General features: G+C 41.7%; 1 protein-coding gene and 1 non-coding gene across 3 annotated transcripts; one reads left to right on the forward strand and one right to left on the reverse strand.

The window, feature by feature from the left end:
* Positions 1-19,217: 19,217 nt before the first annotated feature.
* Positions 19,218-67,400, reverse strand: XPO1 (exportin 1). 2 transcript variants are annotated; one of them, XM_038750826.1, is made up of 25 exons: positions 67,110-67,400; positions 60,462-60,593; positions 54,193-54,294; positions 50,412-50,484; positions 44,663-44,724; positions 44,529-44,573; positions 41,935-42,116; positions 40,830-40,878; positions 40,626-40,745; positions 39,806-39,934; positions 38,122-38,280; positions 37,069-37,266; positions 35,645-35,783; positions 33,732-33,913; positions 33,196-33,352; positions 32,913-33,076; positions 32,422-32,556; positions 31,112-31,295; positions 29,076-29,182; positions 27,261-27,455; positions 24,894-25,062; positions 23,574-23,708; positions 23,321-23,480; positions 23,144-23,240; positions 19,218-20,263 (listed from the first exon to the last, which is right to left on the reverse strand). In XM_038750826.1, the coding sequence occupies exons 2-25, from the start codon at positions 60,585-60,587 to the stop codon at positions 20,117-20,119; spliced, it is 3,216 nt and encodes a 1,071-aa protein (XP_038606754.1). In that variant the 5' UTR covers positions 60,588-60,593; positions 67,110-67,400; the 3' UTR covers positions 19,218-20,116. The 2 variants fall into 2 exon arrangements, with proteins under 2 accessions (XP_038606754.1, XP_038606755.1); XM_038750827.1 differs by lacking the exon at positions 67,110-67,400 and adding an exon at positions 62,838-63,322.
* Positions 67,401-89,127: 21,727 nt separating this feature from the next.
* LOC119932730 lies at positions 89,128-89,265 on the forward strand. The gene has a single exon (XR_005452469.1). It is a non-coding gene; the product is annotated as a small nucleolar RNA SNORA7 (small nucleolar RNA).
* Positions 89,266-144,179: the final 54,914 nt, after the last annotated feature.

Consider the following 144,179-nt stretch of genomic DNA (forward strand, 5'->3'; position numbering starts at 1 on the left):
TTCATTCAGTCGTATGTCATTCATTCATTCAGTCAGTCGCATTTATTGAGCGCTTACTGTGTGCAGAGCACTGTACTAAGCGCTTGGGAAGTACAAATTGGCAGCATAAGGAGGCGGTTTCTTACACACACACACACACACACACACACACACACACACACACACACACACTCCCGCTTCTCCTCAGGGAGCCTCGATTCATTCAGTCGTATTTCATTCATTCATTCATTCATTCAATCGTATTCATTCATTCATTCAGTCGCATTTATTGAGTGCTTACTGTGCGCAGAGCACTGTACTAAGCGCTTGGGAAGTACAAGTTGGCAGCATAAGGAGGCGGTTTCTCCCCCCCTCCACACACACACACACACACACTCCCGCTTCTCCTCAGGGAGCCTCGATTCATTCAGTCGTATTTCATTCATTCATTCATTCAACCGTATTCATTCAATCGTATTTCTTCATTCATTCATTGTCGTACTTATTGAGCGCTTACTGTGTGCAGAGCTCTGTACTAAGCGCTTGGGCAGTACAAGTTGGCAGCATAAGGAGGCGGTTTCTTCCCCCCCTCCACACACACACACTCCCGCTTCTCCTCAGGGAGACTCGATTCATTCAGTCGTATTTGATTCATTCATTCATTCAATCGTATTCATTCATTCAGTCAGTCATATTCATTCATTCATTCAGTCGTATTCATTCAGCAGCATGGCTGGGAAGCAGCGTGGCTCAGTGGAAAGAGTGCGGGCTTTGGAGTCAGAGGTCGTGGGTTCAAATCCCAGCTCCACCAATTGTCAGCTGTGTGACTTTATGCAGGTCACTTCACTTCTCTGGGCCTCAGTGACCTCATCTGGAAAATGGGGATTAAGACTGTGAGCCCCCTGTGGGACAACCTGATCGCCTTGTAATCTCCCCAGCGCTTAGAACAGTACTTTGCACATAGTAAGCGCTTAATAAATACCATCATTATTATTATTATTATTATTATTATTCAATCAATCGTTTTTATTGAGCGCTTACTGTGTGCAGAGCACTGTACGAAGTGCTTGGGAAGTACAAGTTGGCAGCATAAAGAGGCGGTTTCTTTCCCCCCACACACACACACACTCCCGCTTCTCCTCAGGGAGCCTCAATTCATTCAGTCGTATTTGATTCAGTCAGTCAGTTGTATTTATTGAGCGCTTACTGTGTGCAGAGCACTGTACTAAGCGCTTGGGAAATACAAGTTGGCAGCATAGAGAGGCGGTTTCTTCCCCCCCCGCCCCCCGCTTCTCCTCAGGGAGCCTCGATTCATTTAGTCGTATTTGATTCATTCATTCAATCGTATTTATTCATTCAATTCATTCATTCAATTCATTCATTCATTCATTCATTCAATTCATTCATTCAATCGTATTTATTGAGCGCTTACTGTGTGCAGAGCACTGGACTAAGCGCTTGGGAAATACAGGTTGGCAGCATATAGAGGCGGTTTCTTCCCCCCCACCCCCGCACTCCCGCTTCTCCTCAGGGAGCCTCGATTCATTCAGTTGTATTTCATTCATTCATTCATTCATTCAATTGTTTTTATTCATTCATTCATTCAATCGTTTTTATTCATTCATTCATTCAGTCATATTTATTGAGCGCTTACTGGGTGCAGAGCACTGTACGAAGCGCTTGGGAAATACAAGCTGGCAGCATATAGAGGCAGTTTCTCCCCCCCCCCCCCCCCCCCGCCGCTTCTCTTCAGGGAGCCTCGATTAATTCAGTCGTATTTGATTCATTCATTTGTTCAATCGTATTTACTGAGCGCTTACTGTGTGCAGAGCACTGTACTAAGCGCTTGGGAAATACAAGTTGGCAGCATAAGGAGGCGGTTTCTTCCCCCCCGCCCCCCGCCCCCTGCTTCTCCTCAGGGAGCCTCGATTAATTCAGTCGTATTTGATTCATTCATTCATTCATTCGTATTGATTGAGCGCTTACTGTGTGCAGAGCACTGTACTAAGCGCTTGGGAAGTACAAGTTGGCAGCATAAGGAGGCGGTCTCTTCCCCCCCTCCCCCCCCCCACACACTCCTGCTTCTCCTCAGGGAGCCTCGATTCATTCAGTCGTATTTGATTCATTCATTCATTCATTCAATCGTATTTATTGAGCGCTTACGTTGTGCTGAGCACTGTACTAAGCGCTTGGGAAATACAAGTTGGCAGCATATAGAGGCAGTTTCTTCCCCCCCCCCCCCCCCCCCCCCCCACTCCCGCTTCTCCTCAGGGAGCCTCGATTCATTCAGTCGTATTTGATTCATTCATTCATTCAATCGTATTCATTCATTCAATAGTATTTATTCATTCATTCATTCAATCGTATTTATTGAGCGCTTACTGTGTGCAGAGGACTGTACTAAGCGCTTGGGAAGTACAAGTTGGCAGCATAAAGAGGCGGTTTCTTTTCCCCCCACTCCGGCTTCTCCTCAGGGAGCCTCGATTCATTCAGTCGTATTTCATTCATTCATTCATTCAATCGTATTTATTTATTTATTTTTTGGGTGGTGTTTGTTAAGCGCTTACTACGTGCAAAGCACTGTTCTAAGCGCTGGGGTAGATACAAGGTAATCACGTTTTCCCATGCGGGGCTCACAGACTTAATTCCCATTTTACAGATGAGTCAACTGAGGCACAGAGAAGTGAAGTGACTTGGGTAGGGACTGTTGGGTAGGGACTGTCTCTATATGTACTTGTACTTCCCAAGCGCTTAGTACAGTGCTCTGCACACAGTAAGTGCTCAATAAATACGATTGATTGATTGATTGATTTTTCCAGATGAGGCAACTGAGGCCCAGAGAAGTGAAGCGACTTGCCCCAAGTCACCCAGCTGACAAGTGGCGGAGACAGGATTAGAACCCATGACCTCTGACTCCCAAGCTTGGGCTCTTTCTACGGAGTCACGCTGCTTCTCCTGTGCCCACTGTGTGCAGGGCACTGTATTAAGCGCTTGGGAGAATACAGTACAGCAATAAAGAGAGGCAGTCCCTGCCCATAACCAGCTCACAGGCTAGAGGCAGTGTGGCCTCAGTTCTTCACTTCTCTGTGCCTCAGTTACCTCATCTGTAAAATGGGGATTAAGCCTGTGAGCCCCACGAGGGACAACCTGATCACCTTGCATTCCCCCCCTCACTGTTTGATAACAGTGCTTCGCTCATAGTAGCACTATGGCGTAGTGGAGAGAGCCCGGGCCTGGGTTCTAATCCTGCCCCCACCACTTGTCTGCTGGGTGGCCTTGGGCAAGCCCCTTCACTTCCCTGGGCCTCAGTTGCCTCACCTGTAAAATGAGGATGAGGACTATGAGCCCTTTGTGGGCAGGGATTGTCTCCAACTCAATTTGAGCGCTTAGTACAGTGCTCTGCACACAGTAAGCACTCGATAAATACGGCTGAATGAATTTGCTTGCATCCACCCCAGCGCTTAGTGCGGTGCCTGGCACATAGTAAGTGCTTAATAAACACCATAATAATAATAATAGAGGGGACTGTGATATGTCACCAACACGTTATTGATTCCCCTTGCCCTGCGTGTCGACAAACGAGAAATCTTTCTCTTTTAGACTGTGAGCCCACTGTTGGGTAGGGACTGTCTCTATATGTTGCCAATTTGTTCTTCCCAAGCGCTTAGTACGGTGCTCTGCACACAGTAAGCACTCAGTAAATACGATTGATGATGATGATGATGATGAGAAAGGGAGACAGCCACTCGTCCAAGCGGGTTTTTGAGGACCGGCCTGCTGTGGGGGGTGAGGAGGGGGTGCCCACCACCTCAAATATCCTCCCCCCTTTTCTCTCCAGCCTTTTCAGAACTGGAGGGGCTCTTAGAACAGCGCTTAGCACATAGTAAGCGCTTAACAAGTAGCATAATTATTATTATTATTATGGGAGGAAGTTGTAGGGTCGGTTGGGGTCACGGTGCTCAAGAGAGAGGGGGCAGATTGACCCAATCCTCAAGCAGTGCGGCCTAATGGCGAGAGCACAGAGACTTGGGAGTCAGGGGATGTGGGTTCTAATCCCCGCTCCGCCACTTCATCATCATCATCATCAATCGTATTTATTGAGCGCTTACTATGTGCAGAGCACTGTACTAAGCGCTTGGGAAGTACAAATTGGCAACATAGAGAGACAGTCCCTACCCAACAGTGGGCTCACAGTCTAAAAGGGGGAGGCAGAGAACAAAACCAAACATAATAACAAAATAAAATAAATAGAATAGATATGTACAAGCAAAATAAATAGAGTAATAAATATGCACAAACATATATACATATATACAGGTGCTGCGGGGAAGGGAAGGAGGTAAGATGGAGGGGATGGAGAGGGGGACGAGGGGGCGAGGAAGGAAGGGGCTCAGTCTGGGAAGGCCTCCTGGAGGAGGTGAGCTCTCAGTAGGGCCACTTGTCTGCTGTGTGACCTTGGGCAAGTCTCTTCACTTCTCTGGACCTCGGTTACCTCATCTGTAAAATGGGGATGAAGAGTGTGAGCCCCGGGGCGGACAGGGATTGGGTCTGATTAAGTTGTATCTACCGCAGCTCTTAGAACAGCGCTTGGCACAGAGTAAGCGCTTAACAAGTACCGTAAATTATTATTATTCGGGGTGGATGAGTGGGGGAAAGTTGTAGGGTTCCGCCCACAGCTAGTTTACCGATTAGAAGGAGAGACGGGCGTTAATATAAATAAATAAATTCCAAATATGGACTTAAGCTTTGCAGGGCTGAGGGAGGGGTGAATAAAGGGAGCCAATCCAAGTGCAGGGGCAGCGAGGATACAAGTACGCCTACTGATCTTTCCTAATACTGAGAATTGTGATCATTTTTAATGATTTAATTTAAGGAGGCCTTCCCAGACTGAGCCCCTTCTTTCCTCTCCCCCTCGTCCCCCTCTCCATCCCCCCCATCTTACCTCCTTCCCTTCCCCACAGCACCTGTATATATGTATATATGGTTGTACATATTTATTACTCTATTTATTTATTTATTTATTTATTTATTTTACTTGTACATTTCTATCCTACTTATTTTATTTTGTTGGTATGTTTGGTTCTGTTCTCTGTCTCCCCCTTTTAGACTGTGAGCCCACTGTTGGGTAGGGACTGTCTCTATGTGATGCCAATTTGTACTTCCCAAGCGCTTAGTACAGTGCTCTGCACATAGTAAGCGCTCAATGAATACGATTGATTGATTGATTGATTGATTTTAATGAAAATCGTTGGAAACGAGTGATTAGAATTTGAGATCAGTTTAGTGCTCAGCTTTGAATTGCTCCGGTGAAAGTGGACGACTGCGCTCCTGATATTCAGCACACTGACGAGCCATTTCCAAAATGATCGGCCTTTGATTGTCTGTGGATTTGAAAATACGGTGACACATCTAAGGAGACGACAACACTGAGGTGTTGCTCTCAGCCCCTATGAGTGTGGCTCTTTCCATCCTACATTGTGGTGTAAACTGTCCGCCGATGAGTAGTTTTGCCTTGGCTCTTTCTCAATGTCCCTAAAGCCCGCACGATGCCTTGGCTCAAACTGAGCCGTCCCATCTGCTAAATGTTAGTTTGGTCCATCTGATGCTCGTGTTTCCTACCCGTCCCTGTGTGCTATGACCTGAAATCTATTCCTAGCCAGTTGTTTAAACAATTCTTTAGGATTACCTCCTTCCCTTCCCCACAGCACCTGTATATATGTTTGTACATATGTTTTTTACTCTATTTATTTATTTTATTTGTATATATCTATTCTATTTATTTTATTTCGTTAGTATGTTTGGTTTTGTTCTCTGTCTCCCCCTTTTAGACCGTGAGCCCACTGTTGGGTAGGGACTGTCTCTAGATGTTGCCAATTTGGACTTCCCAAGCGCTTAGTACAGTGCTCTGCACATAGTAAGCGCTCAATAAATACGATTGATGATGATGATGATGATTACTCTGCTGCTCTCACTCCCCTTGCGCTCTCCAGCTAATAGAATGAGGTATTAGCAAGCATAAATCCTAAAAGGAGTTACTGCGCTTGTTTGGTGAGCCTGTCTTCCTAGTTGATGCTACCCAGCACGTGGGCAGTGCTCATGCAATTATTCTGAACATGAGGGTTTAATAATAATCATCATCAATCGTATTTATTGAGCGCTTACTATGTGCAGAGCACTGGACTAAGTGCTTGGGAAGTACAAATTGGCAACATATAGAGACAGTCCCTACCCAACAGTGGGCTCACAGTCTAAATAATAACAATAATAATGGCATTTATTAAGCGCTTACTATGTGCAAAGCACTGTTCTAAGCGCTGGGGAGGTTACGTAATTAGCGAAGCAGCGTGGCTCAGTGGAAAGAGCCGGGGCTTTGGAGTCAGAGGTCACGGGTTCAAATCCCGGCTCCGCCGATTGTCAGCTATGTGACTTTGGGCAAGTCACTTCGCTGGGCCTCAGTTCCCTCATCCGTATAATGGGGATTGACTGTAAGCCCTCTGTGGGACAACTTGATCACCTTGTAACCTCCCCAGCGCTTAGAACAGTGCTTTGCACATAGTAAGCGCTCAAGATTCAACAAACAGCTGCTGTCAGTGGGGGCGGTGGGCGGGGGGGGGGGAATCAAGGGCCAAGAGTTGGCACCTCAAAGGTCAGTCAATCAATCAATCAATCAGTGGTATTTTTGGACAGCTTACCGTGTGCAGAGCACTGTATTTTTAGACTGTGAGCCCACTGTTGGGTAGGGACTGTCTCTATATGTTGCCAATTTGTACTTCCCAAGCGCTTAGTACAGTGCTCTGCACATAGTAAGCGCTCAATAAATACAATTGATTGATTGATTGATTGATTGTATTAAGCATTTAGGAGAATACAACAGTTGGTTAGACACATTCCCTGCCTTCAACTAGCTTAGTCTAGAAGTCCTAACGGATGGGCCTTTGTTTCCTGATGTAGATTGGAGCCAACCCCAGCAGCAGTTTGGAAATTTCATCTTCCTGATTCCTCCTTTACAAGCCTCCTCCTTCTCCTCTTCCCCCAATCCCTCCTGTTCCACTGAACAGGAGATTGCAGGTGACATTTTCAGCCTGTTCCCCCATCGTTATTTTCTGCAACCAAATTGGAGTCGCGTGGCATCGCCGGTCCGCAGTTGGCTGCTACCCGAATCTGAGATTCCAGCTGGTTCAGCCTTTAGTCCAGGAGAAGTGAGCCTGATCTGCTGTAGTTTCTTCTCGGTTTCCACTCCATTCCGGGAGTCCGAGTTGGAAAACTTCCAGTTAATGTGAATTAGCTGAATTTCCAGCATGACCATTTGAGGACTTAAGTTTTGAGGCTCATGTCACGTTAGCAGTGGCAGGGGTCCACTGACCGTATTTTCTAATTTAATAGTAGTACCTATTTGGACATTAAACTCAATTTCAAGCCTAAATAGAAGACAGTGTGAACTAGTGGAAAGAGCACAGGTCTTTGCTCTCTTCCTCCCTTCAAGGCCCTACTGAGAGCTCACCTCCTCCAGGAGGCCTTCCCAGACTGAGCCCCTTCCTTCCTCTCCCCCTCGCCCCCCTCTCCATCCCCCCATCTTACCTCCTTCCCTTCCCCACAGCACGTGTATATACGTATATATGTTTGTACATATTTATTACTCTATTTATTTATTTTACTTGTACATATCTATTCTATTTTATTAATATGATTGGTTTTGTTCTCTGTCTCCCCCTTTTAGACTGTGAGCCCACTGTTGGGTAGTGACTGTCTCTATATGTTGCCAACTTGTACTTCCCAAGCGCTTAGTACAGTGCTCTGCACACAGTAAGTGCTCAATAAATACGATTGATTGATTGATTGATTGATTTTAACTTTATTCTGTGGTTCAGGTAAGTTACTTGACCGCTCTAGGAAATAGGGAAAATCCGCCTCTCCCTACCACGGGGATCCTGTGAGAAAAATGAAATAATTGAAATGTGTTGTGCAAAAACAAGTCCCGTACATATTGAACATATGGATTTTTATTTCTATTAACTGCCTACGAAAGCTAGGTTGAAGATCTCAGAGTATCATATTTCTTTTTTGTCTGTCATCACCTTCTGGTGGAATTGACCTATAAATCCAACTCAGCCGTGCCCTTTAGGTGGGATAGAGTTTGAGTGGGGAGGTTTTTAATCATTCAACTAGAAAACTGCTATTTTGATTTTTTTTTTAAAGTCTAGCGGCCAAAATGGAAAATGAATTGCCGAGTAATGATAATAATGGTATTGGTTAAGCACTTACTATGTGCCAAGCGCTGTACTAAGTGCTGAGATAAATACAAGATCACGCCAGATTGAGTCCTTGTTCCACATGGGGCTCCCAGTCGAAGTCATTCTTCATTTATCAGCACCTAAAGAAAGAACCTCAAGTGGTGACTGGGTATTAGGATAAGGAGACAACATAAATTTAAGGAAGTTAATTTTGGTTAAAAACGACTCTAGAGTCTGGTGCTCGTCTGTTCTCCTCATTCCCTTCCAACTTGTACTTCCCAAGCGCTTAGTACAGTGCTCTGCACACAGTAAGCGCTCAGTAAATATGATTGAATGAATGAATATTCCCTTCCCAAGCTGTGTCAAGTGAGTATTAACACCTACAAAGCTGTTAGTTCCTGAGATGTATCCCAAAACAGATTCCATGGATAGAGTATGTTGTTCAATAATAAGAATAATAATAATAATGATGATGATGGCATTTATTAAGCACTTACTACTACTACTAATAATAATGATGGTATTTGTTAAGCACTTACTATGTGCAAAGCACTGTTCTAAGCGCTGGGGGGGGATACAAGGTGATGAGGTTGTCCCATGTGGGACTCACAGTCTTAATCCCCATTTTCCAGATGAGGTAACTGAGGCTCAGAGAAGTTAAGTGACTCGCCCAAGGTCACACAGCGGACATGTGGCGGAGCCGGGATTCGAACCCATGACCTCTCAAAGCACTGTTCTAAGCACTGGGGAGGTTACAAGGTGATCAGGTTGTCCCACTTGGGGCTCACAGTCTTAATCCCCATTTTCCAGATGAGGTAACTGAAGCCCAGAGAAGTTAAGTGACTTGCCCAAGGTCACACAGCTGACAATTGGCGGAGCCAGGATTTGAACCCATGACCTTTGACTCCAAAGCCCGGGCTCTTTCCACTGAGCCATCCACTGAGGACTGTAACGATCCCACAAATAAAAGCTAAAACGAGTTTACAAATGGACTTGTAAAATTTTCCCTGCATTATAATAATTATGAGATCCGATCATCACTACCCATATTTTTGAGACTGAACAATGCTTTCTACGATAGTTGTGGTATTTGTTAAGCGCTTACTACAGGCACTGTACTAAGCACTGGGGTCGATACAAGATATTCAGGTTGGACAAAGGCCCTGTGCCACGTGGGGCTCACAGTCTAAGTAGAGGGAGCAGGATTTAATGTCTATAACATGTCTGGACCAGTTCATGGGAACTAGCAAAGAAAATCTTAGGATAGTTTATGAACGCTTAACATTGGAAATATGGTCTCAAGTGTCGCTACTCAAATTCCTCCAAATTTGAGTTCTCTCTTTCTCAACTTTTACAGTCCGGTGGGGGAAAAAATTACATACTTTATAATTACATAGTTATATATATTATATATATTATATAGTTGAAATATGTATGTGTGCATGTAACAAGACAGAAGTAAGAAACGATCAAAGAATTGTGGATTTCCTAAAATTCTCAAATTGGGTGAAAGTCAGGCCACCTGTTATACGTCCCAGTTCTGTAACTTCCTGTGTGTGACTTTGACCAAATTGTTTAACCTCCCTCTACCTTAATTTCTCCACCCCCCCATTTACTTTGAATATATTGTGAAATCAATCAATCAATCGTATTTATTGAGCGCTTACTGTGTGCAGAGCACTGTACTAAGCGCTTGGGAAGGACAAGTTGGCAACATATAGAGACAGTCCCTACCCAACAGCGGGCTCACAGTCTAAAAGGGGGAGACAGAGAACAAAACCAAACATACTAACAAAATAAAATAAATAGAATAGATATGTACAAGTAAAATAAAGAGTAATAAATATGTAAAAACATATATCATCATCATCATCATCAATCGTATTTATTGAGCGCTTACTATGTGCAGAGCACTGTACTAAGCGCTTGGGAAGTACAAATTGGCAATATATACAGTCCCTACCCAACAGTGGGCTCACAGTCTGAAAGGGGGAGACAGAGAAGAAAACCAAACATACTAACAAAATAAAATAAATAGGATATGTACAAGTAAAATAAATAGAGTAATAAATATGTACAAACATATATACATATATACAGGTGCTGTGGGGAAGGGAAGGAGGTAAGACGGGGGGATGGAGAGGGGGACGAGGGGGAGAGGAAGGAAGCTGGCTATTTTTTAAATGAGCGTTTTAGTGATAAGCTTTTAATTGGACACCATCGATATCAACTTAGAAATGCTTTATTTCCAAAATGCTTTTCTTTTTGCGCCACTGAGCACACTATTGTGTTTGTAAGAATACTGTTTTTAGAACAGGGAGCTCTTTCATCTTTGCAGTTCAATTATTGCATCGGCTGCTCCCTGTTCCAGTCATTTACTGCCCACCGCTGCAGGGATCATCTTCTCTAGCTCGGCTTCCATCTCTCCGCTCCTCAAAACCTCTCCGCCTTCTTCCCACGTCCCTGTGCATCAACTCCTCGTACTTAGCTGCAAAGCTTAACACCAACTCAAGCAGCGAAGCGGCTTGAAGTAGAGAAGCAGCGTGGCTCAGTGGAAAGAGCCTGGGCTTTGGAGTCAGAGGTCATGGGTTCGAATCCCGGCTCCACCAATTGTCAGCTGTGTGACTTTGGGCAAGTCAATTCACTTATCTGGGCCTCAGTTCCCTCATCTGTAAAACGGGGATTAAGACTGTGAGCCCCACGTGGGACAACCTGATCACCTTGTAACCTCCCCAGCGCTTAGAACAGTGCTTTGCACATAGTAAGTGCTTAATAAATGCCATTAATATTATTATTATTATTATTGTTATTAACTCAACCCATCTGCTCTCTTTCCCTCACTACTCCCCGCTCACTGTCCCTGGTCCTTTCAAATTAACCACCTCACTGTACCTCGCACTCCCTCCTGCCCCACATCCAATAGAATTCATTCATTCAGTCAATCATTTATTGAGCGCTTACTGTGTGCAAGAATACTGTACTAAGCGCTTGGGAGAGTACAGTATAACGCTATGACAGACACATTCCCTGCTCACAATGGGCTTACGGTCTAGAGGGCTTACAGTCTAGATCAAAATTCTCCCCACGTTCATTGCCCTACTAAAGTCCCATATTTTCTGACCAACTTTCCGCAACTAGCTCTTAGCTCTAACCACCTCCAATACTTATGTATATATTTTACCCCCCTCCCCAGTACGTTTGCATCATGTTATTCAATTGCTTACTCTGATCACTCTACTTCAATCAATCAATCGTATTTATTGAGCGCTTACTGTGTGCAGAGCACTGTACTAAGCGCTTAATACTTGAAAATACTTTTATGTTTCCCTCCCTCTCATAAGGTCTTTGCGGGCAAAGACACCTGCCCCTTTTCTGTTTTGTGCTTCGTGAGCACTTCATTCATTCATTCATCCAATCGTATTTATTGAGCGCTTACTGTGTGCAGGGCACTGTACTAAGTGCATGGGAAGTACAATAATAATAATGACGGCATTTATGAAGCGCTTACTATGTGCAAAGCACTGTTCTAAGCGCCGGGGAGGTTACAAGGTGATCAGGTTGTTCCACGGGGGACTCACAGTCTTAATCCCCATTTTACAGAGGAGGGAACTGAGGCACACAGAGAAGTGAAGTGACTTGCCCAAAGTCACACGGCTGACAGTTGGTGGAGCCAGGATTTGAACCCATGACCTCTGACTCCAAAGCCCGGGCTCTTTCCACTGAGCCTCGCGTACAAGTCGGCAACATATAGAGACGGTCCCTACCCAATAACGGGCTCACAGTCTAGAAGGGGGAGACAGACAACAAAACAAAACATGTAGACAGGTGGTACATTTCACCTAGTGGGCACTCAATAAATACCACTACGATTTCTAAGACTTTTTTTCCCCCCAGCCATTCATTCATTCAATCGTATTTATTGAGCGCTTACTGTGTGCAGAGCACTGTACTAAGCGCTTGGGAAGTACAAGTTGGAAGGGAAGGAGGAGAACAGGCGAGCACCAGACTCTAGAGTCGTCTTTAACCAAAATTAACTTCCTTAAATTTATGTTGTCTCCTTATCCTAATATCCAACCACGATTTGAGGTTCTTTCTTTAGGTGCTGATATATAATAATAATAATAATAATAATGGTATTTGTTAAGTGCTTACTATGTGCAAAGCACTGGTCTAAGCACTGGGGGGATACAAGGTGATCAGCTTGTCCCATGTGGGGCTCACAGTCTTAATCCTCATTTTCCAGAAGAGGGAACTGAGGCACAGAGAAGTGAAGTGACTTGCCCAAAGTCACACAGCTGACAATTGGCAGAGCCGGGATTTGAACCCATGACCTCTGACTCCAAAGCCTATGCTCTTTCCACTGAGCCCCGCTGCTTCTTCTTGATATATGAAGAATGACTTCGACTGGGAGCCAGCCAGAGGATTGTCCATAAATCTGACCATCCCCAAGCTTTAACATTTTTTTTTCTTCCCCTTAGCAATTTCAGAACATGTCATCCGATAGGATTTGTGCCAACCTGTTTCTAGCATTTAAATGAACAGTGATCCAACTACAGAAAGGCAAAGTATGTTTTGGATCGACTGCCATCTGAAAGTGAAGTCGGTTTTGAAAAATCCCACCAACATCTGTCATTCCCTGAAAAGGCAAAAAGGGGTACTATTAAAAGGTAATTCTCTAGTTGAGAACTTTATTATTTATCTATTACTTTATGTGCCTGTAAAAAAAGGTGACTGATTTATCTTGCAAATAAAAAATGGGACGTGCCAGTTCCCTCTTCTCCACTTCCTTCTTGGGGACCCACCCAGAACTAAACTGGAAGGGACAGAGGTATGAGAATTAGGAACATTTCAGCATCTCCATTTCTTCAGCGGATGGAAGCTATGGAAGGTTTGGAACCCACAGCAACATCCAGAACTACAGGTTAGCAATAGTCCCTCTTTCTGTCATCCCCACCAGAAAAAAGCCAAGGTCATCGGGAAATAAGGCCAGAAAAGCACCCCCCCCTTCCCCGACCACCCGTGGGCCCAGATACCTACCCTCTCAATAGCATGCGGGATCTAGCTAGCTTTCCTCCAAGAGATCTTATTTATATATATCTCTCTCTATATAAATATATAGAGAACAAATTTCTTTGTTCTACAGGGCTTACAGTCTAGAACAAAGTTCTCCCCACGTTCATAGCCCTCCTAAAGTCCCATATTTTCTGACCAACTTTCCGCAACTAGCTCTTAGCTCTAACCAACTCCAATACTTATGTATATATTTTACCCCCCTCCCTAGTACGTAGAAATTTTTACATATTTTTATATATATAAAAATGAATTATATATAATGAAATATATATAATGAATTATATATAATGAATTACAATATATATTATAATATATAATGAAATAAATAAATTTTGGGGCGAAATATATATATATATAATAAATGAATTATATATATAATGAAATATATAATGAATTATACATATAATGAATTATAATATATATTATAATATATAACGAAATAAATAAATTTTGGGGGGAAATATATATATAATAAATGAATTATATATATAATGAAATATATATAATGAATTATATATAATGAATTACAATATATATTATAATATATAATGAAATAAATAAATTTTTGGGGAAATATATATATATATAATAAATGAATTATATATATAATGAAATATATAATGAATTATACATATAATGAATTATAATATATATTATAATATATAATGAAATAAATACATTTTGGGGGGAAATATATATAATAAATGAATTATATATATAATGAAATATATAATGAATTATATAATGAATTATGATATATATTATAATATATAATGAAATAAATAAATTGGGGGGGGAAATATATATATATATATTTCCCTCAGACTATAAGCTTGCTGTGGACAGGAGCTATGTCTACCAACTCCGTTATATTATACTCTCCGAAGCGCTTAGACTAGTGCTCTGCACATAGTAAGCGCTTGACTGATTGTTTTATAGGCAAAGAATTTCTAGTTGCTAAAAGGTATCTTAGAAACACTGATAAAACTATGCTTACCAGAACATAACACTTATTGGATAATTTCCAGTATTATAAACTCTTCTTCGGGGCAGTTGGAAACAGAAAACTTAATTCTCCAGATCCTGGTACCGTCAAGAGGACTGCTTACAAAATATGCTCATTTGGCAAAACTTTAAATCTCCTGAGGTATATTGGGACTCCAAAATCCCTGTGCAACTACTGTATACACTGCAAATACATATTATCTGCAGAATGTATGTTAAGACTTGTACTTCCGACAAGTCCGACTTGTACTTCCCAAGTGCTTAGTACAGTGCTCTGCACACAGTAAGCGCTCAATAAATACGATTCTTGTACTGCTCCTTCTAAGCCTGAAGCTTAGAAGGATATGTATGTATATATGTATACATATATACATATATATATGTATATGTTTGTACATATTTATTACTCTATTATCTATTCTATTTTATGTTATTTTATTTTATTTTATATATGTGTTTGTACATATTTATTTATGTATATATGTTTGTACATAGTTATTACTCTATTTATTTATTTATTTTACTTGTACGTATCTATTCTATTTATTTTATTTTGTTAGTGTGTTTGGTTTTGTTCTCTGCCTCCCCCTTTTAGACTGTGAGCCCACTGTTGGGTAGGGACCGTCTCTATATGTTGGCAACTTGTACTTCCCAAGCGCTTAGTACAGTGCTCTGCACACAGTAAGCACTCAATAAATACGATTGATTGACTGATTGATTAACAAATATTCCTTGTAGTAGTTCCTCGTTAGTATAGTGGTGAGTATCCCCGCCTGTCACGCGGGAGACCGGGCTTCGATTCTCCGACAGGGAAGTGAAAATATTTAGAAACATTGTGGCTTAGTGGCAAGAGCCTGGGTTTGGGAGTCAGAGGTCGTGGGTTCTAATCCCGCTCCGCCACTTGTCTGCTGTGTGATTTTGGGCAAGTCACTTCACTTCTCTGGGCCTCAGTTCCCTCATCTGGACTTCCCAAGTGCTTAGCACAGTGCTCTGCACACAGTAAGCGCTCAATAAATACGATTGAATGAATGAACGAATGAAAATGGGGATTAAGACTGTGAGCCCCCCATGGGACAACTTCATCACCTTGTAACCTCCCCAGCGCTTAGAACAGTGCTTTGCACATAGTAAGTGCTTAATAAATGCCATCATTATTATTATTACTATTATATCTACCTCAGCGTTTAGAACAATGCTTGGCACATAGTAAGCGCTTAACAAATACCATCATCATCATTTTTATATTATGTCATTTCATAAAAAAAAATGAATTCCAGTGCCCAAGTCCATGTGTGGGTGTCAATTCTAGCCTGTGAGCCCGTTGTTGGGTAGGGTCCGTCTCTACATGTTGCCGATTGTACTTCCCAAGCGCTTAGTACAGTGCTCTGCACATAGTAAGCGCTCAATAAATACGATTGAATAATATTAATAATAATGGCATTTGTTAAGCGCTTACTATGTGCAAAGCACTGTTCTAAGCGCTGGGGGGGATACAATGTGATCAAGTTGTCCCACATGGGGCTTACAGTCTTAATCCCCATTTTTACAGATGAGGTAACTGAGGCTCAGAGAAGTTAAGTGACTTGCCCAAGGTCACACAGCAGACTTGTGGTGGAGCCGGGATTCGAACCCATGACCTCTGACTCCAAAGCCCGGGCTCTTTCCACTGAGCCACGCTGCTTCTCTAATTGATTGAATGAATTAATTAATCATCAAATACCCCCCCCCCCCCCATACACACACACAAAAAGAATAGTATTTCAAGAGCTGCTAAGAGCATTTTGCTTCCACAAGCCTCCATCTACTGGTCATTTAAAGCAAGATAACTTTAAATTAGATTGGTGATTTGATCATTGGAAACTATTTTTGGTCCGGGGCCAGGAGAGTGCCCTATTCCTTTGTATGGCTGAAGCATGCAATAAATTATCCCTGGAATTCACACGTTTTCAGTCTCCCTGCCATCAGCATCATGTTAGAGCCAGGGGACAGCTCTATGAGTATGCAGAGTGAGCGCGTTTATTGTTTTATTGTTCTTTCCCAAGCGCTTAGTACAGTGCTCTATTTATTTATCTATTTATTTTACTTGTACATATCTATTCTATTTATTTTATTTTGTTAGTATGTTTGGTTTTGTTCTCTGTCTCTCCCTTCTGGACTGTGAGCCCACTGTTGGGTAGGGACTGTCTCTATATGTTGCCAACTTGTCCTTCCCAAGCGCTTAGTACAGTACTCCTTCCCTTCCCCACAGCACCTGTATATATGCTTGTACATATTTATTACTCTATTTTACTTGTACATATCTATTCTATTTATTTTATTTTGTTAGTATGTTTGGTTTTGTTCTCTGTCTCCCCCTTTTAGACTGTGAGCCCACTGTTGGGTAGGGACTGTCTCGATATGTTACCAACTTGTACTTCCCAAGTGCTTAGTACAGTGCTCTGCACACAGTAAGCGCTCAATAAATACGATGGCTTGATTGATTGATTCTAGACTGTGAGCCCACTGTTGGGTAGGGACCGTCTCTATATGTTGCCAACTTGTACTTCCCAAGCGCTTAGTACAGTGCTCTGCACACAGTAAGCGCTCAATATGATTGATTGTATGTATTTATTACTCTATTTTATTTGTACATATTCTATTTATTTTGTTAATGTTTTGTTTTGTTCTCTGTCTCCCCCTTCTAGACTGCGAGCCCACTGTTGGGTAGGGACTGTCTCTCTATGTTGCCAACTTGTACTTCCCAAGCGCTTAGTACAGTGCTCTGCACACAGTAAGCGCTCAATAAATACAACCGAATGAATGAATGAAAATACAGCACATAGTATGTGCATGCCCTACCTACAGACGATCTGAAGACAAATTTTAACTTGACAACACAGCAATCCCCTGTTCTACTACTCTTATTTTAGCATTCTTTCAGGATGGCATTACTGAATATTAAAACTGATGTTCACCACCGTGCTCTTGCACATTACTCTAATGTTCTGGGTTTTATAGCCATGAGAAGCATTATTGAATATTAAAACTGATATTCTTCCCCATGCTCTTGCACGTCACTCTAATGTTCTGGGTTTTATAGCCATGAGAAGCAGCGTGGCTCAGTGGAAAGAGCCCGGGCTTTGGAGTCAGAGGTCATGAGTTCAAATCCCAACTCCGCCAATTGTCAGCTGTGTGACTTTGGGCAAGTCACTTTCTCTGTGCCTCAGTTACCTCATCTGTAAGATGAGCATGAAGATTTGTGAGCCCCTCGTGGGACAACCTGCTCACCTTGTAACCTCCCCAGCGCTTAGAACAGTGCTTTGCACATAGTAAGCGCTAAATAAATGCCATTTTATTATCCACTCTGAGCCAGGTTCAAGTTTAGTGTTGGACACACAGGTGCACTGCACTAACAGACTGAATTTTGCATTGACTTTACCCCTCAAAAAGGTTCTACAATACCCCTATTTACGCATGAGCTCCTTGTCCTTCCCAAGCGCTTCGTCCAGTGCTCTGCACACAGTAAGCGCTCAATAAATACGATTGATTGATTGATCGATTGATTGTGGGCAGGGAGCATCTGACTTGCTTTGCACTTCAAGCGGTCGTATCCAGTGTGTGCCTAATAACTCCTCCTACTCATTCATTCAGTCGTACTTATTGAGCGCTTACTGTGTGCAGAGCACTGTACTAAGCGCTTGGGAAGTACAAGTTGGCAACATATAGAGACGGTCCCTACCCACAACAGGCTCACAGTCTAGAAGGGGGAGACAGACAAGAAAACATGTGGATAGGTGTCAAATCGTCAGAACAAATAAGGCCAGATGCACATCATTAAAAAAATAAATAGAATACTAAATATGTACAAGGAAAATAAGAGTAATAAATCTGTCCAAAATATATATACAGGTGCCTACTGCATGTTGCACTCACTTTGACCACCCAGACTGTCAGAGGGACTCGGTAGGCTGGAAGCAGCTGGATTGGCGAGTGGTCACACCAGGACCAGCTCTTCTGGTCCCATAATAGGCATTTCCAGTGTGCCCAGAATTTAATATCAGTCTATGAGTACTTACTGTGTGCAGAACCCTGAAGCGTTTGGGAATACAACATAGCAGAGTTGGTAGACATTCATTCATTCGTTGCCTTATTTATTGAGCGCTTACTGTGTGCAGAGCACCGTCCTAAGCGCTTGGGAAGCACAAGTTGACATGTAGAGAAGCAGCGTGGCTCAGTGGAAAGAGCACGGGCTTTGGAGTCAGAGGTTCGAATTCCCACTCCATTAATTGTCAGCTGTGTGACTTTGTGACAGCTGTCAACAGAAACAGTATTTCATCCAAAATTTGGTAAAAAAAAAAAAAAGGTAACGTTTGCCTTTCAAACAGCTGGAAATGAATCTAACTTACCTGATAATTGTAGTAGGTCCTAAAGAGTTTTGTCAGACTACAACTCTATAGAGTTCAGACTCTAATCCAACTTGTCTCCTAGTTTTCACGCTTGAATTTTCACTATAAGTAGGCGGCGTGTTTTGTGCCCATGGTCTGTCTCCGTCGGTTGGCAAGTTCCTTACGCGTTGACTCCCGAATCCTTCCCATGACATTTTGGTGTCTGACCTTTCTAAAATTAGGATAATGCTGAGAACGGATCAGTGAAGCCTCGTACGTTAAAATACACTTCGTTGTCATGTGCCTTTTTTGCTTCCCTCTGTAATGCCAATGAAATTCCCCGGTAGCTGCATTTAAGAGTCTGATGTTGAGAAACGGGACCAGGTCTTAATTACCGCTGAATGCCAAATGAAAACATTTTGCAAGAGCTACCATTTTGCTGCTGCATACAAGCACTGCATCTCATCCAAGACTGAATTCTTAGCAACCCGTTTCAGATGCTCAAATTCTGCGTATTTTCAAGTTTTGAGACGGGGACTCGTGTAAAATAAGCAGCCAGGAAAAATAAATGTAAACCAAGTTTATTTTGCTTTTAGGTAGTGTTCTTAAAGCACTACAGCATGGTAAACAATGTAAATTAGTATAAGTCATCTCAAAAGCCAGGTTTTTTTTTTTTAATGAGTTGTTAAAAAGATGCAGCCTAGTCTAACAGGATAAATATTTTTAACCATTTCACTTCGAGTTAATGAAGGCTCACAAATGAGCAACACTCCTCATTGAGGAAAACAAAAAGCTGTTGTCGACAAAGCGACAGCACACACACACAAAAACAAAAAGAACTGTGTAAAAATAACTAACTGTGTTCCCATACTCTTTGAAGTTGCTTTACAATGGGATGATATGCACATGATCTTGCTGCAAACTTGCCATGACTTGTAATACATGTAGTCTCGCCATACCATTCAGTCCAAAAGGTGCTAATTTCAGACAATGCAGCGCGCTACAGTCCGTTCACAATGACCGCCATTTGTTTTACACACTGCCTTCTCTTCTAGGCCGCAGTGTAGCCTAGGGAGAAAACGCTCCCTAATTAAAAAATTGGTATCATTAAAGGAAAAACTTTATAATTTTGCAACAGAATTTACAAGAATCCGTTCCAATTCAACTTGCCGCCTCCCCCTCCCGGCCACAGAATGGGCATGAAGTAATCCTGTTCTAAAACGCCTTTACTTCTCAACTTCATGCAAGTCTAAATAAAGATGACCAAAACAAAAAGCTTAAACAATGGAAGGATATTTCACAGAAAATTTCTTATACAAAAAACACATAAGAAAAAGGGCCACTAGGTGACATTTTAATTTACAAATTGGCATCATTTTGGTCAACAAATATCCAAGTGCTGTTTTCTTCTACCACAACAAAGCAGCTGTACAGAGAGAAGACAGCATAACTGGTTTAGAATTTTTAATCACACATTTCTTCAGGAATTTCATGTGGATTAAGGATGCCAGGGACAGACATCTGAAGTTTATGTTTTTCCTCCTGCGCTTGCCGAAGAGCTGTTTCTCTCTCCTCCAAAAATAAATCAGAGGTGTCTTCACCTGCAAATTCCTGCACAAATAACAGAGGTACTTTAGAAAATTTATAGGATGTCTTTCCAAAGATGAAGAGGAAAAACTAACAAGCTCTTCAAGATCTCAAGTTCAGACTTAAACACACATCTGAAGTTTTTAATACATGCTAAAAGTTTCGTTTATTCATCTAAACAAAAAATTCTCTTATTTGTCCATAATATGTACGAAGTTCCCACATGGGGCTTCATTTGGCAAAAACTGTGAGCCCCATATGGAACAGGGACTGTACGTGATTACCAGGTATCTAACCCGGGGCTTAGTACATAGCTTGACACACGAGGAAGCTGATAAATACATTTTTAAATTATTACTAGTACTATCATTAAGGAGCAGGGGAGCTCTTAACGATCACATTTATTAAGCGCTTACTATGTGCAAAGCACTGTTCTAAGCGCTGGGGAGGTTACAAGGCGATCAGGTTGTCCCACGGGGGGGCTCACGGTCTTCATCCCCATTTTTACAGATGAGGGAACCGAGGCACAGAGAAGTCAAGTGACTTGCCCAAAGTCACACAGCTGACGTGGCGGAGCCGGGACTTGAACCCATGACCTCTGACTCCAAAGCCCGGGCTCTTTTCCACTGAGCCACCCTGCTTCTCTGCCCGTCTTAAGAAGCGATCCGCTCTATCATACGGACATTCTCCCATCAAACGTGAGCTGTCGGGTATTTTGAGTATGTGTTTTAAGGGTATTTTGAACCTGGTTTTCCAATAAAAGGTTAATTAGAGAACGTTAGCCTTCTCTGCTGGATTAACACTACCTGCACACCTTTCCCCCTGCCTCTTGTCTTTTTAATCTTGGAAGTATATACAATATAAGACTACTTTCTGATAAAGCACTCCATCACCTTGCCCCCTTCTACCTCACCTCGCCTTTTTCCTTCTACAACCCAGCCCGCACACTTCACTCCTCTGGTGTTAACCTTCTCATTGTGCTTTGATCTCGCTTGTCTCGCTGCAAACCCCTAGCCCAAGTCCTGCCTCTGGCCTGGAATGCCCCCAACTCCTCAAATCCGGCAGATAATTACTCTCCCCCCCCCCCCGTCAAAGCCTTATTGAAGGCACATCTCCTCCACGAGGCCTTCCGAGACTATCCCCCACTCTTCCTCATCTCCCACTCCCTTCTGCGTTGCCCTGACTTGCTCCCTTTGCTCTTCCCCCCCATCCCAGCCCCACAGCACTTATGTACCTATTTGTAATTTTATTTATTTGTACTGATGTCTGTCTTCCCTCCTTTAGACTGTAAACTCGATGTGGGCAGGGAAAGTCACTTTTTGTAATTGCACTTTCCCAAATGCTTAGTTCAGTGCTCTACACACAGTAAGTGCTCAATAAATACGATTGACTGAATGCATGAAGGCAGGAACAAAATCAAAAACCTGGATTCAGAAAGAGGTAACTGTTAAATGAGCCTCCTAGGTTACCTATCAAGAAACACAATTCCTAAGAACGGAGATGGCTACTTCGCACTGAGCTTTAAGATACACCAGTGGCAAATTCTTCATGGGGGGCTGGAAGTACTCCTATCAGATCTAGGGTTGGCATGATCTCTAACAGGGCCTAGGGAAAGCTGATTCCAATTTTGACTTGAATCAGCTTCAAACATCACTGCCTGGGGCTTCGCTTGGATGGAAAAAGGCCAAGATATCTTGCACACACACACCGCTGAATGATTTTCCAATATTCACCAGATGGTTGGGCGAAGCATACTTTGAAAAGGACCAGGTGACCAACTGATGGTATTAGTGTGTCCAATATAAGCACCAGGGTGAACACAAATAGAAGACCCACCCCGCCCTCAAGAGAATTGTAATTACATTAATAATGACTGTGGTATTTGTTAAGCATTTACTCTATGCCAAGCCCTCAATTAAGTGCTGGGGTAGATACAATATATGCATTATCAGTCACAGACGCTGTCCTACATGGGGGCTTACAGTCCCACGGGGGGCGGGGGGGGGGGAGGGGTAGTTTAAGAGCGAATCTGAGGCACTGAGAAGTTAAGTGACCAGCCCAAGGATACACAGCAGGTAAGCGGTGGAGTCACATTCGAACCCAGGTCTTCTGACTCTCAGGCCGGGTGGCTGTTGGGCTGACAGGACTGGGTACTATGAAAGTGACTGGGGACGACTTCCTGGAGAAAGTGGGATTTTTATGAAGGCTCTGATAACTGGAGAGTAGTCACCTTATGGATTTGGGGTAGATGGGGCATCTGAAAGCCTTTCAGGCTGGGGAAACAGCATGGGCCAGATGTTGGAGGCCAAAGAGCTGTGAGGGGGATACAGCTCCATTTATTTAACCCTCCGAGCTTGTAAGGCTTCCCTTTCTCTCTCAGTGACCGTGACAGCAAGGAATGGAAACGAGGGCTTTAAGACCCCTAGCATTCTGAGATGTAAGCTCCTTGTGTGCGGGGAACATATTCACTTTTCTGTCCTTCCCAAGCACCGAGTGCAGCACCCGATCAATTTAAGTGGATGCTCAATAAATACTAAACTATATTCCAGAAAGCTGAGGAACCTCAACTGAGCATATATTCCACACATGAAAGGCAAAGTACTCGTAAAATGAGCAAAGACATCTGGAGATGATCGGTAGGAGGTAGGCTGGACCACGATAACCAGGATATGTGTGACAAGAAGTTTGCCCTGGAGTTAGACTGATGACTGTCGAGGCTTTAATTAGGAAGTAGCTAGCAAATGATCTACCAAACAAAAGAAAAAGGTTTAGCTGCTTGAATATTATTCAGTTTGGAAAAATACCACAAACGAAGCCATTAAGGTCTCATCCAACGGCCGCTCAAAATGCTTGCAAGAAGATTTATAGACTAAAGATGAATTTAGACAATACTCTTTAACATACCTTTATTTGTACCAGGAAATCCCGAAGGTGTTCTTTGAAAGCAGGAATATCCTGATTTAAACTGAAGAGCCCTGTTACGAACAGTTTAACTTGTGCACTGCAAAGGAAAAGCACTGATTAGATCATCACCATTTATCCAAAGACTGCCCACAGTTTAAATTGTTCCAAAAAACTTACTCTTGTAGATGAGGGAAAGCAGACTTAAGAAGATTAGCCACGTAATCCTGAATAAACATTTGGTTGTTAACTGGATTTCCAGGATTTAAGGGTGTACTTATTTTTCCTTCTTCTACCAAATTAAACATGTACGCAAGAATTGATGCGTGCATTGTGAGACCTGTGGATAACGGGAAAATTGGTTACGTCCAGAAAAGCATTCCAGAAATATTAGATCAAATGTTTAAATTTTCTTCATCGCTCCAGTTCTTACCTGCAGTATGTGAGGTGTCTGTTACAACAGAGAAGATGTGCTGAAGAATATCACAGAAATAGGTCTGATAGAAACTCTGGGCAGCAGCTTCTTCCTGTGCAACGTTTTGTAAGAGTGTAAAAAGGATCTGTAGGCCTAGGGAATAAGACAAGTTCGCTCTAGTCAACCAACAAAATAGCTTTTATTTCGACAGAACAGTAAAAACAGAGTCACGTGCATGACTTTTTATTACTGATTTTCTTTCACTTCATCATCAATCGTATTTATTGAGCGCTTACTGTGTGCAGAGCACTGTACTAAGAGCTTGGGAAGTACAAATTGGCAACATATAGAGACAGTCCCTACCCAACAGTGGGCTCACAGTCTAAAAGGGGGAGACAGAACCGAACATACTACAAAATAAAATAGAATAGATATGTACAAGTAAAATAAATAGAGTAATAAGTAAAATACATAGAGTAATAAGTAAAATAAATAGAGTAATAAGTAAAATAAATAGAGCAATAAGTAAAATAAACAAATAAATAAATGAATGAATGAATAAACAAACAAACAAACAAAACAAATGAATAAATAAATAGAGTGTAACCAGAAGCGGGAAGCCGTGGCCACTTCTGGATTGGTGGCAATATGGCCTGTGCCACTGCTGCCCTGGCTTTCCTCAGCACACCACCCCAGTAAGGTCAGAAGGAGAGGGATTCGGTCATTCAATCGTATTTATTGAGTGCTTACTGTGTGCAAAGCACTGTACTAAACACTTGGAAAGTACAATTCGGCAACAATTAGAGAAAATCCCCATCCAACAATGGGCTCAGTCTAGAAGCTAGGGATGAGAGTGAGTGATGAGCCATAAGCCTGGGCAGCCAGTAGTTTCATTGGCAGTAGTGTCCCTGACACAGCCTACTATTTCAAAGCCATCTTAAAAAGATAATTCATGCAAATCAGTTCGAAGTATTTGCCTAAGCTGGAGTGACTAGAAATGAAAGACTGAATGCTATCAAAAGGTAGAAATCAATCAATCAATCAATCGTATTTATTGAGCGCTTACTATGTGCAGAGCACTGAAATTCATTCTCTAGACTGTAAGCTTGCCGAGGGCAGGAAACGTGTCTACCACCTCTATTGTATTGTACTCTCCCAACACACCTTAGTACAGGTGCTCTGCAAACAATAAGCGCTCAATAAACACCTCCGATTCTTCCCAGTCCAAACTTGAGGCAGAAGTAAATGGCTGCACTAGGAGGCTCTATTCCCATTGCTCTTTCAGCTTTACCTCTGTAGAGTTTAGCAAATTGACATTCAGATTTGACAGCCTCTTACCTGTATCTGCAACATTTCTCATGGTATGTTTGAAAGCCCAAATAATAGAATCCAAAACCAGTTTGAACTGGGCGGGTGGAATGGCAAGGAATGCTGGGAAACAGTGAGAATTTACAGCCTGAAGTAGTAGGAAAAAGTTTGTTCTATGCTCGGGGTACTCTTCAAAGTCCTGAGGATAAAGAAACAAATTTTGCTATGATGATTCAGTGTAATTAACAGAAAAAAAAACAACCAGGTGTCTAGTGTGGCAGCTGGGCTAATTCTTTTGTGGTCGTGCATTCACAACCAGATTCCCTTGGTTGTGTAATTTCACATCACCCCCAAAAATGCTGAAGGAAGTTGTTTGCTGCTTGCTTCTGATTAAATGTTTGCTCTCTCTCACTTTTAACCAAAACCATTTGAAGCTTTCCCCAACTAGATACCCCACTCTTTTCTGATAGAGGTATCAGATTATGTGAACCCTGAAAATTTTATAACCAATACCTCCACCTCTTTGCATTTCAAACTAAATTGGTATCATCTCAGCTTGATACCTAGCAAAAGTACACTGAAATTTTCATGCCAACTTGACTTTGCTGCAGAATTGATCTATAAAGACAAATGACAGTACACTGAAGAAAACTGAACTATAAGCCCCATAAAGTCTTTTGCATATGCTACACTCACATCTAACTTTGTGTTGTGCCACACTATATACTGAAGTACTAGAATACGTCCCGTTTTTAATGTGCTACTCTGGAACTGAGGAGCAGTGTGTGTGGGGAAGCGATCTACACTAACACAAATGATTTAGTAAAAGTAAGTCTAACCGTTATTTAATCTTTTAAAAGAGTCACTTGGTTGTGTAATATTTCCTCTCTACACAAATGGCTCCCATACTGGTTTTAAGCCATCATCTCCCTCCCCACGGCATTAGATTACTGTTTTATCCCTCCCTGGTCTGTTTCCAACATCTCCTCTCTCATTTAGTGCAAGTCATCTTCCAAAAACCTATTTCTGCTCACATCTCTTCCTTCTCAAAACGGCCCAAAGCCTACCTCTTTCTTTTGCATTGTGCAAAAGCTCCCGACCCCAAGGCTCTGAAGCTCTCTCTTGCCACGTAACATCCTCCCCTTATATACTTCCCCAATTGACATTCTACACTAATCCCAAACTTCATTTCCTTCCCGGTCACCTCTCCCACCCCAGGATCCTTCACTTAAGTCCTCCTCAATGCCTGGAACTCCCTCCCCTCTCAAATCCAGGCTAGAGTCCTCTCTATCTTCAAAACCATCCTGGAATGCCTTTTCACCAGGAGGCATTCTACCAACAAATTTCTTTTCTCAAAATTCAACTCCCACCTGCCACTTCAGCACTTCTGTACTCACTTATTCACCTTTCCTTCAAATAATTTTGGGTCTGCCGAACCCCTCACCCACCAAAAAAAGGGCTCAAGATCCCTTGCTTTACAACTACTGTAGTTTCACAAGAGTGCTCTGCACACAGAGCTCAGTGAATACTACGGCTTGATTTAAAATGTTCCTTTGTAGCCTTTAGGGATGATATTTCTTGATTTTTTTTTCCTTCTATAAAGCTATTTTATTTAGTCACCCCAATCCCCAACATCTCTGCTCACAAGCACCCAGTTCACTCTGCTTAATGAACAGAGGTTGGGCTAGAAATCATGATGTTGACCAGTTGATGGGGATAAACTGCCCTGTGTTCAAATTGATTTAATGGGTTACAGTACCAGCCCCTGATGAACTCCTTTTTTCTGAGTAGGACTAATGACAGGACACTCTCACTTCTAAAACTTTGGCGTGAACACTACCTCCCTTTTCTCCTCAATATTTGAGGGGTTTTTTTGGACTAACTTGAAAAAGGTGAATAAAACTCATTTCAATTCAGCATTAGAGATAATGGAAGATCAATCCTCAAAGAGGTATAAGGATTCCTCCCTCCAAGAACTGTCTAGCTTCCTTTGTTTTACACTGCTATCTTGGGAGTGTTTTTGAAGATTATTACTATTGTTTTCAATGGTTATCTGGTTGTCCCACATAAGGATTTAATAAGCATTACTATTAATACATTCACAATAACAGAGCTTTAGTACGTTAACATAAGGTACCTTCTTACCAAGACAAAAAATTTTAATCATGCAATGACAATCATTTTGTTCCCCTATTTTTAAAAACTCTAGATAATATGCAAAATGGGAAGAAGCAAAGTCCTCCAGGAAAAAATATTTCACATCGCCAACACAGACGTCTATTCTACTAGCCTCATGCCTGCCTGGAAAATTCTCTTAAAGTTCCTTAATTGGTTTGAATATGAAGCAATGAATGACGTTTAGAAGTAGTTTGCCAATGTAGGAAAAAAAGCACTTACCTTATTTATCATATTTAATGTGCATTCAAAAACAGCATCAAATATCTGAGGTATTTCAGCCGTTATGTGCCCTCCTAACTTGTTGACAATGATGGCCATAGTACTGAGTACTTCTGGCTCTCTAGCAGCTGGAACATTTCTCTGATAGTCAATGAGCACTGCATCCAACAGAGGAGGGACAAAGTTTTCTGCAACCTGTTAAATAGTTGAAGAAATTTTTATTTTCTATAAAATAACGGTGGTATTTGTACCGAGTGGTGGGTAGATACAGGGCGATCTGGGTGGACACAATTCCTGTCCCACATAGGGCTCACAGCAGAAAGGTGGGAGAGAACACAAATTGAATCCCCATTTTACAGATGAGGAAATGGATGTTAAGTGACTTGTTGAAGGTCAGAGGACAAGTGATGGAGCCAGCATCACAAACTAGGTTCTGCGATTTTGAGTCCTGGGCTCTTTTCCCTCTAAAAGTTGTAATATTAATTTTCCCCAAACAACAAAAACAACTTCAGCAACAAGTTTGTAAGGATGCTTACTTTATATTGTTTGATGTGTCTATCATCAGGGGCATCATACCGAGTTGAGGTGATTTTAAGATAAGATTCACAATTACTTACTGATAGGGGCCAAGATATATTCAAAGTGCTTCATATTGAAGCAGTTCAGGCTGTGACTCAGTTTCCTCATCTGTAAATGGGGATTAAATCCAACTCCCTCTTTATACTGTGAACTCCTTGCGGGACTGGGACTACGGCCAACCTAATTATCTTGAACCTACCCCCAACACTTGGCGGAGTGCATGGCACATAGTAAGCACTTAATAATATGCAATATTTGTAGGTGATATAGCTGCATATTTTCCCATCTGGGAAACAACAACAAAAAATTGTGGCTAGAAACTAGCTAGAAACAATAAACAAAGGATTTTAGTATCTTAATTTAGGCATTCTCTTACTCTCCCCCTTTTAGATTGTGAACCCACTGTTGGGTAGGGACTGTCTCTATATGTTGCCAACTTGTACTTCCCAAGCTCTTAGTACAGTGCTCTGCACACAGTAAGCGCTCAATAAATACGATTGATTGATTGATTGAGACCAAAGAAGAAACTCAGACTTTAGAAAAATCCCATGACTTAGGGTAAAAGTCAAAATTTACAGCAATGTTATCATGCCCTCAAAAATACAGGCACAAGTTTCTTTATCTAACCAGACGTTCAAATCAAGACATCATCTAGATTGAACTTTTGTCTTGTACACATTCTGGCCAGAGCTGGAGCCATGCAAGTTATGCAGCTAATAAAGCTATAAGGGAATTTAAATCTGTAAAGGCAGCTGATAGCTTTTACTTTGCTTCCTTTCTCTTTCTCACAAGTTCCCATGGACCTTTGAGGCCCTATAAATGAGTGGGTAGGGAGTTGGTCATGCCTAGAAACACAAGGGAAGTCCCCCTAAGGCAATGCACCTCAAAGGCCATGTTTTCTAAGAAGCTTTCTTGAATTAATACTACTTGTTCTTCAACCAGTCAATATGATCCCACACCCCACTTCCTTGACACAAGCGCTTAGTACAGTGCTCTGCACACAGTAAGCGCTCAATAAATACGATTGATGCTGATGACTCACTGACAATCAAATGTAAGCAACTTGTGGACAGGTTGCCCCCTCCCCAAAAAGCTTAACATACAAGAATACAACATTCACCTATGAAAAATTCGTGTTCATGAGCATGTTTTTCATTAATTTTCAAAATTACTCCAAATTTCACACACACACACACACACGCACCCACCCCGCGTCCCGTCCCCCCGCCCCCTTACCATTTGTGGATCGTTCGACCGGCTCACCCAACCGGATATTAATTTTAAAGTTTCCCTTTTTACTGTCCGCATGCTTCTAATCAAAGGTTGCTTGGTGACCATTTCACCTGAAAAACAAGAGATGCTCACAAAATTTCCAGACCTACTTGCCAATTTTCAGTTTGGATTGACACTGGATGAATACAGCACCACAACACTGCCTCACTCCTGCCAGCCACGTCCCCACTGGAGCAGTGGGTGCGACGAACAAGTTGGTTGGCGGTGGGGCAGTAACAGCAAAAGTTAATGCAAGAGTTTCTATGGTGGTGGTGGACAGGGGTGAGGAGGAAGGAGTATGAAACAGAAGTAGAAGGCCTGCAGAGGCAAAGCCAGCTGTGGTGAAGACTGTGAGCCCACTGTTGGGTAGGGACTGTCTCTATATATTGCCAATTTGTACTTCCCAAGCGCTTAGTACAGTGCTCCGCACATAGTAAGCGCTCAATAAATACGATTGATGATGAAGTCTTTTGACTAAACCACCTATGTAAATGCAAGCTCCATCTCTTCTGAATCAACATTCTTGTGTAGTGCCAGCTCGCCACTGCTCATCAAAATCTGATAGTGTAGGATCAGTCATGTTGGCTTTTATGCCTTGTGGAAATTTGAAACCTCAAGTTCACAGTGAAAAGGTGGCTGGCAGCACCTCCCTCATCAATCAATCAATCAATCGTATTTATGGAGCGCTTACTGTGTGCAGAGCACTGTACTAAGCGCTTGGGAAGTACAAGTCAGCAACACATAGAGACAGTCCCTTCCCAACAGTGAGCTCGCAGTCTAGAAGGGGGAGACAGAGAATAAAACCAAACATACTAACAAAATAAAATAGAAATGTACAAGATAAATAAATAGAATAATAAATACCTTAGAACCAGCTACCTTACAACTTGTGTGCATCTTATCTAATGGTTTTCTTCTATTTTGTACCTAAGCCCTTTTTTTTTTTTTAACCAATTGCATATTTGGTAACTTTTGTCCATTTCTTTTCCCTACCACAATGAAAGCCCCTCAAGAGCAGGGACTGTGTCTAACACTCTCTAGTACAGCACTCCGGACATAGCAGCTGCTCAGTGAACACCATTAAATCAAGTACCGTTAAACAATGGGTAATTTTCTCAATGGTCTGGGAACCTGGTGAAGATCAATCAGATAATTAGGAATCAGACAATCCATCTCCAACTACTTGGGCTCAGACCTACCAATCCTTGGGATATTCTTCCACCCCCAGGGTGCACTCTCAGATTCCAGGTGAATTAGGATAAATGTTGGGCCTCACCCCACCCTGTCATTTATTAGAAGAGGCAGCCTGAAAAGCATAGAGGATCTGAAACTACTAGAGCTTCATCTTAAAATGGAAACTCTGTGGGTCTGAAGCACTGTATTGGGAAATGGACAAAGAGTTTGCCCTTTCTGCCAAGTCTGGACAAACATTTGCCTATGTACCCTGTTTCAGCTGGTTTGAACAAAATGTTGCTTTATTCTCAGCAAATACCTAAGCACAGTATCTATTCTGGAAACAGTCTTAATGTGCCCTTTATTTTACTATCAGTTTTCACCCAAGACTCACTCAAACCCCAAAGAAACTGATTCAAGTCCTTCAGGAAGGGCATACACTGAACACACGTAGCCTTAATGTGTACCTATCTTGAGAAATTAATCTTATTTGTGATTTGAAAGCCAGACAGATCATTAGTCGCTCCTCTTTGCATCATTATCACATCTGAAACATACTGGACATCATTTTCCGAAGGTTTTTTATAAAAGAAAAAGGAAATGAGGGGGCATATATTTCTTCCCTAAGATGGTTCATAAAGCTGTGAATTCCCTTCATCTAAAGATGGGAAAAGCTACCCCCAACCTGACAACCCAATGAAGATCATGTTTTGCAGGAAGAATATAAAGTTACAGTAGTTTACAAACTGGGCAAAAGCTTTTGAATAGATTCAGAAAGACGTTTTCACTCCATGCTCTATCTGAAAAAATAATTTTAAAGAACTTACCATTAGCCTGTATGGCTGCAGAAATATTTTCACTGAGGCACTTGTACACATTAAGCATATCTAAATAAATTCGTCCAAGTTGAATTACAAAGGGGTGACCAACAGCTTTACACGCCCTCACATTGGTTTTCAGAATGCTACCAAGTTGTTTAACTGTTTCAGGATCCTTGAGTATGTCGACATTCTGGTGCAGAATAAGAAGTTTGTTTTATTTTCAAGGCAGGCCTGAACTCAACATTACCAAAAAACTCAAAAGTATTCCATACTTAAACCTCAGTTGGGGGAAAATATGCAACTGATACATGCATTCAAGAAAATAAGAGTTCAAAGAAAATCCAAGAATTAAGACCTTTCTCATCCTTAGCCAGTCACACATAAGCACTTAGAACAGTCCTTAGCACAAAACAGGTGCTCAAGGTACGCTAATTAACAGCCCAGGCTTGGGAGTCAGAGGTCATGGGTTCGAATCCTGACTCTGCCACATGTCTGCCGTGTGACCTTGGGCAAGTCACTTAACTTCTCGGAGCCTCAGTTCCCTCATCTGTAAAATGGGGATGATGACTGTGAGCCCCATGCGGGACAATCTGATCACTCTGTATTGCCCCAGCGCTTAGAACAGTGCTTTGCACATAGTAGGCGCTTAACAAATGCCATTATTATTATTATTATGACTTTCGTATACTTAATCACAAGTATGACTATTTGTTCACCCTATGAACAACCACCACCAGCTAAAATCCACTGTTTCTCTAGAAAATCCTTTTCCAATCTAACTTAGAAACAGATATCACACCCACTAACATACAATTCAACTTCTCTACATTCACATATGGGGAAACAGCTTGGCATAGTAGATAGAGCAGGGGCCTGGGAATCAGAAAGGTCATGGGTTCTAATCCCGGCTCTGCCACTTGTCTGCTATGTGGCTCTGGGCATGTCACCACTTCTCCGCACCTGTTACCTCATCTGTAAAATGGAGACTGGACTGTGAGCCCCACATGGCACTTAGTACAGTGTCTGGAACATAGTAAGCGCTTAATACCACCACCACCACCCTCATATATAAACGTAATACTCTAGGTGGGGGAAAGGGGTGGGATTTACCCAGTAGAACCAAAGCAACTAGGGACAAAGAACCGTCCACCAAGCTACTTGCTAAGCACTTGGGAAAGTGAAATGTATCATTCTTCAAATGCTTAATAAACAGAAATAATCCTATAAGACGTCTCATGTAGTACTGTAATCTATGTGGATTTTGGAAACACTCTGCCAAGAATGAAAAAGTTTTTTTTAACTTTTAGGACTCTTACTTTAGTGGCTTGCTGAATTATGCTGTCCCACACTTGATTAGGAAGCAACATATATTTTTCTATTAAATGCTCCTGCACTGTTTGGTCAGTCTGTGCCCCGATCATATATCCAACAGCTTCGTAAAAGGTGTGCACCTGGATTAAAAAGCAAGGAAACAATTGACAGACGCTTCATACTTTTTCCACTGAAAACTTCTAGACACTGTGTTTTCAAATCCAGATCTGAGAGCTACTGACAACAAATCTGATGAATGATCTTTATAGTCCTCTACCTGACCATGGCGTTTCAAGCCTACAACTTTAGACATTCCTTTCTTCTAAAAATGTAACCAAAGATACATCCCATGAGCCTTTATTTCCTTGTTACATCGAGCAGCAGCTAAAAATAGAATCTCAGCACACAGCTAACAACAGACTCTCAGGACAATCGACAGACTTGTCCATTTTAAGAGTGAGCTACCATGTTAATCAGCAATTAACATTAGACATACCTGTTGAGGTTGAAGGTCACATATGATAGTGTTAATATTGTTTAGGATCTCATCAATAAAAGGCATCACTTCCCCAACCTGAACCTGAACAAAATGCCTCCGGCATTTTTGTGCGATTTTTATGAAGGTATCACAAGCCATATCCTGGACACCATCATGGGTTTCTAAACAAAACATATTTTAAGATATTTTACTTCTTCAAACACAGCCACATACCTATTAATACGAACCACGCAATGAAAATTATACGAGGACCAAAATGAAAAGCCTTTTCTATACTTACCATGCATAAATTCAAAAAGTTTGTTTACTACGGTCTTCAAAAATTTCCAGTGAGCTCTCAAAAATCTTGGATATTGACCTACTATGTACATGATATTTGATGCAATAATAGCTTTATTATCTTTCCCTCTCTTCTGTTCACATAAACCTAAAAGATCCTAGAAAGGAGGAATTAACAAAAACCAAAAACATTTTTAGTCACTAAACATGACTGCCCTGAACAATGTTTTGTGCTGGATTTAAAACGTTACTTTGAAAAAAAAGGCGGTTTACCCAGCCTTATGACCTGGGGACTTTCATTATAAAATTAACTAGAATTCCAAAAACTCTCTATTTGTGCTTAGGGGTAACAACATATTCTATCTACAATTCCAGTACCTAAGATACTCATTTCTTGAGTTGGACATATCTAGTACATGTAGTTCAAGGGTGTAACCAATATTGAACTCACAAAGAAAAAGTCAGTTCATACGCAGAATGAATGTTGGGAAACCTCCAGAAGCTTACTACTCCCATATATGCAACAGGTGTTTATACCTTTATTACTGTAACAAGAAATCTTTTCTCATCTTCTTCATGCATTGCTCCACTGATGGAGCCTATAGCCCAACATAAAGTGTTCAAATTTTTCCAGGACCACTCTGTACCATTCACTTGATTGTGAAGCTTTTCCGTCATTATTCTTTCAGTATCTGCATAATCCAGATGGGTAAGATAAACTGGGGAGAAAGGATATCTTGTTAGTTCAAGTTAAATCATACTCGCAGAATACTTCATCTTTGCATCCCGTGACAAAAAATAAGACCCTGCCTAAGAGATTTTACTTGGGTCACAGTTTAACAGTAACATTGGTGGGTACTGCCACACTTCTAAAAACATAGGGAACACATGAAACATAGCTTTTGAAATGATACCATGGTGCCTGCCTGTCAGAGTTCCTGTTTCTTTTGGGAAACGTTCAGTTCAATAAGTTTCAAACTCTGTTTTTCAGTCTTTTGCTCCACTATCTTTCAACTTTTCCCATCTCTCTCTTTCCTCTAAGTTATACTTGTGGAAATTGACACCACAGTATGCACAGCTAACCAGGACGTATACACTTCCTCATCCAGGCGCCATAAGAAATGGGAGAAAAATGTGAAACACAAAAAGGAGATCAGAGAATTAAAAGATTTTGAAATTGTGTTGGACCAAAGCCACCTTGTTCTCTGGGGTTTTCCTGGACACATGAGGATTTGTTTAGGGTTCTTCTGTATGTTTCTTAAACACACGTAGACAATCACAATTTGACTTCTAGAGGAACTGAGACTGGTCATATTTCACATTTTCTCATATATCTAACTTGCAACTGATTCTCAGGTGAGCAGCTCATCGGTCTCAGTTCTTTGAATGGCTCAGCTTCTGAATTTGGATAACGAGCAATCCACAGAAAATTCACGCTAGTGAGCACCAAAACATGAAGAGATTCAGTACATTTACTGGCCCAGACCAATTTCTCAAACAGTCCAATCTAAAATGAATGTCCCAGCTTTCGGGTTTTATCTTTCCTCCACTCATCAGACTAAATATTTAGAGAGTGCAAATAAAGTTGGTGACACCATGCTTCTCCGAGTTTTCTGCAGCAGGTCTCAAATGAACAGGCTACACAGGACACTGACTCAATTTAGTCCTCAATTCAGTCTAACAATTTGGCAGTCATACGCTTGGCATTACTGGATATGTGGCCAGGTCAATCAGTGCTACAAGGCTCCACTTTGTAAGCTAATGTTGTTGTAATCAATCACGCTCAGTACATTGGTGCTTTGTTCGCATGTCAATATTTAAGGAGTGTGTAATAAAACTGGACACAGGCTATAGATAAAACCATAAAGGTTTGCAATACAATACCGTGAGTCAAAAACGTGTTAGCTCTTATGAGTGCAGAAGGGGAAAAAAAAACAAAACAAGATTCTGCTTTCAACATCTTGACTGTCTTGGAAATAAGAGTATAATTTAGCGTTTTCAGTGTTCAACTTATCAGCTTTCCTCCACTTGAAGTCGGAGCTCTTTGTGGTAGACACACAGCAAGCACTCGAAAATGCTGTAGAGCTATTTCAACTTCTACACAAAGCCCATTCAGCAACTTAAATTTAGTTCAATTAAAGATACTCTAATGTAATTTGAGCAATTTTTAAAACTCTATTTTGTATACAGTAATCCTCAGGACTGCAGGATCTTTATTAACAGGTACTTAATAAAAATTGCTATAGGAAAATCTGACATGCTATTTCCTTGAGCCTCGTTTTACTTGAGCCAAATAAGAGTTGAATGCACCTACCTGCGTAAACTGTCTCCACCATTAAACTACAAGATTCTCCGGTGAGAAGATAGTGCTTTCTAGCTCTTGTCCTGTCCCAAGTGCTTAGTACAATGCTCTACACACAAGAGGCATTCAATAAATACTATTAACTTACCCAGTGTTTCTCGCATATTCTTGTACAAATTTATGGAATCCGTATCCTTCATGAATTCTCGCACCACCTCACCCTGATCATTTTCCACAACCAGCACCTCTTCTGGTTTAGCCATGCGGCTCACCATCAACAAACGAACCTGTTTTCAGAATAACAGAGACAAACATGTTCACTCTCAACACTGTTACTCTGAAAAAAAAAGCCAACTTAAGATCTAAATTACCACTAGGCCAAAAAAACTCAAAAACAAAACAAAAAAGCTTCAAAGCTTTAACTGAACAAGAATATAAGTCACACATGAGTATGTTCAGCACGCACACACACACGTGCAGTTCAGGGAGTGGAGCTGCAAGTCATTTTCTCAGCAGGAACAAGAAATAAAGCAAAGTTTCATATCATATCAAGATTCCCTGCCACAACTGCACAAGGCAATAATAACTGTGCTGATGTGGGAAAATCTGAAGTGACAGCAAAGCATAGCTCTCCTATCCTCCACGGTTATCCTACAACTATTCAGATCCTAGAAATCCACCCTTCTTATACTGTCAGTAATTAATGGTGATAGGTCTTCAGAACACCTACTGAGTAGATGGTAAAATCTAAGATATTGCCCTATCCCTGAACTTACTATTAGTAGGAAGACAAGGTGACATAAATCTATGAATATGTAATATGTGAAAACAGAATGAAATCAATAAATAACCAGATGAGTTCCAGAAAGTGCTGAGGTGGTGGCATAATCAGGATTGTAGAATAGAAAGGATGCCAGATTCCATAGACTGTCAACTCTGTGAGGGCAGTCATACCTACTCACTGTCATTATCCAGATAATCTAGTACAGCGCTTTGGCTGGAGAAGCACTCACTAAATACTATTGATGAGTGCTAGGAACCCAAATTACACTGGACCAATGATGCTAAATTTTACATTTGTTTTAATATCTCAGGCCTGATAGAAAAAAAAAAATATTTTGTCAGATTCGGTTTCTAGTTGGAGAACAGTAGCTGAACCAGTCACTTGCAGAGCTATGAAGATTGAAAAGTCTTCCTCTGCTTCCCAGTACCATAGGTAAAAGACAGTCTAAGTCAATAAAAACGAAAGTGGCTATCTAAGATCCACCACCTCTTTGAAATATATACAGTTCAGGATGGACATGGTGCATAAAAGGGCAGTCAGCAAGCTGATCGGATCAAATCCCACCTTGCTAGCCTACTCATCCCAGCCACTACTTGAAAAGTGGCCCAAGTCCTCGGGTAATGGGAATCTGATGACCTTCCCCTCTGATGTCCTTTAAACTTGGGAGAGTATAAGGGCTTGGAAAACCTCTCCTTTCCTCCCATCCCTTTCAAATTCAGATAGAAGACCAGTTAGTCCCACTAACAGGATATAAACCTCTAGACACATTTGACTCTTTTTGCTGTTACCTTGGACAGCACAGGCAAATACAGCTGCCGCCTGGGAGGAACATCAAAATGTTGGCTTCCAGAGAGCAAAGGAGAGGCGGATGTTGAAAATGGACTTTCTCGGTACAGTTCAGCAGCCAAATGGTTCCAGTATTCAAGGCAAATCTTAAAGATTTCCGTTTCTTCCACTTCAGATACCAGCAACATATAGTGAAGAGCCTACGGAAAGTTTTAGAAAATTAAGGGGGGATGACTTTTACATACGAATTCAGTTTGCTGCTTAAGTTAGTTTCCATGCAAATTGCAGGATGCTCCAATGAAACAGCTGCTCCATAACAGCACTGAAAATAAAATAACACACACCATTCACACTCATGTTCCCTTACATAAGGATTAAAAGTCTTTCAAAAAAGAAAGCTGAACTGTGAAGTCAATCACTTCTTTCAAGGAAGCTAAGAAACAGGCATATCTCCGTATAACCAACAGAATGACCTTACGCAGATGTGATAAACTTACAGAGAGGTAAAGGGAATTACTTGTTTTTTAAAATGGTATTGTTAAGCACTTACCATGTGTCAAACACTGTTAACTTGTGTCATCTACCCCAGTACTTTTAACTAGGTCAGACACAGTCCCTGTCCTGCATGGGCTCACAGGCTAAGAGAACAGGAGAACTGAGACAAAGAAGTTATGTGACTTGTCCAAAGTCACCCAGAATGAAACTGGCAGAATCAGAATTAGAACCCAGGTCCTCTGACTCTCAGGCCCTAGCTCCTTCCAATACGCCATACTGCTTCATTCTCATTTTAGAAAGCTACGGTGACAGTGCGAAAAATATTTACTTGATACGTGGTTCTCATTAAAATGTTAACATGAAATTATGAAGACATCTAGAATTTCCAACTGCTTTCACTCAGGCAATTAGTTAAAATATTCAAATATGGGGCAGACTACAAACAAGTCCTTTTGTTTGTATGTGCCATTAAAATTTTGCTGCCCCTCTGATAAGTCTGCAGTACAGTAGTTGCAGTGTAGGACATACACAAGAACAAAAAACAACAAAAAAACCCTCACCTCCATCAATGTTTCCCTGAGGTTTAATCTCTTTTCTATAAGTTGACCATGTTCTTTAAGAAAGGTGCAGAGAAATAAGCTGAGATTCTGAATGAAGTTCTGCTCATCATCTTTTCCGTTGGAATATGCAAGTCGAATATTGGTATTTAAAGGAAGCATCTAAAAAAAATGTATGGGAATCAAGTTTTATAACAACAAAATTTTCATACACAAGAAGAAAGGCTACATTGCACCATTTGCTTGAGACTTTATTTTAAAGGTGATAACCAATTGTTCAATAAAATGTATGGGAATCAAGTTTTATAAAAAATTTTCATATACAAGAAAGGCTACATTGCACCATTTGCTTGAAACTTTATTTTAAAGGTGATAACCAATTGTTCATTTCTATTGAAATCACTATAACTTACCCTCCTGCTGTGATAAAGCTTCATGACTCAAGATTTTTGGCCATAAAAACAGCTTTCTAAAAATCCATTTTAAATCTATGGTTTGATCAATTCATGCCAGTTTGCCTTCCCTGAGATTTTAAGACTGTAAGCATACTTCAGTACGTTTCCATCGAACAATAGTACTGCATGCTTAGTATGTACAGAGAAATGTACTAAGTGCTTGGTAGAGTACAATACAATAAAGTTGGTAGACATGTTCCCTGGCCACAATACGCTCCATTAGAGGTATGTCTCCATGTTTTTTCAATAAAATGTAAGCTCCTTGTGGGCAGTGAGCACGCCTTTTTTTGAATCCGTTCTGCTCTCTTATGAGCTTAATACAGAGTGGTGCATTTAAGGCATATTCAGTTAATACCATTATTACTGTGCAATCAATAGGTACTTAAATACTGCCAAGTTTACTTTAAAAGCAAATATCAATTTGTCTGAGAGAAAAGAAATGTGCTGGATTGGAGATTCCCCAGTGTGCTGAAAATCTTGGTGTATCATGTGACCCTACTGTTGACACGCAACCATCAACGTAACTGTACGTACTCAATACAAGTTGGTAATAGACACTCATTACTACTTTACCCCCCAGTTCCAATAAGCTTCTTGGCAAGCGAGGGGTGACGGGAGGAGGAAATGAGAGATTCTTTCACAGTTTTTGGTTCACCAAGACTGCCGAATATTATTTTGGGCTTGATATTTTCATCGTGTAGACGTCTAGTTTTCATCCAAAGTGAATTACCTTGTAGTAACATCACTGATTTTTGACTGACCATTGCATTTATTGAAATTATTTGAATTGTATGTAAAGCAACTGTCTGGACCTAATTTATTTAAACAACAGGTTATCCTAACCAGGATTATGCTGAATAGTTGAAAAAAAAAAAAAAAACCAACTGAGTGGGCACTTACAATGCAGTCAAAAATTTTAAATCCAAATGATATAAATTAACCACCTTCTTAATTCAGATAATGTTTTCAACTATCTACACACTGCTAACCAGGCCAACTAGGTCTTCAGTTCACCATGACAAGTCATATAAACACTTCAATCAACTGTATTTATTGAGTGCTTTCTGTGTGAAGATCACAGTACCAAACACTTGAGAGAATATGCTGTAACGGCTGGTAGACAGGTTCCCTGCCCACAATACTAAGCCTCAGGACATAAAGCCACAAGCAACTAATAACCATATTCCTAAATCAATGTTTATTTTTTGGCTAGAATCATAAACCAAGTTTACCTGCTTTAACTGCATCATTGTTAGCGTAAAGAGTGTTACAAACTGTTCCTCGTACTGGCTGACGCTCACACCAGCAATCTCAGTGAGGCACTTCAGAGAGACATTTCGAAACATCGGAACGTTTAGAAACTACAAAAGAAGAACTGTGTGAAGAGAGGGCCTGCAAAGGTTTCCATTTTGAATTTGCTTATAATTTTGAAGAATGAGGACTGGAAACAAACCTGATGTGAACTAGGGCATCAGTATTATTGTGAGAAACCTGTTCACTCTAATTTCCATTCTCTGCCCCCCCAGAATTTCCTTAAGACTAGTTTGCGTGTACATGAATAAAACTCAAAACACCGCCAACATATCTTCCAGAAGGGGAAGCATGACATCAAGGTTAGGTCTAACCATATCTGTTAGTGAGTACACTGGTACAGACAAGTCAAGTGATAAATTTTACAATTTCTTCCCCATGTGCTACTGTAAAACTATACAGAGAACCAAATTTCCAATTCATCTGTTCCAGTAGACACTTTAATGCAACTTGGCCCCAAGCCTTAAATCAGAAAATCAGATTCCACCAATGCACCCTCCACCCATAATTTTGTTTCAAAAGGGACTGAGGTCGAGTTCCCACTTCCAAAGAGAAATGGAACAATTCTGGATGAACTTAGCCAATAAAAGAACAATATTATGTTGGCTCCTGAGGAAAAGATGTATTATTCTACAGAAACACTGCACAACACAAATACTATTACTGCAAACTAGATAAACAACTGACTTGGGCAGATATAAATCCAAACATTCATTTCAATGGAAAATATGTTAAGAATACCTTATATATTAATGTGCTGATTAACTTGGTCTCAAAAATATAGCCCAGTGGAATCCAGTTAAGAAATCTTAGCAATGTTTCCAAAGTTGCATGTACAAGTGGGGCATTTTGGGAATTTTCCTGTAACCGAAATATATCACCACATTAATTGTCTTATTTAAAGTTTGCTTTTGATTAAAATTTAAATGAGTATGCCAGACTTACCATCACAAACTGACAGAGCTGAAATATCTGTGAGAACTCATTGCACATACTATAAAAGAAAGATAAAAATGTTCAAAACCAGATCTTCACATATCCTTACTCATTTGCATTTCATGAGTTCTAGAACTGGCAACCATCTGATTAACTCTAGGTACAATGCTCAACAGTATGAATTAAAAGTTTTTAAGAATGGGCTGTCCCCTATTTTCTCAAACACAATATCCCACATGGTAACAGGATGAAGGAACAGTGTCACCATGGTGAAAGCAGAAATAGGGTTGTTTTTTAACCTTTAGGTTAGGTATTAAACATGTATCTAAACTGACTGGAGAGGGTCATTTTGATACCTTTAATTAATCCTGAAAACACACCTTTAATCCAGAAATATAGGAATGTGTTTAGACTTTATTATTGGATTTGAGGAACAAAAGATCAAAATTCTCCATGGTATGTCCCAAATCCTACAGCAATATATCTGAATGCCTTTATTCAAAAAACACATTTTGGGGGAAAACTCGAAAATAAGGACACTTCCTTCCTCACTCTCCAGTTTTTTTTTTTCCCCATAAACATTTTTTCTTCTTCTATTTGCCTTGGCATATTTTTCCTAAAGATTCCTTCTACAAAATTACCTTTCAAAAGGGCGCAGAAGATTAGAATGTAAAAAGAGCTTATTAATTGAACCGAACATGCTGATAAAACTTTACCTCGTGCTACTACTGTGCTAAAAATAAATTTGATCAGAAGCCAATTTCCATAAGTTTCCTTCCCCCAAATTAATACTTTTTAAATTGATATAGCATTGCACAATTTGCCTTCTACAGCTGTAAAAAAATGTTCGTGCGTTTAGTAAACCGAAGATGGCCTGCAAAAAAGCAATATCTATTCCCTCTTCTCCCCCAGAGGGACCACTAAAATAAGTTGCTTTTGCCTGGTTCACTAAGTTCTAATTTTGGGCCTAACTTATACCAGTATCATATTTAAACCTTGAATTACTGTTAAAGCTAAAAACCACTCTTATCCAAATCTATCAAGTGTAGAAAAAACCAACTTCAATAAACACAAAGTTATCCCAAGATAGAGCATCAAAACCCATTTTACTTGCCTGTCTTTCAAATGTTTGGCTTTCACTTGAGTTATCTGTCCACTGGAAAAGTCAAAGACTTCTTCGCTCAACAGTTTTAGAATCACCATATTATTCTGGCAAAGGCTCTCACTGGTTCTGCTTGCTCCCACGATGTCACTGATAAAAGTTGGCCAGTGTTTGGGCCATTCTTGCTTTAGAATCTAAAATTACAAGACGTGAAATAGATTTCCTAGAATTTAGACTCTCTCCTCCCCTCTGCCAAATTAGGACTGTCCGCTTACTCTTGCAAATTATTAAAGGAATTCAGGTTGATGCATTCTGTTCCACCAAAATGCTTCTGCCTGAGCATTATTTTGCCTGAGCATTGACAGAATGCGTGAATTAACGAACATTCTTCTGGCAATGTGTGTCTGCCTGGATGGTGATGTTGGAAGAAACAGTTGTGTGTATGCAGTGTTCACCAGGGTGTATGTGCTGTGATTCAAGTTTTCCTAATGAAGGGGTTCATTAAGAACATAACCCCATGTTATAAGAATAACTGCCTGAGCTACGGATTAGCTCCCCAAACCCAAAACTCCGCTGACATTAGTTTCCACAGGCTATTTTCAAGTAAGTCTCTCTCGCTCCCACTTCCCATCTTAGCTCCAAGTCCATGCAGATCATGGCTCAAACCTACATCTTGCACCTCCTTCCAATTCTTGCAACCCATAGTAATCAGCGTGCCTGGAATTCCACAACACTACTTCCCTTGCGTGCAAAGGGTTTCTTATCCTAACTCAAGTTCTCCAAGTGTATGTAGGTTCGCCAAATGATCACACTTGTGGCCACTCTCAGATGACCCTGGACATATCCTTGTAATGCTTAAGGTGCTGCCTCCCTAGGATTGCAGTTTTTTCTACAGAGCCAGGTCAACGAGAGTACTGAGAGAAAGAGGTACTGTCTTGCGCCTAATGATTTGGCTACCTGCTCTACTGAAAAAAATTGAAACTAACAGGCGTGATCTTCCTAAAAAAATCTCCCCCTCTCTCCAGTCCCTCCCTTCAATTCTCCCATCTTTCCCGGCAGTATCTCAAAAGATCTGCCTTCTCTCAAATCGACCCCCTCCACCAGCGTACGACTCCATCCCTTTGCACTGTATCAAAACACCCACCTCCTCCCTTCTTCCCTCCAACAGCCATCTTCAACTGTTTGCTCTCTCCAGTGGCTTCTTCCACACCACACTCAAACGTGCTCATGTCACCCTATCCTTAAAAAAACCCTACATGGAGCGCAAGGCTCCCTCCAGGTATCACCCCATCTCCCTCCTCTCCAAACTCCTTGAGTGAGTCGTCTAAACCCACAACTGCCAAGTTCCTCTCCTCCAATTTACTCCTTGACCCCCTCCAATCTGGCTTCCTTCCTCGTCACCCTCTCAAACATCACCAATGACCCCTTTCTGGCCAAACCCAACGACTTCTACATCACCCTAATCGTCCTCGACCTCCTAGCTACCGTCGACACTGTCAACCATCCCCTTCTCATCTGCTCCCTCTCCCTGCCACTCCCCAACCATTATTTCCATTTTCCACATTTTTAAACAGTGGGAAGGAGGGAGCATCAACAATAAAAAGGTCCTATGTGATGGCCAGGTGGGATCTACTTGCAATAAGCTTCTGTCCTGGAGTCTATGCTTCCTGGCGAAGAGCTGTGTGCGTGTGACGAGCTGCCACAGTTCTCAGGCAAGGGGCCTGGGGCCAGGCTGCACTGGCTGAGCTGTTTCCTTCTGAGAATAAAGGGATAAAGACAAGGAGGGAGCCTCACCTGGCATGAAATCGGGCAGCAGTGTCGACAGCCACAAGGTGGGGGACAGTAAAATAACTTAATCTCTCGAGCTAGTAGCTCATATTGCTTTCTCCTAAAGTTTTCTGTTGGTCTTTTTGTTTTTGATTTTTTTTAAATACAACTCCCAGCATCCCTAAATTCCAGAGAGGTCCTCCATTCATTCATTTGCCACTAAGGCCCATGCAGACTAAAATAAGGGAAGTCCCCGAGGGGGATTGGCATTGGACTATGAATTTCCCTCCCCATCCATCCTAGGCAACTGGGACCAGCTCTGCCTGCCAGTGCTATTAGTCTGGTTCATGAGAGGGTGGGGAGGAGGGTGTAGTGCCTTCCATCAGCCCAGGAAGTGAGCTCACAGGAAGTCTTTAAGACCATCAGGAGGGCAACTGAAGGGGAGAAAGTATCACCATCTGCCCAGGAACACGGCAAATGTGGAGCCCAACCGCTCTCTGTTTCCTAAGGAAAGAATCCTGTACATTTTACAAACGAATTGAAGTGTATCAAGAAGTTGCTTGTAGAATCCTTTTCCCAACTTGAGAAGATGAGCTGCTATCACGAAATGCAAGAAAAAGGCATTGAGGGGGCCGTAGAGGGGAGTGTAGCTCCAAACCTACCACACTCAATAGGTAAAAGTGAGCTTCAAGTCCCAGACACTCAATTTTTCAAGTTAAATAGGTACAACATACAAACCCAGCAGTGAACAAACAGAACTAGATTTGCTTTTGGCTTTCAAAACTAATATGAAACATTTACCTCAGAAAAGAAAATGGGATGACAGCATTAAGGCTTACCTGAACAAGAATCATATTCAGCTTCCCAATATACACCTTTTCTTTCTAATGGTAAAAAACAAAATCCTCATTAGGTTTAAATGTTTCCTCCTACATCCTAATCTTTCCTCCAATCATCAAACAGATTTACTCACCTCTACACATGTCGGATCAGATGAGGTCTTGATAATGAGGCCAACAACATATTTTTTTATTCCTATCAAAAAAGAAAAAGTTTACTGTAAATCCCCGGGGGGTGTGGGGGGAGAACAAACAAAAAAAATTCTTAAAAGACATTCTCTTCTGATAGTGTGGATACAGTATTTGACGGTGTGAAAGGACTGAAGTTCATATTTTCAGTTAGAGAGAGATGGGTTGGAGGAAAAAATATTTTATACTTATCAAGACTTGCTTCTCAATACTTGCTAGAACCCTGGCTACTTCACTGAAAACTGATGACAAAGAGTTTAATATCTCAATTGACCCCAAAGAACCTTTCCCTGGAATTCAGTCTCAGGAACAGCAGGCACAAGAAAACTGAATTAAAAGGCCCAAATCAGGCAAAGAACCAGTATCCTACAGCATATTTTTTTCCACTATGCACACTTTTAAAAAAGGCTCCCATCTCCAAAATAAAGAGAAAAAATTAATAACTGATACATGCCTAGGAGAAATTTAACTGAAAACCAAGATGACAAAGAAACAAAATATACACTTCAAGGTATAGACCTTCCTTTAAGGTACACGACATTCCTCCGTAAGACAGAGCATCACTCCCTCCATGAGGCCTTTTTTGAAGGAAGGTATGTGTTAAGCACTTACTGTATGCCAGGCATTGTACTACATGGGGCTCAGTCTTAATCCTCATTTTACAGATGACGAAACTGAGGGAGAGAACTTAGGTGACTTGCCCAAGGTCACACAATAATAGCAGAGCCAGGATTAGAATCCAGGTCCTCTGACTTCCAGGCTCGTGGTCTTTCCACTAGGCCCCAATGCTTTTCAATTAAGCTTTCTTTTCCCTTATTCCCTCTCCTTTCTACATCACCTATGCACTTAGCTTTTACCCTTTAAACACTTGATATTCAACCCACCCTCAGCCCCTCATTATTTAGGCACATAGCCGTAATTTACATTAAACCTCTATCCCCCCCACTGGACTGTGGGCTAGAAACTTGCCTACGAACTGTGTTGTACTGTACTCTCCCCAGCACTTAATAAAAAAATAATAATAAGGGCATTTATTAAGCGCTTACTATGTGCAAAGCACTGTGCTCTCCAGATAGTAAGCCCTCAATAGAGTACCGCTGACTGATTTAAGGTCACTAAAAGGCAGAAACAAAGCTGGGACTAGAATCCAGGTCCTCTGACTCCTTGTTCCATATTCTTTCCATACTTTCTCTCTACGTTACTTCATAGAGGGTTTTATTTTTTGATGTTGGAGTTTAAAAGGGTTATTTATAATTCGCCTCCACTGTTTTACATAAAATGTATATATTCTCTCTATACTGGTAGTTGTCCATATGCCTCCCATGTTAAATGAAGACAATTAGTGATAGCAGTAACTCCCCTAAACGCTTCCAAGCTCCGAACTGGGGTCCTAGACAGACCCAGGGAAACCTGAGCTTGTCGTGTGAATTTTATAAAGGGAGACTCCAAATTCTACAGTCCATAACTTGGATGTGCATTCTAACTCCAAATTCAATAACCAAATGAAAATTTCCAAACACTCACCAAAAAGCCAACAAAAAAGATTATATTGTTTAATTTGGCCTTACACATTACTTTAACAAGGGAATGTGAGAAAATAACACTTCCCTTCCCTGAACCTAATATATTGTGGTCCACACGATCCTACGGGGAAATAGGTCAGCATTCAACAAAGCATCAAAATTCCTAAACAACTTTCAGCTTCAGATGAGCCTATTTTCAGGGCTTAAAACACTACATAGTAGAGCAGCATGAGTCAACTCTGTATTTGGGATTGCTTGACAACCCATCACGAACGATCCTCTGAAACTTAAGCTCCAAAGACTGCATTTCCAGACACTCAGACTACCAAAGTCATCTGTAATGACACTTAAAAATTTAGTCAACTCCCACTCCTCTTCACAATGACTAACTTTCACTTTAATTTACTACAGAAAGCAACAGTCCAAAGAAGAATACATAGGATCTCAATCCAATCCTTATATCTGACTTTGGACACAGAGCCAATTAACAGTTAAGTCTATCCAGATCCTTTTCCCGAGCACTTAGTACAGTGCTCTGTACACAGTAAGTGCTTAATAAATACGAGTGAATGAGTGAGTGAATGAATGAATGAGAGGGGGCATGGAAGTGGTGAAGTTGGCAGTAGGGTGGGGAAACAAGAAACTATATTGGGGCAGGTCTTCTGGAGAAGACCCTTCCAAGAGCCAAGTACATAACTGAATATCGCCAACCCCGAAATGGACAACGAACAAGTTGGCAGGCTAATTAAAATGGCTTGCCCTGCACCCGTAGGACCCATGCCCACCCCAGAGCGGGGAAGGCTGACTGACCTACCACCACACAATGCTTCCCAAAGTGGTAGGTGCTACTACTTTGGCTCGTGCTGGAGAGCCCACCAAATTTTGTTCATTGGAGTGCTTATTCATTCGGTTTAAGAGAATGGAAGAGAAAAACAATCATTCTGTTCAAACTCAGACAGAAGGAAAGGAGAAATCCTAGACTATTCATCTGATTGCTTTAAGTACTATTTTTATGGATGCTCAGGTGAATATTAAAAGCTTAGCCATATTAAATAGCACAACTTTTTGTTGGGCATTGTCTAATTTATTTAGATTTCCATTTTATACCTATGTGCTGCTAATCAGAATATTTTGACTCCAACACGAATTAAAATGTAAACATAACGTAACTGAATAAGATATTACAAAAGAATAAGAGGTAAATCGTAAATACTGTAGAAACCCGGTTGTAGATACTCATGATTTAGTCAGAGTGGAATAGAAGTCCGATAACCCAACAAGTACCCAACAACCTCAGAAAACGACGGGTGAACCAGTCACAGCAGGAAAGTCCAACTTCAGTCCCTAGAAACCCAAAGCTCCGACAGTATATGTATATATTTTTGTACAGATTTATTACTCTATTTATTTATTTATTTTACTTGTACATATCTATTCTATTTATTTTATTTTGTTAGTATGTTTGGTTTTGTTCTCTGTCTCCCCCTTTTAGACTGTGAGCCCACTGCTGGGTAGGGACTGTCTCTATATGTTGCCAATTTGTACTTCCCAAGCGGTTAGTACAGTGCTCTGCACATGGTAAGCGCTCAATAAAAACGATTGATGATGATGATGATGACAGTACTCAACTCTACTTTGGACCAACTTCAAGCTCAGCCGAATTACAAAACCATTTTAAATGAAAAGTCAAATCAAGGCTCAAATCAGATAAATCTGGGAAGTAGTGTGGCCTAGTGGATGGAAAGGCATGGGCCCGGGATTCAAAGGATTTGGGATCTTAATTCTGATTCTGCCACTTGTCTGCTGTTTGACCCTGGGCAAGTCACTTCACTTCTCTGTACCTCAGTTACCTCACCTGTAAAGTCGGGATTAAGACTGCGAGCCCCATGTGGGATAGGGGCTGTGTCCAACCTGATGAAGCTTGCACCTACGCCAGTGCTCAGTACAGTGCTGGGCACAGAGTAAGTGCTTAACAAATGCCATTTAAAAAGAAAACAATCACTGGTACACAGGGTGTTCCAATGATTGGCTTGCTTCTCTGCTTTATAGAGGTTCTGTAATAAATATATACATATATATTGTGGAGAGAATGGGGAGCTCCTTTTGAGCAGGGAACATGCCTATCCACTCTGTTGTACTGTACTCTTAAATGCCTAGTACAGTTCTCTCTGCACATAGTAAGCACCTAATAGAAGTGCCACTAGACTTGCTTTGCCCAGCCAGGTCAGCAATCAGGGAAATATCGCAGTGACAGCTGAGGAAGTAAACCCAGCTCTCCGAAAATTTGGAGGTGGTTGTCTCACAAAACCACACATTAAGGAAAACCAGCTCTGTAATACCTCACAATGGTTACCTCAGCCAAATTATAGGATTGGTTTGAATTTGAAAAGTCAAATCAAGCTTCGATTCAGATAACCACTCAGGGAAGCTATTTTCCCCAACCCTATGGAATTCCTCATTCAAACAGGGTCTGCAATCAAGGCAATCAATCCCCTAATTCCACACCGTCCTAACCAAAAACAAATCCAGGCATAACTGGGTGTTGTGAGATCCCAGGTGGAGTGGTTCCAGGAAGGGAACTACTCTCAACAAATTATTTACTTTATCTCCTCATGACCCATGTTCCCTTTACACCAAGTCAACCTCAGATGCCAAAAGTAATCTGCCCATGGTTGCAACCCTATGAAAAGACTCAAGAATAAATTTTCGGTTTCACACACACAAAAAATACTAATAGACTTCCATAGATGGCACTTGTCTATTTTTAAAACAACCCCTTAGTAAGAGAACATGACTTACCACCAACTGTGCATTAAAAAAAGAGACCATGATATTGTTGTGTAGAACTGACACTGTATTCCCCCAGCGTTGAGTATTTAAAAAATGACTGATCAAATACCACATATGGTGGAGCCAAAGTTTAATTAGTCTATCTATCCTGCTCATCCTCATCTTCATAAATATGTCTCTAAAAGCAACCTTTTCAAAAGAAAATCTGAAAATAAAGGAACTTTTCTTCAGTACTTTGCACAGTACTTCAAAAGTGTCTACTTCAGTTACAATAAAAATGTTGGACCTTATCTATTCAAAGTCCTTTGGTTTAGCAAAAGCTGAAGGGAACAGGGATGCAAGACACAATCATAAAATAGCACCCAGAGTTTGGGCACCCTTCAGGTATGTGGCCATATGTAGGGGAGAAGGGGAATGGAGAAGAAAGGATAAACTCAGGAGAAATGGGATGGTCAGGTGACAAAGCGAGAAAGGTATGAAATAAGAAATAAGTAATGGAAGTCTCTCCCATCGTAAGCAATGGGCCAGCCTTGGTTCTATCGCAAAGACCTGGGGCAAAGAATCTACACAAAGGAACTGATCGTGATAGTAGCTTGTGCAGTGTCATTAAGTGCAAGAAATAAACACGCAGATAAGACACACATGCACCCGAGGTGAAAAGGTAGCACCCGAGAAGCACCTCTAACAATTCAGCAGTTTCAATCGGTTCTCGTCTAAAACACACCCGAATTACAATTCACTACTGAATGGCTAAACACAAATGGGAACAAATATAGCATACAGACCCAAAAAAGCTAAAATTTTAAAAAAATCACAAAAAAAAAATGCCAGGCAGTATTTATGCCAGTAGAGCCAATGCCAGGTACTAAGCCTTCTAATTCAAAGTAAGCACTTCAGAGACAGAGGAAGCTTAGTTTTATTCAGATAATACGAATAAAATAACACCCCCACAAAGGCCCTCCCCCAGTCAACAAAGCTGCAGTATAATCACCTCATCTACTTGTGAATTTAGGGATGAAGTTGGTACCCTCTGACTTCCCAAACAAGAATTCTGGGAAGTCACTTATAAAAATGGGAGAAATGGCAGTACTCTTTTTTCCCTCCGCTGTTATCAGTTACTTTGTGAAATGGTTCTTCAACATACTGTAGCTGGTTTTATCGGTTATTTAGAATATACCCACCACCGTACCCCTTACCACTCCTAAAAAGGAAGAGAATTGACTTGCTACACAATGAAAACATATACTTTATCAAGACATAGTGAGCAGTAATGGATTCAGCCAAATGCACTGGAAAAGTTCAATTGTTTTGAATGAAGTGAATACAATTTACAGTGTCCACTTTATAATAATTTAAAGGTTTTTTGTTGTAGTTTTTTTACCTTCACACTGGTTCCTTGGAAGAATCTTCCACCTTGTTTTTATCACATTTTCCAAAATTTGCAGTCCATAATACTGAAAATTGAAGAGAAACAAGTGAATACGCTGTTACTGAACTGCAAGTAATCTTCAGGAGTCACATTCAAACACACACTCACACATGTATTTACTGCTAGGGCTTCAAGAGGTATTAAAAAGCTACCAAATTTAAATTATAAAGACACTAGACACGAAACCTATTCACCCATCTGCTGAGTTGTTCATGCATTTTCCTCATTTTACTAGTCTACAGAGAAAGCCCTACTGTTTGGATCATGCTCACACCAGGTGAAGAAACCAAATAAAGAGCCCTTTGGCATCAAATGGCCTATCTGCTGAAGAGAAAGTAGCAGCCAGATATGAGTTCACAGAAAAAAAGGAAAAAGAAAAAAGAAAAAGAAAATGGCTGCTCATATGCTCAAGCACTTTAACCCAACCAGGCTCCTAAAAATTTAGCAGCATGGATGGTGTCAAGTTCCCTACCATTCTTCTGTGAGTTGTAAGCTCTAGGTTAAGCATTACAAGTACTGTCATAGGCACTTGCTTTAGAAAGAGTTCACAAAACTTTACTGGTGTGTGTTACTTCAGGACCAACGAGACAACCCCCAGGTTCACTAGATTTTAAAAACCACCCCTGAAATAGCTATTTCTACTAATTTAAAGATAAACTTTTGTGCACAGTCAAAAGCAATACATAAAATGCATGTTGCAATCCATCTACCTTTCAGGTATTCCTTCCTGAATGTAAAAAAACTAAAATGAATAATGAGAATGCAAAACTTAGAAAACCATATGAGAAACCATTTTCTCCCTCATGCTATTCACCCTAAGCAGTCAATGGCCTTTTTACAAGGATCTTTTTTTCATAGCACATTACTGTTATTAATCAAAACTATAAACATGACCAATTAGTGTGGTCAGGCAAGAGGAAGAAAAGGGATCAAGAAAGTTTGTGGTACACCTTATGTGAGGTTGGTAAGGGAAGAATCCAGCAACAATACCTGAAAGGTAAACTCACTCATCTATTCCTCAGATTGTAAGTTTTGGCTGAGAATAAGAGTTCATCTTTAAAATGGTTAGTTAAACAATAAAATAGGACCATTAGTATTTCAACCAAAGGGATCATGTAAATGCTCCTCATTTTATTTTAAACACAATGTAGACTGTCCCAAGCTACATTGTACTCAAAAAACATACGTTTTTGCTGTTTTCTTTCACTACATTTCATAAGTTTTCACCAAAATTTGGCCATTTCAGAACCTGCATTTGCAGAATATTCTTTGAAACACTTCAAAAGCAAGATCAAATATTTCTGCAATTACAGTTAGTAAAATTATAAGGCTTCTTTTCATAACCAGCAGTAAATATGCCTGTATTCATTTTCTGATTCCCCGCTATAGCTACAGTTGCTCTCTGGAAAAATGATGCAAGAGAAAAGGTATAAAGGATAACTACTAAATAGCTTTAAAAATCTGCATGCACTATCTTACAAATTTCAACAACAGAGAATTTCTACAACTATGGCATTGGAGCATGGCAAGTTTAATACAAACCAACAAAACAGTAGATGCACTTAATAAAAATTCACTACACATTCAAATAGAGGAAGATTCCTACTTAATTATATCCAACAATCATAAGGCAACCCTCGGCTGAGAAACGGAACCACTAGACATGTCATAACAATACACGTAACTTTAGTGATATTAATTGTAAATTCATTTTATTCTGTCTAGCAGTTAGTACCTTTGAAGCTAAAGTCTAACTAAATGACAATGTAGAAATGCAGGATTATCTTGGATCAGAGGTTGGTAACCATATTTTGTTAATGTGTCAGGGAACATCAAAATATTACTTCACATTTTTATCTCTAAACAGCATTTTTGCATTCATTTCATACCCCTCCTTCTACCAAGTGTTTCTTCCTTTCAGGTCTTTTCACTGTCCCTTCCTAGTTGGCTGACTTTTCCCCTGCCCTCCAACTTTCTACCCATACTAAGCTCTACTTCGTTATCTAGTCAAGCTTTCAACAGAGCACCAAATGATTTATGCTTTCTGTTATTCCCAGTATTCCTGAAAGTCTTTCACAAACCAGGCCAAAGGATTGTACGTGGCCCTCCAACACAAATAGGGTGAGGTTCCCAACCTCTGTCCTAGACAGCAGACACTGAAAATGAATTTACATGACGCTACAGTAATCGTTAAAGAAACTTTTGAGTTTTTTGGTTTGAAATGCTTAAGAGTAGCTGATTTTGCATACAAGGACGAATTGTCCAATTAGGCTATGATGTGCTACCCTTTTAAGCTTCAGCCTCACACTATATCACATGCCTTAAGAGATTTGAAGAAATCCACTGCTGAGTTATGAAGATGAGGGACAGATAACAGCAAAGACTGAATGAAAAAATGCATGAAATGATCCCTATGGCAGAAATTTCTACTGTGCCCTTAATTACTTATTCTATGCACCGAATCCCCTTTCCCCGCCCACCTCCCATGAAACAAAAACAATTGATGAACAGAATTCAGTTAAAGGGAATCAAAAGGGTAGACCTTGTGGAGGCCTGCCGTCAAAGCCTAGCTGTGTCAGTTGCACAGGAAGACACCCCTTTTCTTCCTATTACAAGCAATCAACATAATGGAACATTATGATTAATATCAGGTAGTGTTAACAGCTTTAATTAAAGAAAAAAAAAATATGATTGCATAAAAGCCAAATGTCATAGTGCATAAATTTAGCACCAAATCACTTGCAATTGATGTAAATTGAAGAATTCTTTACCTGTTGCTTTCTTTCTGTTCCTCTAATCATCTCATTTTTCACAAGACAAATTTGAGTTTTTAAAAATACTGTTGATAAATCAACTTAAACATTAGTAATGTCTGTCAGTATAAAAAGCAAAATTTACCAGGCAAGCAAACAGGCAAACACTGTTACTTAAGGTTAGCACTTTGAGGAAGTTCTGAACTGATTTTTTTTCTCCTGAAATTTACAAAGATTTCAAAACTAATGAGTACTAACAAACTGTTTCATCAATACAGTCTGAATTCAGAAACAAAATCACAACATGGCTAAATTCTGTTTGAACACAAAGTATTTACAAGTAGCCACCTTGTGTGTAATAAAACAGAATGCCATGCATGAAAAATGTATTACTTTTAAATTAGTTTAAAGAGAAGCGTGAATCATTAAACCTAAAACAGTCAAAACACATTTTGATCAACCCTTCTGTTCAAACTTGAAAGAAAAAAAAAAAAAGCCCTGAATAACATCTTAAATTGCACATAAAACTGGGTGCTGTCACATTTAAACCACCACTACTATGGAGTCAGGGTTTAAAGTAAACCACACACAAAACTTGATGTTGGAGGTGCCTGGCCTTTATTGATTACTTTGCTATCCCAAAATAGTCCGTCGGTTCATGTTTACGTTGGTCCTGAACACCACTCCTAGTTTAAAGTCTTTAGACCTGTACACATACAAATAATAATTTGTAAAATCCCTTGAATGCTAGGTCCTGGGCATAGTCATTCATAATTTCATTTGTAAGACTCTTTGCCAAGGGACAGAAAGAATAAATGCTATGCCTGTTTAGGGTAGACAAAAATTTGAAGTAACTGAGAATCAAGCAGTTGTGTGATTTGAAACAACGAAAGCTAGTGCTAAAAAAAGAGACACCTTCCTCAAAGTTTATGAATGGAAAAAAGAGAGAAGAATTAATTTTAAAACCGCCACTTGCTTACTTTGGTGTTCATGTTCTGTGAAAACTCCAAAATAGTATCAACTCTTGTCCATGCGTCGGGATGTTCCTTTAAGTGTGTCAAAACTTCTTGAGCCATTCTTTGCTAAAAGGTTTCATAAAGCAAAAAAACAAAAAAACACCTTTTAAAAGCTTTAACTTATCAAATCTCCCTTCTCAAAAAGATGCAAATGTTCAATGAGAAATTTCCATATTTACTCAGGATGATTAAATTGCAGTTAACTACTTAAGGCGGTTTCAATCAATCAATAGTACTGGAGTGCTTACTGTGTACAAAGCGCTTGGGAGAACATGATACAACTGATTTGGGTAGACTTAATTCCTGACCTCAAAGAGATAACAGTCTAATGAGGGAGACAGGCAAGTGATGCGCAGAGCACTGTACTAAACGCTTGGGAGGATACAACAGAGTTAGTAGTCATGTTCTCTGCCCACCAAGAGCTTACAGTCTAATAATAATAATGATGTCTTCTGTTAAGCACTTACTATGTGCCAAGCTCTGTTCTAAGCACTGGGGTAGATACAAGGTAATCACGTTGTCCCACGTGGGGCTGCCAGTTTTCACCCCCATTTTACATATGAGAGAACTGAGGCACAGAAGTGAAGTGACTTGCCCAAAGTCACACAGCTGACAAGTGGCAGAGGCGGGATTAGAACCCATGACCTCTGACTCCTAAGCCCGGGCTCTTTCCACTAAGCCATATTAAACTGCTTAATAATAATGAAGGCATGTATTAAGCGCTTACCATGTGCAAGCACTGTTTTAAGCACTGGGGAGGTTACAAAGGTGATCAGGTTGTCCCACAGGGGGCACACAGTCTTAATCCCCATTTTACAGATGAGGTAACTGAGACACAGAAGTTAAGTGACTAGCCCAAAGTCACACAGCCGACAACTGGCAGGGCCGGGATTTGAACCCATGACCTCTGACTCCAAAGCCTGTGCTCTTTCCACTGAGCCACGCTGCTTCTCTAAGGGGTACAGGCCTAAGTGCATAGGTGATGGGGAGGGTGAATAGGTTGGAGAAATGAGGGGATTAGTCAAGGAATGGCTCTTGGAGGAGAAATGATTTCAACAGGCCTTTGAAGAAGTGGGGAGTGGTGGTCTGCCAGATATGCATGGAGAGGGAGCTCCAGGCCACTGGGAAATAGGTTGGCAACAAGAAAGATGAGATCTAGGTATAATGACTAGGTGGGTTTTAGAAACTTTATCCAATCCAATACTTACCAGGCAAAAAAACAAAAAAACAACAAAACAAAACCCTTGAGCACCCTAGAAACGCTGCCCAAGCCATGAAACTATAACTACTTTGCATTCAACCAAGTGCCACCAAATTAGTAGGTTAAATCCCCTGCAATTATGTCCTCCAAACCAAGGCCCAGCAGGGCTTCACCCCATTTTCTGTAATTAAAGTATTTTTTTTTAATTTAGGATTACCAATTTATGGAGTCAAGTTTAAGGAGTCAGTAAATTGTTAAACCTGGGGCTAAAACTTTACCCCCAAATAAAGAATCCTCTTATTTTCTACGTTAATGTTCACAGGATATTTCTAAAGCTAGTTCTTCCTCAAATAAAACAGTAGAGCTAACTCCTAGTTATTGAGCTATTAATTTTCCTTCTTTGGCTGTCCAGCCTCTGTGCACTTAATTGCTTTAACACTTCTATCAGAAATTGGGCATAGGAACAAATTAAATTTCAAACCAGTCCATTTTATAATTGGAGAAAAGCTTAATGGGGAAAGAGGTTGAAGTTTTTGCACAAATAATTGGATTATCTGTTGATTTCAGATAGCCATGCACTTCCAGGTGTGATGTAGTACGGCTGATCAAAAGTTGACTAAATTATGGGACAAGTAAATTTTGTGGCGAACACTCTTCCTATTAAAAAACATCTACAATCCTGTTGAGCCATCAAATCAAAATGCAGTACAGTTTTGACTCACAACTATTAGCTCCTTTTGAAATCCATTCCATTTTCCTAAATTTATACATTCCTCTTGATCATGACACTTTCCAATTGGGAAGTGCCCCGACCCAATTTCTTCCATTGATAAGGACAATGGAGTGGAGAATGGGAGGTAGTGGAGTGAGAAGCAGCACGGTCTAGTAGAAGAGCACGGGCCTGGTAGGGATCTGGGTTCTAATCCCGACTCCACCAAGTGTCTGCTGTATTACCTCTGGCAGATCACTTAATTTCTTTGTGCCTCTATTACCTCATCTGTAAAATGGGGATGAAGATTGTGAGCCCCGTGTGGGACAGAAAACTGTCCAGCCAGATTTGCTTGTATCCACCCAAGCGTTTAGAACCGTAGTACGTGCCCCCTCTAGACTGTGAGCCCATTGTGGGCAGGGATTGTCTCTCTTTATTTGCTGTATTGTACTTTCCAAGTGCTTAGTAAAGTGCTCTGCACACTGTAAGCCCTCAATAAATACAACTGAATGAAGTGTGACAAATACCAGAATTACTATTATTATTGTTGTTCTAAGGGACATAGGAAGTGGCCCCGCTTCAATCAAGTTGTAGCAGTAATCATATTTTAAGTGCTTACTGTGTGCAGAGCATGATGCCAAGCACTGGGAGATAATTCACAGGTGGGAATTAAACATGGTCCCTGCCCCTGGGCAGCTGGCATGCTCTAAACAGATCAGGGATATTGTCACTTTGTTCAAAGGTGGTGTCAGAAACAACTGCCAGACATAGGTACATGTCCTGACTCCTTCCAATAACACCGTAAAAATAAGCAATTTATCACAAAATACAAACTTCCTAAATCTATCCCTCTTACCCTTTTAGAAAAATGTCAGTTCAATCCAAATGACAGAGGATTTGTGAAAGTGGTAACATCACTCCTTAATGAGCACTACCATTTCAAATTCCTCATTCATCATAAGTCACACAGGCTTGTCTCCCTAATTTAGCCTTTAAACAATTTCATTTCCTAAGTGATATTTTTCCTCTCTTAGGCATCCTAACCTCCTCCCCATGATGTTCTTAGTTTAGGTCTATCCCTCAAGAGGAGAGGAAAAAAAAGGACAAATGAAGCCTCTTCCCCTCCCCAAAGATCATTTTTGCCAGATACTTCAGAAAGGTTCTCCAAGAACCTCGTCTTGTGGGATAATCATGTTTAGTAGCCAGTGAATCAATGGGGGTTTGAAAATAGATGGTTTGAAGACACCAACTGACAGTTTCTATCCAAATTCCTAAATTATGTCCAACACTAGCAGAACGTTTTACACTTTAGCCACTAATTTTTTTCTATCAAATATTTTCCATTTACCAAAACATAAAGAAACCCAGAGGAAGTACAGCACCATATCTTGCATGGACACACTTTCTTCCCACACCAATTACTGGATTGAACTGTACCTACAACAAACCACTATTGTGGGAAGAATGCTTCCTAATACTTTTTTTGTAAATGGTACTTGTTAAGCACTTACCATCTGTCAGGCACTGCACTAAGTGCTGAGGTAAAATAAACAGGTTGGAAAAGGTCCCTGTCACATGGAGCTCACAGTCTAAATTGGAAGGAGATTTAAATCCCCATTTTACCAATGAGGTAACTGATGCACAGAAGTGACACTGCCAAGTTCACATGACAGGCAAATGACAAGAGCAGAGAATTAGAACACAGGTCCTCTATCATACCTCCTCCAAACTGTCACCACACTGGTCCAAGTACTTATATCCCAACTCAACTACTGCACCCTCACGGACCTCCCTGCTTCAAACCTCTCTTTCTCCAGCCCAGTTTTTCTAAAACATCACTGCCCATTCCTTTTTACATTAAAAGAAACTTCTGACCAATGGCTTTAAGAATCAGAAACTTACTTTCCCCCTATACCCAGCTGCAGGTGTACATCTCTCAACCCAACATGACTGCCTTATTCTCATTCATTCATTCAATCGTGTTTATTGAGCATTTACTGTGTGCAGAGCACTTTACTAAGCGCTCACCTCTTGGGCCACCAACCTCTTCCTCACTCCCTTCTGCCTGGAATTCCCTCCTCTTTCCCAACCAGCAGACCCTTACGCTTCCCATCTTCAAAGCCCTTCAGAAACTTTCTCTCTTCCAGGAAGCCCTTCCTCATTAACATCCCATTTTCCCTCCCTATTCCCATTCTTTCCCTCAACGGCCACTTCTCGGGGTCACCTAAGCCCCTGGGTATTCACCCACTCCCCAATCCAATGCATTTATGTACATACTCTATTGTTCCCCATTATCCTAATTTATTTTAGTCCCTGTCTCCTGCCCTAGATTATAAGGTCCTCAAGGGAGGGATACGGTCTGATAATTCTCATGTACTCCCCCCACCCCAAGCCCTTATTACAGAGCTCTACAGAGTAAACCAGCACCCAATACTCTTTTGATTGACTTCCCAGTTAAATCAAAAACTTGCCGTTAACCACTTAACCCTACTTACCTATTTACACGATAGGTTCTGCCACAATCAAAACAAACTGTGTGCAAAGTCTATTTCCTGACATCCAAAGGAGATGTAGACTTGATGTAAATGTAGATGTAGACTATTTCTTCAAATGAGAACTGCCGTCACCATACTGGTATGAGCACCACCCTGGGAGTTCTAATCCCAGCTCTGCCACATAACTCCTGTGCGACCTTGGACAAGCCCCTTAACTTCTCTGTGTCTCACTTTCCTCATCTATAAGGTAGGGATTCCATTCCTGTTCTCCCTTCTAGACTGTGAGCCCTGTATGGGACACGGACTAAGTCCAACCTATCTTGTATCTTCCCCCAGCGCTTAGTAGTGCTTGGCACATAGCAAGTGTTTATCATCACAATTTTTAATGACAATCCCCATTAAATGTTTTATATGAACTTCCTAGGAAGTCCCATTAATAGGGAAAGATGCCCACCATCAAGTATCTTTTAATGAGATTCCTTAGGATTTATTTTGAAACCTTAAAACACAAACTTAGCAAAATGTTGCTGTTTTTTCCTGAAAGAGTACAAGAGTTATCTCAACCTTGATTCCGTTAATTTGCAAGCATGAAACATGCAATAACGTGATTCCAAGTTTTCTTATGAAACAGGGTTCTCTTACTGGGAATCAACATGTCCTTTTTTGGTTCAATTAACACTTCAAAAGTTATAAAGTGAGCCTAAAATAGGGATTGTTTTTTCCAAAAAACTTCATGCTCACCTATTCATAAAAGCGCTAATAACGCAGTGTGAAAAGAAGCCATTCCTTTTCATTTGGACTCTATGACATTACTTCAACACCTGCTTTGGGCTACCTAGATAGGACATTTTGAAGCATAATATAGCTGGGAGAATTCTAATACGCACATAACTTTAGCTGCCATTTTGAAGTAGAAACAGGAGAAAAATGCCTAGCAAAACAGAAGGAGGCTAAGATAGATGTTGTGGAAAGGAGTGTTTACAGCTAGCTAGCACAGTGCTACTGAAAATACATTTTATTTACACAAGCCTATTCATATATTGCAAATACTTAAACATTATTCCAAAACTAGTTTCCATAAACTTAAAGCCTTAAGACAAACTGAATTTCCAATATTTACCCATTGATTTCAACAAGTAATCTGTTCATCATTGATACAGACCTGAGTTTAAGCAATCTTAAAAACTCCAAAGAATGTATTTTCAGTGTATGGTTGGCAAATTATTCAGCATCTTCCTCATCCTTTTCCTACCAGGCCATATCCTACTCTCTCGGCATCCAGACCTCAGATAAAAATTTCTTAATCCAGTCATGGGCAGCTGTTACAATCAAACCTAAATATCATTTATGCTCAAAGGCACACCTACAATTTGGGTAGGGACTGTCTCTATATGTTGCCAATTTGTACTTCCCAAGCGCTTAGTACAGTGCTCTGCACATAGTAAGCGCTCAATAAATACGATTGATGATGATAACCTTGGAAAATTAAAACATCGCAATCTTACTCATTTTCCCCAGGTGGATAAGGCCGTGCCTTTTTCAATGCTTTCTAATTTCTCTTATGAGGTGTTCTGATTAGCAAAAATATAAGTTTAGGATTGTCATTTCCTCCAACACAGAAGAGAAAAATTAGAAGTGACACAAATTTACAAACTAAGATCAATACTAAATCACTTCTTAAAATTACCTTATAAACTAATTCTTTATTCCCAAATGCAATTTTCTCAACTGTGTTTTTTCTAAAGCATCTCAAAAAATCTGGTTTAAATTCAGAAAAGTTAGCTGCCTCTTAAAATGAGTCTTTAAAGCTTTGGCCAAAACACTTTACCTGAGCTCCTTCTCCATGGTACAAGCAATTCACCACGTTGTCTAAAAGGTTGATATCCAGTTTCTGGCTGAAATCCAGCAGCTGACGCGCTGCATGGTCTGCTAACATAGTCATAATTGCTGGCATAGATTACTGGGGGACAAAAAAAAAAGAGATCAAAATAAGAAGTTATTTATGCATAGGATTTCCCTAAACAATAATTTCTGCCTCAATGTTTACTATAGCCACTTAAAAAAAAATCCATTTGGGACAAATAAGTGAGCATACCATGATGAAAGCCACTACTTGATTTATTTCTGCAGGGGCAGTATTCCAAACATGAGAGAGGGATAGCATTAGTCAATTCTTTATAACACCAACTTCTAGCTAGATGAATTTGTTTCCAAAGTATTTTGTGTGAATTTATCTAATCAATGCTTCTAACTTGCCTGTAGACAAGGAAACTGAAAGAGAAATTAAATGGTTTTGCCCAAGGTCAGTGTTTCAGCAGTAGAGCTAAACAGATTATTCCAGGTCTGATGTTTAAAGTGGGAGGCCAGTAACTTTTACTAATTAAGAGCAGTGTTTTACCTGGTCCTGGAAAATATGAAACTGCTTTATCTGGGGGAAACCTACAAACCTCTGCTGGAAAACGTATTAATTTAAAATTAAGGATCGAAATTATAATTCCACCCTTCAGCTGCTGCTCCTGTCCACCTTTCTCGCTGACTCCACCCTGCCTTAGAAGCAGCCCGTCCACATGGTAAACTTGCCAATATACCCCTTTGATAATGCTGCTGGAAAAAATATCTGGATGGTGAAACTTGCTTTCCTTCTGAATTTCAATCCTTCTCTAAATTAAATATCGCTTGCAAATTCTCCTGAAGACATTTTTCAAAATTTTTATGTCTGCCCAAAAGCCTTCCCAGGGCTATTTTACAACTCTGGGAAAGATACTCCCCTTCTCTTGGATGATCTTAGGTGGTGTAGGAATTTTTGTATTTACTCGAAATATTTAAATGAGATTATTCAAAACTAACCATTCTGGGCAGGTTAACTTCTCCCTTTCTAGGCTCTCCACTTTGGCGGAGACATCGGCTATCATTTTTGCCTCATCTCTTCTACTTCACTGCATTATTTGAGCATTAAAAATAATATTCCATTACACTTCAAGAAGAGCACTTTAGGAGAAGAGGATAAGTCATACCAGCAATACTAAAGAACTTTTAAAAGAATGTCATTACTATGATAACAATCGCTAATCCTATCAAAAGTTAAGTTTTGTATTAAAGGACAGAGTAAAAATTTAACAATACATTTTAAAAAAAGAAATTCAAACTTCTGAAGTACCAAATATATCTCCTAAACAAGGTAACAAACGAAAGCCTTCCTACAACAGAAATTCAGATTTTAAAAGTTCAGTTAGTTTGTGTACAATAAGATTATTTATTTAAGAGGATTCTGGACTACTCTGCTGGCAAACATCCAAAGTTTTGATGCTTAAGCAATGATTAAGCTGCTTTTCCCACCCTATGTTCTTTAATATCTTTGAAAGCTCGTATCTGGTTGTGTTGGTAATCAATTCTATCCTCACCCATATCATTGTCTAAAACTTCCCAGAAGGAGTCAGAAACTTTAGCACAGGGTTTAGGTAAGCTAAAATGAGGTTGTTTCTCTCTCCTTGAAACTAAAAAATTGTGATGCCAATTTGTACTTCCCAAGCGCTTAGTACAGTGCTCTGCACATAGTAAGCGCTCAATAAATACGATTGATTGATTGATTGATAAAAGATCGTTATTTAGTGAAGGACTATACAACTGGCATGACTAGCATTCTCCCCATACTTAAAAAAAGAACAGATTCCTCCTGTAAATATCATACCAAGGAGCTTAACATTAAACCATGGCTTGCTATGACTACTGAGGATGCTAGAAGTAAAAATAAAATGTTATGGAATGTAACTGTCTAAAAGTTTGTTATAAACAAAAGATTTGCTATTTTAACAAATATTCTTCATCAAGGCTTTACGAATTATAAGAAGCAAAAGTTAGCTATTGTGTAGTAATTTCTACTCATTGCAAAGGTTAATATCATCAATCGTATTTATTGAGCGCTTACTGTGTGCAGTATGATGGTACCTGATTCAAAGAAAACGTTCGTTAAGCAAATTGAAGAGCCGAGTTTCCTTCGAAATTTTAAAAACAAATTGTGTTTTCCAAAGACGTTTTACGAGCTACTGTATACAAATCCACTAGTTTAAATATCAAAATTAAATCAATACTTTTACCTTACGAGTTACTGGACAAAGTATACATTTATAATAGAGAAGCCACCTGTTTATAATAGAAGCCACAGAACCCAATTAAAAAAAGGGAAAAGGAAATACAGATTACATACCATCCCTATTGCCGTCAGTTTCTTCCTGGCCGCCGCCCCCCCCACTACACACACACAAAAAATGAGACCCTTAACCGGATCACAAGTAACATTTTACAGAAGTTACAGGAGCCAAAAGGGGCGGAAAGGCATCAAAAACAAAAACACCTTCAGATTCGGTCGGATGAAGTCATAAAATAAAATAATCTACATCTTAAAGCAGCGTTTAGAGGCCGCGAATAATCACGTTGTAAAAGCTCCCTCAACTTTTCTCCTGCTTAGACCCACCCCTCTCCATTTACACTATTTCCCCTCCAGCCAAGCAGAAGGGGAATTGTCAAGTTGGTTTGGTTTAACCAGAGTTTCACTTTCAATTATCCCTACTTTCCAACCCCTAAATGCTTTTAGATCCTCCCCGCACTTGCCAATTCCGGGTTCCCAGGGGAAAAACTGTCCGGTCTACGCGCTGTAATCAATCGTATTCATTGAGCACTGTGTGCAGAGCACCGTACTGAGCGCTTGGGAAGTACAAGTTGGCAACATACAGAGACAGTCCCTACCCAACAGTGGGCCCACAATCAATCAATCAATCGTATTTATTGAGCGCTTACCGTGTGCAGAGCACTGTACTAAGCGCTTGGGAAGTACAAGTTGGCAACATATAGAGACAGGCCCTACCCAACAGTGGGCTCACAGTCTAAAAGGGGGAGACAGAGAACAAAACCAAACATACTAACAAAATAAAATAAATAGAATAGATATGTACAGGTAAAATAAATAGAGTGATAAATATGTACAAACATATATACAGGTGCTGTGGTGAAGGGAAGGAGGTAAGATGGGGGGATGGAGAGGGGGACGAGGGGGAGAGGAAGGAAGGGGGAGACAGTCTAAAAGGGGGAGACAGGGAACAAAACCAAAGATACTAACAAAATAAAATAAATAGAATAGATATGTACAAGTAAAATAGAGTAATAAATATGTACAAACATATATACATATATACAGGTGCTGTGGTGAAGGGAAGGAGGTAAGATGGGGGGATGGAGGGGGGAGAGGAAGGAAGGGGGAGACAGTCTAAAAGGGGGAGACAGAGAACAAAACCAAACATACTAACAAAATAAAATAAATAGAATAGATATGTACAGGTAAAATAGAGTAATAAATATGTACAAACATATATACATATATACAGGTGCTGTGGTGAAGGGAAGGAGGTAAGATGGGGGGATGGAGAGGGGGACGAGGGGGAGAGGAAGGAAGGGGGAGACAGAGAACAAAACCAAACATACTAACAAAATGAAATAAAAGATATGTACAAGTAAAATAAATAAATTAATAGTAAATAAATAAATAAGGCACCGGGCCACTCCCAGGATTCTCTCTCCAAAATGACCTACCTACTCTTGAACTCAAGGATAGAAATGGCGGCTTTGTGGCCAAAGCCCAGCCAAATTAGCTTGCCTCCCCTAGTCCCCATCGCCGCAAAAACCACCGCTACAATCCCTCGACCTCCTTTCCGCCCGCAGCGGCGACTGGAAACCAATGTCGCTGGAGGTGGCGGGGCAGGACACCCCGATCCCGGGGCCGAAGCGGCTCAAAAACTTCCCTTTCGCCGCTCCTTTCGGCCCCCCGGTTGCCACCACGGCTAATCCGGGCTCCACACGCGTTGGTCCGGCCCACCGGAGATTACGCTGAATAGTCGCCCCTTTTCGACGACCGATCCGAACTCCGGGTGGGGTAAAGCCACCGCTAAACCTCTCCCTCCCCTACAAAAAAAAAAACTTAACAAAAGCCACAACCGTATCTTCGTTTATAAGTCGACACCAAGTCCGAGGCAAGTCTGTACAAGGAGCCCTAGGTCCTTGGCCTGCTCCATTGAGGAGCAGCACACACTCCCCCCTCGGAGACTTCTCTTTCCCCGCCTTCGCCCACCCCTGAATGCCAGGCTAAATTCACTTTTAACTCTGCCACCGACTACGGGGGCACACACTCCCCCCCCGCCCTCCGAGGGGGAGGAGGAGGAGGAGGAGGAAGGGGAGGAGGTATTTAGTCGAGCCGCCTTAAGTTCACCGCCCCAGTCTCTGAGCAGCATGGCATGTGCGTAATCAGCCATGGACGGTGCTGAGCGAATACATCGCTCTGCCACCCCCCCCCCCCAAAACACACCCACAGAATAAGGGTGTTCACTAAACACCAATAAACCAACTGCCCAAAGACAGGAAATGAGTTTACTGCTTTTAACGAAAATACAGTCGGATGATGCGGCTACAAGTAGTGCCCGACCCCCCCCCCCCCCCTTTGCCCCCCAAACCGGGGAGGGCGAGGCAGAAGATCAGAGTTAGAGGCCATGGGTTCTTATTCCGGCCCCGCCAACTGTCAGCTGGGTGACTTTGGGCAAGTCACTTAATCAATCAATCGTATTTACTGAGCGCCTACTGTGTGCTGAGCACTGGACTAAGCGCTTGGGAAGTCCAAGTTGGCAACGTATAGGGACAGTCCCCACCCAACTGTGGACTCACAGTCTAGAAGGGGGAGACGGAGAACAAAACCAAACATCCTAACAAAATAAAATAGAATAGATAGGTACAAGTAAAATAAATAGAGTGATAAATATGTACAAACATATATACAATCAATCAATCAATCGTATTTATTGAGCGCTTACTGTGTGCAGAGCACTGTACTAAACGCTTGGGAAGTCCAAGTTGGCAACATCTAGAGACGGTCCCTACCCAACAGTGGGCTCACAATCTAGAAGTGGGAGACGGAGAACAAAACAAAACATATTAAAATAAATAGAATAGATATGTACAAGTAAAATAAATAAGTAAATAGAGTAGTAAATATGTACAAACATATATACAATCAATCAATTAGTCGTATTTATTGAGCGCTTACTGTGTGCAGAGCACTGTACTAAGCGCTTGGGAAGTCCAAGTTGGCAACATATAGAGACGGTCCCTACCCAACAGTGGGCTCACAGTCTAAAAGGGGGAGACGGAGAACAAAACCAAACATACTAACAAAATAAAATAAATAGAATAGATATGGACAAGTAAAATAGAGTAGTAAATATGTACAAACATATATACAATCAATTAGTCGTACTTATTGAGCGCTTACTGTGTGCAGAGCACTGTACTAAGCGCTTGGGAAGTCCAAGTTGGCAACATCTAGGGACAGTCCCTACCCAACAGTGGGCTCACAGCCTAAAAGGGGGAGACGGAGAACAAAACCAAACACACTAACAAAATAAAATAAATAGAATGGATATATACAAGTAAAATAGAGTAGTAAATATGTACAAACATATCTACAATCAATCAATCGTATTTATTGAGCGCTTACTGTGTGCAGAGCACTGTACTAAGCGCTTGGGAAGTACAAGTTGGCAACATATAGGGACGGTCCCTACCCAACAGTGGGCTCACAGTCTCAAAGGGGGAGGCGGGGAACAAAACCAAACACACTAACAAAATAAAATAAATAGAATGGATATATACAAGTAAAATAGAGTAGTAAATATGTACAAACATATATACAATCTACAAGTAAAATAAATAGAGTAGTAAATATGTACAAACATATACACAATCATTAGTCCATCAATTAGCTAATCAAAATAAAATACACAGAATAGATTTGCACGAGTAAAATAAATATGTACAAACTCATATACATATATACAGGTGCTGTGGGGAAGGTGGGGGGATGGAGAGGAAGGAAGGGGCTCAGCCCGGGAAGGCCTCCTGGAGGAGGCGCGCCTAACTTAACTTCCCCGTGCCTCAGTGGGCTCGCCCGCAAAACGGGGACGGAGGCCGGGCCGGCCTGCTAACTCCGCGCTGGAATACCGCCACCGTCCCCCCAAAGCGGGCGCGTGTGCTCCCTTGCAGAGGCCCAGGGCCACTGCAGCCCCTCCCTCCTGATCCCTGCTCTCTATACCAGGGGGGCCACGTGATCCGGGCGGACGTTTCAACGCGGCCGCTGCTGCACTCAATATTTCTGGAAACTTCCACTCCTAATAATTTACGGAGAGGGTCCCCCACACGCCTACCTGCCGGGGGGGGGCCCCCTGAAATTGGGAGCCGGGGCGACTCCCCCCCCCCCCCCCAACCACCATCACCACCATCACCTCAGCGGCCGCTCCATTCAACGAGGCCTCGCGCTCTTCCAGCCCGTCCCCGTGGCCGCCTCGCCCTTCCCGGGCGCTTAGTACAGTCCTCAGGCGCCCACTCAACGCGACTTCATAACCCGGGCCCTCCCCACCCGTCTTCCCCCACAGTCACTTACCCAGAGATTGAACCAACTGCCTCTTCCTTCCTTGCGGGGGGGCTTCGGTTCCCCCACCGGACGCCGAAATAAAAACGGGGTTAAAAGAAGTGGGGGGGGGAGACACCCTCAACGGTAACTGTTCCCCCCGACCGACCCGCACACCTCCCCCCTCACAAAAAAAAAAAAGGGGGAGTCGTGATCCCGAATCTGGTGGCTGCTGACTGACGGGGGCGGTTAAAGTCCCCTCACGGTCAGGGGGGACTCTCTTCTGTGGGCCGCAGTCCGAGCCCTCCAACGGGGGCCCCCCCCGGCCTCGACCTCCCCCTAAACTTTCCCTCTCCTCCTCCCCGGCAACCGGGTGGTCTCCGCGCCCCCCTCCCCTCGTGGCTGGTCGCACGGCCGGCAGCCCCGACCGCTGGCCCCGCCGCCGCCGCCGCTTCTGCTCCCGCCGCTTCTCCCCCTCCTCCTAGCGCCACACACTCGGAACCGGTTGAAACCGGTTCAGACTGGGAGATTCCATCTCGGTTGAGTTTTCAGCCCATGGCGCCGCGGAGCGTTTGGAACCTGGGCCTCCGCCCCCAGCCCGCGCGCCCATTGGCCGCCCGGCCCCGCCTGCCGCGCGCCCATTGGCCGCCGCGCCCGTCCGTCCGGCCCCGGCCTCCACACCAGCCCGCTCCTCGGGCCCCGCCCCTTTCCACCCGCAGGACGGGGGAGGGGAGACGGGGGGGGGAGATCGAGGGCCGGCGCGGCGATTGGCGGGGGCGCCCCGTCACTCAAGCAGAACCCCGCCCCCCCGGCTCGACGTTCGTAGCCCGCGGGCTGAGCTTTTCTTGCCTTTTCATTGGTCGGGCGCCGGCGTGACGTCAGGCCCGCGCGCGACCGCACGATTTTGAGCGCGGAGCGCGCGGCTCGCCCTCCTTTTCCCATGATCCTCTTCGTCGTCCCCTCAGCCCCTTTTCTCGCTCTTACCTCAGGGCGGGCGGCTGCTGTAATAATAATAATAATAAAAAAAATAATAAAAATGGCATTTATTAAGCGCTTACTATGTTCAAAGCACAGTTCATTCACTCAGTCGTATTTATTGAGCGCTTACTGTGTGCAGAGCACTGGACTAAGCGCTTGGGAAGGACAGGCTGGCAACATCTAGAGCCCAACAGTGGGCTCACAGTCTAGAAGGGGGAGACAGAGAACAAAACATATTAACAAAATAAAATCAATAGAATAAATATGTACAAATAAAATAGAGTAATAGATATGTACAAATATGTACAAATATACACATATATGCAGGGGCTGTGGGGAGGGGAAGGAGGGGGCTCAGTCTGGGAAGGCCTCCTGGGGAAGGGGAGCTCTCAGTAATAATAATAATAAAAATGATAATGGCATTTATTAAGCACTTATTATGTGCAAAGCACAGTTCATTCACTCAATCGTATTTATTGAACGCTTACTGTGGGCAGAGCACTGGACTAAGCGCTTGGGAAGGACAAGCTGGCAACATCTAGAGCCCAACAGTGGGCTCACAGTCTAGAAGGGGGAGACAGAGAACAAAACATATTAACAAAATAAAATCAGTAGAATAAATATGTACAAATAAAGTAGAGTAATAGATATGTACAAATATGTACAAATATACACATATATGCGGGGGCTGTGGGGAGGGGAAGGAGGGGGCTCAGTCTGGGAAGGCCTGGGGAAGGGGAGCTCTCAGTAATAATAATAATAATCATAATAATGGCATTTATTAAGCACTTACTATGTGGATAATAATGGCATTTATTAAGCACTTACTATGTGGAAAGCACAGTTCATTCACTCAGTCGTATTTATTGAGCGCTTACTGTGTGCAGAGCACTGGACTAAGCGCTTGGGAAGTACAGGCTGGCAACATATAGAGCCCAACAGTGGGCTCACAGTCTAGAAGGGGGAGACAAAGAACAAAACAAAACATTAACAAAATAAAGTCAATAGAATAAATATGTACAAATAAAATAGAGTAATAAATATGTACAAACATACACATATATGCTGGTGCTGTGGGGAGGGGAAGAAGGGGGCTCAGTCTGGGAAGGCCTCCTGGAGGAGGTGAGCTCTCAGTAATAATAATAATAATAATAATGGCATTTATAAAGCACTTACTATGTGCAAAGCACAGTTCATTCACTCAATCGTATGTATTGAGTGCTTACTGTGGGCAGAGCACTGGACTAAGTGCTTGGGAAGTACAAGCTGGCAACATCTAGAGCCCAACAGTGGGCTCACAGTCTAGAAGGGGGGGACAGAGAACAAAACATATTAACAAAATAAAATCAATAGAATAAATATGTACAAATAAAATAGAGTAATAGATATGTACAAACATACACATATATGCAGGTGCTGTGGGGAGGGGAAGGAGGGGGCTCAGTCTGGGAAGGCCTCCTGGAGGAGGTGAGCTCTCAGTAATAATAATAATAATAATAATAATAATGGCATTTATAAAGTGCTTACTATTTGCAAAGCACTGTTCATTCACTCAATCGTATTTAATGAGCACTTACTGTGTGCAGAGCACTAGACTAAGCGCTTGGGAAGGACAAGCTGGCAACATCTAGAGCCCAACAGTGGGCTCACAGTCTAGAAGGGGGGGACAGAGAACAAAACATATTAACAAAATAAAATCAATAGAATAAATATGTACAAATAAAATAGAGTAATAGATATGTACAAACATACACATATATGCAGGTGCTCTGGGGAGGGGAAGGAGGGGGCTCAGTCTGGGAAGGCCTCCTGGAGGAGGTGAGCTCTCAGTAATAATAATAATAAAATAATAATAGCATTTAGTAAGCGCTTACTATGTGCAAAGCACAGTTCATTCACTGTTCTAAGGGCTGGGGGGATACAAGGTGATCAGGTTGTCGCACATGAATATGTACAAGTGAAATTTTATTTTTAAAATTTAAGTGAAATAAATAAATAGAGTGGCCCCGATCTCCTGAGGGGACCGACCGGCGGGGCCTGGATCTCCTGAAATACGATTGAATGAATTGAATGAAGGGAGGCCCGCGTCTCACCCCTTCCCTTCTCTTCCCACTGGTCACCTCACTAGCTCCCCGCCTTACCTCCTTCCCTTCCCCACAGCACCTGTATATATGTATATATGTTTGTACATGTTTATTACTCTATTTATTTATATTTTACTTGTACATATCTATTCTATTTATTTTATTTTGCTAATATGTTTGGTTTTGTTCTCCGTCTCTCCCTTCTAGACTGTGAGCCCACTGTTGGGTAGGAACCGTCTCTCTATGTTGCCAACTTGTACTTCCCAAGCGCTTAGTCCAGTGCTCTGCACACAGTAAGTGTTCAATAAATACGATTGATTGACGGTGAGCTAGACTGTGAGCCCACTGTTGGGTAGGGACCGTCTCTATAGGTTGCCAGCTTGTACTTCCCAAGCGCTTTGCACACAGTAAGAGCTTAACAAATACCATCATCATCATCATCATCATCATATAAAGATGGTCCCTACCCAACAGCGGGCTCACAGTCTAGAAGGGGGAGACAGACAACAAAACAAAACATATTAACAAAATAAAATAAATAGAATAAATATGTACATACATATATACAGGTGCTGTGGGGAGGGGAAGGAGGTACGGGGGGGAAGGGAGAGGAAGGAGGGGGCTCAGTCTGGGAAGGCCTCCTGGAGGAGGTGAGCTCTCAGTAGGGCTTTGAAGGGAGGAAGAGAGCTTTCGTCCCTTTCGCGTTATTCGTCATCGTCAATAAATGTGTTTTCTTAAAGAAGTCTCCCGCCCTTGGGCCCGTTACTGCCTCTCTCAGTGAAGGCGGGGACAGCCCACATCCACCTGGGCAATAAGCGTCCCCCAAAAAGAGCCTTCCTCCTCCATTTTAACTCGCACAGTCTCTTGAGGGACGTAGAATTGTTACCGAACATTTCCTGGGGGCCAGTGCTGTGGAAATAAAAGATTCATTCATTCAATCGTATTTATTGAGCGCTTACTGTGTACAGAGCACTGTACTAAGCGCTTCAGAAGTACAATTCGGTAACATCTAGAGACGGTCCCTCCCCAACAACGGGCTCACAGTCTAGAAGGGGGAGACAGACAACAAAACAAAACATGTAGACAGGTGTCAAATCAATCAATCAATCAATCAATTGTATTTATTGAGCGCTTACTGTGTGCAGAGCACTGTACTATGCGCTTGGGAAGTACAAGTTGGCAACATATAGAGACAGTCCCTACCCAACAGTGGGCTCACAGTCTAAAAGTGTCAAAGTCGTCAGAACAAATAGAATTATAGCTATATGCATATCATTAACAAAATAAATAGAATAGTAAATATGTACAAGTAAAATGAATACAGTAATAAATCTGTACAACTATATACAAGATAAAATGGGGATGAAGATTGTGAGCCCCATGTGGGACAACCTTGTATCCCCCCGCGCTTAGAACAGTGCTTTGCACATAGTAAGCGCTTAACAAATACCATCATTATTATTATTATAACCAACCCCAGGCCATCGGGAAGATACACAAGGATCCTAACCCCATTTTACGGATGGAGAAGGGCAGCGAGAGTAAATCAAATGGCTCACCCAAGGTCACACAGCAGAGCAGGGGCGGGGGGGAGAAGGGAAGCAGTGTGGCTCAGTGGAAAGAGCACGGGTTTGGGAGCCAGAGGTCATGGGTTCTAATCCCGGCTCTGCCACTTGTCAGCTGTGTGACTCTGGGTAAGTCACTTCGCTTCTCTGGGCCTCACTTACCTCATCTGGAAAATGGGGGTTAAGACTGAGCCCCACGTGGGATAACCTGATCACCTTGTATCTCCCCCTCCCTACCCCGGGGCTTAGAACAGTGCTTCACACATAGTAAGCGCTCAGCAAGTGCCATAATTATTATTATGGCATATCTATTCTATTTATTTTATTTTGTTAATATGTTTGGTTTTGTTCTCGGTCTCCCCCTTCTAGACTGTGAGCCCACTGTTGGGTAGGGACCGTCTCTATATGTTGCCAACTTGTACTTCCGAAGTGCTTAGTACAGTGCTCTGCACACCGTAAGCGCTCAATAAATACGATTGATTGATTGATTGATATTATTACTAGAACCTGGCCTGCGTGGGGCTCGGATTCCCAGGCCCAGGCTATTTCCACAAGGCCACCCTGTCTCATGAGAGGGGAATCCCAGCTCTGCCACTTATCTGCTGGGTGACCTTGGGCAAGTCAGTTCATTTCTCTGAGCTGCAAACTCCTCTGTAAAATGGGAATTAAGACTATGAGCCCCACATGGGACAACCTGATCACCTTGTATCCCCCGCAGCGCTTAGAACAGTGCTTCGCACATAGTAAGCGCTTAACAAATATCATTATTATTATTATTATTGCTAGAACCTGGCCTGCGTGGGGCTCTGATCCCCAGACCCAAGCTATTTCCACAAGACCACCCTGTCTCGTGAGAGGGGAATCCCAGCTCTGCCACTTATCTGCTGTGTGGCCTTTTTCCCACTATTGGGAAGGGACTGTCTCTATATGTTGCCAACTTGTACTTCCCAAGCGCCTAGTACAGTGCTCTGCACACAGTAAGCGCTCAATAAATACAATTGATTGATTGATTGATTGGCCTTGGGCAAGTCAGTTCATTTCTCTGGGCTGCACTTAACTCATCTGTAAAATGGGGATTAAGACGGAGCCCCACGTGGCGCGCGGACTCTGCCCAAACTGATTAGCTTGTATTCATTCATTCAATCAATCGTATTTATTGAGCGCTTACTATCATCATCAATCGTATTTATTGAGCGCTTACTGTGTGCAGAGCACTGTACTAAGCGCTTGGGAAGTACAAGTTGGCAACCTAGAGAGACGGTCCCTACCCGACAGCGGGCTCACAGTCTAGAAGGGGGAGATGGACAACAAAACAAAACATATTAACAAAATAAAATAAATAGAATAGTCAATATGTACGAGTTAAATCAATAGAGTAATCAATCTGTACAAACACATGCGGGTGCTGTGAAATGGAATAGCAAATACGTACGAGCAAAATAGAGTAATCAATCGGCACAAACATATATACAGGTGATGTGGGAAGGGGAAGGAGGTAGGGCGGGAGGGATTCATTCATTCAACCGTATTTATTGAGCGCTTACTGTGTGCAGAGCATTGTACTAAGTGCTTGGGAAGGACAAGTTGGCAACATAGAGAGACGGTCCCTACCCAACAGCGGGCTCACAGTCTAGAAGGGGGAGACGGACAACAAAATAAGTAAAATCTGCCCCAGTGCTCAGTAGAGTGCCTGGCACTAGACTGTAAGCCCATTGTGGGCAGGGATTGTCTCTCTATTGCTCAACTGTACTTTCCAAGCACTTAGTACAGTGCTCTGCACATAGTTAGCGCTCAATAAATACGATTGAATGAATGAATGAATGAATGCTTTTCTGCTTCCTGATGCAAATAGGGCATTTTACCTATCATACAATGCCAAAGATGCAAAAAAGCTCTTGGATAGCTCTTTTTAATAATTCCAGACTTGAGAGCTTTAGGCTTTTTCTATCCTGCCATATTAATATCAACAGGTCTTAGTATAATACTAGGACAGAAATGTGTCTGGCAGCGTGGCCTAGTGGAAAGTGCTTAGTATAGTGCTCTGCACACAGTAAGCGCTCAATAAATACAATTGAATGAATGAATGAAAGAGTCCGGGCCTGGTCAATCAATCAATCGCATTTATTGAGCGCTTACTGTGTGCAGAGCACTGTACTAAGCGCTTGGGAAGTACAAGTTGGCAACATATAGAGACAGTCCCTACCTAACAGTGGGCTCACAGTCTAACAGGGGGAGACAGAGAACAAAACCAAGGATACTAACAAAATAAAATAAATAGAATAGATATGTACAAGTAAAATAAATAAATAAATAAATAGAGTAATAAATATGTACAAACATATATACATATATACAGGTGCTGTGGGGAAGGGAAGGAGGTAAGATGGGGGGATGGAGAGGGGGGCGAGGGGGAGAGGAAGGTCCTCAGAGGAGCTGTGTTCTAATAAGGGCTCTGCCTTTTGTCTGCTGTGTGACCTTGGGCAAGTCACTTACCTTCTCTGCACCTCAGTTTCCTCATCTCTAAAATGGGGATCTGATACCCATTCTCTTTTCCCCTTAGATTGTGAACCCCCCGTGAGACAGGGACTGTGTCCAACCTAATCTGAATCTAAGCCAGCGCTTAGAACTGCGCTTGTCATAGTAAATGTTTAACAAATATTATTATTATTGATGTTTATACCGGTCTTTTTCAGCTGTTCTGCCTTGGTCATGCTAATATTTCTATTTTTAAGAGCTTCGCCTTCCACATTGGCCAACAATTCCTGCAGGCCAGAAACAGTGGATGTATTTACCCTCCTACCTGGGAAGGGCAGGCAACAGCTGTGGACCAATGAAGGGTTCAGGGGTTCAGTGGAAGGCATGCTCAACGATGCTATATTTTCTGTGAACTGAAGGGAATCTTTTCACACGTGTCCTAATGGCACCCTTATGTAATAATAAATGACAATAATAAATAATATAATGGTACTTGTTGAGCGCTTACTATGTTCCAAGCACTGTTCATTCATTCATTCATTCAATCGTATTTATTGAGCGCTTACTATGTGCAGAGCACTGTACTAAGCGCTTGGGAAGTACAAGTTTGCAACATATAGAGACCCAACAGCGGGCTCACAGTCTAGAAGACAGATCTAAGCATTGGAGTAGATACAAGTTAATCAGGTTGGACGCAGTCCCTGTCCCACATGGGGCTCACACTTTTATCCCCATTTTAATAATGATGGTATTTGCTAAGCACTTACTATGTGCCGAGCACTGTTCTAAGCGCTGAAATAATAATAATGGCATTTGTTAAGCACTTACTAAGTGCCGAGCACTGTTCTAAGCACTGGGGTGGGGGTACAAGGTAATCAGGTTGTCGCACGTGGGGCTCACAGTCTTAATCCCCATTTTACAGATGAGGTAACTGAGGCACAGAGAAGTTAAGCGACTTGCCCAAAGTCACACAGCAGACAAGAGACGGAGCTGGAATTAGCACCCATGACCCCTGACTCCCAAGCCCGTGCTCTTTCCACTGAGCCACACTGCTTCTCATTATAATGCAGCATTTTACAGATGAGGTAACTGAGGCACAGAGAAGTGACTTGCCCAAGGTCACACAGCAGATGGTGGTGGAGCCGGGATCAGGCACGTGCTCCATCCCCTAAGCCAGGCTGCTTCTCATTATAATGCAGCCAGCGCTTAGAACAGTGCTTTGCATATAGTAAGCGCTTAATAAACGCCATTATTATTATTATTGAACCAGAGAGTGATTGTGTTAGTTTCCAAACCAAAAAAACTTATTGTTCATATTGGTGGAAATGGACAGAAGTACAAACACTAGTTGTTCCCACAAGAGAATTTTTGTTTTTTTATATTTTTCAGAGTTATTTATTTTAAAATGGGAGAGGATAGCAAAGGGGTGCTTGGAATTATCAGGTGCTATTAGGGCAGTTCCAGGTATTTGGACCCCAGCCCCTAGCGCTTAGAACAGTGCTTGGCATATAGTAAGTGCTTAACCAATACCATCATCATCAACTTGACCAGAAAGATAATTTTCAAAAATTTTCTTATGTCAAGTTATTTTCCCTCTATTTGCCCTCCCTGATTGTTACTGTTTTTGTCCTATTCATCTAGATTGTAAATCCCTTGAGGGGTGGGTCTGTGTTTTTTATTTATACCGAATTTTCCCAAGCACCTACTATGATCTTTTCACACAATAGGCACTCAATAAATGTTGGTGACGATCCATCTCTCCTATACTTACCACCGCTAGTCCCTTTTCATTCTTCCCTCCCACACAATAAGAAAACACAGGAAAACAGGATTGTTTTGCCCTGTGGTTTAAGGCTTTCTTTAAGTGTATGCACAACGAGTCTTATCTTTCAGCTGCCACTGGCAGGCAAGTAGAAAAAAAAAACAACTAACTGTATTCATGTAGAGAGAAAATATCCATTGTGAGTGTCCACCTCTAGATTGTTCATGCAAATGGAGAGTTGAGGTCTAGCATGGTTAGATAGAAAATGTATGATAACCAGTAATGTCAACCTCTTTCCCACCTTGTTTAGACCTTTAAAAGAACCACCAAAATCAATCAATCAATCAATCAATCAATCATATTTATTGAGCGCTTACTATGTGCAGAGCACTGTACTAAGCGCTTGGGAAGTATAAATTGGCAACACATAGAGACAGTCCCTACCCAACAGTGGGGTCACAGTCTAAAAGGGGGAGACAGAGAACAGAACCAAACATACCAACAAAATAAAATAAATAGGATAGAAATGTACAAGTAAGATAAATAAATAAATAAATAGAGTAATAAATATGTACAACCATATATACATATATACAGGTGCTGTGGGGAAGGGAAGGAGGTAAGATGGGGGGATGGAGAGGGGGACGAGGGGGAGAGGAAGGAAGGGGCTCAGTCTGGGAAGGCCTCCTGGAGGAGGTGAACTCTCAGCAGGGCCTTGAAGGGAGGAAGAGAGCTCCAAAATGACAACTCCATTTCAAATTCACCTCTTCTTCCTAACCCTTCCCACCGGATAGCCAAAAAGCAGGCAGAAGACAAATATTTGGACAATACCTAACCCTGAATCATTAGACAGGGATTTTTGAATGCAGGATAGAGGAGCAGCAGGGGCAGAAAAGGAAAGAAGAGTTGGAATCAGTGAGGTCATCCATTCACACATCTTCACACAGAAACACCCACAAATGGTTCCCTGAATGTTTTACATGAGCTGCTAAATCGTTCTGAAGACCAAATCAGGCTTCAACTGAAGCCCAACACCCACCATCTGCTCTGACCATATCCACCGAAGGTCTACAGTTTAAAACCACCGAAGAATTCTGCTACTTGGGTATCCTGATTTCACAAAGTGTTCTAAGTGATGGCATTACAATAATAATAATAATAATAATGATGGCATTTGTTAAGCGCTTACTATGTGCAAAGCACTGTTCTAAGCGCTGGGGAGGTTACAAGGTGATCAGGTTGTCCCAAGAGGGACTCACAGTTTTAATCCCCATTTTACAGATGAGGTAACTGAGGCCCAGAGAAGTGAAGTGACTTGCCCAAAGTCACACAGCTGACAGTTGGCAGAACCGGGATTTGAACCCATGACCTCTAACTCCAAAGACCGTGCTCTTTCCACTGAGCCACGCCGCTTCTCTAAATAATATTATTATTTATATTAATAATAGTATTATAAGAGGGAAATGGGAATGGCTATCGGCATGGCCAGTCCTAATTTCGTAAAGCTGGAACATCTGTTTTGGAAGGAAAGACGGTTTGAAGGGAAAAACTGATGCTTACCATAAAGTAAAATCACCTGATGAAGGGACTTATAATAACTTCACGGCCATGAATCTTAAATAGGGTATTTTCACCTATAGCATATCAATCTGAGTGGAATATAAACCCATTGTAACTGACAGGGAGGGAGAGAGCCAGTTCCTAGAAGGAAATGACCCAATCCATTTGGTTTCTGGCTGCCGGTTAGTGTCCAATCGTATTTATTTATTATTGAGCGCTTACTATGTGCCAAGTACTGTTCTAAGCGCTGGGGGGATACAATCAATCAATCAATCAATCAATCGTATTTATTGAGCGCTTACTGTGTGCAGAGCACTGTACTAAGCACTTGGGAAGTACAAGTTGGCAACATATAGAGACAGTCCCTACTCAACAGTGGGCTCACAGTCTAAAAGGGGGAGACAGAGAACAAAACCAAACATACTAACAAAATAAAATAAATAGAATAGATATGTACAAGTAAAATAAATAAACAAATAGAGTAATAAATATGTACAAACATATATACATATATACAGGTGCTGTGGGGAAGGGAAGGAGGTAAGATGAGGGGGATGGAGAGGGGGATGAGGGGGAGAGGAAGGAAGGGACTCAGTCTGGGAAGGCCTCCTGGAGGAGGTGAGCTCTCAGTAGGGCCTTGAAGGGAGGAAGAGAGCTAGCTTGGCTAGCCAGTCCAGACAAGGGAACTGAGGTTGAGGAATTGAGCTGGAAGCTGGGACTACAGAGTGATTGAAAAAGTACTGTGGCCTAGTGATAGTCAATCGTATTTTTTGAATGCTTACTGTTTGCAAAGCACTGTACAAAGCCCTTGGTAAAGTACAATATAACAATAGAAGAGACACATTCCCTGCCCACAACAAGTTTACAGTCTAGAGGGGATACAGCATGGGTCTAGAGGTCAGATGGACCGGGGTTCTAATCCCACTGGCAACACTTGTTTGCTGTGTGACCTTGGGTAAGTCACTTCTCTGGGCCTCAATTTCCTCATCTGTAAAATGGGGATTAAAGTTCTGAGCTCCATGTGGGCCATGGACCTGTGTCAACCTGATTAGCTTGTATCTATCTCAGCGCTTAGTACAGTGCCTGGTAAATAGTGCTTAACAGATACTGAAAAAAAAGTAGTGATTGGGTCTCATGAGATCCTAGACAGGAGTTAAAAGTGGCTGCAGCCAGGAGTAGATTCTGAGCAGGAGATAAAACCTGTGCTTGGCACATAGTAAGTGCTTACCAAATACCATTATTATTATCATTATTATTATTATTATTATTATTATTATTATTATTATTATTATAGCACTGTTCTAAGTGCTGGGGGGATACAAAGTGATCAGGTCGTCCCACATGGGGCTCACAGTCTTAATCCCCATTTTACAGATGAGGGAACTGAGGCCCAGAGAAGTGAAGTGACTTGCCCAAAGTCACACAGCGGGGCCGGGATTAGAATCCATGACCTCTGACTCCCAAGCCCGGGCTTTTTCCACTGAGACACGCTGCTTCTCCAAATAATATTATTATTTATATTAATAATATTATTATAAGAGGGAAATGGCGGATTTCTGTTGTGTTGCTGCTGCTTCTGGGCCTGCCTGAAGCTAATGCTGCTTAACCTGAGTAGAAAGCCTGCAAAACTGAAGGGAACTACCCAGACCACCAAATAATAATAATAATAATAATAATAATAATAATAATAATAATAATAATAATAATAATAATACCATAATAATACAATAATAATAACAGTATTTATCAAGTGCTTACTATGTGCCAGGCACTGGGTTAAGCACTGGGGTGGATACAAGCAAATTGGGTTGGACACAGTCTTTGTTCCACATGGAGCTCGCAGTCTTAATTTCCATTTTACAGATGAAGTAACTGAGGCCCAGAGAAGTGAAATGACTTGCCCTAGGTCACACAGCAGACAAGTGTCAGAACTGGGATTAGAATCCAGGTCCTCTGACTCTCAGGCCTGTGCTCTACCCACAAGGCTAAGCTGCTTGTAATTCACACTATTTTTTCCTTTATGTTACCACCTATAATAAACATATATCCTTTCCCTTGTTATTTGCCTTTCGTGTAATTGCTTGGTAAACATGCACAAGGAGTAGTTTCTCTGTTATATGTCAGTTTTTTTCATGGTTGCAGGTGAGAGTGCAGAAATTTTCCTTTCAGCTGGAGGCACCCGATCAGTTGAACCCCCAAAAGAAATGCAGGTCCCGGACTTCCTACCTCCCAATAACATTGCTCTCAGGAGAGGAAAGGAGAGGCATTCTATATTCTATATATTCTATTCTATTCTGTTCTATATATTCTATTCTTTTAGACTGTGAGCCCACTGTTGGATAGGGACTGTCTCTATATGTTGCCAACTTGTACTTCCCAAGCGCTTAGTACAGTGCTCTGCACACAGTAAGCGCTCAATAAATACGATTGATTGATTGATTCTATAAAATATAATCAGATGAGGGCCCACTTCAGATATTGGCTGCACTGAGGTGGGGAAAAATTTGTCCCCCACTTCTGTTCTGTGTGACATCACTACAAAGAGCACAGGCTTGGGAGTCAGAGGTCATGGGTTCTAATCCCAGCTCCGCCACTTTTAGCTGCGTGACTTTGGGCAAGTCACTTAACTTCTCTGTGCCTCAGTTCCCTCATCTGGAAAATGGGGATTAAGACTGTGAGCTCCATGTGGGACAACCGGATTACCTTGTATCCCCCCAGCGCTTAGAACAGTGCTTGGCACATAGTAAGTGCTTAACAATTGCCATCATTCTTATTATTATTACATTATGCTGCATGCATTACGGGCTGCCAGGACCAAATGTTCCCATGCAAATTCCAATACAGTCCTGGGTGCAATTTCGGGAATAGTGAAGTGAATAGGAATAGTGAATTCCTGCATATATGTATATATGTTTGTACATATTTATTACTCTATTTATATATTTATTTTACTTGTACATTTCTATTCTATTTATTTTATTTTGTTAGTATGTTTGGTTTTGTTCTCTGTCTCCCCCTTCTTGACTGTGAGCCCACTGTTGGGTAGGGACTGTCTCTATATGTTGCCAACTTGTACTTCCCAAGCGCTAAGTACAGTGCTCTGCACACAGTAAGCGCTCAATAAATACGATTGATTGATTGATTGATTGAAGACCTATGTTTTAAGGAATTCTCAATCTTGACATACAGTGTCCTTAGATCAATGTTATCATTTCCAGGCTAATGTACTTTTTATAGAGACCACTTATAGATCATGAAAAGTCTACAAAATTAAGGTCATCAGCTTAGTTCACCTTCTAAGTAGCAAGCATTTCTCCTCCTGAAGCCTCAGTTTCCTGGCTTTTTTGGTTTAAATTTAAACACTAAATATTTTCAGATTGCTCTTGCCTGTTGATCAGTCTAAAATTCAGCACATGAGTCTTCAAGGATATTTCTCTCAATGTAGGACCAGTAACATTTTAAATAAACATTATTACTGGGTAGGTGGAATTTGAAATAGTTGTTCCTGTAATTGCTTTTGGGGGTGAAAACAGAATAAACAGTCACTTTGATCGTCTCTATGATCTCATTTCAGATATGGCTGGCTAAAGAGTGTTTGAAACTTGTTTCCTTTCATATATTTGATTCAATCAGGAGTCAGATTTCTTGGGAGGCTTCAAGGCTGGTCACCACTTGATCCCACTTATATATCTGCTCTCTTCTCCTGCTACTTCCCAACTCACTCTATGTCCTCAAAACCTAAACTTTTCACTGTACCTCACTCTCAACTCTTCCACCTCCAACCCCCCTTGCTCATGCTGTTCTGGTTCTGGTTTGGAACTCCTTTGCTCCCCGGATCTGACAGATCACAGCTTCCCATTTATTCAAAGGCTTCCTGAAATTCCACCTTCTCCAACAAGTCTTCCCCACTTAATTCCCAGCATTCCATGTCATATAAACACATCAGCCCCTTTTCATACCCAACCTCAGCAGTTACATATAAACATATGCACATTTATTCAATTTGACACACTATTTATTTTGATGATTCCATAAAAAGTTCTCTGACTCCTCTTCTAGAGTCTAAATAAACTCCCTGTGGGCAGGGAATGCATCACTTTCTTGTTTTGTACTTCCAAGTGTTTAGTACAATGCATAAATAAGCATTTAGTACAGTGCTCTGCACACAGTAAGCGCTCAATAAATCACTGAATCGTATTTATTGAGCACTTACTGTGTGCAGAGCACTGTACTAAGCGCTTGGGAAGTACAAGTCGCCAACACAATAAATACGATTGAATGAATGAATGAATGAATACATTGCTTTCATTACTACTTGGGAGGCCCCAATACTCATGTAATTTAACTATCTGTTTTTCAGCAAACTTAGAATTATCCTTGGTTTTAAAACTGAATCTTCAAGTTCATTCTAATTATTCAGGCAGGGAGAGAGGGGAAGGAGAGGTACTAATAGGGAATGCATGAATTCTATCAGGCTGGGAGGGGTGATACACTGCATCACGTCCCAGTCTGTGGAAGGAGATTTTTCCACTCGGAATTCATTTTTCAGATGGTGTTTACAGTTTCTCCCTCTGGTGAGGAAGTATGTTCCCAGAAGACATTTAAAATCACTCTCATGGTCTTTAGAAATCATGCTCATTCAAATTTCCCCATCTTGGTAGTAGTACTGGATTTGCTAGCTGCAGCATGAATCCCATTAAAAATGAAGTTTTTTTCTTTCTGGATCGTTGGCATGCTGCAAAAATAAAATGAGGCACCTTTTCTTTTTATTTGAAAGTCACCCTGAACCATTTGAAAGACACCATGGGGAGTAGTGTGGCCTAGTGGAAAGAGCATGGGTTGGAGGTCAGAGGATCTGGGTTCTAATTCCAGCTCTGCCACTTACCTGCTGCGTGTAACCTTGGGTAAGTCACTTAACTTTCCTGTGCCTCCAGTTCCCTCATCTGCAAAATGGGGATTCAATACCTGTTCTCCCTTCCTGCTTAGACTATGAGCCCCACATGGGATCTGATTTATCGTGTATCAACTACCTCAGTGATTAATACAGTGCTTGACACATAGCAAGCACTTAACAAATACCACAATTATTATCATTATTATGAACCAAAATATACATTTCCCTCTGTAATACAGGACGCTTGCCAGAGATCTATCAATCCATCAATCGATGGTATGGATTGTGCATTTCCTATATGCAGAGCACTGTACTAAGTGCTTGGGAGAATACAACACAACTGCACATTCTTCTCCAGAAGAAAAGCAGATGTAGTGTTAGATTTTCAACTCTAGCAAAACAAATGATTATTGTTGTTACTGTAATCATTAACAATTACATTCATAATGTTACTAATAATAACCTGCGCTTTTTCTCTACAAAAGAACAGTTCCTGGAGCTACTGCCTTAGGTCAGATTCTGGCTGAGAGTACAGACGGGGGATAAAACTTCCTCAATAGTGCTTGTCCTGGGTCTGGGGCTATTTTCCATTGGGGGTGGCAGAGAGAGGAAGGTTCTTTAAAATCATCTTCCCTCCACTTAGCTTTTCCAAGCCAGGGTGTTCGCGGTCCTGCTAGTAGTACCTGTTGACATGCACTGAGCACTTACCTTCATCATCATCATCATCAATTGTATTTATTGAGCGCTTACTGTGTGCAGAGCACTGTACTAAGTGCTTGGGAAGTACAAGTTGGCAACATATAGAGACAGTCCCTACCCACTAGTGGGCTCACAGTCTAAAAGGGCTCACAGTGTTTTCAAGCTTCAACCTTCCACCCAACAGAGGAGCAGGAACCCTTTCTGGTGCTTTTGTGCTTTCTCTACCCCCCCCAGAGAAAGTACTGTTTGTTAGCTGAGCACTACTGCTTGGGAGAGTAGTGCAAAACACCTGTACAAAGGGTTCATTTTACAGATGAGGTAACTGAGGTCCAGAGAAGTGAAGTGATTTGCCCAAGGTCACACAGCAGACATATGGTGGAGCCGGGATTCGAACCCATGATCTTCTGACTCCTACTAATCCACGCTGCTTCTCCTACTGACAACTGGTGTCCAAGGTGAACTGCATTTGAGGCAATCGGAGGGGCTTGGTAGCTTTGGCTCAGAGCCAGGTTGAGATGGCAGCACGGCAGAAGCCAAGTGACAACCATGACCCACTTGGCCCCGCGTGACCAGCAAGATCCGCACTGGGTAGCGTCGAGCAATGGTATGCCAGGAGCCCCTGAAGAGGCAGCTGCCCCATTGCCTCAGTGTTCATTCAGCTCTGCGAGCCCAAACTAGGCTGGCAATCATCAAAAAATAGTTTGCCCTCGACACTACTACTGGTTTACATTCCAAATCAGAGAGAAGAGAGGCTTTAAAAGGGAGGTGACAGAGGGCATCCGCCGGGTCACAATGGTTTCGAAAGCATTGCTGAGTGACCCTAATCATTCTCAAGTTCAAACATGGGGAGAGAGGTGTGTCCCAGAGGGATTTGAGACAGGGGAAAGAACAAAGGAAGAAAGAGGAGGTAAAATAATGTATCCAAATGTAGAGTCTGGGGATAATGATAATAACTGTGGTATTTGTTAAGCACTTACTGTGTGCTCACACAGCAGACAAGTGGTAGAGCCGGGTTTGAACCTAGGTCCTTCTGCCTCCCAAGCCCTTGCTCTATCCACTATGCCATGGATAATTACCTCCATTTCCCCCAGGGAGTTGGCAACCCTGTAACAAGTGTGCCATCAAACACAAGTACTTCATGACAATCCCAGTTTGCTAGGAGTGGAACAGGAGCAGCTCGTATAGGGCTAGTTCAGAGGAGGTGGCACGGCCTGGTGGAAAGAGCACAGGTTGGGAGTAGGGAGACTTAGGATCTAAGCCCAACTTTATCACTGACCTTCTGTGGTACATTGGGATAGTCACATAACTGCTCTGCGACTTAGTTTTCTCAGCTGTAAAACGGGGATAGGATACCTGCTCTCCCTACATTTTGTCTTTGAACCCCTTCTGGGACAGGAACTTTGTCTAATCTGATTATCCTCTACCTATCCCAGTGCTTAGCACAGAACTTATAAAACGGAAAGCACTTAATACCATAAACATAATTTTCCTACAAAACATTTTAATCCACATCTCCCCACTCCTGAAGAACCTCCAGTAGTTGCCCTTCCACCTCTGCATCAAACAGAAACTCCTTACCATTGGCTTTAAAGCATTTAATCAACTCACCCTCTCCTACCTTACTTCAGTGCACGAGGGTGCACCCAATCTCAACACATTCACACAATCTTTTCGGCACTTAGAACAGAGATGTTCTCAGGACATCATCAGGAACTTCTCTTCATCAAGTACTAAGCCCTCATTTCCCCTACTCCCTCTCCCTTCTGCGTTGGCTATGTACTTGGATCTGTACCCTTTGGGCACTTGATATTCATCCCACCCTTAGTCCCATAGCAGTTATCGACACATCCATAATTGATTTATTTGTATTAATGTCTGTCTCCCATCTAGACTGTAAGCTCCTTGAGGGCAGGGAATATGTTTACTGACTCTGCTGTACAGTACCCTCCCAAGTGCTACAGTGCTTTGCACATAGTAAGAACTCAATAACTACCATTGATTTTTGATAAATGTGATTAAAATCATTTTTGTTTTAAAACCAATATTTTGTCTTTTTTAGGTCCAATAGCTGTTTTCCAAGATCTAAAACCAAAAATGTAATTCACCAGATAAATGCTTATTTATTTGGGTGAAGGTGGCCAAAGCCGCAGCCGAGGCTGGTGGTAGGATTAGAGGTGCAATATACCAGGAACATATATCCTGCTTTGCACATAGAGTTCATGATTTAAACTCCTCAACTCTCCGCATGCCTCTGCGGAGATTTGTCCTCCAATCTCCAAGTGTGGTCTCCAAGTTCCAAATACAGTCAGTTCTGCCAGAGTGCTTGTTTTCCCAACACATCTTGGAAAGAGTGCGACAGCAGGATTAGGGAATATTCTTCCAATCACCCACGTCTGGACAGAACACGAGGTGGTGCTGGAAGAAATAGCTGTGCACAACTGGCTGATGGCGGACTCTGGGTAAGTTCTCAAGCACAAGTTTTCCTTTATATAGTATTATTCAAGAAAATAAACTCCACATTATAGGAGAATTGACATAATTACCCGGGATCAATTGTCTTACTTGACCTGGCAGATGAGGTAACCTGAATCAGATCCAAGGGTACTGTGCCAAAAGTTTGGTTGTATCATAGGTTCAGATGACCTACCACCTTGACAAATGCTAAGCCGGAGCTAACTTTTAAAGATTTAAACTTTCCTTTTTCGTTATTATCAAGTGTTTTACAAAATAAGAGATACAAAGACAAACTAAATACCAGCAAATAAAGCAAATGCATGAAAGCCATACAATATAATCACATTATACTCAGTGCCCTCCCATATCCGATGACATGTATACTATTGAGTAAATAAATGATGTCGATAAGAATGTCCAGTTGTAATCAGCTGCACCTCTCATCATAGAAGCTCAAAGTCTTCTATTATATCAGCAGTGATTATAGTCTCATAGGGAAAGTAAATATAAATTCTATATAAGAAACTTAAAAGATAAGATTTTTTTAATGGCAATGTTAAAATGCTTATTATGTTCCAAACACTGCATTAAGCGCTGGGGTAGAAACAAACTTATCAGGTCGGACACAGTCCCTGTCCCACATGGAACTCACAGTTTTAATCCTTATTTTATAGTTGAGGTAACTGAGGCACAGAGAAGTGACTTGCCCGAGGTCACACAGCAGACAGGTAGCGAAGCCGAGATTAGAACCCATAAATCCACTGAACTCATAAGAGATCATAAATCTATGTCCTTTGTAGTGATTCTTAGAGTGGCTTTCTTCACCAGGATATTAGAAGTTTATACAGCTACTTGTTCAACTAAACACCTCTGTCGAGTTGATCAACTGAGGTACGGTAAAACAGGATGAAAGCATGAAGTCTTAGGTTCCTTGTGACTGCAGGCTAAATGCAGTCCACTAAATTTAAATTCATATCAAAGGACTCAAGATTTATCATTCCTCTCATTCATTATCACACCAACTCCTGTGCTTTTAGAACATTTGCTCGATGCTTTTGTATTTTAAAATGTTATTCAATGTTTTAAAAATTATGGCCCAGAATGCGTGCACATGGCTGGGGGAGAATGATGAGAAGTTTTTAAATTCAGACCAGTTCATCTTGAGCCACTGTATGCTTTGCTGGATATCCCTAGGCTAAGTGACATGGATAGCTGAGCCAGTCTCCTGACACTTTGACCTATGTCAGTACTTATCCTGGTGAGAAGCTTTCTTCTCGGAAGCTGGAAAACTGGTGAAAGATTAGCCCCTATTATCATCATCATCATCAATCGTATTTATTGAGCGCTTACTGTGTGCAGAGCACTGTAGTAAACGCTTGGGAAGTACAAGCGCTATTAGTTCTGGGAGGGGTGCTAACTGGGCCACAGTAGGCTGGGAGCCTTGGAAATTGGTAAAACACCACAGAATCTGTGAGCTACATGTGCTGGAGGGAGCCAAAGTAACCGGACCCCTGGTCAATCAATCAATCAATCAATAGTATTTATTGAGCGCTTACTGTGTGCAAAGCACTGTACTAAGCGCTTGGGAAGTACAATTTGGCAACATATAGAGACGGTCCCTACCCAACAGTGGGCTCACAGGCTAGAAGGGGGAGACGGAGAACAAAACAAAACATATTAACAAAATAAAATAAATAGAATAGATATGTACAAGTAAAATAAATAGAGTAATAAATATGTACAAACATATATACATATATACAGGTGCTGTGGGGAAGGGAAGGAGGTAAGACGGCGGGGATGGAGAGATGGTCCTCAACACCCCTGCCCTGACAGACCCTCCTCCCTGTAATAATAATAATGATGATAATGATTGTGGTATTTGTTAAGCGCTTACTGTGTTCCAGGCACTGCAGTAAGTGCAGGGGAGGATATAAGCAAATTGGGTTGGACACATTCCCTGTCCCACATGGGGCTCACATTCTCGATCCTCATTTTACAGATGAGGTAACTGAGGCACAGAGAAGTGACTTCCCCAAGGTCACACAGCAGATAAGTGACAGAGCCAGGATTAGCCCAGCGCTTAGAACCTGTGCTCTATCCGCTATGCCATGTTGCTTCTCTGCCTATCTACTTGCCCTATCTATATATCTATCCCTATCTGCCCCCCAATGCCAGCATGTGTGGCATTTCCCCCCATCTCACTAACCCTGAGGAAAATAGCTCACAGAAGCCATAGGAACCCCCGATGTCCACCTGTTCTAGCCTTGAACACTTTCTCCCCAGCTCTTCAGGTGTACCTAGTCAGCATGCATTGTTGGCTAGCCAACAATATAACAGTATGACAGAGTTGGCAGACACGTTCCCTGCCCACCTTGAGTTTACAGTCTAGAGGGGGCGACGGACATTAATAAAAATTAGTAAATTACAGATTGTGCCAGGCCCTGTACTAAGCCTCTACAAATGTACATATCGGTTATGTTTTTCTGCATCTGAAGAGCTGGAAAGAAAGAGTAAAAAGGCTAGAGCAGGTGGACACCGGGGGTTCCCTTGGTTTGTGTGAGCGATTTTCCTCAGGGTTGGTGAGAGATATCAATATAGGACATTTTATCATAGAAATTGAAAACACAATTGATGTAAATAATGGGGAGGGGGGTAATGAATTCTGTGGACTAGGAGGTCAGTACTTTACACTGTTCAGGGTGCCCCAGAACCTTAAACTGATTCTGATCACTGCACTAAATATTGGTAGATTCAGGGTTTTTTTGGGGATTTCCTCTTACTATGTTTCAGGATGTCAACTTAAAAGTGGTCTCTAGTAAAGATTTCAGACATTGGAATGGTCCCTGCTGCTGCCTACTAAATCCCTGGGGGCATCCCCCCGCCTTACCTCCTTCACTTCCCCACAGCACCTGTATATATGTATATATGTTTGTACGTACTTATTACTCTATTTATTTATTTATTTTACTTGTACATTTTTATTCTACTTATTTTATTTTGTTAATATGTTTTGTTTTGTTCTCTGTCTCCCCCTTCTAGACTGTGAGCCCACTGTTGGGTAGGGACCATCTCGATATGTTGCCAACTTGTACTTCCCAAGCGCTTAGTACAGTGCTCTGCACACAGTAAGCACTCAATAAATACGATTGAATGAATGAATGAATGAATTTGGGTTAATTTTCAAATTACAATCCTCTAAATGGCAATAATTCTGATTTAATGTTTATTGAGCTAGAATCTCCCAATGTATGAGCTTCTTTCAGGCACCGTTTACATAAACTAGAGTTCTCCAGTAGTATCTAAACCTACCTAACCTTTATGCTTAAGTTACATCCTGAAAAGAATTAAGGAAAGTTCTGTCCACCACGGATTTCAACCGAATAACATCATATTAATTCTTGGTGGTCTTCACTAATAAATAAGAACTGTAGCATGAACAGTAGTTAATCATTTGAATCATCACATTATTTTTTGGTTTCCGTGAGGTATTTTTTTATCAGTGGTTATTGAGAACTAATAGTTTAGGTCAATCATACTGTATATTTTGAAAATCATAACCAATAACCGAACTGATATTCCCCTCTCAGGGTCGCATCTGGAGAGTTTCCAGTACTCTACCAGTCATGACTATGGGAGGGAGATTCAAGCAGAAGCATCTTCTTTCAATTCCTAGCTTGGGCAATGGCTAGCAAGTGGAAGGCAATCTGCTACAAGTCAAAACTCCCCTGTGCTGGGCAGCAGCAGCATGGGAGAGAGTCGAGGGTGGAAACTCGAGTTTACTGCATGGAAGGAGGCGATGGTAAACCACTTCTGCATTTTTACCAAGAAAACTCTAAGGATACACAAACAGAACGAAGGCAGATGGAGGTGGGGCGTTCTGGGAGAGCTGTGTCCATGGCGTCACTATGGGTCAGAGACAACTCCCAATTAAGTGGTCAATAGATATGATTGATTGATTGATATAAATGAAGGTCATTTGCCCTCTGGTATCCCAATATTAACTGAAATTAAGAGAATAGTTGAGTGGGCTTCAATAAGTGGTGTCTCACAGACCCTCCATGGGGCCTGGGGTGTACAGTCACTTTGGCTTGAAGCTCTTTTTTTTTTTTTAAAAAAAAAAAAGAAGAATGTTTCAAATTTGGTGGGGTGCCAATGGGATTCCCCAGTACCCCAAATTTCCAAACCTAAAAATCCACTAGTCTCCTCTCCAGGGCCAGGGCCTAGGACTGACAGCAGGCTGTAGGCTTCACTACTGCCTCTTTGCCTTCTTTGCCTTGTTCCTCTGTGATTTCCTCTGGTGGGAGGGTTGGGGCTTGGATATAGCCCAGGCCTTTGGGGGTCTATGGAGTGGTCTGAGCCTTGCACCTTCTAGTGTAGAAAATTGTCCTATAACATGATTTGAAAGATCATGAGGTAAATGTACCTAATGCTAGCAAACAGTTAAATGATTAATTGCTATATTATTTACAGCCTTAATATCCTGTTATAATGCCAAGGTTTAGACAACAGAAATAAGCAGATAATCACCCTCTGATTACATAATGGTTACCATGTGCTTCCATGGTGAACAGTTGCCATATAATTAGAGTGATGTGCGCCCCGGAAAACAAAGTGATGCCAATAATATCTATTTGGAGGCATAAAATTTCTAAAAGTAATTGAAATAATTTTCATTTAGTTGCTAGGAGGAATTAGGGTCTCGAGCATTTCTTCCGGGAATCTGAAATTTCTCTTTCCTAGGGTGTAAAGGACTTCGTTTACCGATCACAGTTCACGGTTGATTGTGGTTTTTAATAACAAAATTAGAGAGGCATTTTCTCTCTCCACCACTTCCACTCTCTGGGCAGAGGATGGTGCTGGGGTCACTAAGATAACATCTGGAGGAGGAAGCCTGCAGGATCCCAGCCAATGGCTTGGCCCATTGCCTGACTGTCAGGCCCATTACTTCTTTCCCAAAGGACACTCCAAAGCCCACGCTCTTTCCACTGAGCCACGCTGCTTCTCCATGAATAAAGGGGGTGAGTCAGGGTGATGCAGAAGGGAGTGGGAGAAGAGGAAAGGAGGGCGCAGTCAGGGAAAGCCTCCTGGAGGAGACGGGCCTTCGATAAGGCTTTGAAGCGGGGGAGAGGAATCATCTTGGGTAGGGACCGTCTCTATATGTTGCCAACTTGCACTTCCCAAGCGCTTAGTACAGTGCTCTGCACACAGTAAGCGCTCAATAAATACGATTGAGTGAGTGACACCACTGAGGAGGACCACTCAGCTTGGAGGGGGGGATGGTGAGCTGGCTAAGGGAGGAAAACCAGGTCCAAGCTACTGTGACCCCAGCAGCATCTGCTACAAGGAGCAAGGACGGGCCGTCATCCAGGAATTCCTAGAATACATATGGGGAGCAGTACCCTTCTACATATTATTACTGATGATAATTGTGGTATTTGTTAAGTGCTTACTATGTACCAGGCACTGTCCTAAGCGCTGGGGTAGATACAAATAGGTTGGACACAGTCCTTATCCCAGTTGGGGCTCACAGGGGGAGACTTAGGAGGCTAAGGAGGCCTCCTCTGGGAAGGCAAGGATCCTGCCTACTTCTCCCAAACCCTTATTAGCTCTGAGGTGGACACTCTTTTGATCGGAATGCTTTTACTCATTTTCTATCGCTGGGCAGCTCCCTTTGAACCTACCCCAGCACTGCAATCAATCAATCGGTGGTGTTTTTTAAGTGCTTAATTGTGCGCAGAGCACTGTACTAAGTACTTGAGAGAATACAATACTGTAGAGTTGGTAGACACAGTCCCTGCCCACAAGGAGTTCACAGTCGATTTGGCACATCGTAGTACTTAACAAATACCATTATTATTATCAATTAATCAATCAATCAATCATATTTCTTGAGTGCTCACAGTGTGCAGAGTACTGTAGTAAGCGCTAGGGAGAGTACAATATAACCAAGTTGATAAGCCTGTTTCCTGCCCATAATGAGCTTATAGTCTAGAGGGGGAGACAGACATTAATATAAATAAATAAATTACGGCCACGTATGCAAATGCGGTGAATAAAGGGTAGTTTATTCTGATTTATCAACAGAGTTGCAGCTCCTCTCCCACCGAACCAGGCCCAGAGCACAGTGGGGATGATGGGGTAGTTGGAGACCCCTTTGGCCTTCCAGGCTCTGGGGGTCTGGTCAGGTTCTAGGGACAGTGAGGGTGACATGGCTCCATGAATTTGTGACTTTGGGCCAGTGGCTTAACTTCTCCATGCTCCAATTTACTTATCTGCTCATTAATCCATCTCTGACAGATAGCAATAGGATGCTGGGAGCTATGGCGGATGTGTAACTACTACTACTACTACTATTACTACAGACTACTACTATGATGTCTGATTGCAAGTCACGTGGAAGACTTTTTCCCAAGTTCAAGCCGTACTCCCAGGAGTAAAGTTATTGTTTTAGAGGCAGAGCAGCTCCTTACCTACTTTGAGCTTGCTTTACAGACACAAGTGGAAGAGCTAGTGTAATTATTATTATTGTTATTATTACTATAATCCCCCATCCCCTGTTCCCCTTACAGGACTTTCCCAGTATGAATTTTGGGGTAGTCTGACCATGTCAAAACATCTTCTTATCAATTAATCAATCAGTGGTATTTATCGAGCATATACTATGTGCAGAGCACTGTACTAAGAGCTTGGGAGAGTACAATACAATAGAATTAGCAGACACGTCCCCTGCCGATAACGACCTTTCAGTCTAGAGGGGTGTACTGAAGGGGTGTAAAAAGCAGCGTGGCTTAGTGGAAACGGCACGGGCTTGGGAGTCTGAGGATTTGGGTTCTAATCCTAGCTCTGCCACTTGCCTGCTGTGTGACTTTGGGCAAGTCACTTCACTTCTCTGTGCCTCAGTTACCTCATCTGTAAAATGGGGATTAAGACTGTAAGCCCCACATGGGACAACCTGATTACTTTATAACTACCCCAGTGCTTAGAACAGTGCTTGGCACATAGTAGGTGCTTAACAAATACCATAATTATTATTATTATTACTGTACATCTGGCTCAGACTTTATTTTGAGACATTCTTGACATAACATTTATGTCATTGTTTCTAGTGCTGCCTGGGTGCAGATAAAATATGGCTTATGAACCTAAAACATGTGAGCTCCGTTTGGTACAGGGATTGTGTCTGACCTGACTAACTTGTATCTACCCCAGTGTTTCGAACAGTGCTTGACACATGATAAGAGCTTAATAAATACAATTAATTAATACAGGATTGCTTAGTATATGAAAAGCAAGGAAGGGAGTTAAAAATGTTAGAGTTTGACGTGCCACCCCAAGTTTCTGAATGCCCACTAGTCCCTCTGAAGTTTCTTTTTTGCCTCCCAACTAAACTAGATTATTTTCTTTCTTCGTGTTTACACTTGCACCACCACCCTCTAAGTCTTTCTCTCCCCACCCACCTCCTTTTCTATGATATGCCACTGAGGGTGGAGAGGGGAGCTCCAACAGCCAGCCCTCTCTGTGGGCTCTAGCCAGCTCCTTTCCAATCTTGACCTACCAGATGTTTGTCACCCCCAACCGCGAGAGAGTTTCTGACCTTGTGAGCCTGCTGTAAGCTGTACTGGCTGAAGGGGTGAGATGGATTTCATCAAGCTTGGGAAGTCAACTGTGAGGAGGGAGACTCTATTTGCTTGCTCTCATATTTAGATTTCAGAGTTGATCTGAAATCTGACTTAGTCTACAATGAGCTCTCTTCTCCACAGACATTTTCTGCAGGTGCTTGGGAAGACTCCATTCACCTGTTCACACCACTAAATTATACCGTGTGAACGGGCCTGAGAAAAGCGAAAGTACCTCGCTAACTGTCTGATTTACTAACAGGTAAAAACTTGGTTACCGGGAGATTCTGACTTCCTTTTTTCCTGGTTAGTTCATCACGAAATCAGAGGCCACCAATCGAAAGCACATGACTGAAAGCTCCTGATTCTATCCCCTCCAGGGAGGACTGTGGACTCTGATCAGGGAAAACTGGAGTGATTCCTTCAGGTCTTTTAGCTACTCCTTCCTCCCAAACTTGGATTCTGGGCTGCTCTACAGTACAATCACTTCAGAGGGCAAACCTGGCCCTGAAGCCCCAGGGTATGCTGATGGGGCATCAGGGGCTTTTTTTTTAATGGTATTTGTAAAGCGCTTACTGTGTTCCTCAAGGTGTCTTTGTTTTCATTATCCTCTCTATCCTACTTTGGATTCATCCATAATGAAAGAAAGAATGGGTGCTGTGGGGAAGCAGAAAACCAAAAACCACCTCAGCCAACATACAGGGCTGTGTGAACAAAGATATCTCATAGAGGGATGAACAGTGTGGCCTATTGGATACAGCATGGGTTGGGAGTCAGAAGGACCTGTATTCTAATCCCGGCTCCACCTCCTGTTCTGCTGTGTGACCTAGGGCAAGTCACTAACTTCTCTGTGCCTCAGTTACCTCACCTGTAAAGACTGTGAGCCCCAAGTGAGAAATGGACTGGTCCAAGTTAATTAACATGTATTTGCCCTAGCACTTAGTACACTGCCTAGCACAGAAGCAGCGTGGCTGGGGAAGCAGCGTGGCTTGGTGGAAAGAGCACGGTCTTTGGAGTCAGAGGTCATGGGTTCAAATCCAGGCTCTACCACTTGTCAGCTGTGTGACTTTGGGCAAGTCACTTAACTTCTCTGTGCCTCAGTTACCTCATCTGTAAAAATGGGGATTAAGACTGTGAGCCCCACGTGGGACAACCTGATCACCTTGTAAACTCCCCAGTGCTTAGAACAGTGCTTTGCACATAGTAAGTGCTTAATAAATGCCATTATTATTATTATTATCATTATTATTATTATTATTATTGTAAATGCTTAACAAATACCATTTAAAAAAGGTAGCAAGATCTACTATTGGGAACAAGATCTGGGGCCACGAACTAAGTTTTCAGTTCTCACTTTGGAATACTCTGTCCCCTCATGCCAAGCCCTTAACTCTTTGGGCCTTCATATCAGCATCAATGGTATTTATTCATCACCACCATCATCCCATTGATGGTATTTATTGAGCCCTTACTGTGCCTACAGCACCATTCGAGGCTTGAAGAGTACTAAAAAATTAAACCTACAAGAACTACCTTCCACAGGTCACCCTCAACCAGTTTACTATCTACTGGGGAAGGCAATCAGCAAAAATGGAATGATATGTCACTGTCAAAATAAACAGTTGATACAATGAACAATAAACAAATGGAAGAGCGCTGAATGGGAGGCTGGTATCCTAGGAAGATGGGGGTGAGGTCTTGGAGGCGGTGATGGGGAGAGGTGTCTTTTTGGGAGGGACAGGGCTTGAGGCTATAAGGAGGCACTCCAGACCAGGAGGAAGGTTTGAGCAAAGGGGTAGAGATGGAAAAGTGCAGAACCAGGAACCCTTTGGAGCAATAAATATGATTGATTGATTGAGAAGCAGCATGGCATAATGGATAGAGCATGGGCCTGGGAGTGAGTCAGAAGGTCAGGGGCTCTAATCCCGGTTCCACCACTTCTCTGGTGTATGACCTTGGGCAAGTCACTTAACTGCTCTGGGCCTCAGTTACCTCATCTGTTGTAACATGAGGACTGAGACTGTGAGCTCCACATGGTACGGGGACTGTGTCCAACTTGATTTGCTTGTATCCACCCAGCGCTTAGCACAGTGCCTTGCACAGCATTTAACAAATACCAGGATTATTATTATTACTATTTGTTTGGAAGGAGTGAAGAGCAGGAACCTAGGGGTAGTGGGAGAAGAGAGTAAATAGGTAAAACGGAAGCTGCTAATGGAGGACCTTGAAGCCAATGGCCAATACGGTTTTTTTTTTTTTTGTTTCATATGAGAAACAATGCAGAGTCAGAAATTTTGAGGAGGGGCTCGATTGCGCTCCAATCAGCATTTGCAAACCTGCAGGAAGGAGAGACTGAAAAATGGAAAGCGCAAAGACAAGGAGACCTTCTAGACTGTGAGCCCACTGTTGAGTAGGGACCGTCTCTATATGTTGCCAACTTGTGCTTCCCAAGCGCTTAGTACAGTGCTCTGCACACAGTAAGCACTCAATAAATACAATTGATTGATTGATTGATTGATTGAGACCAACAAGAAGGATGTTACAGTAATCTGCTGGGGGAGTGATGAGGTCTCAAACCAGACTAGCTGCAGTAGAAGTAGTGAGGAAGGAGGAGATCCAGAAAAAGATTGCAAAGGAAAAACGAACAGGAAGGTAAATTATAAGAGAGAGGAGTCATAGATGACACCCAAATTGCAAGCTGGTGGGATGGGGATACAGGGATACTTAGTTGCCCACCCTCCCCTCTAGGGATATGGCAAGACAGGAATTTGTTAATGAATGGCTCTGCAAGAAAGTCAAGCACCATGCTATTATTTACATTCCTGTATTTGATGGGCTGCTCTCTCTCATTTGGATGTACCCATTGTATTTGTATTCTACTTCATTTACGGGCTTTTCTGTAAGGCTAGGCTAAAGGTTGGAGTGTAGGCATGCAAATGTTTACAGGATGCAAATTCCGAACAATAAGAAACATTAACCCTAAAGCATTTGGAGCAAAAATCACCACAGATGAACCTGTCCTGTTAATTAATTTATTTTATCCGTTGCCTTTCTATTTTCCCTCTTTTCTTTTTTTAAAAATTTGAATATTTGGAGACCAGTTGACTGTGCTTTGAAAGCACATATGACATTTACTTGTTGTGTATAGGCTAGAAATCGAATAAATGGTTCATATGGGATACACATGTGGTGATGAAATGAAAAACAGACAACATACTGCTGACTGTAACTGGGCCAGGATTTGAATTACCAGCTGAGAAAACAAACACGAGGGTCCCGCATCTTTGAAAGCATTCCAAAGTGAAGCTTATGTAAATGATCTCTTACACTATGGTGCATTAACGATTCAGAATTAAAAATCAGATTGAAATCGTATCAATGCAGCAAAGCCAATGTGAGCCTTAGAATTTTGCCACCCTGAAATTGATGTCTACAGGGATGGCATAACTAATAAAATAGGGAACACATTTGCCCCCTCAGCCAAGAGTGACTGGCTGCAAAATCCCAAAAGACTTTATGTCCCATCACAAAACTCAACAGGGGACTCTGTCGCTTGGGTGGGCTGAAGTTTCTGACACAGACATATCTTCCCTACAGAGTAGGAAACTGGGAAGAGTGGCTTCATCCCATTAAAGATCCAGGGCTATGAAAGGGCTGCTATTGTTGACAAACTCTGAAGCCCAACCTGGGAACAACATTAGCAGAGAGAAGGAGGTGGGAGAGTCCAAGAACAAGATACAGCTAGAAGGTTAGCTTGGGAGGGGTGAGAACAGGGGGGTAACAGATGAAGAGGACTGATGTGCTGATAAGTAAGCTCCTTATGGGTAGGGAATGTGCTCGCTAATTCTGCTGTACTTTCCCAACTCTCAGTACAGTGCTCTGCACATAGTAAGCACTCAGTAAATACCATTGAGGGATTGAATGACACGTAGGGCAGCAATAGGTAACTAATAGCATGGAAAAATTAACAAATATGTAAACAGAGAACTTAAATTGATATATATCTTCAGTTCTCTTGTCCTCTAGACTGTCAGTTCATTGTGGACAGGGAACGTGTCTACCAAATCTGTTGGACTGTACTCTCCCAAGTGCTTAGTACAGTGCTCTATGCACTGTAAGCGCCAAATAAATACGGTTGATTGATAGTACTTCTCGGTTTGTTTTGCAGGCTCCTCCTCTGAGTCTCACCTCTAAGTGTGGGAGTACCTCAAAGCCCAGTTCTAGGTCCCCTTCTATGCTCATCTACACCCACTACTTTGGAGAACTAAATCTCTCTTATAGCTTCAACTACCATCTCTAAGCAGATGATTCCCAAATCTCCCTCTCCAGCCCTGACATTTCTCCTTCTCTGCAGTCTCACATTTCCTCCTGCCTTCAGGACATTGCGACTGGCATGCCCTGCTGACTCACCAAACTTAACATGCCCAGTCAATCAATTGATAAATCATATTTATTAAGCGCTTACTGTGTGCAAAGAATTATACTAAGAGATTGGGAGAGTGCAGTGCAACAGAATTAGCAGACGTGTTCCCTGCCTATAACAACCTTACAGTCTAGAGGGGGAGACAGACATTAACGTTAATAAATAAGCAATTTTTAATACATAACTTAAAGATATGTGCCTAAGCGCTGTGGGTTTGGGGGTGGGGCAAATATCAAATGTCCAACGGTCACAGATCCAAGTGTATAGATGATGCAGAAGGTAGAATGAGTTAAGAATAAGAGAGTTTAATTGGGGAAGGCCTCTTGGAGGAGTTGTGACCTTAATAATGCTTTGAGGGTGGACAGAATGGTGGTCTGTTGTATATGGAGGGGGATGGAGTTCCAGGCTAAGGGGAGGACCTGAGAAAGAAATCGGGGCACAGCGAGTAAGCTGATGCTAGAGGAGTGGAGTGTGCAGACCGGGCTGTAGTAGATCAGTGAATTGATGTAAGATGGGATGAGGTGATTGAGTGCCTTAAAGTCAGAAGTAAGGAGATTCCAGTGTGTAGGTTGACGGCCAACCTCTGGAGGTTCTTGAGGAGTGGGGAGACACCGACTGAACATTTTCACTGATCCATGCAGCAGGGCAAAGTTCGGACTGGAGTGGGAAGAGACAGGAGGCTGGGAAGTCAGTGAGGAGACACTAGTTAAGGAGAGTTATCCTTTTCTTTACCATTCCTGTAGACAATACCATCATCCTCCCTGACATCTTGACATTATCCTTGATTTATCTCTCTCATTCGTTCAATCAGTCAATCAGTCAGTGGAATCTGAGTGCTTACTCTGTGCAGAGCACTTGGGAGAGCACAGTACAGCAGAGCTGGTAGACACGATCCCTGCTCACAACAAGTCTATAGTCCACAGAGGGAGACAGACATTAATAGCAATAAATTATGGATGTGTACATAAGTGCTGCAGGCCTGAGGGTGTGGTTAATCCCGGCTCTGCCAATTGTCAGCTGTGTGACTTTGGGCAAGTCACTTAACTTTTCTGTGCCTCAGTTACCTCATCTATAAAATGGGGATTAAGACTGTGAGCCCCCCATGGGACAATCTGATCACCTTGTAACCTCCCCAGAGCTTAGAACAGTGCTTTGCATGTAGTAAGTGCTTAATAAATGTTATTATTATTATTATTATTATTATTATTATTATTATATCAAGTCCTTAAAGGGTACAGAGCCAACTGTATAGACCATGCAGAAGGGAGAGGGAATCAGGGAAAAGGAGGTTTAATCAGGCAAGGCCTCTTGGAAGAGGTGTCACTGTAGTAAGGCTTTGAAGGTGGAGAGAGTGGTGGTTTGGTGCATATAGACCACCCAATTGCTTCTAGACTGTGAGCCCATTGTTGGGTAGGGACCGTCTCTATATGTTGCCAACTTGTACTTCCCAAGCGCTTAGTACAGTGCTCTACACACAGTAAGCGTTCAATAAATACGATTGAATGAATGAATGAATATAGATGGGGAGGGAGTTCCAGGCCAGAGGGAAGATGTAGGGAGGAAGTCAACAGCGAGATAGACAAGATCAAGGCAAACTGAGCAAGCTGGTGCTAGAGGAGCAAAGTGTGCAGGGTGGACTACAATAGAAAATTAAAAGGTAATTTGAGTGCTTTAAAGCTGACAATAAGGAATTTCTGTTTGATGAGCAATTGGGTGGGAAACCACAGAAAGTTCTTAAGACGTTAGTGACCATTAGTCATTAGTGACCTTAGGGAGGGCAGTTACCATGGAGTGAACGGGGCGGAAACTAGATTGGAAAGGATCAAGGAGAGAATCAGAGAAGAGGAAGTGGAGGGAGTGGGTGTAGACAACTCTTTAAAGGAATTTGGAGAGGAATGGTAGGAGGGAGATGGGGTGATAACTCGAGGGAGCATGGGATCAAGGCAGGGTTTTTTAAGGATAGGGGAGACCTGAGTTTGTTTGAATGTAGTGGGGAAGAAGCCATTGGAAAGTGAATATTTGAAGATGCCAGAGGCACCGGTGGAGGGGGTAGTGTTTGAGAGGAGGCAGGAGATCTCCTCTTGAGACACTGATGGATATATTGGGAGAGTTAAGAGGACACAGGAAGAGGGAAGAACTGGAGAGGAGCAGGGGAGATTTTAGGGATATCACGCCTGATGGTTTCCATTTTTTCAACAAAGTACATAACTCAGTCATGGGGGACAGCAGGGGGACAGGAGTTTTGAAGAGGGAGTTAATAGTCAATCATTCCCTCCATAGGGAGTGTCATTTCCAAAATACTTAATAAAATTTATTATTGATCAGCTCCTCTGCCCATCCTAGAAGGCAGAACAGTGTCATTATCCTCATTTTATAGATCTAATCAAGACCTAGAGGGAGAATGGACTTGTCCAAGGTCAGGCTGATGCATTCAAAGAGGCAGCCCTTTACAAGCTATAAATTAGATTGATGCCATGCCAGAGAACTAGAAATTCCTCAGCTCTGCCCGTGGCAATCAACAGGTCTGTTTGGATGTCCTAACTTTCTTAAATATTCCAGGTGTTTTCAGGTTTACCTCTTGGTAAGTTTTTCAGTAGACCACGGCTGCATCTTAACAGCTAGAATAATTCTCTTAGATAACTGAAGGGAATCCATTTTCTAGTGTTTTCAACAGGGCAGACTCTGGAGGCTAAATGGAAATTATCTGGGTCCACAGTATCAAACCCAGAGAATAATTCTCCAGGCCTTCCTTTCCCGCTCCCCAAATTTGAACGAGGCGACCCTATAGTGTGGTGCTGATATTTGCTGGGCTGGGAATAAGAGTCATGTATATGTGGGCTGGAAGCAAGAATACAACCCCGAAAATGAATAATCATCCCTTAAATGGAATTCCCCTACCTTGCCATGGTTGGCAGTAGGAGTATTGATGGTATTTATTGAGCATTTAGAACATGCTAAGCAGTGAGGCTCTGGCAGTACAGAGCATGCACTACATGGCAATCATTTCAATATATTATGGTGATCTTGGGTCAGTGTCCTACTTCTCATCCAAAGCAGCGTATTCCTTTTTGAACAGTTAGTCGTACACCTACTGCCTTCCAGATTTATTAGTATTGGGTAAATATTGAATAATTGTAATACCAACAGTCCAGCTCTACTTAGAAGAGGAAGCCTCATGTTTCTTTCTCATGGGACTTTGTGTGACAGGTATACACCCACACAGTTTTTGAAGACATCATTTTCCTAGTTCTGTGACTCTGTCAAATGCTCCTCCTCTTTCTGCATGGCTCTTAACTAATGGTGTTGTAGGGTGCATCTAGATTAGCAGCCTCCTGTTTCTACGTAATCCTTTATGCGTCAGTTCAATGATCGATTTAGGTCCACCTATGGGGAATAGTTTTGACTACATAGCCTCAAGTTTATAACTACATCTATATATTTCGCAATTTACTTTCTGTATTTATTTCAAACGCACATATTTCTTTAGTGAATCATCAATTCAGCCTTGCAGGAACGACTTCCTCATTAGGAGAAACAATTAGCCACTGGGTATTATTACTTTACCTTGAAGACAGTTTAGTTAATATTTTAGGAGATACAGTGAAGTAAATTATTTATGCCATCTACTGGTGTAGTTAAGATTTACTTTTTCATTCTGAAGAAACCCAATTTCAACGTTTAGCACCTACACTACAAATAAAAATGTACATTCTTAGACAACCCTCTGTTCAAATGCTTTATACAGGTCTAGGAATTGCTTTTTTTTTTTACCAATTTTCTAGAGATTTCATTTGGCCAAAGAAGTTTGTCCTAGTGGGAAGAGCATAGGCCTGTGAGTAGTCAGAGCACTTGGGGTCTAATCCTGGCTATGCATTATGCCTGTGTGACCTTGGGCAAGTCACTTAATTTATTCAGGCCTCAGTTTCCTCATCTGTAAAATGGGGATTAAATACCTATTTTCTTCCCCCTTGGACTGTGAGCCACATGTAGGACAAGAACTGTCTGATCCGACTGTCCTGTCTCTACCACAATAATAATAATAATGATGGCATTTATTAAGCGCTTACTATGTGCAAAGCACTGTTCTAAGCGCTGGGGAGGTTACAAGGAGATCAGGTTGTCCCATGGTGGGGGTGCTCACAGTCTTAGTCCCCATTTTAGAGATGAGGTCACTGAGGCCCAGAGAAGTCAAGTGACTTGCCCAAAGTCACACAGCTGACAGTTGACAAAGCCAACTGTTCTAAGACTGTGAGCCCACTGTTGGGTAGGGACCATCTCTATATGTTGCCAACCTGTACTTCCCAAGTGCTTAGTACAGTGCTCTGAACAGAGTAAGCGCTCAATAAATACAATTGATGATGATAATGATGATCCCACTCCAGCGGGCAAGAGGAAAGCACCCACAGCCTGGTGGCTGCCATTGTGAGCCCACTGTTGGGTAGGGACTGTCTCTATGTGTTGCCAACTTGTACTTCCCAAGCGCTTAGTACAGTGCTCTGCACACAGTAAGTGCTCAATAAATACGATTGATGATGATGATTGTGGTTACTATAGCTACAGTGGTGTCTTGGCTGTGAGAAGCCTTAAATTCAGCTCCTCTAGCCATGGAATTCTACTGATTTTGGATTTTTTGTGTAATTTATTTACTTGTCTTTTTTAAATATTGCTTTAGCATTTTATTGTTCCATCACTCCTAAATGTGTCTGTTTTCAGTCCCCTTTCTGTGACTAATAGTCTTAGATTCTGAGCCCCTTGAGGGCCAGGGATTGTGTCTAATTCCCACCTGTGTGTTCTTTCCCGATGGTCAGTACCATCATCAATCGTATTTATTGAGCGCTTACTATGTGCAGAGCACTGTACTAAGCGCTTGGGAAGTACCATGCTCTGCAAATAGTGAGCGCTTAATAAATACATTACTATTACCTCTACTGCTTAACACAATGCTCGCCACTAAGTGCTTAACATTATTATTACTCAAGGCCATTTTGAAAGGCTACAGACATTCTCTAGAATAGGGAACCTATTCTACTATAACAAAGTCCTTTCAATGGCCCTGCTTCTCCACCTTAACAATATCTCTATTTGTTTATTATTTCCCATATGCTTTGCACCAAATCAAGAAATGAAAAATAGCATTTTAAATAAGATATATACAGTTAAGAAACCCAGCTTTAAGCAGAACTTTTTCATTCTACAGCACACCAAACCCTCAAGGGGGTCTATTCATGCTCTCTTCTCCCTTGGTGTAGACTGTAAGCTCCTTGTGGGCAAGGATCACATCTGCCAACTCTATTATATTGTACTTTCCCAAGTGCTTAGTACAGTGCTCTGCACACAGTAAGCACTCAATAAATACGATTAAATGAATGAGTGAATGAATACAGTAAGTAATGAATAAATATGATTGACAATGATCGTCCGCCTTGCCATGAAGACAGTGTGAAGTACCTACCAAATATCCTACCAGTGTTTGAACAGAAATAGCTGCAGTGTGCAAAGTTGGGACACACTGGTAGAAAAGCACAATTCTAGTGCCTAGTTAGTATTATGGAGAATATTTGTGGAAAGTAACTGAGTTGACACAATCCACAAAATGTGGGTTCTGGTCCTAAATTTGCTAGGTGATCTCAGTGAAAGCACTTAACCTCTCTTTGTCACAGATTTGCAACTTCAGATGAGGATAATCATAGCTGCGCCAAATTATCCCACAGTGTCATTATGAGGTCAAATGAAATGACAGAAATAAAGTGCTTAAGACAGCTATTATCTTTCACCACAGATCCTCAAACACATTTGGAGTGGGTCTGCCTAGGTGAGAAAAGGATCGTGCGTGAGCCTGAGTTTAGTTCATGTTGCATAAATCCCACTAACATTTCCACTGTGGAAAGCATCTTTAATGTTGACATACATCATATCACCAATAAATCGCCACAATCTTATTTGATAATTTGGTGCTCAAGACTCCTTTTATTCACACTTAGAATGTTAATTAAATCTCGCATTATCATCATCATCATCATCATCAATCGTATTTATTGAGCGCTTACTATGTGCAGAGCACTGTACTAAGCGCTTGGGAAGTACAAATTGGCAACATATAGAGACAGTCCCTACCCAACAGTGGGCTCACAGTCTAAAAGGGGGAGACAGAGAACAAAACCAAACATACTAACAAAATAAAATAAATAGGATAGATACGTACAAGTAAAATAAATAAATAAATAAATAGAGTAATAAATGTGTACAACCATATATACATATATACAGGTTATATGTATATGTATATATACAGATTATATGTATATGTATATATACATATTATATGTATATATGTGTGTGTATATATATGTTATATGTATATATGTGTATATATGTATATATGTATATATATATATACATATATATATGTATATAACATATATACAGGCATTAATTCTTCCTACATCTTTATTATCCCCATTTCCCAGTCTGGGACTCAAGAGACTTCAGGTTCGCAAGGGCAAAAAGTGCTTGTCTCTAAAGCCAAAGCAAAGGGGAGTCCTGAGATAATAATAGAGAACTTTAAACAAGAAAATCAATTTTTATCAGAATTAGCAATCAGGACAGTTTGATCAGATTTATACCAGCAAAGTGAAGTGGAGCTCTGACACAATAAATGCCCCTGCCCCCCAAATGAACTGCTTTTAAAGCTACACACTCCAGCCTCACAGCACTTACATACATCGCCTTATACTCGACAATTTTCCCCATCTGTAATTTATTTTAATGTCTGTCTTTCCCTGTAGACTGTAAGATCCTTGTGGGAAGGGATTGCATCTCCCAAATCAATTCTACTGCATTCATTCATTCATTCATTCATACAATCGTATTTACTGTGTGCAGAGCACTGTACTAAGCGCTTGGGAAGTCCAAGTTGGCAACATATAGAGACGGTCCCTACCCAACAGTGGGCTCACAGTCTAGGAGGGGGAGACAGAGAACAAAACAAAACATGTTAACAGAATAAAATAAATAGAATAAATATGTACAAGTAAAATAAATAAATAAATATTATTTATTTAAAAATAATAAATAATATTAAAATAAATAAATAAATAAATAGAGTAATAAATACATACAAATATATATAAATATATACAGGTGCTGTGGGGAAGGGAAGGAGGTAAGGTGGGGGGATGGGGAAGGGGAGGAGGGGGAGAGGAAGGAGGGGGCTCAGTCTGGGAAGGCCTCCTGGAGGAGGTGAGCTCTCAGTAGGGCTTTGAAGGGAGGAAGAGAGCTAGCTTGGCGGATGTGGGGAGGGAGAGCATTCCAGGCCCGGGGGAGGACGTGGGCCGGGGGTCGACGGCGGGACAGGCGAGAATGATGCACAGTGAGGAGATTAGCGGCAGAGGAGCGGAGGGTGCGGGCTGGGCTGGAGAAGGAGAGAAGGGAGGTGAGGTAGGAGGGGGCCAGGGGATGGACAGCCTTGAAGCCAAGGGTGAGGAGCTCCTCTCAAGCTCACCTACTCACTATGTCTCAATGTTGTCTTTCCCTTCTCCGATCATACCCTCACCCTGGCTTGACTCACTCTCCCATTTCCTTTCTGGCAGGCCAATGCTCTCTCAATCTTCTAAACCTTCTGAAATCACAACTCCTCCAGGAGGCCTTCCCTGATTAATCTCTCATCTCCCCTCCCTATTTCCTCCACTACCGCCACCTAAGCACTTGTGCATTGTCTAAGAACTTGAGTACTCTCATTTCCCACCAAATCTCCCAGTAACACTTATGATCAGGTCTTTAAATTCTGCTACTTCCCCAACCTATAATTTATTTTAGTGCTTGTCTGTCCAGCAAGACTGTAAGATCCTGGAGGGCAGAAATCACTAAGCCCCATTTTTCCTCTCCTCCTCCCCATCCACTTGGCCCTACCTCCTTCCCCTCCCCACAGCACCTGTATATATGTTTGTACAGATTTATTACCCTATTTATTTTACTTGTACATATTTATTATTCTATTTATTTTGTTAATGATGTGCATCTAGCTTTATTTTTATTTATTTTGATGACTTGACACCTGTCCACATGTTTTGTTTTGTTGTCTGTCTCCCCCTTCTAGACTGTGAGCCCTTTGTTGGGTAGGGACCATCTCTATATGTTGCCAACTTGTACTTCTCAAGTGCTTAGTACAGTGCTCTACACACAGTAAGCGCTCAATAAATACGATTGAATGAATGAATGAATGAAGTCACGTCTATCAACTCTATTATACTCTCTCCCAAGTACTTAATATTGTGCTCTGCACAGAAAAAGTGCTCAATAAATATTTTTGATTGATTGCAGACTGTCAGCTCATTGTGAGCAGGGAACACATCCACTGACTCTGTTAAACTGTACTCTCCCAAACACTTATCACGGTGCTCTGCACCCAGCAAGCGCCCAATAAATATGGTCGATTGATTAAGCGATGTTCTAAAAGCTTGGAAGAGTATATAGTTCTTCAAATTTGAAGACATCACTGATCCTTGGGAGAATATCATAGAAGCCAGAGCCATGATTATGTCCCTCCTAGAGTTTACATGATAATGGGAAAGACTGAAGAAAAAATTGCAAATAATGGAGCAGGAGAAGAACAAGGATATCAATAGGAAGTAGTAGACATGTATATGTATATGTGTAGAAGGGGTAGGTAGAACTTAATAATGGCTTTAAAATGTGGAAGAACTGAGGTCTGGCAGAATTTTGGGGGAGAGGAATTTCAAGGGTAACAGCGTGAGTGAGTGGCCGGAAGCATAAGAATGTCAAACATTCTTATATGCCAAGAATCTTTAATTCTTAGATGTCAAGAATATTTAATTCTTAAATGCCAAGAATATTTAATTGGAAAGGACACCCACCCATGAGTACTTTTAGCATACATAATTTAGTCAAGTGTTCACAGATTTATGGTTATTAAAAACCTTTGGAAAATTAGTGAAATGAATTACTTGTGGATTCTGACAACTATTTACTAGGCTGTAGTAGTATGTCACTTGATTTTCTATCTAATTTCAGTGATAAAGGTTTATGGCTTTCAATAACACTCACCTCAGTACCACAGGACTGCTAAATAAATGCTTCTGCACATACCATCTTTGTAAAACAAATACATCTGTTCCTCAAAATTTTCTTGCCCAAAACAAAGACTCCTGACCACTGGTTTCACAACTCTTCATCAGCGGCAATTTCCTACTACATTCAAGCTTATGCTTCCCACTGCTCTCAAGAGAATCTACTAAGCATGATTGGCACTAAACTCATCGGCCTCCAACTGACTGATTACTCATTCCATTCCCTGCACCTGGAATGCCCTCTCCCTTCAACGTTTCCAAACCACAGCCCTTTCCTCTTCCAAGAGGCATACCCTGATTAATCCCCACACCATCCTGGTCACACCACCTTCCTAGTTATGACTCTTCCTGTCTCATCTTGTGTATTTGTTTGTTATTGATTTACTTTTAATTTAGACTCATTTTTAACTATTATGGTCACTTTGTTATGTAGGCTTTCCTTCCCCTTATGCCATAAACTTCTTAAGGGACGTGGTTCTGTATTCCATTTCTTCTTCAGTTCTTAGTACACAGTTTTGAACACAGATACCTAATAAATGCTGTGACAGGGTGGTGAGACTGACATACTGACATTAAAATCTGTTTGAATTTAGCACAGTACCATTAATAAAAACCCTTTCAATGATTCTCTTAGTCATCAGCTTCTGATTATATAACCACTCCATTCAGAGTCTAGGGAACGCAAATCCCACATACTTAGTGAACATATGAATCATTAAGCACAGCAGTTCTCACTTATTTCTCATGAATAACCGTCAGCATTCTCCTTCGGGATGAATAATACAAGTATATATACATACACATATATATATAGGGAGAGAGTGAAACTCATGCTTTACCAAAATTGAATCATGTAATCCAATTAATTCCCTTTTTCATCAATTTAAATTCCCAGAGTGATCATTATCTCAATTACAATTATGCCATAATTTGTAGGGATTTTTTTACCCAAACAAATCTAGCTATTTTCTACACTAATTATAATGAACAATAATCTTCCCCATTTCTCTGGCTTCTGTGGCTGCCCGCAATGCACAGACTCAGGGTGGAATTTCATGGGTGGCTAATTTTGAACAGGCATCTCCTTTACTCCCATTTGGAGCATAAGATTATTTTGTGCTCATCCTATCCTGGGGAGGGACCTGAAGCAAGTAAATCTCAACATTCTGGTAGTTCCGTGCTTAAGGAAAGACACTGATATCCCAGGCCACAAGGGAACCATTTGTGTAGAGTATTATGGCTTCTTGATAGTGAATGGCTCCCTAGTGCCCTGTTTGGTGCACCTGCCCCCAGACGAAAGCCATTGGAAATCCAACATCTGGAGAGAGCTTTTCTTCTCAACTTTGGAGGCCAGGGCATAGACAAAAGTCCTTGGGGGGAAAAAGAAATCTTCATGCAGGCCACCGATTGGGCAAATGGTAATAATGATAATAATTATGACATTTGTTAAGCACTTACTACGTGCTGGGGTGGATACAAGCAAATGGAGTTGGACACAGTCCCTGTTCCATGAGGGGCTCTCAGTCTCAACTCCCATTTTACAGATGTGGTAACTGAGGCCCAGAGAAGTGAAGTGTCTTGCCCAAAATCACACAGCAGACAAATGGCAGAGCTGGAATTTGAACCCATGACCTTCTGACTCTCAGGCCCATGCTCTATCCACTGTGCTATGCTGCTTAGAACAGTGCTTTGCACATAGTAAGCGCTAAATGCCATCATTATTATAATGGTAATATAGCTCCATGGGCCTTGGTTCCTCATAGCCGTTACTGAGTTTACACATCAAATGATACATGATAATTTTATGAGCACCCAATTGTGAAAGTCTTATAATTACAATAATAGTGGTATTTGGTAAATACTTACTATGTATCACACACTCTTCTAAGTGCTGTGTAGATACAAGGGGAAGAAGCATGGCTCAGTGTAAAGAGCACGGGCTTTGGAGTCAGAGGTCGTGGGTTCAAATTCCGGCTCTGCCAATTGTCAGCTGGGTGAATTTGGGCAAGTCACTTAACTTCTCTGTGCCTCAGTTCCCTTATCTGTAAAATGGGGATGAAGACTGTGAGCCCCACATGGGACAACCTGATCATCTTGTAACCTCCCCAGCGCTTAGAACAGTGCTTTGCACATAGTAAGCACTTAATAAATGCCATCATTATGATTATACAAGATAATCAGGTTGGACACTGTCCCTGTTCTACATGAGGCTCTGAGTCTAAGTAGGAGGGTGCTAATATTCAGTTAGCTGAGAAGGTAAAATTTTCCTCTTCTCTAAATCAAGTCCATCTTCCAGTAGGATGAGCCTTAATTTTTTCCTGCCTAATTAAACACTGTAATTTGTAAGGATAAACTACGAGTTAAGGAGTGGAAGTAGAAGGCATTGACCAGTCATTGTGTTCTGACTTCTCTTTTCAGTACAGAAGTTTCTTTCAGCAAAAGCTACTATCTACTACAAAACTGTTTCCTGAATGACTTCGCTATTGCTTCAGTGACAAACCTTCCTTCCTTCTGGCCAGAAGGTCAGCAGTTAATGTTTCTGGTAGACATCCCTTACTCTACTTCCTTTGTCACACTGATTGCGTCTGCCATTCATACAAAGCAGTTTATAGCAACTCGTGAAATCCTCAACAAGGCTACAGAATTGCTGGTCTCTTGGGGGATCCGTAGCTGGAAGACATAAAACTTTCAGCAGAGTTCATTCTTGCGATTAGTTTCAGTGAAACAAACCAAAATTTGTGCTTGTTATTTTTTGTTTGAAATCCGCTCCATTAAGCCTCAAAAGTTAGACACTTAAGAGACCTTGCTCTTGGCTAGTCACCTTTTAAAGACTTTCCTTCCTCTGAAATGATTTCCAACTCCTCTGGGTTATGAAGTGCTTTTCTCCTCATCTTTTCTACCCTTTATCCAAAACTTTTAGGACTACAAAACCATTCTGTGCTTTAATATTGGCCCCTAAGCAGGCCGGTGCAAACATTTCAGCAGTTCCAGGCAAATCAGCCTTTGGTAACCATGATTCAAGAAAAAAAGAGGGGACTTAAGGAGTGGTTCGACTTGCTGCTCCAGTTGCTCTGCTCTTTGAACCCATCACTCTCCAAATCAGGTCTGGGTGGAATTGGTCCCAAAGTCCATCCCCATCTTGGACTTGGTCGGGGAGGGACCAGTTCAAAGACCAGAATCAATCAATCAATTAATCAATCATATTTATTGACTGCTTACTGGGTACAGAGCCCTGTACTAAGCACTTGGGAGAGTACAATACAATAAATTAATCAATCATATCCATTTAGTGCTTACTGTGTGCAGAGCATGCTACTAAGCACTTGGGAGAGTACAATACAGTAAATTATTGTATTTGTTGAGCATTTACTATGAGCAGAGCCCTGTACTAAGCACTTAGGAGAGTACAATGCAATAACCTAATCAATCATATTTACTGAGTGCTTACTGTGTGCAGAGCATTGTATTGAGTGTTTGGGAAAGTACAATATAACATAATCCTGGAGCAGCAGGTTGTTTAGCTGCTTATACCACCTCTAGCTTGTTATCTCAAAATGTTCTCTTCTGCAACTACCAGGCACAATTAAAATAAAAATGGAATCCGAATGAATTCAATCAATATTTATCTAGCACTTCCTGTGTGCAGAGCACTGAAATAAGTGCTTCAGAGAGCATAATACCAAAAAGGTTGGTAGATATGATCCCTGCCCACAAGGAGCTTAGAGTTTAGAATGCGAGACAGCCATCAAAATAATTTATAGGTAGGGGAAATGGCAGAGAATAAGGATATGTAGTGAATGAACTCACGTGGATGCTCTTCGGCAACCCCATCATCATAAAGCTGAGTGATCTAGTGGGTAGAGCACAGGCTTGGAAGTCAGAAGGACCTGGTTCTAATCCTGTCTCCACCACTTGTCTGCTGTGTGACCTTGGGAAAATCACTTTACTTCTCTGTGCCTCATGTGCAAAATGGGGAATAAAGCCTGTGAGCCCTAAGTGGGATAGGGACAATGTCCAACCCAATTACCTTATATCTATCCCAGCGCTTAGTACAGTGCCTGGCACACAGTAAGCGCTTAACAAATACCATTATTATTATTAATGATGTGAGAGGCACATTTGGAATGGTTCAGTCTGGCTTCCAATCGGGAGATTTTGGAAGAGAATTCTGATATTACTGAGAGTATTTTTTTTCTCACAAAACAGACTGGATGTATTCAAATGAATACATTTACTTTTTAAATTCATTACTAGGCCCTGAATGACTCCTGGACAGTTCTTCTGAGGTTTCAGGACAGTCTGAACAGGAAAAATCAGGCAAGGAAAACATAAAGATCCATGGAATCAAACTAGGCGAGTTCTTCAGCTGGGCACTCAAAGCCTGAAGCAGACATTTTTCCATTTATTAGTTTAAAGCCTTATTTCATACCAGTCTGGTTCTGTGACCTCTAAGTGTCGTTTGAGCATCAATTCTTGGTTCTTCACTCAGATACATGACTCTGCACTACTTATCTTGTAAAATTACCTACTGTGTTACAGTTATAAGCCACAGCCAATTTTCTAAGACATTTGACTGAAAGGAGACTCAATCTTTCAAGGTCTCTGATACCCTGGAATCACAAGTAGCTACAAAGGAGCATCCAGTTTTCTGTTTTCAGCTCTTTTTCAGCTTCAACCTCTATCTTAGTACCTCTCCCTTCCCCAGCTCTACCCATGAAATGCAGTTGCACATCAACACTAAACAATGACAAATACTGCACTGTGAAAAAGGTCACAGTGGGCTCTGCCACTAGATAATACCCTGCAGACTTGGAAATGGAAATTTACAAGACGATAATGGGGTGTCACTTCTGCTTTATGAACTCTCCCCACCCCACTTGGAAATATGAAACTGGGCATTCAACAACGGCGAAAAGTGGCAAAACAAAATAATGAAGACTTTTAAGTGTACAAAGTTCATTCAGAGCTTTGACTATTCCGCATAGTTCCACAATCCAGAAAAGACTTTAAAAACTGCCCGCATAAATAGTTTACTTTTTCACCAAAGAACACTCTAACAAATGCTAGAATCCTGCAATCTTCAAACCGTAAATCCATGCAGCCTCTGTACAGTTCAGTAATGCAAAATCTTATCTTCACATATAACTTTAAAATCTTAGTAACTGTGTTTAATTTCTCTCTCAATTATAATTTTATTTTGTTTTGTAAAACCGAAATCTAGTGACTGCTTTGAAAAGATCTAGGCAAAGGGTCATGGCAACAATTCGGCTATTTAGCACAGCTCTCTGTAAACAAATCACCAAAGAGAATGGCTTGAAATGAGGTAATAACTCCAGCATACTGTCAGTGAGTAAGCACTGACTATATATAAACATGCTAAATTAATTGGCATAATCTCTTTAATTTTAAAGTGAACACAGAGTAATAATCTTGAAACCTGGAGGTAATTGTTCACCCATTTGTACTGTTCATTATAGCTGCGTAATTTTTGGTCTGGAACAACGAATTGGACAAGGCTGAAGGTATTCTACAAAGCATTTCAGAATGAATGTATTGGAATACGTAATATACTAAGTTTGCAACAGGTCGTTGCAACCAAAAACTCCTCCCCATTGGCTTTAAAGAGAAGCAGCGTGGCTCAGTGGAAAGAGCACGGGCTTGGGAGTCAGAGGTCATGGGTTCTAATCCTGGCTCCACCACTTGTCAGCTGTGTGGCTTTGGGCAAGTCACTTCACTTCTCTGTGCCTCAGTCACCTCATCTGGAAAATGGGGATTAAGACTGTGAGCCTCACGTGGGACAACCTGATCACCTTATATCCCCCCAGCGCTTAGGACAGTGCTTTGCACGTAATAAGCACTTAACAAATACATTATTATTATTATTATTATTATTTAAAGCACTCAATTACCTTTCCCCCTCCTAAATCACCTCGCTACTCTCCTACTACAACCCAGCCTACACTTCATTCCTCTAATGCCAACCTTCTCACTATACCTCCACCTCGTCTTTCGCCACCAAAGTCTCGCCCACATCCTACCTCTGACCTGGAATGCCCTCCCTCCTCATATCAGATTCATTTATTCATTCAATCGTATTTATTGAGAGCTTACTGTGTGCAGAGCACTGTACTAAGCACTTGGGAAGTACAAGTCGGCAACATATAGAGAAGGTCCCTACCCAACAACAGGCTCACGGTCTAGAAGGGGGAGACAGATAATTGCTCTCCCCCACTTCAAAGCTTTATTGAAGGCACATCTCTTCCAAGAAGCCTTCCCTGACTAAGCCCTCCTCTCCTCTTCTCCCACTCCCTCTGCATCGCCCTGACTTGTTCCCTTCATTCATCCTCCCTCCCAGTCCCACAGCACACACACGTATATATGTAATTTATTTATTTATATTAATGTCTGTTTCCTCCTCTAAACTGTGAGCACACTGTGGGCAGGGAATGTGTCTGTTTGTTGTTATACTATACTCTCCTAAGCAATTAGTGGAGTGCTTTGCACACAGCACTCAATAAATAAGACTGACTGACAATGAATCTATGCTGAAGTTCTTGTTGGGTCACTTCCCAACAGGCAGAGCAGTGAAGAAAAAGGACAATCAATGTAATGATTCTGGAAACCTTCCATAGCAGCAGAAACTCAGACCCCAATCCCAGAACTAAAACCCTATGCAGCATATTTTAAAGGCACTAGGGAAGAATGTATAGTTATGGGTTTTCAGTGAAGTGGGAAGTACTTTGCAGACAATGTCAACCAAGTGTGAAGCAGCATGAATGCTGTCAGTTCTTTTCTGTGAATCTGATCTCTCTGCTTACATTTCTGTTTGTGGTTTTGATTTCTGAATCAAACTCATTTCTGTGAGCACACTTGGTCAGCACAGCAATGAAAATGTTTGTTTATTATAAATATTTTCTATGTATCAAAGCTGCTTTTTGTAAAAGTGATTTGGACAGGTGAGGTGGACTTATGCTTTTACATTTTTTCACCTGTGACCTCTCCTTTGTCCTCTTAAAAAACAACAACAGTATTTTTTAAGTGCTTACTAAGTGCCAGGCACTTTACGAAGTCCTGGGGTATGTAAAAGATAATCAGATTAGACACAGCCTATGTCCCACATGAGCCTCACAACTGAAATCCCCATTTTACAGATGAGGTAACTAAGGCCCAGAGAAGTTAAGTGACTTGCTAAAGGTCACACAGCAGACAAGTAACAGACAACTCAAGTCCTCTGACTCACAGGCCTATGCTCTTTAACAATAATAATAATGATGGCATTTGTTAAGCACTTACTATGTGCAAAGCACTGTTCTAAGCACTGGGGGGAAACAAGATGATCAGGTTGTCCCACGTGGGGCTCACAGTCTTAATCCTCATTTTACAGATGAGGTAACTGAGGCTCAGAGAAGTTAAGTGACTTGCCCAAGGTCACACAGCAGACATGTGGTGGAGTCTTTCCATCTTGGTGGGTAAGGGTGGAGAGATGCCTTCACATCTCTGAATCCACTGTGGGCAACTCTGGGAAGTATTTTTCGGCCTCTTCAATCTTCCAGATGAGTTTTAGGGGAACTTGAGAGAGTGCCCTAAACTTATCATCCTGCAATATATATTTAAAGTCCCACACCCAGACCCTGAGAACAGAATTGGCTTCATGTTGGGAGGAAACTGTATGGCTGGGTGATTAAAAGAGAAAGAGAAAGGAATACTGGATGAGAAAATTTTTAGCAGACACTGATACCATTGACTGGCACTACAGTCTAACAATTTTTGTCCTAGGCTGTTTCTCTGGAAACACCCATTCTAAACCTGCTACTAAAGCAGAGTAAATGTATGACCTCATGATGAGGGTTTGCCTTGGAAACCCTGAATAGATGTACTTGTAAATAGGGAAGAGAAAGGGGAAGGGAGAGTTTTCCTTTAGATTCATTAGGGCAAGGGCTTCTTAGCAGGCAAAGGACTCAAAAGTGGGCAGAGATAATAGAGATCACTAGAAAACTGTTGAATCATCAGAGTCAAGGTGACACCCCGCAGCAGTTCCAAGGTTAATCAATAGACTAAGAGTTATAATTTGGACTTTAAGATTTAAGGAACAAACCACTGACCAGTACCTTAGTTAATCGTAGCTGCTGGGTCTTTTTTTCCCCCTCAAAGAACAGCACCTTAAAAGAGCTCAAACAAAATTCCTCTTGACCTCTAAAAATACAAAAAGACTACAGCAGCAAGCATTGCTATGGTAACATCACTCCTATTTCTTTGGTCCTACTGAACACAGTTGTAGCTACCCAACATCAGGCATTTACATTTGACACTTTCAGAAGTATGTGAAATTCCCATCGTGACACAAATGCTTTTGGTGACTATTCAGGTAAATTGTGCCTAAAATTTCCTGTGCCCAAAGACTGATCAGAGACCAGCCCTGCCTAGGGAATGTAGAAAGGGGGAGACAGAGAACAAAACCAAACATACTGACAAAATAAAATAAATAGAATAGATATGGACAAGTAAAATAAATAAATAAATAAATAGAGTAATAAATTTGTACATACATATATACAGGCTCACAGTCTAGAAGGGGGAGACGGACAAAAAGAAACAACAGGTGTCCATACTATCACAATAAATAGATTTATAGCTATATACACATTAATAAAATGTAAATATGTACAAGTAAAAGTAATAAATAGGTACAAATATATACAAGTGCTGTGGGGAGGAAAAAGGGGAGGCTCAGTCTGGGAGGGCCTTTTGGTGGAGGAGGTGAGCTCTCAGTAGGGCTTTGAAGAGAGGAAGAGAGCTAGCTTGGATGTGTGGAGGGAGGGCATTTCAGGCCAGGGGTCGACGGCGGGACAGGTGAGAACGAGGTACAGTGAGGACGTTAGTGGCGGAGGAGCGGAGGGTGCGGGCTGGGCTGGAGATGGAGAGAAGGGAGGTGAGGTAGGAGGGGGCGAGGGGATGGAGAGGGCACGTGAATCATTAGAAATGAATTACTATTGACTGGCAGTGTAAGGGATGCATTGGCAAAGAGATGTCAAGTATTCCTGATTGCTGTCAGTGGGCACCCTAATAAGCATTCACCCCATTTCAGAAGAGAAAATTGGTCCTTCTCAAGGTCCACGTCTAGACTGTGAGCCCACTGTTGGGTAGGGACTGTCTCCATATGTTGCCAACTTGTACTTCCCAAGCGCTTAGTACAGTGCTCTGCACACAGTAAGCGCTCAATAAATACGATTGATTGATTGGCAAAGAGATGTCAAGTATTCCTGATTGCTGTCAGTGGGCACCCTAATAAGCATTCACCCCATTTGAGAAGAGAAAATTGGTCCTTCTCAAGGTCCACGTCTAGACTGTGAGCCCACTGTTGGGTAGGGACTGTCTCTATATGTTGCCAACTTGTCCTTCCCAAGCGCTTAGTACAGTGCTCTGCACACAGTAAGCGCTCAATAAATATGATTGATTGATTGATCTGGACTGGGCTGGTCCTTAAGGGTCAGGTATGGCCCAGAGGTAAGAGCCTGCTCTATTCCAGGACTCAAGCCCTCAGACCTGGTCCAGCGTCATCCCGATACAAGTTTGAAGCCCTCACTGAGCTACTGATTTGGGCTTACAATGCTGCAACCGCTAGAGTGGACATCACTCCACGCAGCCACAGAGACTTATTATGAAACCTGAAAGTGGCTTGGGCCATCTTTAATGGCCATGAAAGGGATAATCAATAAATACCACGGATCGATTGATTAGGTGCACCCTGCAATCACCTTAGGGAAATAATGGCACACAGTTCCTTTCTAAGACCATTGCACTTAAAGCCATGACTAAATTGTGATTTCATCTCATTGTGAGGAGGAACAGCAACCCAGAATAATGGAATAAGAAGGGATAGCGATCAATCAGTGCTATGTATTGAGTGCTTACTGTGTTGCAGGAGGCCTTCCCAGACTGAGCCCCTCCTTCATCTCCCCCTCGTCCTCCTCTCCATCCCCCGTCTTACCTCCTTCCCTTCCCCACAGCACCTGTATATATGTATATATGTTTGTACATATTTATTACTCTATTTATTTATTTATTTTACTTGAACATATCTATTCTATTTATTTTATTTTGTTAATATGTTTGGTTTTGTTCTCTGTCTCCCCCGTCTAGACTGTGAGCCCACTGTTGTGTAGGGACTGTCTCTATATGTTACCAACTTGTACTTCCCAAGCGCTTAGTACAGTGCTCTGCACACAGTAAGCGCTCAATAAATATGATTGATTGATTGATTACAGAGTACTGCAGAGTACTGTACTGAGAAGCAGCATGGCCTAGTGGATAGAGCACGGGCCTTGGATTCGAAAGTACCTGGGTTCTAATCCCAGCTCTGCCACTTGCCTGCTGTGTGACCCTGGGCAAGTCGCTTGACTTCTCTGTGCCTCAGTTGCCTCATCTGTAAAATGGAGAGTAAGACTGGGAGCCCCATGTGGGATAGGGACTGTGACCAACCTGATTTGCTGTAATCACCCCAGTGCTCAATACAGTACCTGGCCCATAGCAAGCATTTAACAAATATAATAATTATTATTATCATTACTAAGCACCACTGTTGGATATAAAGGGGGAGATATTGTTAATCCACCCAAAACAGATAGTCATTCTATTAATTAGCATGTAAAGCAGTACTTAATGCAAAACAATAATCTCACTTTTCATTTAACAGAAATAAATCAGTGGTATTCATTGAGCACTTACTTTGTGTAGAGCACAGTACTAAGTCCTTTGGAGAGTGCAATATAACAAAGTTGATAGACACAATCCCTGCCTTCAGGGAGCTTGTCGGATGTTTGTAAAAACACTATTTTAAATGTCACAAAATTAACACCTCAACTACTATCAATCAATCAATCAATCAATCGTATTTATTGAGCGCTTACTATGTGCACAGCACTGTACTAAGCGCTTGGGAAGTACAAATTGGCAACAGATAGAGACAGTCCCTACCCAACAGTGGGCTCACAGTCTAAAAGGGGGAGACAGAGAACAAAACCAAACATACCAACAAAATAAAATAAATAGGATAGAAATGTACAAGTAAAATAAATAAATAAATAAATAAATAGAGTAATAAATATGTGCAACCATATATACATATATACAGGTGCTGTGGGGAAGGGAAGGAGGTAAGATGGGGGGATGGAGAGGGGGACGAGGGGGAGAGGAAGGAAGGGGCTCAGTCTGGGAAGGCCTCCTGGAGGAGGTGAGCTCTCAGCAGGGCCTTGAAGGGAGGAAGAGAGCTAGCTTGGCGGAGGGGCAGAGGGATTGGGGGCATTCCACGCCCGGGGGAGGACGTGGGCCGGGGGTCGATGGCGGGACAGGCGAGAATGAGGTACGGTGAGGAGATTAGCGGTGGAGGAGCGGAGGGTGCGGGCTGGGCAGTAGAAGGAGAGAAGGGAGGTGAGGTAGGAAGGGGTGAGGTGATGGACAGCCTTGAAGCCCAGGGTGAGGAGTTTCTGCCTGATGCGCAGATTGATTGGTACTACTTTCTCTTTCCACTGCTTCCACTACCAGTATAGCTCACCAAGTTCCCTTTCTACTTAAAGTCCTAACCTTTTCCTCTGTGAGTTCAAAACAAAGGCCTGCACTTAATAATACTAATGATGGTATTTATTAAGGGCTTACTATACACCAAGCACTATATTAAGCTCTAGGGTAGACACAAGACAATCAGGTCTGAAACAGTTCCTGTTCCATATGGGGCTCAAAGACCAAGAAGGGGGGAGAAGAGCTGTTTACTTCCCATTTTACAGATGAGGAAACTGAGGCACAGAGAAGTTAAGTGACTTTTTCCAAGGTTCTGCAGCAGGCAAGTGGCAGAGCCAGGATTAGAACCCTGGTATCCTGACTACCTGCCGTGTGCTCTTTCCATTAGGCCTCACTTCTCTGCACTTGCAGCCAGAGGTAAAATCAGTTCAATATTCAAAATCAGTTCAATCAGTTAAAAATCAGCAATTTTCTTCTACTCAACTCATCTCATCTCTCTCCTTTCCTCTATCTCCCCTGTTGAGTAAGTCTTTTCAAACACAATGTTTCTTTCTCCCTGCTCTTATCTCCATTCCCCCTCAAGAACCCCCAAAACAAGGAATAGTGGAATTTGTACATGGAAAGCCCTAATTTTATCAGGATAGGTGGCAGTGCTTTGCACATATAATAAGTGCTTAACGCACACAGTAAGCGCTCAATAAATACGATTGATTGAATAACAAATGCTATCATTATTATTATTATTATCACCAGTAACCAGAACAAGTTTCCGTGGCATACTATCTTACTACGTCTTGGGAATTTAGTTCTTTGGCAAACTGTGTATCTTTATAGACTTTCTTAAGGACAACAGAGAGAGAACTCTTTACAGAGGAGGAAACTGAGGCACAGAGAAGTTGAGGGACTTGTCTGAGGTTACACAGCAGACAAGTGGTGGAGACAGGTTTAGAATCGTGGCCTCCTGACTCTCAGGCCCTCGCTCTTTCCTGAGAGAACTCAGGATGTTCATCCTGAGATATAAGGACTACTTCCTCTGTGTGGTGATTTCACTTCAAATGGACTGGTCAACCTTAACTTAAGAAAGAAGGATTTGTTCAGCAGTTCACTATGGGAAAAGAATCACCTCCCTATATTTAGATAAGAATGGCGGCATATAATTGACAGAGTAAGATTTAGGAGCCACCTACAGTGCAGAAGTTTAGGTAATGTACTTGGAAAATATGGCATTCTACTGAACATTACCAATATTGTTCCTTAAATTTTACATAATACTGAGTAGACTGCCCATGCTTTGTGCAGGATTAAGAAGAAATAGACAGAGGAAAACAGGAACAAAAGAACACACACGTTATATACACTTAAACTTCCCAAAGGCAACCCTCCTGCAGAGAGCCGAGCATCTTCTGGGCCTGTTCTGTTGCGCTATAGGATTTGTCCGAGGGTAGAGTGGGCAGAAATCGCTGCTTGGACTTAACAAGTGGAAACTCATATTCGACAGGTGGAAGTAGCGTGGCCCCTTGGAAAGAGCGAGGGCCTGAGAGTCAGGAGGCCACAATTCTAAACCTGTCTCCACCACTTGTCTGCTGTGTGACCTCAGACAAGTCCCTCAACTTCTCTGTGCCTCATTTTCCTCCTCTGTAAAATGGGGATTCAATATCTGTTTTCCTTCCTTCTTACTTAGACTGTAAGCGCCGCATGGGTCACGGGCTTGTATCTGACCTGATTATCTTGTATCTAGTCCAAAGCTTGGCTCGTAGTAGGCACTTAACCAATGCTGTTGTTACTATTATTAGATAATAACATAACATAATAACACAATATATTAGTATATTATCATTGCATATTATATAATTTAGCATACTCTCACATTATATTATATTATATATTATATTATATCTTCTCACATAGAGAAGCAGCATGGCTCAGTGGAAAAGAGCACGGGCTTTGGAGTCAGAGGTCATGGGTTCAAATCCCGGCTCTGCCGACTGTCAGCTGTGTGACTTTGGGCAAGTCACTTAACTTCTCTGGGCCTCAGAGGTTCCCTCACCTATAAAATGGGGATTAAGACTGTGAGCCCCCCTGGGACAACCTGATCACCTTGTAACCTCCCCAGTGCTTAGAACAGTGCTTTGCGCATAGTAACCATTTAATAAATGCCATTATTGTTATTATATTAATATTAGTTCATTTATATTATATGATATAATAATGATAGTAATTATGGTATTTGTTAAGCACTTACTATGTGCCAAGCACTGTTCTAGGAGCTGGGATAGGAACAAGGTAATCAGGTTGTCCTATGTGAGGCTCAAAGTCTTAATCCCCATTTTATAGATGAGGTCACTGAGGCACAGAGAAGTTAAGTGGCTTGCCCAAGGTCACACAGCAGACAAGTGGCGGATCCGGGATTAGAACCCACAGATGAGCTCCTCAAACCTCCTCCTTCCTCCTTCCTTCTCAAGCGTCCACGAGAGGTGATATCCTGGTCACTTTCCCTGGGCTACACAGACCTTGTTCCTACTCACAGCCCCACTTCTAGTCATTCTGATATTGTAGTGGCAGGAGTTCCTCATCTTATTTTCACCTGCCACTGCTGCTCCACTGCTTGCTGGGCTCCTGGTACAGGGAAGAACTCCAGGGAGCCCAGCAAGTAGTGGAACAGCATTGCTGGACTACAAAACTCCAGCCTCCGCCATCAACTCGGAAAAAGACTCTTCTAGGGTAAGGGGGCCCCAACCCATACACACTGCACATTCAGGGGGGATCCAGGGAGGCAGTGACTCTATGTGCTTTTCCACACATACCTTTGAAATTATACAGATTTTAAAAATGCTTCCAAAGTACTTTCTCATCAGTGATCTCATTTTGTTCTCACATTTTTAGGAGGGAGGGGAGAAATCATTACTCTCCCTATTTTGTAGATTAGGAAACTGAGGTCCAGGGAGGATAATGACCAGAAGACAAAGTACTTAGAGTCTCAACTGATTGCAATCGTCTTTATTAAAAGTTCATATAAACCGGATGCTGTTCTTTGGGGAAAGTAAACTCATCTGTCAGTTTTTTTTATTATTATTACTACTACTACTAATAGTTTGTTAATTTGTTAAGTACTTACTATATTGGCAGGTACTATAGTAAGCACTGGAGTAGATACAAGCTGATCAGGCTGGACACAGTCCCTGATCCACGTGGGGTTCACGGCCTTACTCCCCATTTGACACTTGAGAGAACTGAAGGACACAGAAGTGAAGTGACTTGCCCAGGGTCACACAGCAATCAATCAATCAATCAATCAATCGTATTTATTGAGCGCTTACTATGTGCAGAGCACCGTACTAAGCGCTTGGGAAGTACAGATTGGCAACATATAGAGACAGTCCCCACCCAACAGTGGGCTCACAGTCTAAAAGGGGGAGACAGAGAACAAAACCAAACATACTAGCAAAATAAAATAAATAGAATAGATATGTACAAATAAATAAATAAATAGAGTAATAAATATGTACAACAGACAAGTGATGGAGCTGGGATTAAAACCCAGGTCCTTCTGACTCTCAGGGCCATGTTCTACCCACTAGGCCACGCTGGAGTTTATCAATGAGGATTTTCTTAATAGTCAGTGATCTCTCAGTATTTCTTCAGTGCCAACACTGTGAAGAAAACTGCCCTAGTCCATGCATCCCAACGTCCAAGTGTTACTTCAGCTCTTTCAGGAAGGATGCCTGCTGCATGTTAATAATGCCCAAAGGAAAGGTTTGGAACCTTTTCACAGGCAGGTTAGACACCCTTCTCTTGACAAATGATAAACTGGTGGATTCAAAACATCAAAGTCTGTCGGCCCTTGTCTGCAATCCTATAGTCTAGACTTCATCTCTTCAGTTGTTCTGAGAGTGGGGCCAGATAGTGTCTAGCAATATTGGAAACAATAGTACAGGATTCACACTCTTAGCTTTTATTGGAAAAAGGAACCATTCAGAGTTGACGATAAAGTTTGTTTCAGGTTATTACTGTTTTTTTTCTTTCTAAAGTAATTTTTAGGGTATTTGCTCTCAATGCTTGCATGCCCAATGCATGGAGCTTACTCCATTTGTATGAACAAATATTTTTTCCCTAGGAAACTTTCCCAATCATTTTGATCCAAATGTCTACGGGGAGGGAGGGAGGGGGAGAGAGAGAAAAAGAGAGAAAGAGAGAGAGAGAGAGAGAGAGAGAGAGAGAGAGAAGTTGCATGCAGGAGAAACTTGATACCAGGTTGAAAAGTTCAAACTAGGCTAGTATCTTAATGACACTCAAAGCATCTGAGATATTAACTCCCCCTATATATAGGGAAATTTACTACTAGGTTTTTTCTTACAACTCAGCACAATATAATAATAATAATAATAGCATTTATTAAGCGCTTACTATGTGCAAAGCACTGTTCTAAGCACTGGGGAGGTTACAAGGTGATCAGGTTGTCCCACGTGGGGCTCACAGTCTTAATCCCCATTTTACAGATGAGGCTAACTGAGGCACAGAGAAGTTAAGTGACTTGCCCAAAGTCACACAGCTGACAATTGACAGAGCCGGGATTCGAACCCATGATCTCTGACTCCAAAGCCCGTGCTCTTTCCACTGAGCCACGCTGCTCCTGTGAATAGAACTGAAAAATTAGTTTAGGATTTGGCAGACGAGGCAGTTTCGGGATGAGGTTGTGTCCTTGCGCATGTTCTATAATTGGACAGTTGCTTTCTAGGGTGCTGGAGAGCTGCTCTCTCACCACTAATCTGGCTGGGCTCTGAGGAGGTCATCTAAGGGAAGCAGAAAGTGGGGCTGGATGGTGAAGCAGTGTGGAAAAGCCTCGAGCATTCTGTCAAACAAGCAGATCAGTCAATCCATCAATCATATTTATTGAGTGCTTACTCTGTGCAGAGCATTGAACTAAGCACTTGAGAGAGTACAGTATAACAGAGTCGGCAGGTGCGTTCCCTGACCACAATGAGCTACAGTCTACAGGGGATCATCATCATCATCATCATCAATCGTATTTATTGAGCACTTACTATGTGCAGAGCACTGTACTAAGCGCTTGGGAAGTACAAATTGGCAACATATAGAGACAGTCCCTACCCAACAGTGGGTTCACAGTCTAAAAGGGGCAGACAGAGAACAAAACCAAACATACTAACAAAATAAAATAAATAGAATAGATATGTACAAGTAAAATAAATACATAAATAAATAAATAGAGTAATAAATATGTACAAACATATATACATATATACAGGTGCTGTGGGGAAGGGAAGGAGGTAAGATGGGGGGATGGAGAGGGGGACGAAGGGGAGAGAAAGGAAGGGGCTCAGTCTGGGAAGGCCTCCTGGAGGAGGTGAGCTCTCAGCAGGGCCTTGAAGGGAGGAAGAGAGCTAGCTTGGTGGATGGGATGTGCTGACAATCAGGATTACGGGGGTTGTCTCCTATGCTCTACTAAGTGTTTGATACAGTGCTTTGCACGCTGTAGGTGCTCAATAAATGCTATTGATTTTGTCTGCAGGCAGAAATCCCTACACTGTGTATAGTGCTTAATTTGCACAGGGCACGATTATCCCCAAATGGATTTTTCAACAAAATGAAGATCTTCGAGAATCTTGCCTGCCCTGCTTAGACATTCAGAGAAAAATGGATTTCTAAAATTATATTAGTGTAAGTATCAGACCTTTTAGTATAACCTATTGCTACCTGGATGTGCTCTTTCAATTTATTAGGCTAGTATTCTTCGAAAGGTGATTTGACACAGTAGCCCAATTTTTGTCATGCAGAGTCACACGAGGTAAAATCCATGTAGGCTAGTCATTTGGAATGTAGACTGGAAAAATGAAGCCTGCATTTACCTTGGAAAGCACCCCTACAATCTATGTTTACACAAAGGAAAATTGCTCTCACACGCTCAATTTTTTCTGGTAATAAAATGGATTATTGGTGCTCAAAAACGATTAGAGAATAAAATTAAAGGCTATTAGCAAAAAATGAAAATGCTTATACTAATTGAACGTTACATTTTCCAGCCATATGCTATTCCTAATATCTCCATCTAGTTGATATTCAGTTAGAAAGGGTAATGCTTTCTTGTCATTATTCTAAGTCCTGCCAAATAACTGCTAATGATAAATATTGAGCTTGATTTTCCCTTTTTGGGTAGAGAAAGGTATTAGCAGTAACACTTTTTAATAACCAGATACAGATGTTCTGAAGGCGGGAGGAAAGATGAGATTTCAGAGACAGGGAGAGTACAATATAACAGTCTCCCTCCTACTTAATCCATCGATCAATGGCATTTGTTGAGTGCTTACTGTGTGCAGAGCACTGTACTAAGTACTTGGGAGAGTACATTATAACAACGTAACAGAGTTGGTAGGTACGTTCTCTGCCCACAACGAGCTTACAGTCTAGAGGGACTCAGACTTAGACAATGAGCCCCAGGAGGGCAGAGAAAGTGTTCAACCTAATTATCTTGTATCTAACCCAATGCTTAGTACAGTGCTTGACACATAGTAAGTGCTTAACAAATGCTAAAATATTTATTGTCATTATTATCATTATTATTGTCAGGGAAGGTGTTGCTTGCTTTGTAATTTCCAAGCACTTCCATCCGGTGGGCTCTCAATCAATGCTTATTACTACTAATACCAGGAGTTAGTGGATGGACTGAGATGAAGATATTGTTGAATGTATGATGTGGGGCAGTGAGGGCATCCTCAGATTATGGGATTCCCTCTGTGATGTTTCACCTGACATCATTTGGTAGGTGGATTTGCATAATTTCTTGAAGCATAAAAGAGGCACAGCATCTGGATGCATCCTGTCCAAGAAGCATTTTTTACATTGTTTGAGTGGTAGCAGTATGAGGCAAAATTCTAGATATATATATTGTGAACACAATAAACTGGATTAATGTTTCCAAATTAAAGGTCAGATGAAGTCACATAGTTGCCCTTCGAGGCTGGGAATGCAAAGCTGTTTGGGAACAAGGCCTCCAGATAGGTTTTTTTCTCCTCAGATCTCTCCTCTTTGGAGCCAATAAAGTTCCAGGACAAAATTAAGTTTCCATGTTTTCCCCCAGCCTGCACAGGGCCCGCATTGGCCACCCACCCCAACCCCTCAGGAGCCATAATCCACTTGACAGGTCAAAATGGGGATTTAAACAAATCCCGTGAAGCAGCGTGGCCTGGAGGAAAACCACAGATAGGGAGTCAGGAGGCCTAGGATCTAATTCCAACCTAATTACCTTGTATCTACCCCAGCACTTAGTACTGTGCCTGGCACATGGTAAGCACTTAACAAATACCACAATTATCATTATTATTATTATCATTAATTCTGACTTCGTCACGACTTGCCTGCTGAGGAATCCTGGGCAAGTAATTTAAGTTCTCTATGCCTCAGTTTTCTCCTCTGTAAAACAGGGATACAATATCTGCTCTTCCTCTTCTCAGAGTATGAGCCCCAGCTGGGGCAGAGATTGTGTCTGTTCTGAGTGCATTGTGCTTAGTACAATGGTGGCACATAGTGCTTAACAAATAATATACCATTATTGTTATTATTAATTGGGTTACTACGTTCAAGGGATCCATCCACAGGTAAATTCCACCATTTAGAGAGGCAAAGGAAAAATCAACCAGTAATCAATTAATCAATCAATCAATGGTGCAGAGCACTGTACTAAGCGCTTGGGAGAGACAATACAACAGAGTAGAAAGACACATTCCCTGGCCATAACGAATGAAAGTTCATCTCTAGGCTGTGAGATTGTTATGGACAGGGAAAGTGTCTGCTAATTCCATTGTATTGTACTCTCCCAAGCACTTAATACAGTGATCTGCACAGAGTAAATGTTCAATAAAAGGTGCTTACAGTCTAGAAGGGAGAAGGATACAATGCACAAGATACCTCCCTAGGAGTGGACAGTATACTGGAACTGGTCTGCAATGCAATTACCCTGACACTGGGATTGGGAATTCCTACCGTGTTTTAATCCATTCTCCACGGAACCCTCAGGCAAGTGAAGCAAACCTTGATAAACTCTGGAGGGTTGAGGTAGAGCCATCCCTCACTGCCTTGTCTGGATATTTTTGATACGATCTTGCCAGACACCACTCATTTCTTGATTTTGTTGAATTTTTGAATCTTTAAAGTTCAACCATTGTTTGTCTTTCCCCTTCAATTTTGCCTAATTCATTTTCTCACTGCATTCCCAAGTGCCGAGCAATTTAGACACCCAGGGAATAATTTTTATAACAATAGAGATACACAAAAATGCAGGATTCATGAGATAATGAGGTAATTAAGCACAACTGAAAAGCAGGGCACCCCTTAAAAAAAACCCGAATAACTACTGGCAGTGACTGTACACACAACACATATAGAAGCTTAGTTTTTTTCTTGGTGCTAAAAAGATCGAGCCAGTTATTGTTTTTTCACTCCAGGGACTTTTGGCTCATTCTCAGAGAAGTGTGAAAGTCTTTTAAGGAATTCAGCATCGTGTCACATTGGAAGTTCTGGTAACAACAAACTATGTTTGGAGAAGCTCTGGTGAGCATGGAATTCATTAATTCATTCATCCATTCAATCGTATTTATTGAACGCTGTGTGTACAGTACTGTACTGAGCACTTAGGAGAGTAGAATACAACAATAAACAGACACATTCCGTGCCTACAGTGAGCTTACAGTCTAGGCGGGGGCAGCGGGGGGAGAGGAGACAGACATTAATATAAATAAATTACAAATATGTACATATGGAGGAGGAGAACAAAGGAAGCAAGTCAGGGCAATGAAGAAGGGGGTGGGAGAAGAGGCATGGGGAGGCTTAGTTAAGGAAGGCATGCAATTTAAAACGTCATTTAGTTTATAGAGTAGAAATGATCTAAAATACAAATCAAAATTAGAAGATGGACTGAAAAATTGAAAACAGTTCCATAACACAGTGATATAATTAGGTCTTTTTTTTAACGAGCTGACGTTCACAATAGCATCATTAATCAAATTAGTGACTCAAAACCAGTAAAATACAAACCAAACAGTACCTTCTCAGGTATCCAAACAGCCTGGCACTGGTCAATATTTATTTTTCTCTCACAAAACTAAGCCCTGGGCCACTAACAGGCATACCTTATTGTAAGCATCAGAAACCAAACTAAAAGCCACAATCTGTTCCACTCCCACATCTCATAATTTCAGCAGGTTCCATTTTTACAGAAAAAAAGTATACGTTCCAATGCAATTTGTCTGACAATTAAGTTTAAAAATTGAGTTGATGCGCAAGTAGATGCTAGTTTTAGGGGCCTGTCAAATGAAGAGTGTTGGCATTTAGGATCGGGGGTCCTTAGTATTCCACACATCCTTAGTATTCGATAATGATTCTGATGGTAAAGTTCACCTAGGAGTGTGTGTGTCTGGTAAAATGTCAATGCAAAACCCTCAGCCCTGACCACAGCATGCACATCAAAAACGGTCCTTTGTTGTGCTGTCATGTTTGCTGTTTACATTTTTGAGCACTCTTGCCTCAGCCTCACAAACTCTTTGACCGTCTCCATAAAAACAACTACCCCTTTCAGGTACCAATGTGACTCAGTGGTCTATCTGCCACTGTGATACCATACTGTCTGAGGCTTCATTTTACAGTATCCCTAATCAATCACTTACGCTGTGCAAGAGCACTGTATTAAGACCTTGGGAGAATACAGTGAGCAAGCAGACTTGAACTCTGCCCTCAGAGAGCTTATAAAACATTCCCCTTGTTCTCTATAGTTTTCACAATAGACTAATTTCAGCTAGAAAACGTGGAGTGGACAATTGAGACAATTATCCAGAAAATTTAGAAAAAAAAAAATTCTGCTGTGAGCAAAAAATCCAGTTCTGCGATCAAATTACTCAAATCCCCCAGATTGCTGTTCAACTCTCCATTTCACTTGGCCTGCTTTGGCACGGTCTCTGAGTACCATTACCCTAAGGAGCCATTTCCCTCCTCTTAGTGTGCTCTTCTCTCAGCCTGGTTGACTGTATCCAAGGACAGGCAGTCAGGAATTACAAGCTCCAGTCTTAGCTTTGATTTTTATGAGCAGTGCGGCAGTCCTATGAAAAACGAAGTCTGAGTGGTGACCTCTAAACCAAGAGTGTGGTTGAGAAGCAGCATGGCTCACTGATAACAGCCTGGGCTTTGGAGTCAGAGGTCATGGGTTCAAATCCCAGCTCTGCCAGCTGTCAGCTGTGTGACTTTGGGCAAGTCACTTCACTTCTCTGGGCCTCAGTTCCCTCATCTGTAAAATGGGGATTAAGATTGTGAGTCCCCTGTGGGACAACCTGATCACCTTGTAACCTCCCCAGCGCTTAGAACAGTGCTTTGCACATAGTAAGCACTTAATAAATATTATTATTATTATTATTAAGATGACTATTTGTATTCTATTTTAAGTAAGGGTAAAAGTTTGACCAACAGGACTGCTCAGAATTGGAATTTATCCCCTTCTAGACTGTGAGCCCCCCTTCTAGACTGTGAGCCCACTGTTGGGTAGGGACTGTCTCTATATGTTGCCAACTTGTACTTCCCAAGCACTTAGTACAGTGCTCTGCACACAGTAAGTGCTCAATAAATATGATTGATTGATTGATTGATTGATCAGGAAATTCTGGATTACTGGGTTAACTGGGCATTATTCAAGGTGAAAGCTTTTGAGTTGGACTTCTTCTAGAGCAGATTGCTGCCCTTGAGGGACCCCATTCCATGCAACACAATATCCCAGTAAATTTGGGCTAAATGAACCTGATTTTTTCTCTGATATCCTATCCTGTCCTGCCTGGATGACTGCATCAGCTTCCTTGCTGACATCCCAGCCTCCTGCCTCTCCCCACTCCTGTCTATACGTCACTCTGCTGCTCTGGTCATTTTTTCCTCAAAAATATTCAGTCCATGTTTCCCCATTCCTTAAGAACCTCCAGTGGTTTGCACATCCATCTTTGCATCAAACAGAAACTCCTTATCATAGGCTCAAGGCACTCAGTCACCTTGCTCCCTCCAACCTTACTTCCCTTTTAGACTGTGAGCCCACTGTTGGGTAGGGAATGTCTCTATATGTTGCCAATTTGTACTTCCCAAGCGCTTAGTACAGTGCTCTGCACATAGTAAGCGCTCAATAAATACAATTGATGATGATGATGAAATCCTACTACAACCCAGCCCACACATTTCTCTCCTCTGTCAACCTACTCACCCTACCTTGCTCTTGACTGTCTCCCCACCAATCTCTCACCCATGTCCTGCCTTTGACCTGGAACGCCCTCCCTCTTCATATTAGACAAACGGTCCTTCGCCAAACCTTCAAAGCTTTTTTAAAAGCACATCTCCCCGGGAGGCCTTTCCCCATCTAACCCCTAATTTCCTTTTCTCCCACTCCCTTCTACATCACCTTTGCATTTGGATTTGCATCCTTTATTCACCCCTCCCTCAGCTCAACAGCACTTTTGTTCACATTTGTAATTTATTTATATTAATGTCTGTGTCCTCCTCTAGTCTGTAAGCTTATTGGGGGCAGGGAACGTGTCTACCAACTCTGTTGTATTGTACTCTCCCAAGAATTTAGTACAGTGCTCTGCACACAGTAAGCATTCAAAAATACGATTTATTGATGTCTGATCATCATCAATCATATTTATTGAGCGCTTACTGTGTGCAGAGCACTGTACTAAGCGCTTAAATCAATGACCCATCAATCAGTAGCTTCTCTGATAAATCCATTGATGGTATTTGCTGTGTGCTGTAACTTGGAACTTGGGAGGGAACAATATGGTAAAGTTGGTAGACACATTCTCTGCCCAAAAAGAGCTCGGTCTAGAACAGGAGATGGACATTCTCTGTGCTTCAGTTACCTCATCTGTAAAATGGGAATTGAGACTGTGAGCCCCACATGGGACAGGGACTGCGTCTATCTCTATTTGCTTGAATCTATCCCGGCATTTAGTACAGTGCCTGGCACATAGTAAGGGCTTAACGAATACCATCATTATTATTATTGTTATTATTAGAATAAATTACTGATAGGGGAATGGTGCTGTGGAGCTGGGGGTTCAGTGAATACCAAGTGCTTAAGGGATACAGATCTACATGCACAGAAGATGCAGAAGGGAGGGCCTAGTCAGGGAAGGCCTCTTGGAGGAGGTGTGATTTTAGTAGGGCTTTGAAGGTGGAGAGAGAAGTAGTCTGCCAGATATGAGTCGGGGAGTGAGTTTGAGGACAGAGGGAGGACCTGGGCCAAGGGGTTGATGATGAGGCAGATGAGAACAAGGTAAAGTTAGCTGAGTAGGTTGCTATTAGAGGGGAGAAATGTGAGGCTTGGGCTGTACTACGTAAGATACAAGGTAAGGTGGAGGGATGGCTGGCTGAAGGTAAAGAATTTCTGTTTAATGTGGAAACAGACAGGCAACCATTGGAAGTTATTGAGGAGTGGGAAGATGAGGACTGAACTTTTTGCAGGAAAATGAATTTGGCAGCAGAATGAAGTATGAACTGGAGATGGGAGAGACAGGAGGCAGGGAGGTCAGTAAGGAGGCTGTGGAATAGTCAAAGCAGAGCATATTAAGAGTTTGACTTAAGACTTTGTTCAGATGCCATCATTTTTACCATATGTGACTGCATATTGTTTTGTTCATAGAGTCCTTAGTACAATCTTTTTGTGGGCACAGTGTATGTGACGGAGACTATGAGTACTGCATTGACCTTTTCAGCCTCATATGCACTTATAGGTGAATTTCACCACCAGTGATGTCTTCCTCAGTTAGGAAAGGCAACTCTAAATACTACATTTGCCCTTTCTGGGTCAAGCAAGACTTTGGCCACTGTAGCTACTTGTAGCCAGAGGAGGATTTCCATGAGGCCAAGGAGGGACACAGGCAGGCAGAGATAGATAAAAACAAAAATCAGAGACAGATAAGTGGAGAGAAGAAATAGAGCCAGAGTGAAACTGATGGATAAAGGAAGAGAGTGAAAGAGAAAGTAAGTTGTGTTTTAAATGCTGTGCATATTTCACAGGTTTCTGCTAGTTGTTCATTATTAATATAATTTTAAAAGTTATATCCACAGCAAACTTTTTTTGAGTTAAGGTGGACTCCTCTGGACTGTAACCTCGTTATGGGCAGGAAACATGTCTACCAACTCTGTTGTACTCTCCCAAGCACTTTAGTATAGTGCTCTGCCACAGAAAGTGCTAGATAAATACCACTGATGGTGATGATAATGATGATGACTAGTTTCTCTTAGGAAAATAAGTGGTTGGATCCTGGTAAAATCCAGACTCAGCAGCAGTACCGGTCTTTTGGGCTTGAATCTAGCGCAGCTTCTCTCTCCTTATCCTCTTAAAGTGGTTCATCATTAGTTTTTTTTTTTTAATTTTTAATACTGGACTGTAATTTTCATCAATCTCAATGGTATATTCTGTTGGTTAATGACTATGCAAGGTGTTGAATGCTGCTGGAGCACAACGCCAAGAAGACATACTGTGTCTGCTAATTCTATTGTATTTTACTCTCCCAAATGCTTAGTACAATGTTCTACACATATTAAGTGCTCAGTAAATACCACTGATTGATGGATTGATTATTTATTTGCACATTAAATTATTTACCTTGACTACTCTATTTGTAAATATTTTTACGTCTCTCCCATTCAAGTATAAGCTCCTTGTGGGCAAGGAATATGCCACTTTTTTTGTTTAGTACTTGCCAAACACTTGGTTCAGTGCACTGCACCAAGTGGGTGTTGAATAAATAGTACTCCTACTATTATTACTACTATCAATACCAGAAGCCAAATGTTGGACAAAAATTTCATTTACTTTCTGCCACTTATCTAGCACAAAGGATTATCAGTTGGATTTGTAAAATATTCCAACTGTTAGGTGTTCAAGGATCTGGCAAATGATTAGGAAGGTGTCCAAACGGTGCGCTGGAAGCTTCTTAAATTTCTCATGAAATTACCACAGATTCTATGGCTTGAATGGGCTCGGTCATGAATCACAATAATTTCACAAACAGATTCAATTTCAACGTATTGGATGATGCTCTTCTGAAATTGATAAAGATGAAACCTAAGCCAGCACCATACCTCAGCAAAGGAGCAGAGATGGGGGGATCATATTTCTTTGTTCTTTAAAGTGACCTTGGCCCGGCGCTCACATAATTTAGAAGCAAACATATTGACACTGTATTTCCAAGAGGGAGCAGAGGTGGAGATTTTTCTCTCAAAGCTGAAAAGCGCTGAATACCATCAACTTTCCAAGATTGACCTGGATTTCATGCAGCATGTGGATGGAATATCACCCTTCTGATTAGACAGCCAGGCTCCAGGTGGCCTGACAGAAATGACACCCTTTGAGTAGGATGGCTATTAGGTTTCAATGAAGCTTCAGCTGCCAGGGTCTACTCTTAAAGGACCATGGATTCCATGTCCTATGTTAGTTTTGTGTGTGTTTGTGTGTGTGTGTGTGTGTGTGTGCGCGCGCGTACAGGCACCAGTTTGTTTACTGAGTCTGACAGAGGAAGTCATGTGGATCTGTCTGTTTACTTTTCCTTGGGATCTAGAAGGTCACCTCTAAAAATAATCCTGCTCCATGTCATAGATTCCATGACACTGAGAGCTACATACCTCACATACTCTGCACAGTTAGGTACCACTGGCTGGTCAGATCCAATTTACCGAGTGGCTCAAATAGCTGACATTAAAAAAGCAGATGGTGGCCAAAAAAACCCTTCAAAAACCTATTCAAAATGCTGAGATTCTAATTTTCTTTAGGAGTTTTCCAATGCCTGATCATGGGTCATCCAGCTGACGATGTTTGATATAAAGAGTTACTCCAAGAGGTTCTGACATAGGGCTCAAGTTTAGAGCAATAGACCAGAGAAGTGCTCTTGGCCCTCAGGAAGTAAAAAAAAAAAATGTTTGGTATAACCTAACCAAAAACTCTTTTGGGGGGCTATTTACTATGAAGCCATGGAAACTGTTCGGGCCTTCCCAGTGGGAATAATGGAAGACCTGATCCAAGAAGTTAAACCAGACCAGAAAATCATTCTGGGTCGGAACTGGATCACTGGCTTATTACTAATACCTGCAATATAACTGAACCAGGAAGAAATGATGGGAGGGATGGGGCTCAGGCCAAAACCATACTACCATATGTCACTTTGGCTAGTGCTTTTTGCATTGTACTGTCATTACATCCAATGGTCTCTACTCCATCCTCAACCTCCTCAGCCTCTCTGCTACCTTTGACACTGTAGACCAGCCCCTTCTTCTGGAATCATTACCTAACCTTGGCTTCATTGACATTGTCCTTTGCTCATTCTCATCCTATCTCTCTTTCAATCAGTCAATAAATCAATGGCATTTTTGAACACTTATTATGTGCTCAAGAGTACAAAGAGTCCATAGGCATGTTCCCTGCTCACAAGGAGCTTATAGTCTAGAGGACGAGACAGCCATTAAAATAAATTCAAATATAAACATAAGTACTATGGGGATGAGGGGGCGGTGAATGTCAAGTGCTTAAGGGAGAAGCAGCGTGGCTCAGAGGAAAGACCACGGGTTTGGGAGTCAGAGGTCATGGGTTCTAATCCTGGCTCCGTCACTTACCAGCTGTGTGACTTTGGGCTAGTCACTTAACCTCTCTGTGCCCCAGTTCCTTCATCTGTAAAATGGGGATTAAGACTGTGAGCCCCATGTGGGACAACCTGAGTAACTTGTATCCCCCCCAGTGCTTAGAACAGTGCTTGGAACATAGTAAGCACTTAGCAAATGCCATTATTATTATTGTTATTATTATTGTTTAAGGGGGCACAGGTCCAAGTGCAGAGATGGTGCAGAAGGGAAAAGGAGTAGGGGAATTGAGGGCTTAGTGGGGGAAAGCCTTTTGGAGGAGATGTGATTTGAAGAAGGCTTGAAGGTGGAGAGAGTGATGGGCTGTACTATATGAAGGATGAGGGAGTTCCAGACTGGAGGGAGAATGTGAGCAAAGGATTGGAGGTGAGATAAATGGGATTGAGGTACAATGACTTGGTTGGCTCGGTTAAGGGAGTAAAGTGTGCTGCCTGAGTTATGGTAGGGAATCAGCAAGGTAAGGTAGGAGGGGGAGAGTTGATTACTTTAAAGCTGATTGTTTCTTTCACTGGCTCCGCCTCTGCCTCCCACCCTCTAACTGTGGAGGTCCTTCATGGCTCAGTTCTGGATCCCCTTCTATTTTCCATCTACACCACTCCCTTGAAGAACTCATTCGCTCCCATGGCTTCAACTACCATCTCTACCTCTACACAGATAATTCTCAAATCAACCTCTCCAGCCCTGCCATCCTGCTATCAAGCCCAAGCAGCCTTCCCAAAGTCAACCAGACCGAGTCTCCTGACAAGGAGACACCACTGTTAACTGTTCATAGTATAGAATTACTCTAGGGACAGCAACTCTCCTTTAGTGGAATGTAGCTGTAGTCTACAGTTGATTTTATGTATAACTGGGCCTTGGTTACCAACGGTGCCAAAGTGGCCAGCCTTCGGGGCAAAACAGTAAACTAATTTTGGAAAAACAAAATGTGTTTTAAACTCCTTAAAATTACGATCAATATTCTGTCAAATCATAAATGCAAATGGTTGGATTTTTCATTTTCAAGAAATAAATGGATTTTTCTTGTTTGGTTGTTGAGTGATAATTGGAATGATATCCTGAATACATTATTTGAATTCAAATTATTAATTTGGGTATTTGCAATGCCTAAGGATTTTTTTTTCCTGAGGTATGTTATGAAAGCAGACACTACTGCAATGTGAGCACTCCCTCTGGCACATGAGTAAATGTAGTTAAGGCTTCTACCAGCATATTTCCAGTCTCAAAGATGTAAAAATAAATCTTCACTTGTGAATTGTTTTTATCTGCTGCTTGTTCTGAGACCAGATTTAGGAAAACTCCAGTTTCTTTCAAATGTTTTCAGCTCAGCCTGTCCTATCTTTTAAGCCCCGGGTTTATTCATTCATTCATTCAATCAATCGTATTTGAGTGCTTACTGTGTGCAGAGCACTTACCTTCCTGAGCTTTGGAAGATACTTGGCTCAGTATAAAGAGCCCGGGCTTGGGAGCCAGAGGTCATGGGTTCGAATGTCGGCTCCACCACTTGTCAGCTTTGTGACCTTGGGCAAGTCACTTAACTTCTCTGAGCCTCAGTTCCCTCATCTGTAAAATGGGGATTAAGACTGTGAGCCCCACGTGGGACAACTTGATCACATTGTATCCCCCCAGCGCTTAAAACAGTGCTTCACACATAATAAGCACTTAACAAATGCCATTATTATTATTATTATTACTTGCTAATAATTCATCAGACAGAAGACCAACAAGAAGGCAGGTAGTAATTGATATTCCATGGCTTTGTATGTACCGTATTGGTTGCTTTCTAAAGGGAGAGAACTAAATTGCCTTACTCAATAAAAGAGAAGTTAACCATACTAGAGTTCCCTTCTACAGGAATGTATCAAAATGCTTTCCATTAACATACCAATGACCTTTAATGGCCCCTCTTTCTTTCAGAATCTGCCAAACAATGCTAAATTTGTTAAGGTTAGATGGTTCCCCTTTGCCCCCCTGGGGCAGAGGATGGCATGCTATAAAGGACTGTAACAGTTAAATTCAACTTGGCTATTGAGCGGGTTGGGTACCAAGAGATTCCCTTAAGGATTACAGGACATCAGACAAGCTCTAAAACTGGAGTTTTGATGTCTTTGCTCCTTTACACCCTGAGCACTGACTCACAACCTAAAAGTCTTATATAGCAAATGTCCAGATGTCAAAAGAGGCATTCTCTATGCCCCTTCTTCTGCTCCTGTAATTTTTCCATTCCCCATTATTTGGAAGTTCCAAAAGCATTTGCTACTTAATATGTTTAAAGGAGCAATTGTGGATCTCTGATCATCTGCGGCCTCAAAACAAGGACATTCCAATTTACAAGCCATAGTTGGAGTTTGGATAGGGAGGAATTGCCGGTGCAGAAATTGCCAAATGAAATGGGAAACGTTTTAGCAATCTATATACAATTCCATGGCCAAGTGAATTCCCTGACAAAAAATGGTTCAGAAACCATTTTCTTACTAGACATTTTCCAAGTCTATTTAATTTTAAGGGAATGATAGGATTGCTTTACCAATAAAGGTCTTTTCTTTAAGGTAAATTTTTCTTAGATCATAAAATATAATAATGAAACAACCTCCACATAGTGTCACCATTCAAAAGTACTTACTAAGCCTCTAGGTGGAACGTGCACTGGTTACATACAGTACAGTTGAGGAAACGAGACAGTTCTTGTCTCATTGGAGTCTACAATCTCCAATACGAGTGGATCCAGTGAAGCAGAAACAGGAGTTTCCTTACCATTTGGAGGGAGAACCCTGGGTCTTTTTTTTAATGGGGGCACAGGCATTGAAGAAGAAGTGTAACCGCAGCCTTTCTCAATCAATCGTATTAAGGCCTGAGCATTTTAACATACTTAAGTAAAAGATAAAGAACACAACTCAGTGCCCTGAACTGACTGGAGATCTAGGACCCTTCTAGACTGTGAGCCCGCTGTTGGGTAGGGACCATCTCTATATGTTGCATAGCTCTCTTCCTCCCTTCAAGGCCCTACTGAGAGCTCACCTCCTCCAGGAGGCCTTCCCAGACTGAGCCCCCTCCTTCCTTTCCCCCTCATCAATCAATCAATCAATCAATCAATCGTATTTATTGAGCGCTTACTGTGTGCAGAGCACTGTACTAAGCGCTTGGGAAGTCCAAGTTGGCAACATGTAGAGACAGTCCCTACCCAACAGTGGGCTCACAGTCTAAAAGGGGGAGACAGAGAACAAAACCAAACATACTAACAAAATAAAATAGAGTAGATATGTACAAGTAAAATAAATAAATAAATACTCTCCACCCCACCCCGTCTTACCTCCTTCCCTTCCCCACAGCACCTGTATATATGTTTGTACATATTTATTACTCTATTTATTTATTTATTTTACTTGTACATATCTATTCTATTTATTTTATTTTGTTAATATGTTTGGTTTTGTTCTGTCTCCCCCTTCTAGACTGTGAGCCCACTGTTGGGTAGGGACTGAATATGTTGCCAACTTGTACTTCCCAAGCACTTAGTACATTGCTCTGCACACAGTAAACACTCAATAAATATGATTGATTGATTGATTGTACTTCCCAAGTGCTTAGTACAGTGCTCTGCACACAGTAAGTGCTCAATAAATACAATTGAATGAATGAATGAATGACCCAATCTGGCCTAGCCTTTTCTAATCCCTGTCTCTGCCCAGGATGGTCTGGTTTGGGATTGGCGTGGCTCAGTGGAAAGAGCCCGGGCTTTGGAGTCAGAGGTCATCGGTTCGAATTCTGACTCCGCCACATGTCTGTTGTGTGATCTTGGGCAAGTCACTTAACTTCTCTGGGCCTCAGTGACCTCATCTGTAAAATGGGGATTAAGACTGTGAGCCCCACATGGGACAACCTGATTGGCCTGTATCCTCCCCAGCGCTTAGAACAGTGCTTAGCATCATCATCATCATCATCATCATCATCATCAATCGTATTTATTGAGCGCTTACTATGTGCAGAGCACTGTACTAAGCGCTTGGGAAGTACAAATTGGCTTTGTATACATATAGAGACAGTCCCTACCCAACATTGGGCTCACAGTCTAAAAGGGGGAGAAGCGCTTAACAAATGCTTATCATTATTATTATTATTATTACTGGTTCAGGCGTCAGTGACTGCAGGCTCCTTCCATGGGCTACTGCTGCAACAGCCAGAAGGGAACTGGACCCCTACCTGCAAAGTCCCTCAAAAGGAATTACGGGTCTGGATTCATTTCTGGTTCAGCAGCCCATAGTTTGCCTCAAATCAACCTCTACCCAATGCAGAGGACTATATGGGATAGAACCTTTACTTACCTACCCTTTTTCTAGAAGGTTCTTGGTGTTCTCTCTCTGGAACCTGGATCCTCTCCTAATTGATCAGATCTGATTATCTTTTACTTACCGCGGCTGTCAATGTACATCTTAGCACATAGCATGTGCTACACAAATACCATAGTGATAATAATAATAATTTTTTAAATGGTATATTTATTAAGTGCTTAAAGACATGCCAAGCATTATGCTAAGAACTGAGGTAAAATCAAGCTAATCAGGTTGAACACAGTCCCTGTCCCACAGGAGACTCACGGTCCCAATCATCATTTTACATTAGAGGTAACTGAAGCACAGAGAAGTGAAGTGACTTGCCCAAGATCAATCAATCAATCAATCAATCAATCATTCATATTTATTGAGCGCTTACTGTGTGCAGAGCACTGTACTAAGCGCTTGGGAAGTACAAGTTGGCAACATATAGAGACAGTCCCTACCCAACAGTGAGCTCACAGTCTACAGCAGACCAGTGGTGGAGTTGGAATTAGAACCTAGGTGCTCTAACCTAGGCCCATGCTCTTTCCACTTGGCCACGCTGCTTCTTATTTATTATATTAATTGTCTTCCCCTCCAGACTTTGTGCTTATTGTGGGCAGGAAATGCGTCTATGAACTCTGTTATTTTGTACTCTCTTAAGTGCTTAGTACAGTGCTCAATAAATTGATTTTATTTATACTTATAAACTAATTTATATTATATTATCATTATAATCATTAGCAATTCTAATCATCAGTCGTATTTATTGAGCACTTACTGCATGCAGAGCACACATACACATACATTACTACATTTAATTTACATTATATTTATATTTATATAAGAAGAAGCATGGCCCAATGGATAGAGCATCGGCTTGAGAATCAGAAGGATTTAGGTGCCAATCCCAACTCCACCACTTGTTTTAAAATGGTATTTGTTGTTTGCTTACTACATGCCAGGCACTGTACTAAGCACTGGGTACCTGTCTGCTGTGTGATCATGGGAAAACCACTTATCTTCTCTGTGCCTCAGTTACCTTATCTGTATAATGAGGATTAAGACTGTGAGCCCCATGTGGAACATGAAGTGGGTCTAATCTTCTTAGCTTGTACTGAGAAGCAGCGTGGCTCAGTGGAAAGAGCCCGGGCTTTGGAGTCAGAGGTCATGGGTTCGAATCCCGGCTCCACCACATGTCTGCTGTGTGACCTTGGACAAGTCACTTAACTTCTCTGAGCCTCAGTTACCTCATCTGGAAAATGGGGATTATAATTGTGAGCCCCCCGTGGGACAACCTGATCACCTTGTATCCCCCCCAGTGCTTAGAACAGTGCTTTGCACATAGTAAGCGCTTAACAAATGCCATTATTATTATTATTATTATTACTGACTCCAGCACTCAGTACAGTGCATGGCACATGAAAAAAAGTCTGCCTCCCCCTCTAGACTGTAAGCTTGTTGCAGGCAGGGAACCTGTCTACCAACTCTACTGCACTGTACTTTCCCAAGAGCTTTGTACAGTGCTTTGCACACAGTCAGTGCTCAATAAATACTACTGATTGATTTAACCAGAAGTAACAGGACTGAGGCAAGCGCTTAGTACAGTGCTGTGCACACAGTAAGCGCGCAATAAATATGATTGAATGAATGAATGAATGAAATTCATCATTTTTAACAGGTTCTCTTGGCATCAAAGTCCATCTCAAGGATGGTAATTAACAATCAAATGCCAAAAGGTAAGCATTTGAGGAGTGACTACACCCAAATGAATGCTGGGGAAATGTAGAGAAGTTAAATGATTTCAGTAGATCACCCCCTTCAAATTAATTAGAGCTTTCTGGACTCCCTCCCCATCACTATATCCACAGACCCAAAGAAGATGCTATCGTTTTACCTGAGGAAGTAACTTCAATATCAAGTCTTTTGTTGAATGTCTAGGTCTGTGACGGTGATGATTAAGATGATGATTCAGCTCCATAAATTAGATTTCGTGCTTCAAAATCCTTTTTATAAATTGTTTGCCTCAATCTGTGGGTTAAATGCAATCAATTTTAAAATAATATATGTGATGTTTTACAATATTTCAGATAATTTTGTCTTTGTCTTGAGAGAGACACGTCAAATGGAGCTTTCCTACATCATTCAGTGTTGGGGAAACATTCTTTTTTTCTCCCATTTTCTAAAAATATTTTAATTAGAAACAGGAAATGACATTTTGAGGGGGAATGAAAGTATTTCTATTCCCAAAAGTTACTTTCAGGTGTGTTAGTTTTTATTTATTATTTTTATTTATTAGGCATTTTTAGACTGTGAGCCCACTGTTGGGTAGGGACTGTATATGTTGCCAATTTGTACTTCCCAAGCGCTTAGTACAGTGCTCTGCACACAGTAAGCACTCAATAAATACGATTGATGATGATTATGTGTGCTAAAACTCTCTCAGAAAAATATTTTAAACACTGGCAAAACACAGAAGTGCTTTCAATAAGGAGCTATATCTTGAACCTAGCAGAAGTGCATCATTAAGATGGTCTATCTCTTCTATGTAGAGCACTGTTTAAAATAGCTGCTTTGGTCTTAACATTGCATGAAAGAACTGTGAGGGTGTAATTCACAGCCATCTCTACACATCTCCTGTATATTGCCCTGAAACAGCTCTGATTCTAAAAGCTACAGTAGAAACAATACTTTATATTTCTGATAAAACGGTTTCTAATTCACTTTTTCAATATCATTGACTATGCGGATTTCCAAGAGAGTTTGTGATCAGAAAAAGAGGATACGTTAAGGCTTAATAGAGACTTTCCCATGATCAGAATTTCCTTCTTAGAGTCAGATAACTGAAGAATCCTATATCTGCCAACATATTTCTTTTATCAGCATCTAAAAGGTCTCTGCAAGCAGAAGAGATCTCAAAGTATTGTAGATCCAGTTTCTTTTTATAAAACTTTCTCTTGGCCAGGGGGGTCATGAAGCAAAGGGGGGGGGTGGGAAAACCATTTTTGGATGACAGATGATTAGAAGAGGAAGAATAAAGGAGGGAAGGGAAGGAGGGGAAGGAAGGGAGGAAAGGAGGGCCTTCCTCTACACCTAAGAATGCGTGGACATGTTCTCGTGGACAGATCTCATGGCAGGTCAAAACGGATGAAACGACAGATTGGGAGATATGAAACTGAAATGCTGCTTTTTGTGTATGTGTTAAAACAAGAAAACTAAACAACGGGGCAAAATGGGGAAGCTGATTAGGCACTGGGGACTGCCAGATCACAATGATTTTTCTAGGTTTCCCTCTAGGGCAATGTAATTCTGAGAGGATTTATTTTTAAATCAACTTCATTTTTTGAATGAATATAGTGCAAGCTGACCCAGAGCCTTTTTTTTTTTTTACTGGCCATGGACCTTTCCTAGGTGAAACAATGACTCTTTTAGTCTATTTGTAAATGTATTTAATTTAAATGTATGACAAAAATGAATCATTGTTGGGTTATTTTTTTGTATATAATTTAAATGGATTCCAGGAAGCCTTAAAGTCAAGATGTAATTTATTCCTTTCCTAATCTCCCCATCAGGCCAATAGCAATAATAATAATAATTTCGGTATTTATTAAGCACATACTATGTGCCACACAAAGTACTAAGCACTAGGGTAGTAACAAGGTAAGAAGATTGGACAAAGTCCCTGTCCACCTGGGATTCACTGTCTAAGGGGAAAGAAGAACAGGTATTTAATCCCTGTTTTACAGATGAGGAAACTGAGGCACAGAGCAGTGATTTGCCCAAAATCACCTATCAGGCAAGTGCAGAGCTGGGATTAGAACCCTGGTTCCCTTAGTCCCGGGCCCACACTCTTTCCACCAAGCCACCCTGATTCCTTTCTTTTACTCTCCTATTCTTTCAAGCTTGAATCCATAGTGCCACTTGCCCCTCACATCCAGTTCATTCATTCAATCGTATTTATTGAGCGCTTACTGTGTGCAGAGCACTGTACTAAGCGCTTGGGAAGTACAAGGTGGCAACATAGAGAGACGGTCCCTACCCAACAGCAGGCTCACAGTCTAGAAGATTCTGAAAGAATCAAGTTCATCAAAAGTCATGCTGATTCTTCCTCAGTAATATTTCTCACACCTTCATTTTTCTCTGTTTCCACAGCCACCAACCTAATCTAAACCTAATCATCCTTGACAACCGGGGCTGGGCTTAAATGTTTGCATGCCAACTGCAGGGCCTGATTTTCCACCTTCTTCCCAATGGATCAGCTTAGCTGTAGCGGAGAGGAGGTGTCTTTGGCTCCAATCTACTTTGGGGTGAAAATTATCTTCCCTTGATCTGAGACATTATTTTCAGTCAATGCTTAGAATGATTTCAAAATGCTGCTATTGTGCCCAGTGTCTTCTGTGAGCAGGTGCTGAAGACAGTGGTGATGGGGACCCTGATTATTTGGGGGTATTTCTTTCTTCTCTCCTGCTCAAACTTCCCACACTCCACAGTGGCTGGGAGAGAGTCCCACTCTACAGTGTGCTCACTGCATTTAAATAGTGGTAATAGCCTATTTCCAGCCTCCATACTGCTTCTTACAGATTTCATGGAATCTGTTAAAATTCTTTTTGTGGTATATTCTGGTGTTACTGATACCCCTATTTTACTATTGGGAAAATTAAGGCAAGGAATACATCAATCAAAGGTGTTCAGTGAGTACCCACTGAGTGCAAAACACTGTCCTAAGTGCTCAGGAGAGCATAAGGAAGTAAAGCACATTTTTTTTCACGTGGTGTTTGTTCATTCATTCATTCATTCAATCATATTTATTGAGCGCTTTCTCTGTATAGAGCACTGTACTAAGCGAAGCAGCGTGGCTCAGTGGAAAGAGCACGGGCTTTGGAGTCAGAGGTCATGGGTTCAAATGCCGGCTCCACCACAAGTCTGATGTGTGACCTTGGGCAAGTCACTTAACTTCTCTGAGCCTCAGTTACCTCATCTGTAAAAATGGGGATTAAGACTGTGAGCCCCACGTGGGACAACTTGATCACACTGTATCCCCCCCAGCGCTTAGAACAGTGCTTTGCACATAGTAAGCGCTTAACAAATGCCATCATTATTATTATTATTATTATTACAAGTTGGCAACATATAGAGACGGTCCCTACCCAACAACGGGCTTTGTTAAGTGCTTGCTACGTGCCAAGCGCTATACTAAATACCAAGATAATCAAGTTGGACATACAGTCCTGGGGGAGGGAAAACATAATGAATCTTTAATTTACAGGTGAGGAAACTGAGGTACAGTTAAGCAACTTGCCCAAGGTTCCACAGCAGGCAGACAAGTGGCAAAATTGGGATTAGAACCTAGTCTTCTGATTTCTAGGCCTGTGCTCTTCCCGCAAGACCATGATGCTTCCCTGCCTTCTAGGGGTTTACAATCTAGGAGCTTAATCCATTCACTCAAGGAAAGATGTTAGAGGACTTCTCAATCAATCAATCAATCGTATTTATTGAGCACTTACTGTGTGCAGAGCACTGTACTAAGCGCTTGGTAAGTACAAGTTGGCAACATATAGAGACAGTCCCTACCCAACAGTGGGCTCACAGTCTAAAACTTCTCTAAAACTTAGAGGAGTCTAAGACTTCTCGGCATTAGCAGGCAAAACAAGCCAGGTTTCCTGGCCTCATGTTCTATTCACAAAACCATGCTGCCCTCTACCAGTCTCCTGTTGTTGGTACTAATTAGATAATTAGGGTTAAAGGGCTTGAACTTCCTAGAGAAAGGTGATACATAAAGATTATATGCATTTACATATCTACCTCCGTTATTATGATGATGTTGATGATGCTTCATTCATTCATTCATTCAATCGCATTTATTGAGCGCTTACTGTGTGCAGAGCACTGTACTAAGCGCTTGAGAATGGTACTAATTAGATAATTAGGGTTAAAGGGCTTGAACTTCCTAGAGAAAGGTGATACATAAAGATTATATGCATTTACATATCTACCTCCATTATTAT

This window comes from Tachyglossus aculeatus, chromosome 9 (assembly GCF_015852505.1).
Source record: "Tachyglossus aculeatus isolate mTacAcu1 chromosome 9, mTacAcu1.pri, whole genome shotgun sequence".
Classification (NCBI taxonomy): Eukaryota; Metazoa; Chordata; class Mammalia; order Monotremata; family Tachyglossidae; genus Tachyglossus; species Tachyglossus aculeatus.

Excerpts from the sequence above, each read along its gene's own strand:
- XPO1 (XM_038750826.1), bottom strand. The coding sequence starts at position 60,587 with ATGCCAGCAATTATGACTATGTTAGCAGACCATGCAGCGCGTCAGCTG. Across the intron at positions 44,725-50,411 it reads TCCAAGGAACCAGTGTGAAG|GAATAAAAAAATATGTTGTT; the intron begins GTAAAAAAACTA and ends CTTTTTTGATAG. Across the intron at positions 33,914-35,644 it reads GAATATGCGAGAAACACTGG|TTTATCTTACCCATCTGGAT; the intron begins GTAAGTTAATAG and ends CTTTCTCCCCAG.